General features: G+C 38.2%; 7 protein-coding genes across 19 annotated transcripts; 5 read left to right on the top strand and 2 right to left on the bottom strand.

Annotated features, from left to right (window-relative positions):
• The first annotated feature begins 2,027 nt into the window (after positions 1-2,027).
• On the top strand, positions 2,028-7,592 carry tlr1 (toll-like receptor 1). The gene is made up of 2 exons (XM_084429384.1): positions 2,028-2,165; positions 2,691-7,592. The coding sequence occupies exon 2, from the start codon at positions 2,710-2,712 to the stop codon at positions 5,092-5,094; it is 2,385 nt and encodes a 794-aa protein (XP_084285510.1). The 5' UTR covers positions 2,028-2,165; positions 2,691-2,709; the 3' UTR covers positions 5,095-7,592.
• A 257-nt stretch (positions 7,593-7,849) lies between these two features.
• ints10 (integrator complex subunit 10) lies at positions 7,850-27,765 on the bottom strand. Of its 2 annotated transcripts, XM_084430271.1 has the most exons (18): positions 27,467-27,707; positions 21,648-21,715; positions 21,461-21,564; positions 20,561-20,700; positions 19,987-20,068; positions 19,763-19,903; positions 19,390-19,561; positions 18,361-18,530; positions 17,251-17,381; positions 16,917-17,070; positions 16,115-16,197; positions 14,174-14,332; positions 13,664-13,772; positions 12,465-12,544; positions 11,942-12,104; positions 11,659-11,752; positions 10,368-10,436; positions 7,850-8,347 (listed from the first exon to the last, which is right to left on the bottom strand). In XM_084430271.1, exons 1-18 carry the CDS (start codon positions 27,593-27,595, stop codon positions 8,191-8,193), a joined length of 2,205 nt encoding a protein of 734 aa, XP_084286397.1. In that variant the 5' UTR covers positions 27,596-27,707; the 3' UTR covers positions 7,850-8,190. The 2 variants fall into 2 exon arrangements, with proteins under 2 accessions (XP_084286397.1, XP_084286398.1); XM_084430272.1 differs by lacking the exon at positions 10,368-10,436 and having other exon boundaries at positions 27,467-27,765.
• A 3,387-nt stretch (positions 27,766-31,152) lies between these two features.
• LOC311303558 (uncharacterized protein) lies at positions 31,153-38,122 on the top strand. Of its 2 annotated transcripts, none has more exons than XM_084430080.1 (5): positions 31,153-31,594; positions 33,515-33,850; positions 34,375-34,491; positions 35,106-35,168; positions 37,205-38,122. In XM_084430080.1, the coding sequence occupies exons 1-5, from the start codon at positions 31,549-31,551 to the stop codon at positions 37,354-37,356; spliced, it is 714 nt and encodes a 237-aa protein (XP_084286206.1). In that variant the 5' UTR covers positions 31,153-31,548; the 3' UTR covers positions 37,357-38,122. The 2 variants fall into 2 exon arrangements, with proteins under 2 accessions (XP_084286206.1, XP_084286207.1); XM_084430081.1 differs by having other exon boundaries at positions 31,409-31,594; positions 34,381-34,491.
• Positions 38,123-40,112: 1,990 nt separating this feature from the next.
• On the top strand, positions 40,113-119,451 carry LOC311303559 (uncharacterized protein). Of its 6 annotated transcripts, none has more exons than XM_084430082.1 (6): positions 40,113-40,280; positions 45,707-46,042; positions 46,286-46,621; positions 114,602-114,712; positions 115,319-115,390; positions 116,739-119,451. In XM_084430082.1, exons 1-6 carry the CDS (start codon positions 40,205-40,207, stop codon positions 116,888-116,890), a joined length of 1,083 nt encoding a protein of 360 aa, XP_084286208.1. In that variant the 5' UTR covers positions 40,113-40,204; the 3' UTR covers positions 116,891-119,451. The 6 variants fall into 6 exon arrangements, with proteins under 6 accessions (XP_084286208.1, XP_084286209.1, XP_084286210.1 ...); XM_084430083.1 differs by having other exon boundaries at positions 115,328-115,390; XM_084430084.1 differs by lacking the exons at positions 114,602-114,712; positions 115,319-115,390; positions 116,739-119,451 and adding exons at positions 47,311-47,430; positions 47,513-47,894.
• On the bottom strand, positions 73,529-105,251 carry LOC311304188 (protein NLRC3-like). Of its 4 annotated transcripts, XM_084431064.1 has the most exons (14): positions 104,936-105,251; positions 102,129-102,601; positions 101,560-101,656; positions 97,490-97,615; positions 97,052-97,165; positions 96,613-96,738; positions 96,175-96,288; positions 95,819-95,914; positions 93,893-95,608; positions 92,143-92,214; positions 90,776-90,949; positions 79,184-79,354; positions 75,684-75,854; positions 73,529-74,521 (listed from the first exon to the last, which is right to left on the bottom strand). In XM_084431064.1, the coding sequence occupies exons 3-14, from the start codon at positions 101,607-101,609 to the stop codon at positions 74,506-74,508; spliced, it is 2,946 nt and encodes a 981-aa protein (XP_084287190.1). In that variant the 5' UTR covers positions 101,610-101,656; positions 102,129-102,601; positions 104,936-105,251; the 3' UTR covers positions 73,529-74,505. The 4 variants fall into 4 exon arrangements, with proteins under 4 accessions (XP_084287190.1, XP_084287192.1, XP_084287191.1 ...); XM_084431066.1 differs by lacking the exons at positions 101,560-101,656; positions 102,129-102,601; positions 104,936-105,251 and adding exons at positions 97,833-97,940; positions 98,425-98,487; XM_084431065.1 differs by lacking the exons at positions 101,560-101,656; positions 102,129-102,601; positions 104,936-105,251 and adding an exon at positions 98,425-98,935.
• Positions 119,452-133,359: 13,908 nt separating the features above from the next.
• LOC311304082 (uncharacterized protein) lies at positions 133,360-137,349 on the top strand. 2 transcript variants are annotated; one of them, XM_084430947.1, is made up of 4 exons: positions 133,360-133,808; positions 134,430-134,765; positions 135,770-135,827; positions 135,911-137,349. In XM_084430947.1, exons 1-4 carry the CDS (start codon positions 133,763-133,765, stop codon positions 135,951-135,953), a joined length of 483 nt encoding a protein of 160 aa, XP_084287073.1. In that variant the 5' UTR covers positions 133,360-133,762; the 3' UTR covers positions 135,954-137,349. The 2 variants fall into 2 exon arrangements, with proteins under 2 accessions (XP_084287073.1, XP_084287072.1); XM_084430946.1 differs by having other exon boundaries at positions 133,367-133,808; positions 135,708-135,827; positions 135,911-137,346.
• Positions 137,350-137,737: 388 nt separating this feature from the next.
• Positions 137,738-140,890, top strand: LOC311303679 (uncharacterized protein). 2 transcript variants are annotated; one of them, XM_084430274.1, is made up of 4 exons: positions 137,738-138,457; positions 139,096-139,431; positions 140,176-140,277; positions 140,361-140,890. In XM_084430274.1, exons 1-4 carry the CDS (start codon positions 138,412-138,414, stop codon positions 140,432-140,434), a joined length of 558 nt encoding a protein of 185 aa, XP_084286400.1. In that variant the 5' UTR covers positions 137,738-138,411; the 3' UTR covers positions 140,435-140,890. The 2 variants fall into 2 exon arrangements, with proteins under 2 accessions (XP_084286400.1, XP_084286399.1); XM_084430273.1 differs by having other exon boundaries at positions 137,739-138,457; positions 140,158-140,277; positions 140,361-140,889.
• Positions 140,891-144,179: the final 3,289 nt, after the last annotated feature.

Below are 144,179 nucleotides of genomic sequence, written 5' to 3' on the forward strand. Positions count from 1 at the left end.
GCAGTTTCAGGACAGGTGACTGCAGTTTTATGAGGGTAGAAAAGCCTCGACGGTGCGTGTGATTGAGTTTGGAGACACGATCTGATGCCCAAAGGAACGTTTGATTAGATCAGGTGACTGATAATACCAGATGTGAACAGAAACCAGTGGAAAACAACACAGTAACAGCAACACGAACACAGAAAACAAGCAGAGTGAATACAACAGCATTAGTTCTAAATATAAACACTGGTTAAAATAGTCAATCTTTAATTTATTTATTCACTGAGCACAAAAAACGATTTGCCGTAATTACACATTATTAACGTCAGGAGCAAGCCGTCGCCTCGTGCATTAAAATACTTAAAATTATTCGATAAAAGCCTCTCCAATAAAATATTATGGTTACTTAGTCACACACACACTCAGCCTTCGATGGTGTTGGTGAATAATTAACACTTAAGAGTATTTGCTGAGTCTGAGGTAAATAAAGTGCTTCGTATTTCTAAACCTCACAACATTATCAGTCCTCCAGACGGCAGTCGTCACGTTTGGTCAAAGATGATTTCCCTTAAGAAAGATATCAGCTTTCTTAAATATTCTTTATATATATATATATATATATATATATATATATATATATATATATATATATATATATAAATCAAACAATAGGCACACACAGGGACTAAAACTAACTTTTTGCCACACTTGTCAATGGCCGCGGTGACTTAAGAAAATCTACAAATATTTTTTTTACCTGCCATGAAACTGTTTATGGAAAAATAGGCAGTAATGACACCAACATTTGAGCTACCTGTGAAAATTCACAATTCTCTATTCCAATTTCGATACCACAGCAAAAACTACTAGCCTAAGTAATATTAATTAAAAACATTATTAAAGACAAGTAAACAGTCAACTCCAATAAAAATCTAATTACAAGCAAAAACACAAATAAATGAAATATAACAAAGACACAAATGAAATAAACAGTGCTTTTCAGGTTTTTCAGGAAAGCAAGCAAATATAAAATAACACTGTACAGTCTTCACTGTATAAATTAAACATCCTTATTGAAGTTACAACAGTTATTCAGTCAAGAGCAGCGAGTGATATTTCTGTGTCCTTTTGTTGTTTGATTAACATTAGAAACACAGACAGCAGGAATATTAGGCCACTGTCCCTTTAAGAGCGAATGCACCGATCTAATATACTGATACTGATACTGTTACGTTTACTTTATTAACTGTTTACTTTCACTTAAGACATAACTGACTATGTTTACTAGGATATTCACTATTTTTTAAACAATTTTGTGTGAATTTGTCCACTCAAGTGCAAGAAGACGTGAAAGAGAGTTCAGTTTAGGGAGACGCGGCTTCGGATGTGTGCGCACAAAACACAGCGTCTAGGTTAGGGTTTGGGTTACTCGGATTTGGCACTAGGCGAGAGTTAATTTTAGGCCCTGGGCAGATGTGAAAATGCTCTCATCATTTACTCTCCCTCAAGTTGTTCTGAACCTGTATGAATTTCTTTCTTCTGTTGAACACAAAAGAAGATATTTTGAAGAATATGGGTAACCAAACCTTAGTATGGGGAAAGAAACATGGGGCCCATCAACTGTTTGGATACCGAAAGAAAGACAGAAATTCATACAGGTTTAGAACGACTTGAGGGCGAGTAAATGACAGAATTTTCATTTTTGGGTGAACTATCCCTTTAAATCAGCTGAGGAATCAAACAAATCCTCTGCTGGTAAAATATGGTACTGCAAATTTCTCAAAAACAAGTCTAACAAACAGTAGTTGCACAACCACTGGGCGGGAAAAAGACTTGTAGGTTCAGTGGGCTATTGTGATTTATTCATATTCATATATGTGAACATGTGAGCCAGACGGGTCAGAGCCTTCATGCAACACAACATGCACTCGAACAAACTCACTGTGACATGAACGCTCTCTGTGATGGAGAAACTTTAAGACGTCTGCCTATTCAAATGATCACTTGCATATGAAGCTCCATCTCTCAGAGTGAATAACTGTGACTGTCAGTAAATGTGACGTTTAGAGAAGTGAAACAGCAGGAAAAGCAGAAGTTCAGCAACATCATTTAAATATGATCAACAGTTTCATAAGACGGTGAACGGTGATCAGCCAAGTGAAGCTATCCTCCACAGCGGACGGGTAAGAGAAATATCTGTCTATCTATCTATCTATCTATCTATCTATCTATCTATCTATCTATCTATCTATCTATCTATCTATCTATCTATTGTTCTGTCTATCTATCTATCTATCTATCTATCTATTGTTCTATCTATCTATCTATCTATCTATCTATCTATCTATCTATCTATCTATCTATCTATCTATCTATCTATCTATCCATCCATCTAATGCCAATAGAAGCATTTGTTTAGTTCAGATGACATCTCATTTACTGAACAAAATCAGCTTAATCTGTGAAAAACAATACAAGTATCAGCAAAACAATGACATGCTAATTGAACAGGAGCTTTCAACATACAACTGATCTACAGTTAATAAAATGCAGAAAGTGCAGAAAAGCCTAAATTAAAAAAAAAAAATACGATGCAACCACAATGCAAACTAATGCTAGGGGACTTTAGTAAAAGTGAAAACTGTGGGAAGTCAAAAATGCGGTTGACTTAAAATAGGAAATGAAAGTTTAATCTTTTTCTCCCTCAGATTGTCTCGTGTCAGAAAGATGACACCTTCGGGCTGGTTGCTGGTGTCCGTTTATGTCACGTGTTTCCAGCCATCTCTCAATCAGGCCATTAAGAGGATCATAGTGAATTACTCGTCTCAAAACCTGTCCTCGGTTCCTCCCGGCCTGGAACCGTCTACAGAAGACTTGGATCTGTCCCTGAACCGCATCCAGACGCTGAGCGGCAAAGACTTCAGGTCAACACCATGCCTCCATTTCCTCAATCTATCCTGGAATATACTGGGAAACATAGACAAGGACACATTTACCTCAACACCGGCTTTGGAAATCTTGGATCTGTCGCACAACAAACTCCAGAATCTCTCCGATCAACCGTACCTGTTTAACACGGGAAATCTTCAGTTCTTAGACTTGTCATCCAACATGTTTTCTGACATGGCACTAGGGAAGGAATTTTCCACCTTGAAACGCCTGCAATGGCTCGGCCTGAGTGCAAAATCAATCAGCAACGACGACTTCACTCACATTTCCAGTCTTACCTTGAAAACGCTCTTTATTAATACTGACAAACTCCAGATGTACGAAGAGAGGAGTTTAACGGACGTGCACGCGGAGAAAGCCATCATCGCCCTTTCCAACAGTAACCCTGATATCGCAATCGCTGGCGATGTTTTTGCATCGTTTAAAGAGGTCGAATTCACAAAGGTGGACCGTGAGATGAAGGTTCTCCAGGAGATCCGGCGTCGAGGAGCCGTACGCACCGTCAGCCTGGAAATCTCCAAGGTTGAAACCACATGGGAAGTTCTGACAAGCTGTGTAAACACTATATTTGCATCTGTCATTCAGCATCTTTCCTTTTCTGAGCTAACCATGACGAAAATGGAAAGCGGCAGCAATGTGTCCTCAAGCCACGTGTTGGACTCCTTCTCTACGAGACGAGCGTCTGTAACCCAGTTCATCTTCGACCAAAAAATGCTCTACGACTTCTTCATAAACATGCCGGCGAGAAACGTCAGTTTAACCCAAACGCCCATCATCTTTATGACCTGTCCTTGGACTGTTAGCAAGATCGAGGTGTTGGACTTGTCCGATTGCGCTCTTACGGAAAAGATCTTCTCGATTGCTCCGGACAAGGAATGCGATACACTTACAAACCTGGAAAGGCTGATTTTAAGAGGCAACAACCTGAAACATCTCGGACCGCTGACCTCGAGAATCAATCTCATGAACTCGCTGAGCTACGTCGATCTCAGCCAGAACACGCTTAGCTACTCCGAGGAGCAAGGCAAGTGCGTTTGGCCTCGCAAAGTCGTCCACGTGGACTTCTCTTCCAATGGGTTTGACCAGAGCATCTTCAAGTGTTTGCCCGAATCCATACGGATCTTAAATCTCCGGAAAAACCGCGTGACCTTAGTCCCGGGAGATGTTCGGGTGTTAGAAAACTTGAGCGTTTTAGACCTCACGTATAACCGTTTGCTCGACCTTCCCACATGTCAAGCATTCCCAAACCTCCACAAGCTCCTACTAAGATCAAACTCCCTTCATTCGCCTTTCCCGGGAGCCCTCGAGACCTGCCAACATCTTAAAGATCTCGACTTGAGCCATAACCCCTTCATCTGCACATGTGCTTTGCGTGAATTTGCGGCTCTTATCAATGACAGAGCGACTCAAACTAACAGCGTGACACTTGACCACTGGCCGGATGGATATAAATGCAGTTACCCAGAATCCCGAAGCAACACCACGCTAAAAGACTTCTACCTTCCCGAGATAGCATGCGACGGCTTGATTCTTGCTATGACTATTCTAATCCCGACAATCACTTTGCTAGTTGCCGTCAGCCTTCTTTGCCACCGCCTGGACGTGCCCTGGTACCTCAAGATGATTTGGAAATGGACAAGCGCCAAGAAACACGCAATAACCTCCAAAAAGAAGGCGGAGGATATGAAGGGGTTGCACTTTCACGCATTCGTATCGTACAGCCAAAGGAACGCCGACTGGGTCAAAGCTCAATTTCTCCCCAAGCTCGAAGACGATTGTGGGATGCGAGTGTGTCACCACGAGCGGGACTTCATCCCGGGGAAAACGATCGTTCAGAACATCCTCCGATGCATCGAGCAGAGCAGAAAGTGCGTGTTCGTTCTCTCGTCTCACTTCGTCCAGAGCGAATGGTGCCACTACGAGCTTTACTTCGCCAATCACCAACGGCTAATGCGAGGGATGGACAGCATCATCCTCATTCTGCTCGAACCTCTGCCGTCGTATCTCATTCCCTCAAAGTATTACCAGCTCAAGGCCTTGATGTCCAGACGCACGTATCTCGAGTGGCCACAAGAGGGAGCCAAGCAGAAGCTGTTCTGGGCACATCTTAGAGCGTCTCTGCAGGCCAACCTTCCGGTTCAGTCAGAGAGAGGAGAAGAGTGATTTAACTAATGTGTTTCATAGAGATTGTCAAGCGGATGTCCGGGATCCACTCAACAAAACAAGACAAAAATCAAGATACAGTCAAACCAACATTTATTCAGACACCGCCGACATTTCTCACATTATCAGAGTTTATTCGCTATAGTTTAGAAAATGGTAATGAAATATGAGCAGAACTCAGTTGATATTTGACTGGTTTTGTCCGTCCTTCTGTTAGACTGTCTCACACATGAATTATGTTGAATATCTGTCAGCTGTTAAATTTAACTACACAATTAGATAATACCAGTTTAGCTCAACCAATCACCAAGCATTGTGTTCAGTCTGTGTGTAAAAAGAGCATTAGCAATTAAAGACAAAACACTTCAGCAAAACATGATCAGCTCAAAGTGTCCCAATCATTTTTGGTCCCAAATTTTTATCAATTTTACTGGTAGTCACTTTATTTTGCTATCCTCACTTACATAAATTAACTATAGTGTCCTGCACACACTAGTAAGAAAATCTTTTTTGAATATTTTTTGGTTTGACTGTATTTCTGACTTTAATTCACCCATCAACCTGGACACAAGAGGGTAACCTAATTTTAAAGCGTGACTTCTAGACCTGGTATATGGAGTAGTTTAACAAACTAAATAAATATATAATGGAATTATTAAATAAGCCATGGAATGTTGCAATAAATATTTAACATTAATAAAGCTTGCAACACGTAATAATTCAGCTCAATTTCTATACTCAAAAACAAAGCAATTATTTAGACCTCGTCCTCTAGACTTTGATATGTGAACGTAAAAATACTAATTTCAACGCAAATTTCATGTTGTTGTTGCTATTTTCATTTCAAGGTCATATATAATGTCATATTTCTGGTCACTTTTTATGTTACTTTTCATGCAAAAATGTATTTATTGGAACATTTCACTATGCGTTTAATTAATTTGTGATATATTGATTAGTTTTATATCATCTGCATCAAGGTTCAATCATATTTCATGATTTTAAGGCATATTTCATGTCCTTTTTCATGTAACATGAAAAGCTAAATTTATCTATAAAGCATATGTTTTTATGCAACATGACATTATGCATTTAATAATTTAATTTAGTCTGTAACTCTGTATAGTCATTACATTGCATCAATAAAATCTTAAAAATGAATGGGCATTTTTTTATATGAATATACATTTTACTGATCATGCCAAGCTCTAAAATATTTTATCAGGTGGAATTTGAGAGTACAACATATTTTTTACAAATCCTTATCTTTAATCCTTTTGCAGTGAATCCCAAACAACTGGAGAAGTCATGCAAATTCATTGGTTAAAGTCCCGCTGTGGTGAAAATCCAGCTTTTAATGTTGTTTATGTGTCTATGTGGTGTTTTTAATCTGCTTAAAGCATGTGTAAGTTCATAAGTCGACACCATTGCTGAGTATTTCCTCCTTAAAACTGCAGTGAACCAAAGACAGTCTCAAACACACACTTTGAAATCGCTGGTGTTTCTGACTTCACAAACTACCTTGTAACCAATAGCCTTGGGTATCGAGTATCGAGTATCGATTGGAACCGGGACTAGCTTTGCGATTTTCCCGGAATCGTTCAAAAGTTAAAATTTCGATTCCTAGTTTCGATTCACAGTCCGCCGACCGGAAGAAGAAACCGCTGTCAAAGTTACCAATTTGATCATTTCTAGCCCTATTCTGAACTGAAGTAACCTAATCGATTTCAAACTGCCAAATGTTAACTCGCTGAACACTGACAGCTGTAGCCTACTTCCCACATTAGTTAAACATTTGTAAACTGTAACGTACACACGGCATGGTAAATGCGTGTATTACTAGCACAGGTGTAAGCGTATATGGATTGTTATGCTAAACTGCAAACCAATACATTTTATGAGACGTGACAGTGTGAGTTCCCCTATTAACTCACAGCGTCTCATAAAATGTATTCAGAGCAAACAACCCTGATGTTAAACCTTAAAAACGTACTTATATGATGTTTTCTTATTCTTTGGTATAACCTTCTCTCGTCCTGCTCGTCCGTTTGAAAACTGCGTGAGATGCCGGCGAACGTTAAAAAAAAAAAAAAAAAAAAAAAATGATGAAACCACATTTACACATGAGTGTAAACAACCTTATTTAGCCTATTTTACCTGATAGCCCATTTTAGCTGTGAAAATAGCAATTGATGGAGAAGGTCAGACTATTTCCTTCAGAAAGACCTTCCTTCAGAATTTCCTTTAGCTAGCTCATTTAAAATATCCTAAAAAAAATTGTTTAAAATAGATTTGATATTTATATTGTAGCTGAAAACAGCCCTGTGAGAAATTCATAGTAAAGTTCATAAAAAGTAAAAAGTTCATAGAATTAAAATTGATCTAGACTTTTTTGACCTTGCCTCTTAAAAGAATCGGAATCGAGATTCGTTAGGAACCGGAATCAAAACAAGGAATTGGAATCGGAATCGGAATCGTTCAAATTCAAACGATACCCAACCCTAGTAACCAATCAGATCAACGTGTGATCGTCTACCAGTGGATCTCTGAGCTGAGTGAGTGAGTGGAGGCGGGGCTCATTTGCATATTCATAGAACCACGCATACTAAATGAGGCAAGGGTGTCGAGTTACATTCAAGATATTTTTTTTTTTCAAGGAAAAAAACATTTAAATATGTAATTTTGGGGATCAAATATGAGTTTTAAAATGATAAAATGATTGACTAGAGCAGAGCATTAATGAAAAATCTCAGTATACAACTAGAGAAACACTGTTTTATTTATTATGCGCTGCCAGAAAACATTATATCACACAAAACACAGTCGAGTTCATTAAGTATTGTACAACAATGCAATGTAAAAAAAACACACAAATTTAACAGTGCAATCTCCATTTACAGACAAAGAATATGGAAATGCTGAATCTTTTTTTATCGTTTGTTAATTAATACCTCAAATAAAACAATGAGTTCTGCTGGATGTGACTTTAAACATGTCTAGAGCTTGATGTTTAAAAAAAACATGTCCTTTATCATGTCCTCTTACATCATAAGAATGTAAAGCATAACTGATAGATCCGACTGAAACACGAGTCGCTCAGGGTAATGACTGGATGAGGATGATCTTTTCATTAATGCAGAAACGATGAAGCACCGTGAACAGGTTCTCTCCGCACCGCGACACCTGACGCTCCATCGCCAGCCGGAAATCCTCTTTCACGCCTTTGGTGATTCCTCGAGTTACGGTGTGATGTCTATGAAAACAGACACATGGCGTGTGAAGCGAACAGAGCTGATACGGGTCTCAAAGTACAGAAAGAACTGAAATTAAACAAACAAAACAGCAGTTTCTCCACATTCAGAGCCATAAGAGCTGTACACAGCTCGCCCAACAAAACACTGGACACACACACACACACACACACACACACACAAATACTGTGGTAGAAAATACATAAAAGGGTGAACCTCACAAAGAAAGTCTGGATCATATTCGTTGCCAAATAAAGCCTAATTTGGAGGTCAAATAACAATTGTATTGATTGCATCGTTACACCAGTAGGTGGCGACAAGTGACTGTTAAAAATGTATTGTTCATTGAATAATTCGCTCAGGAGATTTGTTAAAAACGCTGATTCGTCCAGTACTGAAACAAGTGAAGTATTTATGAGTGAGTCATTGAATCATTCACTCAAGAGATTCGTTCAAAAACTCGGATTCGTCCAGTACTGAAACAAGTGAAATATTTGAGTGAGTCATTGAATCATTCACTCAAGAGATTCATTCAAAAACGCGGATTCGTCCAGTACTGAAACAAGTGAAGTATTTATGAGTGAGTCATTGAATCATTCACTCAAGAGATTCGTTCAAAAACTCGGATTCGTCCAGTACTGAAACAAGTGAAATATTTGAGTGAGTCATTGAATCATTCACTCAAGAGATTCGTTCAAAAACGCAGATTCGTCCAGTACTGAAACAAGTGAAGTATTTATGAGTGAGTCATTGAATCATTCACTCAAGAGATTCGTTCAAAAACTCGGATTCGTCCAGTACTTAAACAAGTGAGATATTTGAGTGAGTCATTGAATCGTTCACTCAAGAGATTCATTCAAAAACACAGAGTCGTCTAGTACTGAAACAAGTGAAGTCTTTATGAGTGAGTCATTGAATCATTCACTCAAGAGATTCATTCAAAAACACAGATTCGTCCAGTACTAAAACAAGTGAGATATTTGAGTGAGTCATTGAATCATTCACTCGAGAGATTCATTCAAAAACACAGAGTCGTCTAGTACTGAAACAAGTGAAGTCTTTATGAGTGAGTCATTGAATCATTCACTCAAGAGATTCATTCAAAAACACAGATTCGTCCAGTACTAAAACAAGTGAGATATTTGAGTGAGTCATTGAATCATTCACTCAAGAGATTCATTCAAAAACACAGAGTCGTCTAGTACTGAAACAAGTGAAGTCTTTATGAGTGAGTCATTGAATCATTCACTCGAGAGATTCGTTCAAAAACACAGAGTCGTCCAGTACTGAAACAAGTGAAGTCTTTATGAGTGAGTCATTGAATCATTCACTCGAGAGATTCATTCAAAAACACAGATTCGTCCAGTACTAAAACAAGTGAGATATTTGAGTGAGTCATTGAATCATTCCTTCAAACAGATTTTTAAAAATAATTTATTTAGATTAACTAAACATTTTAGATTTTTATTTAGTTTAGTTGCTTAGAATCGTGGAAGAATCGTGATCTCAATTTATCCAGAATCGTGCAGCTCTACTTTCACTTGTTCTTCACAAACACGTTTACAATTTATATACAAATATATTTAGCATTTCAATAATGAGAATCAGACTTTTTCCACATTCAGTCAGGAAAATAATGCAAATGGCTTGTTTCTCATTATGCATTATAAATTTATTTGGATCCTCGGGGGTGAAATATGACCCGGACGTTTCTTGACGTTTCCTGTGAGATTCACTCATAAAATGTAAAACGCTGATATTCAATGAAAACAACAAACACAATGTCGTCAAACAAACAAAAGAACGTTCTTCAAAGACTTCACAGCCATTTGAGTAAAACACAAAGAAAAGGAGCCGTATGAGAACAGGAACAATCTTGCAAAATGAAAATGCTTGAACAGAATGAAAACCCAGTGAGAAGAACTAAAAGGAGGAGAATGTAAACGCATGAGCAGGCTGGGAGGAGTTTGGGGGCGGGGTTTCGATGATGGGGGCGGGGTTTCGATGAAGGGGGCGGGGTACCTGTCAGCCTTCTGAGCCCCTGGAAGCATCAGGGTGTTTAACTCCACCCCCAGGGCGGGGCTGGGGTTCCTACGGACAGCAAACACCATTTCATCAGCACCTCGAGTGACGGGGCTGAGCTCAAACGCACCGCCAGCTCTACCACAGCTCACACACTCCCACAGCGGAACAAACGCCTCGCCAAACGCCAGAACGCTTGGTTCTGATTGGTCAGTCGCAACATTCCGAGGCCAGTTATTGGCCGATAATGATGTCAAACAGCAATGCTGTATAATGGCTTCTATACACCGCAGATGAACACACTCTCTCTCTCTCTCTCTCTCATTTAATTAAACGCAGCCTCAGTTATCGACTATATTTACTGTAAAATCAAACCAGAGGACATCAGTGTTATTAATAGGTCTACGGTAACAGTGTTGAAGTGTTCGTCTTGTTGCCAGAACGACAATCTGTTCTGGCTTTTCGTATAATTGGCTTTTCACCACATAAATAATGACATGATCAGTAATGAAATATTGATTTGAGAAGTTGAGATTTGATTAGTGTATATGATTTAAAACGGTTTCTTCTCAAATCAATATTTCATTATTTATGTGGTGAAAAGCCATTATACGAAGAGTGATTCATTATCCCCCAATTTTTCGTTTCTAATTATTTACTGTATTTAAAATAATAATAAAACATAAAAAACCTTAAACATTAGATTTTTTTTAGCTAAAACTATTAATTAAAAAAAATTGAAAAATTTAGACATGACGAATAAAAATTAAACAACAAAAACAAAATAAAATAACTCAAATTTTAGCTAAAATAACATAAAATGAAAAATATGCAAATAAAACCCAATTCAAATTATTAATAAAATTGATAATAGTATCTTAATGACAATAAAATAATAATAATAATAAGAGATTCGCTTTTGCTTCATTTCAAATTTGACATGATGAAAGTAATACTTTATGATTTATATCTGTAAGTCATTTTGTTTGATTCATTTTTTGATCTCGATTCCCGACCCTAAACAGACCTCAGCTCAGACACAGCCCATAAAACTGATCATAAATGCCTTAAAAAAAAGAAAAAAAGAAAAAGCGTCTGGAGAACATAAACACTTCTAATGAGCCAATCAGAAAGCAGGGTAAGGAAAACTCGCTAATGGTTGTTCATCGTGACCGCAGCCGATTCATTATGTCCAAAACAAAAGGAGAGAGGAAGCAGAAAGGAGGGAGAGACGTCATCATTTCCAGGTCTAACGGCTGATGTGTGTGTGTGTGATGTGGGCGGGACTTACTTGATAAGCATCCCCTGATTGGGCAGCAGCTCCAGCTGGACACGCCCACCTTCTGTTGTACGGAGGTAAGCAAACTCTTCTAACATGTCAATATCTAGTGGAGAAAGCTGGTCAAGGACAAACATTCTCAAGAAAATACAATTATGACTGGAATTATTGGACTGTTGTTTCATATGTCAGGCTTTACTATGTTGATTTTCAGTAGTCTTTCAATTAATATGAGAATATAAAATCTGTGCGCGCAACACAAGCCTTAGGAAGATTGTTTAAGCGTGAAGGATACTGGTGACATAGTTGAAGAAGTTCTCATATTGGAAACTGCCCTGCTGACAGATCTTATCCACCGCCTTCAGGAAGAGATTCTCACCCTGTGGCCAATCGTGTTGCAGGAGAACGATCACATGACCAAGAGCGAGGTCATCTCTGTTGTCTGTGAAAGCCCTCAGCTTAGAGAGAGACAAAACGTAACACACAATTATTATCGTGTGCTAATAACACACCACTCACTATATGCCTAGAGACATATATATATATTAGAAGATATACTAGAGACTGTTATAAATATTAGAAGATTAAAAAATTTTATCGCTGTGGTCATTTTCATGCTGAATTTAAATGTTTTCTTCATTATTATTATTGTATTATTAATATATATGTATGTATTTTTTTTCATTGTATAGTGTTATTAATGCTTTGCCACTGTAAAGATTTCTTTCACCATGCCAATAAAGCTGTTTGAATCTTAAAATCTTTAATCAAAACGCATTAAGAGCCGAATCTTGAGTTGAAATATGCAGATCTGGTACCTTGAAACACGCCAGCATCAGCTGAAGACAGAAAGGAAGGATGGATTTACTGGTGCAGGGGACGAGCCTCAGATCATTACCTGTCGACAGAGGAGAGAGAGAGAGAGAGAGAGAGAGAGAGAGAGAGAGAGAGAGAGAGAGAGAGAGAGAGAGAGAGAGAGAGAGAGAGAGAGAGAGAGAGAGAGAGAGGGAGGGGGAGGGAGAGAGAGAGACAGAGAGAGAGAGAGAGAGAGAGAGAGAGAGAGAGAGAGAGAGAGAGAGTGTGTTCCTATTAATGTAAAAACTTGCCTCATGAATATTAATTAGATGACATGACTTGATGCACACTTAGCATTGTTAGAGCCGCATGATATATCGAAACACCATTGATACCACAAGTCGGTTTTATTAAAGGGGTGGTTGATTATGATTTGACTTTTCTAACTTTAGTTAGTGTGTAATGTTGCTGTTTGAGCATAAACAACATCTGCAAAGTTACGACGCTCAAAGTTCAGAGCAAAGGGAGATATTTGCTTTTACAGAAATCATTTTTTAAGGACTACAACAAAGGCTGGTAGAGACTACACCACATTCCTCCCGGGTTAGTGACATCACCAACCCTAGAATTTACATAAACCCCGCCCTCTGAACACGATTTATCAATGACTAAAAGAGAGTTAACTCCACATCAGCTTCATAAATTCATCAACTAACCATTCAGAAATGTCCTGTTGCTTCTACATGTTGTCTCTTCTTCTAGAGTCTCTCCATCATTGTCTGACTCCGGTTTGAACATAAAAGGCTAAAAGTTGTTGAAATGTTCACACACACACACACACAGGAGCTCTTGAAGCTCCGCCCTCTGTGCCGGGAGCATCAGCTCATTTGCATTTAAAGGGACAGACACAAAAATGTCGCGTTTTTGCTCACCCTCAAAAAGTGACAACTTTAACATGCTATATAAAAATATCTGTGGGGTATTTTGAGCTGAAACTTCACACACACACTCTGGGGTCATCAGAGACTTATTTTACATCATGTGAAAAGGGCATTATAGGACCCCTTTAAAATAAATACATGTGCTGCCGGAGTGAGTGCCGAACTGTGCGCAGAAGTTTCGCTGCTAAAGGCTTGAGTTTTACATATACAGTTTATGCTGTATGACGGTCTGTCACCGCAGAGACACTCACACTCACACTCACACTCACACTCACACACACCTTTCCTGGTTTTGCTCCGGGGTTTGCGCTGCTCCTCGATGCTCTTCACTGCGTCCTGATTCTGGGGCGTCAGACCAGCGACCACTTCTAGAAGCTTCTCACACGCCATCTGACCAATCACAGCGTGAAGGAGACGAGACACACTGAGAACAAGCGGGCTGATGAGTGTGTGTGAGTGCGTGTGAGTGTGTGAGTGTGCGTCTGTGTGTCTGAGTACGAGTGTGTATGTGTGTGTCAGAGAGAGAGTGTGTGTGTGTGAGTGTGTGTGTGAGTGTGCATGTGTGTCTGAGTCTGAGTAAGTGTGTGTATGTGTGTATGTGTGTGTCAGAGAGAGAGAGAGAGTGTGTGTGTGTGTGTGTGTGTGTGTGTGAGAGTGTGTGTGTGTGTGTGTGAGTGTGCATCTGTGTGTCTGAGTACGTGTGTGTATGTGTGTGTCAGAGAGAGAGTGTGTGTGTGTGTGTGTGTGTGTGTGTGTGTGTGTGTGTGTGTGTGTGTGTGTGTGTGTGTTACCCTGTACTCTCCCAGGGCGTAGTGACAGGAGGCCTGCTGTATAATGGCTCTGTGCGTCTCCAGGTTTGAGGAGGTCGAGAGGGAGTTCTGGTTCTGGTTCTGCTGGTTCTGCAGTGATGACATCAGAGCTAGACTGGACAGAGACTTCCGGTACTGACCCTGAACACACACACACACAAACCCATAAAGAACAACTTTAACATGATTTTTGCCACAGAAATGACCTTAAAATTAGGGCTGGGCAAAAAAATCGATTTTTCGATTAATCGTTTTTTAAAATGTGGTCGATTCAAAATCGATTCTCAAACGCCAAGAATCGATTTTTTTCCATGTTTATTTAATCTATTAACGTTACCCAAGTAGTTTTCCTCCACTGTTCATAGGCTTGCAAACTCCATTTTATAGCTAATGCTGTGAGATTTTATGTTAGTTTTATCTAAATCATAAAATAACCTCAACTAGTGCTGAACGTTTAATCGCAATCGCGATGTCAAGCAATTAGGCTATATGGCGCAAAATGCTGCGATTTTATATGAAATAAACAAATTTTGGCTTTTAACACAATTAATGCAGCATCTGTTAATTTTTTGTCATCCTTTGGCTAGTGTTACATGTATTCATGTAACACTAGATCTTATTCATGCAAACGCTTTTAAACCATTCATGCGCGACAAGACAAAAAAGAGCTCGCTGCCTGTGAATGTCCTGACTGCGACAGAAAAACTTGCGATGATATCGTGCGTACGCACAAGACAGCCCAGAATAGAGTTATCTTTCGCGCTTGAACGAACAATAACACACACAATTATGCCAAAATGTCTTTTTGTTGAGTATTTTCATAACATAAGAGCAGTCTTATGATGAACGTGAAGAGTTATGACTCTTGAGAGAACGAGGCGCGTGTGAGATCCGCGTCTCTGAGAACAGCGGCTGGTCTTAAAGGGACAGTACACAGTAGCCACTAATTATCTCTGCCGTTAAAGTTAATCAAAGAACAAAGGGAACAGACAAAAACACTCACTGCTCTTGACTAAAGAACTTTTGTAACTTTGATTAGTCTATATATAATTTATAATTAGTGCACCGCAGACTGTTATATAACTTCATTCAATTTCTGTATATGGCCTTGCTGTTAGACAGAAAGGGCACAGATAAAAATGATATGCAATGTTTTTATATGGGTTTATGTGAGGATTGTTAACCTGTTTGATAAAGACATGCGACTGTTCTGACTTGTCCAATTTTCAGCATCAATTTTTCATCTTGCATCAAAATCCTGTCTATTCATTGAATTTGAAATATAGAGTTGGGTTCTGTTTTAATTGTATCCAATTGTACCTAAAATAAAAAAGAGTTTAATATACAGGTTTGTAGCTCTTAATTTATTTTTATTAAACACTTGAAAACTTATGTTCACTTTTCTTTTCTTTTTCTTTTTTTAATAAATATAGGATTTGTATTAAATATTCATTGAGTCGAATCGAAATCTAATTTACAATCAAAATCGAATCGATAATCGGAATCGAAAATCGAATCGAGAATCGAAATCGAATCGAATTGAGAGCTTGTGAATCGAAATCGAATCGAATTGTAACATCTGAATCGATACCCAGCCCTACTTAAAATGTGTATTCCTATGGGTTATTATCATTAACTAAAACTAAACTATTAAAAAATATTTTGTTAACTTATCTAAAGCTGGAATAAAATAATTTTCAGACTCATTTAGATTGATTTATGAATCAGTTTGACCGAATTAACTAATTTGCTTTGAACTGACATTAGTTTAGTTTGTGAGCAGCGTTTTCTCCACGCGAGAGCAAGATCAAGCGGTTGATAATATTTAACTAGAAACAGGTAAATACAGTTAACATGAATATATGACTTAAGATATTATCTATATTATCAATCAATCAACAAATCATCAAACCCAAATCATACCTGATAAATGAGCATATCTGTGAGAAAGATCCGAAACCACAACCACATCTCAGTCTTCCACGCTGAGCAGATCTTAGCGAACTCTGGAATAAACCAATGACACAAGAATTCCTCATTTATGGTATAAAACTAATCATGACCCATATAATATATATTAGCAGCTGTTAAAAAAGTTACTAGTGTGAGTCAGGACTAGGGCTGTCAAATAAAAATGTGAATTTTCGTCGAATAAAAAAACCCCTGCACATTCCAATGCAAAAACCGTGCATTTTTGGTGTATCGAGGAGCGTGAGACATGATGACGTAACTATCGCGGTTTGTTTTTATTAGCTTATCCGGTACAGCGCGATGTGGCTGTCTGCCGGAAGCTAATGATTATAGTTTATAAAGTTATAAATATGGATATTTTTCTTACACAAACGCATTGCTTCGCTTCAGAAGGCCTTTATTAGGCCCCAAGAGCCGTGTTGAGCACTTTAATCATGGATAGATGCACTTTTTTGGACTTGAACTTTCTCCAGCCATTCACTTCCATTATAAAGCTTGGAAGAGCCAGGACATTTTTTTATATAACTCCGATTGTATTCGTCTGAAAGAAGAATGTCATATACTCCTAGGATGGCCATTTCATATACACCATTTTTGGGTGAACTATCCCTTTAAAAATGAACTTTAAATATTTGGACAGACAGACAGACGGACGGACGGACGGACGGACGGACAGACAGACAGACGGACGGACGGACGGACAGACAGACGGACAGACGGACAGACAGACAGACGGACAGACGGACAGACAGACCTGTCTCCAGGCTCTGGTGTGAGTGCAGCAGATCCCAGCTTTCTCTGGCTGTACGGAAGTGCTCCAAGGTCTCGGCCCAACTCGACATCTCTGTGTTATTCACCACGATGTGCCGCCCTCTGCCTTTGGCCAACACGTCCTCATCATCAGAGCTCTACACACACACACACACACACAGTCAGAACTGATGTACACCACATACATTCACACAGAACTGACCTCAACAATAAGTAAGGGATAATGTACATCCATCCGCTTGTTATCTCAGAATAAACCCGACAGGGTGATCAGGATCATATTTTATTAGCTCACCAAATGCACCTCTGAGACTCACCATGGTTTTCTCTCGTCCGTCGGCCAGCTTGCGTTTCTTGTGCGCGTGCTTTCGCTCCACTTCCACATCAGTGTAAACACTCGACAGATCCTCCAGCAGAACCCAGGGACTCGAGCTCAGAGAACCGTGGCCTGAAACAACATCTGACCATGACATTTCAACAGCTCACAGAGACAGACAGATTAATGAATCACAACTAAAAAATATATATATACACACTGGTGGTCAAAAGTCTCTTCTGCACAGCAAGGCTGTATTTATATCATCATCACAAATACAGTAAAAACATTGTAATGTTTTATTACAATTTAAAAGAACTGTTTTCTATGTGAATATATAAATATACTATATATATATATATGATTCCATTCCATCTACTTTTTCTCCCTTATACAAATTGAGTAGATAATGTGGAATATTAAAGGGATAGTTCGGGCAAAAATGATATTAAACCCATGATTTACTCGCCCTCAAGCCGTTCCAGACGCATATGTCAATCATTTTTCAGACAAACACATTTTCAGTTATTTTAGAAAATGTCTTCGATCTTTCAGTGGTTATAATGTTAAGTTATGGGGTCCACCTCATACGCCATCCTACGCCGGCATCTATCTCCCGTGAACGCGCGTCGACCGTTGCCGGAAGCCAGTTATTTTCATTTATAAAGTTTTAAATATGTATGTTTTTACGACAAAACCGCACGGATTACCCTCAGAAGGCCTTCGTTTATCCCCCTGGAGCCGGATGGATTACTTTTGTGAAGGATGCATGCTCATTTTTGGGACTTGAAGCAGCTGGACCCCATTGCTTCACATTATAACCACTGAAAGATCGAAGACATTTTCTAAAATAACTGAAAATGTGTTTGTCTGAAAAATGATTGACATATGCATCTCGAACGGCTTGAGGGCGAGTAAATCATGGGTTTAATATCATTTTTGGCCGAACTATCCCTTTAAATGATGATATTGTAAAATTACAATAATTTAAAACCACAAAATGTAGATGTTACTTGTGTTTGATCAGTTTGCATTTTTTAATGTCATACAAGTCAATGTCAATGTTTGCACACACACACACTCACACACACTCACTCACTCTCTCACTGACCCTGGAAGAGTGACGGCTGCACGGCAGAGACGTAGTGAAACGCGCAGTGAAACAGCACCAGTGAGCAGCAGGTGACGATCTGACCACAGCAGCGGGAAAAACCTTCTCCATCCGCAGCAGACATGTACCGACACAACTCCGTTACGCGCTGAAGGAGCTCTGAGTACGACCTGCAACACACACACACACACACACACACACACAGACAGAGAGAGAGAGAGTTAGAACTGATCATACGCATCAATCATTATGGGCTCTATCCTACACCCGGAGCAATGCAGCTCCAGGTGCGACGCAAGTGTGTTTTGCTAGTTTCAGCCCGACGCAGTTATCATTTTAACGTCCCGCGCCACGTTGTTTAAATAGCAAATGCATTTGTGCGCCCATGAGCTGCTGGTCTGAAAACCAGGTGTGTGTTCAGGCGAATTGTTTTCTATTTTGAGGAACTGGAATAGACTGAGCCATTGACCGACTGAACCCTGGTCTAAAGTCAATGGCGCAGTATTTTTTATTTATTTAAAGAGCGTGTTAGTAATGTGCGCCTATAGGTGTGTCACAACGCACATACACTCTGCTTATTACACACACACACACAACCTACTTATCACACACACAGGGATGCACAGCAGCACACAAACATGCCAAATATAAAAAAATAAAAAGATTACAGTGTAAAAGATTAATATTGTGTACGTATAGATATGGTGGAATCTGGCTTGTCCCGTAGATGGTCTGCTTGCGCTTTAACCCTTTAACACACACACACACAGCTTTAACCTCGCGGACGAGCAGATCCGTTTGCTCTATGGAGAATCATTCAGTTTTTCACTTGCAAATTCCTCCATGTAAATAGCGAATCCGCCATGACACGAGCGCAACTGGCTTTTAAAGGGAATGGGAGACTCGGGAGAATAGGGACGGGATTTTTCCCGTCGTTAAACTAGCAAAAGTGGATTCGGGCCCTAAGTACACTAGAGTCGTGTGTTTTAGACCATGCGCTTAAGATGACATCGTTTCACAGATTCTCACCGGCTTCCTTTCTCTCCCTGCCAATCACAGAGCGAGCCGACGACACACACCATCTCCAGCATCCGCTCCCACGGCTCCGCCACCACTGACGACTTCTCCGACAGCCCGCCAATCACAACACGCTGACTCCGCCCCCTTCCCGGAGACTTCAGACCGCCCACTTCCTGTGAGCCTGACCAATTACGAAATAGAATGTTATTGGAATAGACACTGTTGCCTGTTTCATAATTGATGAACTTTGCTTCTGTTTACTTCTATGTTCTACTTCTATAAAGTGCAATTAAATAAATAAAAATGTGCACTACTATACTATTTCTCCAGTATGCAAATGAATAGAGCAGTTGCAGAATGAAATGCAATTGCATGCGTTTACCCTGAATCTGTCCGTCCGCCGACGGCTCCTTCGTGACGTAGCAAATGTAAAACTCTGCTGCTTTGTGCATGTACTTATACAGCAGACTGACGGGGAGACACATTTCTGGATTATTCAGGATCAGCGGCAGGACGTCACACACTGAGAACGAGACCGACAAAGCTCAAGGAAAAAAAAGCTCAATAACACGAAAATTAAATAATGAAGAGATGCTAAAATTGTACCGAACAACTTCCTGAAGCAGTTGACGGGCGTGTCCAGGTCCTCGACAGACTCCGCCTCTAACAGGGACTCTCCCAAACTCACCTGGAAGAGAGGTCAAGGGTTAGAGTAGGGGTGTCACGTGAAGGAATTTCACGGTTTTCAGTATCGCAGTGTTACAATATTGCGGTTATCGGGTCAGAGGTCACGCAGGGTTTGTATTAGGTTGAAAAAATAATTATTTCTCAAACGTTTATGCATCGACCCACAAAATAATTATTAGTTTGTGTGTTTAACATGTTTTAAACATATGTGTGAGAGCCTTCAAAGCAAGTTTATTTATATTGCACATTTTATATCATGGTAATTCAGTGCTTTACATAAAAAAGACTTAAATCAGAGTTTTATTTAAGTTCAGGTTGCCTTCTTAAGAAATGACCAGGTGAATATTAGCCTATTATAACTCGGGCTCATTTACAGTATTGTTTGTGTTCATTAATGAGCACTGTTCCTGTCAAATACATGAAATATATTAATGTAAGAAAGAAGGATCGGTGTGTGTGTGTGTGTGTGTGTGTGTGTGATGACTCCTCTCACTCCATGCTGAACGACGGACTCCGGGAATCTCTTGAGTAACAGCAGCAGCATCTCTGCTTTCTCCAGCGTGTTGAAACACTGTTCTGTGGCCTTCAGGAGCATCTTACACTGAACCGGACCTGGAAGAGTCTCAAAAACACCTGCACACACACACACACACACACAGAAACACACACACACACACACACACACACACACACACACACACACACACACACACACACACACACACACACACACACACACACACACACACACACACAGACACACACACACACACACACACACACACAGACAAACAAACACACAATTACTGAAGAAACTACAATTATCACATGCATGTTATTCAACAACAGTACAATAGTTATTAAATAGTTATAACTACATGTTATTAAACACACTACGTTTATTATTATTAAAGTTCCCCTATTATGCCTTTTCAAAAATTACCTTTCATGTAGTGTGTAAATAATAAAGCTGTTTGTGAATGTAAAAGGTCTGCAAAGTTTCAAAGATCAAAGTACATCACAAATAAAGCTATTGTGTCCTAAAAGAGACAATAACCGACTCTACTGTTACTGTTCGTATCACTCTGTGTTAAGAGCTGAGATATGATATATGATAATGAGCTTTTGGTTTCTGACCAATCACAGCAGACTGAGTCGTCTGACCAATCAGAGCAGAGCAGCTCTCAGAGAGGCGGGGCTTAGAGAGACTGAATCTTTGATGGAAGCGTTTCAGACACTGAGAGAAAAGAGCTGACGCTGCACTGGATATTATGAGAAAATAAAGTGTTTTTGAACTTAGATGAATGTGAACCTATTGTAGGAGACTCAGAAACAGCCTTTAAAACACATAATATAAATATATAAATAACACATTTTGGTGTGGGTCACACACCTTTGAGAAACTGTGCATGTTTGTCTTGGCTGTCGTTTCGTAGCGCCGCCGTGATCACTGCGATCTCACGCCAGACCACCGGCTGCTCGGGGAAGTTCACGAATCTGTGCACCAGAAAAACAACTTTTAAACGCCAGAAGCTGGAAATCATGAACTCATCCAGTGGAAGTGTGTATTGTGGACTCACATGTCGTACAGGAGCCTGCCGGCGGAGGCCGTCCTCTCTGCGTTGCGCTCGATGCTGTACATCTCATACTGCACACACATGAACATAACACACACATCAGACACGAAACTGCATGCAAACACACTGCACATACTCACATTCAGATATGCATATGAACTTAAAAGGCACTCAAGACAGACATTTAATCAGCTCATGTATTCCCTGGGAATCGACGCTTGTCTGCATGCACACCAATTGGAAGATTAAACTAAAATACATAAAATAACTAAATAATACATTTTAATTAATTAATTAAATAAAGAAGCATTACATCTAACAGTACAGTAGGGCTGTCAAAACCGCTGAAAAGCTAAATTCAAAATTCTTTCTTAAATATTAGCAAAATTCGAATTATATTCTTCGCAATACTTAGAGGAAAAAGTACTGTATTGTCTCCTATGCCCACAAGAGGGCACAAGCGAGCGACATAAGCAGATATAAACCAAATAAATCATTGCATTTTTTATTGAAATGAAATGACATTCACTTTTTAAAGAACATTAACTTTTTAAACAATTGTTCTTATATAAAATATAATTTCCTTATAGCGGTTGGCCAATCACAACAGACTACGACATCTGACCAATCAGAGCAGAGCAGCTCTCGGAAAGGGCGGGGTTTAGATAAACGGAATCCTTAAAGGCACAATAATTAAGATTTTTGTGATAAAATATTCACTTAAAATATGTACTTACACTCCCAAAAGTTCCCATGGATTTGTAAATCCAGAGAACTTCCAGTTTTTAATAATGGCTCGTCCCTGGTCATTGTCGCCTATCAATGATGCACCATAAGCCGCTTTCCGAGTAGTTACAGTAACTTAGTTATAGGAACTGTCCACTTCTAAACAGTTCTATGAACTACTCTCCCCCAAACTCGGTTTTGCTGTTTGCGTTCGCACTGGCCAAGTGGCCATAGGAACTGGTAGGAGGGGTAAGGGAGTGACGCAAGCACGGTGACTTTTATTTTGACGGCGCGACGGACCTTTATTATGACGGCCCTGAGAACGCCAGAGCAAACAATGCTCGCATTCTCTGTGTTCATTAGTTAGCGATCTGTCTAACAGTACAGTTTAATATGTTATTAGATAGAACTGTTATAGAAAGTACACAGTATATGAAAAAAAAGTGATTAGCCTATGCCGTGTGGTTGATGTCCAGTGTTGCTAGCTGAGCAGAAATGCATAATCATGTTTGACTTGGTGCCCTCAAAGTTGCGTTGGATTTTCTTTTCAGCATAAAGGTTAAGAGGCCCATCTATCACTGTTTTCCATGTTTGTATCTAGTTTCTGGAGTAAATATATAGGCTACAATCTGTGTGTTTACATATAGCTGTTTTAAAAATGGCAGGTGCTAGCGTACACTAACGTCACGGGTAGTTCCTATAGTGCTGGTTTAGATCTACTCTGAAGTAGGAGCTAAATTAGTTCCTCCAAATGGAGTTCCTAGAACTAAAGTCGTTCCTAGTGGCGTGTTCGCACCACAGGAACATACGGGTACTTTAACCAATAGTTCTAGGAACTGTGAAAAGGTTCCACATAGATCCCTCATTAGCAGTGTTGGGAACGTTACTTAAAAAAAGTAATTAGTTATAGTTACTAGTTACTTCTCACAAAAAGTAACTGCGTTAGTAACTGAATTACATCATTACAAAAGTAACTAATTACTAGCGAAAGTAACTATTGCGTTACTTAAAAAAAAAGAAAAAAAAAAAAAGTTTAAATACAAGAAATTTCTTGGATACCCCCAATGTGAAATGTTAAATGAATGAAATGGACACTAAATAGAACATCTTATTATTATTAAACATTGTACACTAATCTACACTATTTTAATGTTGCTGTGGGACAATGTGAGAGACACCTATTAACTTAAATATTAAAATATTATCATTACTATAGTGGAACAACAAAATAATAGATGGTTTAGAACTTTTAATATTTATTGCACAGGCCACAACTGGCCAACAAATAAGTCTAAAAATAAATCATGCTTCTTAAGAAATGTACCAAAAATAAATAAATAGTAGCCTTATAAAAATATTCATACACATACACTAGTGCATATAATTAAAATAAAACTCACACACCTTTACAACTGGTAGACATACTGTATAGCCTACTTGAAGTTTTTTCTTCCTCACAATAGTAAGTTTAACAAAAAGTGCTCTCAATATAATACTGAACAATGTATGAACATAAATAATAATAATACCATATAATCTTTTGTGGGTTTATTTTTATAACCTACAGAGAACGTCATCATCAGAGGTTATTTATTTTAGCCAAATTCTAGTCATGTTTGCCGCACGTGTTCACAACCGCCAAACAAATATGTTTGAACGTTCCCTGCAGGTTATTTTGGAGTTTATGTTATATAAACTAATTAAAACATTGCATATGATACCAATATGCTACATATATTATTCTAATGCTGAAATGTGTAATTTATTTATAAAGTATTTATGCTCGGACACATTCGGTCTCTCTCGCGCACTGTCAAACGCGTTCTCGGACACACTCGGTCTCTCTCGCGCACTGTCGAGCGCGTTCTCGGACACACTCGGTCTCTCTCGCGCACTATCGAGCGCGTTCTCGGACACATTCGGTCTCTGCCGCGCACTGTCAAACGCGTTCTCGGACACACTCGGTCTCTCTCGCGCACTGTCGAGCGCTCTCGCGACATTCGCCTCGCTTTTGTCCAGTCCGGCGCCTCATAAACACTCACACACCAGAGAAAAAAACTTTGCAGCTCCTATGGCTGAGAGAGAGCCTACTCGGATGAAAACCGCTTCAGTGAGCTCAACTATAGTAACGCTGCATTTTTATTGACAGTAACGGTAACGGCGTTGTAATGGAGGAAGCAGTAATTAGTTTGATTACTCGTTACTGAAAAAAATAACGCCGTTAGTAACGCCGTTTATTTATAACGCCGTTATTCCCATCACTGCTCATTAGCGGACGTGTCAATGGGCCGCTATATGTAAGCCACTAATGAGGAATCTATGTATACATATCTATGATACAACATCTCGCGCACCGCTGTTGTGTCGTTCAGTCATCATGGTTCACGATTACCGGTATAGATTGGCGAGGACAGGAAATCCCCAAAAACGTAAACATAGATCAACTTAGGCAAGCAGGCTTTGGGAAAAACAGAGAAATAAAACAAGGATCAACAGGGTTGCCAACTCTCACGCATCTCGCGTGACAGTCACGCATTCAGCCTCAATCTCACGCTCTCACGCTCAACAAAGAAATCTCACGCAAAAATAGACAGTCTTCTGTGCTCTATTTTTTTTTCACTCATGTGCACTAAATTTCAGAATTACTATAAACAATTCAGGCTCTTAACTACTGGATGGACCACTAGTTATGGCGCAAATTAGTTAAAAATCTCCCAGAACCTAGAGCGAGCACGCATGCGAGACTGTAGTCCAAACCAACCGATAGCGCGCGCACGCACGGCAGAGAGGGAAAGTCTTACAACTGCGCATTTTATCAGTTGCGGCGCCTTCATCTATAGTCTACACTGCAGCACGACGTATATTCACATCAAATGTTAACGCAGAGGAACGGGTCACTGCAGTTCACAAAAGTTCATTATTTGCATGTGCTTTAAAGCCTTGCCGGTTAAACATGTCATTCGCTGCTGATGCGCTGTTCAAATATGCGCTTTACTGAGCGCGTACACTCGACGCGCACATGCACTAAAAGCCTGTTACTGGACTAAGTTATCTTGTGAGTCTAATATTGCGCTAATACTGTCAAATACAGACAATGTTTACATAAACAAAGTTGGTTATGTCTAAAGTGAAAGCAAACAGAGAAAATTTATTAAAATCTGCTTGTCATATATATATGCGTGTATATTAGACGCGTCGCGTGCAGTTCTTACAGAGACAGTAGCCCTAATAATAAACATGCTGCCGCTTGTTCTTAAAGAGATAGTTCACCCAAAACCAAACAGTTGCTGGTCCCCATTGACATACATAGTAGGAAAAAAATATACTATGGAAGTCACAGGGGTACATCAACTGTTTGGTTACTGACATTCTTTCAAATAACGTTTATTTTCAACAGAAGAAAGAAACTTATTCAGGTTTAAAACAACTTAAGAGAGTAAATTATGACTTTTTGGGGGGAGAACTATGCCGTTAATTTTAATAAAACAACAAAACACACAGAGGAAATCATTCACTGCTCTTGACTGAGAACTTTAAGTCTGTTGTGTTTTATTTTCATATTTGTCCATTTAATTAGTTTATTCAATTGTACTGTTAAATACACCTATAGCTGAAAAAATAAAGCACTGTTTATTTCATTTGTATATTAAGTTGTGTATGTGTAATATGTATCTCTGTTCTTAATTTTTAATAACAAAGAAAATAGTGACAAAGATTTTAGCTTCGCCACTTTGACCTAAATGTCTGCCATTCTTTTTTATTTTATATTTTGTTACCTATATTTTGTTATAAGGCTTTGTTTTTAAAATAGGGACATTAGTTTGGCTGTAATGCTCAGTCACATGCAAAATAGTAAAACCAACATGAAAAAGAATCATGATAAAATCGTGATTTTTTCTGAAAAACAAAACAAAAATTGTGATATTATTGCCATATCGCCCACCCCAGGTGTAAAAAAGTGCCTAGATGCTAAAAATGTGTTATTATTGATCATTATATCACACTACAATTAAACATAATGAAACATTCATTTGAATTGAAATTGTTTTATTAGCTTAGCTAATATTATTTATTAGCTTTTTCTAGAGATTGCAGTCATGCATGACATGGTGAAAAATGACTTGAAATAATACTGAAAATAGGTTAAGATGAATGTTAAAGGTGTGCCCCCTAAAAGCACAAGTGGCCCCTGCCTGCCCCATCCCCCCCCCCCCCCCCCCCCCCCCCCCCCCCCCGTCGGAGAAGTCTCACTCCGAGCTAAACTGAAAAGTTGGCAACCCTGGATCAATATCGGCGTGGCGTTTTCGAGATGGAAAGCTTCGCGACAAACTTGGACACCGCTCTCGCATGTGTTTAAATAGACATGTAAGCGAATATATATTATTTATTGTACACACACAGTTATATTGCACTTTGTTTGTACTTCAGTAACACTTTTTATCAAGTCTGGTGACCAAGTCTATGGCAGTGAAATTAAATACAGTATGTGTTGCACAAACATATTTAGCCATTATACTGTGGGTTCGTTAAAATGTACTTTTAATACGATTGTTTTAAACGTGTAATTAGCCCACCAAATCAGCTGACAAATAGTCACATATTAGTAACAGGCTAATATAGCATTACATTTCACGTTCCTTGCAGCTAATTCATTACGATGACATAACATAGTGTGATCAAACGTAACTTACAGGTAATACAAAAACTAGCCTAATTTATTAGCTGATATATAATTTGTGAATTCTATTCATCTCTGGATAGTGAAAACACATTCTCCCATAGTTCCACTCTCCTTCATAGCGTCATCAAGCGTCGTCTTTGTTATTGTTATGAAAATGCGACCTCTGGCGGCGAGAACTTACATATTGTACCTTTAATCGAACAGCTTCAGACGCTGTGAGAAAATAATAGCTCTCTATTATTTTCACAGTTCAAACACACATGACACTATATAAGATGGTCCGTGACATCTAGAAGATTGAAACCCCCTGAGCTAGAGCACTGAATGTGTGCAGTGGGGTTGTTAGTGTGTGTGTGTGTGTGTGTGTGTGTGTGTGTGTGTGTGTGTGTGTGTGTGTGTGTGTGTGTGTCATCACCTGTATGTTGAAGTCTGTGGGATAGAGGGTGCGCGCGGTGATCAGCCAGGCTTTCGCTGCATACGGGTCCTGTGGCACGAGCTCGCGCGCGCGCTTCACCAGGAACTCACAGTCGCCCTGCGCGGACATTTGTTCCCGTTAACGGGGGACAAATAAGTAAAATAAAGACAAAACCCCTCAGATGTTCACAGACTAGAAAACACCGGGGCGACCGCCGAGTGTTTAACTTCCGGGTGGAACCGGGTCCGCTCCTTTGTTTTTTTAAAATAAAAGTCTCTTTTCCCAACTCAGTGAAACGCACAGACTGCATACGAAATCGCTTACTATATGTGACCCTGCCTGGACCACAAAACCAGTCACATGGGTGAATTTTCTGAAACTGATTTATAAATCACCTGAAAGCTGAATAAATAAGCTTTCCGCTGATGTATGGTTTGTTAGGATAGGACAATATTTGGTCGAGGTACAACTATTGAAAATCTGGAATCTGAGGGTGCAAAAAAAGCGGAACATTGAGAAAATCGCCTTTAAAGTTGTTCATTTATCGCGATTTTGCTGCATTCACTCACAAAAATAAATGTTTTATATATTTATATAAAAGAAAAATCGATAATATTGACCCATAGCCCACAATTGGCTTTTGCCACAAACCCGTGCTACTTGTGACTGGTTTTGTGATCCAGGGTCTCATATAGCAGGCAAAAACAGTAGGCCTATGTGACAAAATAAGTATCTCTGAATTCACAGTACTCATAAAAGAGTAGGTAAAAAGTACCTAAAGTAGCCTAGTACCCACATTAGTATTAGTACTACTTCCTACGAGATTATGAAGTGTAACAATGATTATTACTTTACTATAAGGTATAGTATCAAAGTATAGTTCTTTTTATCAGAAAAAGAAAGAAAAATATTTCTTGCTTATGTTTTATCATTTGCTTATGTTTTATCATTAATCATTTAGCTACATCATGTGAAATGTATGTTTAATGCTTTCCTTTAATTAATCTTTATGCCTCAAATGTTTTTATACCTCAAAACTTTTGCGCTTGCTGTTTAGATGAGGGTAAAAGTCTATAAGTTTCCGATAGACAGACCACAAATGCTCGAATGTCTCAGAATAAAGTAGGCCTAAACGAATGTTACCTTAGCTGTGACCTAAGACTGTGAAAATAGTTTCGATGCGATAAATTATGAAAAGAGGAACTTAGCTCTGTTAGATAAGCAACTGATAATAGCGAGATCAATTCTTGTACAGCTCAGTCTTACCTTGAACTTTAATTATCTTTAGGCAAGAATATTATACACACATATTTTGCTTAGAAGTGATTTTTAACTGTTCATTTTATGTTTCTTTATTAAACTTTTAATCCTGATTATGGATGAATTAATTGCACTCTTTATATTATTTGATTGTCTTCGGTTAAGAAATAATATTTGACTTAATCATTAGACTGGATCTCCTTCCTGCATCAATTACAAACCAATTACAAATGTTTTATTGCAAGAACATACTTTTTATGTATTTAGTGAGATCCGGTCAGACCGGAAAGTGATGGATTATTTTTAAAATGAAGAATAAAAAAGAATAAAACAATGAATATTTAAATAAATGTGTAAGTTATAATCAGCTTTTAACAGTAAGTAATAAAGTTACAATAAACAAGTCTTTAACCAAATATCTCTGAGTAAAATAATAGAGTAAAGAAAGCGGAGAAGGACCCTATGAGCGAGAAAAAGCAATGTATATGAGCTTTGCCAAAATTTTATATATCATAGTAGCCTGTGTTTGTTAATCATGTCAAAAACGATCTTTTTTAGGATCAGCTCTGGCTTCTTGGTGTCGCACAAACATTGGGGTTTTAACACTTTAGAAGCAGAACAAATAAGCCTTTTCAACATGACTTTAATTATGCACTTAGCTAATACTAATACTTTATGCTATACAAATGACAAGCAATAGGACAGATAAATAAAATAGAACGAAAGATACAGGTCTACCTAACAGAAGTAAGAAATACAGAAATTGAATAATGAAAAACTTTAAAATGAAACACTGCACACACACTGATATTTATTAATGCTACAAAGGTTATTAAGTCGAGAGTGCGTGATTTTTTCTTTGTCTCTTGTCGTTTGATTAAAATGAATGACACAGAAGGTTTATTAGGCTGCTGTGACTTTAAAGGAGTGGTATAATGCCCTTTTCACAAGATGTAAAATAAGTCTCTGCAAGATGTCCCAGAGAGTGTGTGTGAAGTTTTAGCTCAAAATACCCCACAGATATTTTTATATAGCATGTTAAAATTGCCACTTTTTGAGGGTGAGCAAAAACACACGGTTTTTGTGTCTGTCCCTTTAAATGCAAATGAGCTGATGCTCCCGGCGCAGGGGGCGGAGCTTCAAAAGCTCGTGTCCTTTTACCTCACACACACATGCACTGAACATTTCAAAACTTTTAGCCTTTTATGTTCAAAGCGAAGTCAGAAAAGGATGGAGAGACTCAAGAAGAAGTGACGACATGTAGAAGCAACAGGACATTTCTGAACGGTTAGTTGATGAATTTATGAAGCTGATGTATAGTTATCTTCTAGTCATTGATTAGCATATTCTGTCTTGATAATCTATAAATCGTGTTCAGGGGGCGGAGTTTATGTAAATTTTAGGGTTGGTGATGTCACTAACCCGGGAGGAATGTGGTGTAGTCTCTACCAGCCGTTTGTTGTAGTCCTTAAAAAGTGATTTCTGTAAAAGCAAATATCTCCCTTTGCTCTGAACTTTGAGCGCTGTAACTTTACAGATGTTGTTTATGATCAAACAGCAACATTACACACTAACTAAAGTTTGAAAAGTGAAATCATCAACCACTCCTTTAAGAGTTTATCCGATCCTCCCACCAGTTTACACTCAAGACATAACCCGACTGTTTACAAGAAAACTTTTACATATTTTTGTGTGTATTTGACCGTTTAACCAGCACAAAAAGCTGTTTTTCAGTGTGCAAATACTGCATATGAGTTCTCTTTTCCAGAATATTATTTTTTTTAACATCAAGCACGTCCCACTCTTTATTACTCATTCGTCCATGTTTCTTTATCACTCTAATGTGTCAATAATTCCTGCCCACTAAAAGCTGCAATACAAATAAATAATACAAAAAAACCTAAATTTAAATCTATCTAAATACAAATTATTATTTCAAATACGTATTTTACTGTAAAGGCATATATTGAAATACTGCCTTTTAACAATACAGTGCAATAAACACTAGTCCACACACTTGTGCTGCATCATGTGAGAAAAGCATAAATAAATACATAACAAACTTACGTGTATTTGTGAGCGCCACCGCTGCCCACTTTCAGTTTCAAAACTAGGGATTAAAAAAAATCAGCATGAACGTTGATGTCGACAGGAAGATATTTTATAGAATATCTAAATAATTTAATGCAGTTGTAAAACGTCTATTATTAATACTTGTTCTTAGGGTCATGGGTCATATCTAGGAAATCTTTGCTGCATTTGCTGTAAAAATGCAATGCCAGTTTGAATTGAGTGCATTATTTTCTGCATAAGCATCTGATGTAACAGGTTCTGGTCTGTTGCTTCGGTCTCATTTACTCGATTAAGTGGTTTTAAACGCTGGTGACATGCATGTTTTTATAGATGTGGTTGTTGAAGCTTCTGCCATTCTGCGCTTCTGCTTTTAGCGTCTGGCAGAAATGTGTTGCTTTTCTGTAACTAGAACTAGAACAGATGAACGTTTATATGATTCTTCAGACTAAGAATAATCTCTGAACATAAAAAGGTGCACTTGCACGTTTGAGCCGATAAAGATATAGAGTTGCTTGTTTATTATTATTTTTTTAGCCTCCATTGTTTGAAAGTGTATTAGAGGAAACTGCTGACCCACGTCTGCCCCCCCCAGATGAGGAAACTTCCTCTTCCTTCTTTCTTTCTTTGTAAAAGTCAGATGTTTTTCCGCTGTGTTTCAGTGAGAGCCAGAACACAGACGGACTGAAGTCGGGATCTGAAGAAACATCTTCTCTCTTCTGCTGGATTACTGGCTCTTCTGGACTCTAGAAATGATCCTCATGTTTGGACTGACGCTGATGCTGAAAACTGCTGCATGTGAGTCCACTTTCAGCTCAAACTCAAAGCACTTTTAAGGCCTAGGACTTGTTTTTCCAACTTATGTGAAGGTCACTTTACAGCAGCCTTAGAATCGGTTACCTTGCATTTAATACTTCTTTTATTTTTATCTATTTTTAAACATGTGTTTTATTGTTTAAAGTCACCCTGTGGTGCAAATCCAGCACTTTTATGGCCTTATGAAGGGGCTAATTTGCATATTCATAGAACCTTACATTAAATGAGGCACAGGTGTAATTTTGTAAATTTTGTTTAGTTTTGATTACATTTTATGAATTAAACAGCTCGCAAACATACTTTATCACTATAAAAACTGAAATAACCTGTTAAGCATGAAAGTATCATGTAAGACATTTCTCCTTATATAGAGCCTTTTCGACATAAATCATCTTTAACGTTGAGAACCCTAGATTTCTAAAATAACCTTCGGTTACACTTTATTTTAAGGTGTCATTGTTACAGTGTAATTATATAAGTGTTTAGTAATAATAATTAACAACATGTACTTAGCATAGGATTAGGATTTGGTTGAGGGTTAGTTGCATATAATTATGCATAATTAACTGTTATAAGTACATGTAATGTAACAAGGACACTGTAAAAATAAAGTGTTGGGGCTAATTTGCATGTTCATAGAACCGTGTATACTAAATGAGGCAAGGGTGTCGGGTTGTTTTCAATGAAAAAAAATGCTTAAATATGTCATTTTGGTGATCAAAGATGAGTTTTAAGGGATAAAATGATGGACTTTAAACTTGAGTTATTTACTCTTGCCCTATACTTATAGCAATAACAATGAAATACATGATATTTACATTTATATTATGTACATTATACTTACAAATGAGAAACATAAGCAATTGGTCACAACCACATGTTCATTGCGTAAGCAAGAGTAGAAGTGGACGGCAGAGAAAAGAGAAATAGGATTGATCTGGTAGTAAGGGTCTTGGTTTAATGTTTGTGGTGTGGTTTATTATTTGTGGAAGTGGTAAAGTACAGGTTAATTATTACCAAGTGTGAAATGTGGTTCAGAAAAAAAATCCTACAATTATAATCCTCCTGTGATGTGTGTGTGTGTGTGTGTGTGTGTGTGTGTGTGTGTGTGTGTGTGTGTGTGTGTGTGTGTGTGTTTTAGCAGATGATTTAAACAGTGAGAGAGTGAAAATAGTAATTTAAAAGTTTTTTTTTTATTCTAAAAAGACTGAAGAAACACCCAGAGATGACGAATAAACCTTTGTGTTGAAACATTACGGGTTTCAAAAGCAAGTTTAGTTGTCAGACAGTAACTGGTAATAGTAGGTGTGTCTCAAATGACACACTATCTTAAAAATACAGATTTCAAAAGGGGATTTTTGCAGCGATTGCATTGAAGAAACAGTTTTGGTTTTCCCAAGAACCTTTCAGTGATCGGCTCTTAGCTTTTGGATGTTTCTTAACATAACATTCGTACATTAGACAAGTAAAGTGTACAGTTTAAGTGCCATCATCTGAAAAATAAAGGTTGTTTATTAGCATTGATGGGTATATAATGTTTTGTTTGATTTTTTAAAATATTGTAATATGTGAGTAAAAGTGAGAACCCGACTAAAGCGTTGATCGCCCGCTGGTGTCTGAGATTGATGATCTGGTTCAGATGTTTCACTGAGATCAGATCAAGTGTCTGTTTATTCACATTTATACTGTAGAAGTTTCATTTTGTGAAAATATTTGTGTCACTGTTTTTCTGAGTTTAATTTATACTGAGAGAGACACTGGTGATTATTGCCTTACAGCATGATGTTTGCATTCTTCTGAATGTCCGAAATAATGATACTTATATTTTACAGATATATTTTACAGTGTGTGTGTGTGTGTGTGTGTGTGTGTGTGTGTGTGTGTGTGTGTTTTGTTCTTCAGGTGTGGAGATTAACTGCAGGTTTAATCAGTCTGGTCCCTGTGCCGCTGCTCTAGGAGACAAACTCAGTCTGATCATGATGGACACTAGTACAAATGAACTGAAGATACGAAAGATAAACTACAACACACCAGATGATCCTGTTTGTAAAATAAAGAATGACGGGATAAAAAAGGCTGAATGTGATCTCTTTAATAACAGACATGATGAAGTGTCAGTCAGTAAAGGGATTCTGATAATAAACACTGTGATCAGAGCAGATTCAGGGAATTACAGATTAGAAGTCATACACTCAGACGGCTCAATAACATCTGCAAATCTTCAAGTGATTGTTGAAGGTACAGTAACTCTCTCATCAGACTCATTACAATCTCATGTTCTCAAAGATCTCACTCTCATGCAAATCAATGCTAATAACACATAAAGTACAGATGAATGATAATAAGAGAAACATCTACATATCTTCAGAAACTCTCATTGGAATATTTATAATCTGATACTATAATCAGAGCCGTAACCAGATTAGAGAACGACACGTCAACCCGCCCAACATATACAGATAACGGCTTGATCAGTGTGTGTTTACAGCAGATTTTAATTTCTATTAAAACAGTTGTTTAATTCAGTCGCTGTTCACTGTAAAATATTATATGATCAATAAGTTATGACAACACATTGCTTTAACTCATTAAAATAAGTTAAGCAATTTTCAACTATTTTTTTTAAGTCAGTTCAATGTAATTTAAGTTGAAATAACTTAATCCTTCATGTTGATTATACTTAAAAATTCAAGGCAGCAACTTTTTTTGCTGTTATTTTTGTGTAACTCTCGATAACCTCGTCATGTGTTTTCCTTCCACAGGTGTAGATCCCGTAGTCCTTCCGGCTGTTCTGGGATGTCTCGCTGCAGTTCTTATAATCCTGGTCATCGTGGCTTATTACTTTTACAGGAAGAAGAACCAGCTCAAACCCACAGCGAGTCAGTCCGGCTGAGTTCATCAATCTGTGAAATTTAGTATCGCAGCACTGCTGAATTATTGGCTTCATCACATTATTCACTTATTTTCTGTACATTTGTTTTATTAAAACAATCCGTTAAATGAATATATGAAGAGTTCAGATGCTAAAGCCTCTGAGTGCCATCTGAAAATTTCTTCTAGAATGATCATTTTTATCAAGCTTGGATATTTAAGTTCAGTCATTTCACTTAAATGGCAATGAAAATTACCTATTAATTGTCATTTAAGTGAAATTACTGAACTTAAATATACAAGCTTTATAAAAATGATCATTCTATTAGAAAATTTCAGATGGCACTCATTCATATGTACAGTAAATATAATTTATTCACTCTTATGTTGCTCCAAACCTATGTTTATAGTTTTCATAGAGTAAATAATGACATATATTTATATTTATGCATGAAAAACATCAAATATAACATCTTACAAGTTATTAATATAAAACAGGTGAAAGCAGAAACAGTTTGGCTATTTATTGGTTAGCTTTAAATGACTGATCTTTCCTCATAGTTTAATATTGGTGTTTAGTATTTTTTAAGATGTTTAATGTCAGTATGTTCTCATGTTTCAGAGCGTGTGAATGAACACGTCACTCAGAAGAAACACCACAGACAGGAAGAACAGAAGAGACCAGGTGAGATTCACATCGGGAGGCTTTAATGAGCGTCTGGACTCTAATACAGATTCATCAAGCAAAAATATTCACACAAATATTCAAAATGAGCTTTGACGAGTACATAACACACAGTTTTAGGAACTGAACATAATGCATAATGGTTTACAGTAGCAAAGTGAAAATGTAAATCTTGCCCTCATTGTTGTAGGCTAAACAATACTATAGGAAATATCAGCAACGGCACATTTTATGTAAACCTTTTACAGAAAAAATGATAATAATAGAAGGATTTGACAGGTTTTGGAGGTCAGACTCTACGCCTGTAAGTCACTGTCTGATTTGTGATATTATATCTGAGTTACAGAGCCGAACTGCATGCTTTTAATAAAAACAAAACCTGTAGAGTGAAAGACTGTGTGATAAAAACAGCATCTGTGGCTTCAGTGATAACGACCGGCTCGGCAGAAACTCGACCAACAAGGAAGCCGAAAGCTTATTTTCTGTTAATGTTGTCACACCATTTGTCACACAGTCCTGACGTTGAGTCACGGAATCCAGCGCATGAGGAAAGTGAGAGGATAAATATGCAAATAAAATAAATGGTAACAGTATACTGTGTTTTATTTAATTTGACTATTTATTTTATTTGCATATTTATTTATACATATATATTTATATATAAATATGCAAATAAAATAAGAATATAAAGAAATATGCAAATAAAATAAATTGTAACAGTATACTGTATTTAATTTAATTTGATAAATATGCAAATAAAATAAAGAATATTAATAAATATGTGAATAAATAAATAGTAAAAAAAAATGCAGTAAAAAATAAATAGAGTATAAATATGCAAATAAAATAAGTAAAGGTAAAGGCCTAAAAATAAATAAAATACAGGATAAATTAATAAATAAATAAAGAGTGTAAATAAATATGCAAATTAAATAAAATGTTAAATAAAATAAAATACAGTATAAATAAATAAACAGTATAAATTAATATGCATATAAAAAATAGTAAAAATAAATAAAATACAGTATAAATAAATACGCAAATAAATGAAATACAGTATACATATGCAAATAAAACATAGTATAAATAAAATTCTGTATAAATAAATCAAATAAAGACTATAAATTAATAAATATGCAAATAAAATAAATAGTATACACAACTTAAATACAATATAAATAAATAAAGGAAAGAATAAATAAAATGAATAGTATGAATAAATAACATACAGTATAAATAAGTATGCAAATAAATGAAATTGTAAATAAATGAAATACAGTATACATAATATGCAAATAAAACAATATAAATAAAATCCAGTATAAATAAATCAAAGACTAAATTAATAAATAAATATACAAATAAAATAAATAGTATAAACAACTTAAATACAATATAAATAAATAAAGGAAAGAATAAATAAAATGAAGAGTATGAATAAATGAAATACAGTATAAATAAGTGTGCAAATAAAGTAAATATATAAATAAATAAATACAGTAACTTATTTGTCATAGGGATAAAAAATATGTTTAATGAATAATCATTTAAAAGAAGTTATTGTCACGATCCCAGTGTTGAGCTTGTTTTGTAGAGACTTTTATGTTGAAGTTTATGTTCCTATTGTTTCTGTGTCCTCTTCCTGTGGCCATGTTTGTAGTTTTGTAGTTTTCCCTGTTGATTAGCCTTTCCCAGATGTGTTTTGTTAACAAGCTAGTTTGTCCGATTGTGTTTCACTTGTTCTCTGTCTGTTGTCAGATGTAGATGTTTGCTGTTCCTCGTGGTCCTTGTTTCAGTGCTATTTTGTTCCAGCTTTATGTTCATTATTGTTTGTTTATTTCAATAAACCCCCCTTACTTGATCCCCAGTTGTTACAGATTTATATATATATGTTTCATGGTAAATTTCTTCAATTAATCCCCACTTCAAGCTAAAATCTGATTTTTAACCCTTGTTGTAGGTGACGCCGTCTCTACTATCAACATTAATGCAACATAAATCTTGTGTATAATCTCATCTGTCCTCTGTGTCTGCAGATGTAGAATATGCCACGATCGACTCTCAGAACAAGAGGAAGAGGAAGGAGGAAGAGCTTCATTATGGAGAAGTGACGTTCTCCAGCTACAGCGCTCAGCGGCCGCGTCAGACGCAGGACGAGTGTGTGTATTCTGTGGTTCAGACACGCTAGTGTGAATCAAACACAAACCCACAGACTGGGAGTCTGAACACACAACGGCCCAGTCATGAGCCGACCGATGCGATGCTCCGGTTATTGAGCGTCTGATGCATCCAGAACACAATATAACCGGACAAACCCTGACTGATGTGAACAAATAAAGTTGTAACAATTCCAATCTGTCCAATCAGGAACTAGTTACAAATCCCCTGATTCCCTTTGCACATGCTCAGTTTAGTCCTCACTCCACATGTGATCAAGTAAAGCCCTGTGGCAAACACTGCAGATGTTAGAGATCTGCTTTATAGTTCATTTAAATTATGTTGTTTATTGTGTGTCTGTGTAGATATTTTTCATGCAAGTTGTTAGTGCTAATGTTTCGCCTGTTAGCGGTTACATGACTCGGGGTTAGTTGTAACAACAATGAAACGTTACAACCTAACCCTAACACCTTACACACACACACACAAACTGTCACCATTACGTTCATTGTCACTGTCATCGTCTTCTTCACTGTCACTGTCATCATCATTGTCTGCACTACAGTTCCCATGATCCTCCTTGGCCCACACCTGCACCTCCTCCTCCATTACCCGCACCTGTCATCATCATCATGGTCTTCAGCTGTTGTCTCGTCATCATCTGTGTATTTAAGTTCCCTTCATGTCCTTGTCATGGTTGGTGATTGTTTGGACAGTGCACACTATATGTGCCTCACATGCTGTTTCTTCTTGGATATACTATCGTTATTGGAATAAAGCTTCTTGTTATTTTGTTACCCGTTGCCTCATCGTCCTCACTGAGTCCAAGTGTCACACACACACACACACACAAATTCAATTTAAGTTTTTATGTAACAAAACTGTAACACAGTAACAAATATGCTTACACAAACACAATGTTCAAGTGTTCAATTTCAATTTATTATGGTCAATTACTATGACTGAGAGTAACAAACTTACACACACAAAGACAATGTTTCAATTTTATTATGGCCAATATAACTGACAGTAACAAGCATGCTTACACACAAACAATGTTTGTGTTCAAGTTAAATTTATAATGGTCAGTTACTATGACTGAGAGTGAGACACACACACACACACACACACACACACACACACACACACACACACACACACACACACATCAGTTATAGTGAAAAGTCAGTGTTGAATAAAAAGCTTTCAAAATCCTTTTTTTCCCTTTTTTTTTTTTCGTAATCCTTATTTCATAATGTTACATCTCACCCAGGGTGTGTTACAACTAACCCAGACTATGGGCTGAACTGTAACATTTCCCTCCTCGTGTTTGAAACTAAACCATGCATTTTCTGTTCGTGTTGTACAGATACAGTAATAGCTGTGTCATTTGATAGCAGACACTTGTAACTAGTTTGAATCACATTTTAAACACACTGGCTTAAAGGGGTGGTTGATTATGATTTGACTTTTCTAACTTTAGTTAGTGTGTAATGTTGCTGTTTGATCATAAACAACATCTGCAAAGTTACAACACTCAAAGTTCAAAGCAAAGGGAGATATTTGCTTTTACAGAAATCACTTTTTAAGGACTACAACAAACGGCTGGTAGAGACTACACCACATTCCTCCCGGGTTAGTGACATCACCAACCCTAGAATTTACATAAACCCGCCCCCTAAACACGATTTATAGATTATCATGACAGAATATGCTAATCAATGACTAGAAGATAACCACACATCAGCTTCATAAATTCATCAACTAACCATTCAGAAATGTCCTGTTGCTTCTACATGTTGTCACTTCTTCGTGAGTCTCTCCATCATTGTCTGAATCCGGGTTGAACATAAAAGGCAAAAAAAAAAAAAAAAATTCAGGACACAAGTTCTTGAAGCTCCGCCCCCTGTGCCGGGAGCAGCAGCTCATTTGCATTTAAAGGGACAGACACAAAAACTGTGCGTTGTAAAAATATCTGTAGGGTATTTTGAGCTAAAACTTCACACACACACTCTGAGGACATCAGAGACTTATTTTACATCTTGTGAAAAGGGCATTACACCAGCCCTTTAAAAGTACTCCAAGATATAGACAGAAAGGTAAAAAATGTTACAACCATCCCTGGTCTCCCCTAATAGTTTGTTCTTCATTGTTTATCATTGTCAAACAATGCAAGTAAAATACACCTGTTTTTCCTGCACCCTTGTTCTGTCTTTTCCTTCACAAAACATTACAAGACACAAATAATGGATCCAGTGTCAGTTTTGAAGCGCTGTGTGATTCATACGTTTGGTTGAGAGAAACTGAGGATTTAGTGAGCGCTGAAGCAGAAGATCACCAGTTGTGTTTTAGTGACTTGTAACAGTGCACAAGAAACATGTAGACGTCAGTTGAAAGGAAATGTTGCAAATGTAACAACTTACAAATTTAAACTCTGACATCATGTTCCTCAATTGTGTCTCCATTGAGAGAAATGCTTTAGATATCCTAGACAAACTTCTGATGATACAATTTCAATTGTTAGTGAAAATAAAAGGGAACATCATCCATTATGATTTTGTTCCAGGACACGTTGATTCAAACTTGGGTCAAAGTTGTTAGAAGACGTGCAAATCATGACAGATGTTTTCTTTTGTAGACGGTTTGTTCATCTACTCATCATCAAAGACATTTTACTTGCGGTCGATGCTCAGTGATGAAACGTGTCCTTGTGTTTTTTGTGTCCTTGTGCAAGACCTTCAACCCAGTTTTCCAGTAAATGATGTGAACTTCCTTTTCTCTCAGAAGGTGTGCAGTAGTCTTTATATACGGTGAGCACAGACGAGTGTCAGCGGCTCTTCTAGTGATCGTGTGACTGAAGAAACATCTTCTCTCTTCTGATGGATCACTGGCTCTTCTGGACTCTAGAAATGATGCTCATCTTTGGACTGATGCTGATGCTGAAAACTGCTGCATGTGAGTCGACTTTCAGCTCAAACTCTCTGATGATGAAGCTCTGACATGAAAACACTGTAATATTACTTTAAGAGTTTTTCCATAAACTGCAGGATCTAGTAATTGAGTCTGTTTTAAGTGTTTAAAGCCTGGTTTCACAGACAGGGCTTAGATTAAGCCAGGATTAGGCCTTAGTTCAGATAGGGCGTTTAAGTAACTTTTATAAACATGCCTTAGAAAAAACACACATTACTGGTGTGCATCTCCAGACAGAACAATGGCACTGACATATTTAAGACATTTTAGTGCAAGTTGCTCTCAGTTAAAACAGATCAAACATGTTTTCTGCTGCTTCCTCTCTCTCTATCTAATCTCTCTCTCTCTCTCTCTCTCTCTCTCTTTCTCTGTCTCTACTCTGTTATTCTCTCTTTCGCCAATGTTCTTAGAGTATCTTATGGCTTGTTTCCACTGAGCGGTATTAAACCGTGATTTTGTGGTATTAAACCGTGGCAGCTGTGGTTGCCAGAACTTTACCGTCAAAAATACGGTAGCAACGTTATTGGTTTTACAGACTTAACTTAAAATTTACAGTAATAAACCGTATTTTATTATCTGATATAATGTGAATTTACCATCCTATTGAACTATTAATATCTGTTTTGTACCATTGTAATACACTGATAACCACCAATCACAGCAGTGATGAGAGTCACATGATCAATCAAAGCTCATCACAAGCAGCTCTTCCACAAGAAAGTTAATACTAAATTATAAAAGCTGCATAGTGTCATTCACACAAACATTAAACACCATCATGGTAACACATGAAATTTAAAAAATGCAATAAACATTCATTTAACAACATTAAATGTAACATAAAACCCTAATGTACATAACTGATTAGAAAAAAAGAAAAAAAAAACTATGAAGAAACAGTTATTTCAACAAAAATACATCAAATGTGAAGTGTCACACAGGGAATTGTGGGAATGCCAATTTACGGTTTTTCGTTTTATTTAAGTTTTATTTAACTTTAACGTTACTGTTGTAATGTTAGACTAGAGCGCTGCATTTGGATATATGACTGAATTGTTTGCTTTATTTCTTATTGTATAGCTTCTTGTACCTTTTACTTAAACTTTTATATTGGCTATTATTGATAAAACTGAAATTTTACAAAAAGAAATATGGTTTCTTGTCATTTTTTTATTACAAGATTATCACTGATGTTTATTGCAACATTTGTACAAATGCATATTGCCTGAAATATGTTTATTTGTTTATTTTATTTAAACGAAAAGAGGTAACGTTAGGGTTGTGTTTTAAATTTCGTTTTGTTATAAATAGAATAACGTATAATGTGCAGTGAATAATCAATATGCGTTGCGCATGAACCACATTTGTGTCCCTATAATGTTTAATTTATTTAAATGAAAACGAAAAGAGGCAGAGTGGTGTTTTATAACATATTTCGTTTTATTTTTGCTTAAAATGTACAGAGTAACAGAGATAACCAGAGTAACAGAGATAACCGGAGTAGCAGAGCGACGCTTTTAAGAACGCGCTGTACCATTTGCATGTATAGTAGAGGTCCTGGGTAAGATTTGTGTGCGATTCATTTAGCGGAGAATATCTCAACTGTTATAGACTAATATGACCCCATAGAACAACGTGGGATGTGTGCCAAAATCTCTACCCGGGACGAAAGTCCTGAAAATGACCACAACTGGTGACACTATTATCACACTACAGGTGAATGGGACTTTTTTTTTCCTTAATAGATATCCTCATACATTTCTACCAGTTTAATCTTCATATTAAGAGAAATAATTTTTGTATTACACCTTGTCTTAAAAATAAAATAAAATATGCAAATTAGGCAATATCTCATTAAATATGCGTAACGTTACATATAAACTTTTGAAGCTACAGATTTTCTGAGGTGATCACAATGTTCACAATGACCATGTAGTGTAAGAATTCTGGTTTGATTTTTTTAATTGTGTTTCTGTAGATGTTCAGTGTGGATGTTGTGTGGGGGGGAGGGGGCGATGTCCTGTTTTGTGCTGTATTGAATGGAAAATTATAAATTGTATACAAACAAGGGACTTTTTTAAAAGAAAGAAAACAAGCATTTGATTAATATACAGACATTTTATATAAACCTTGCTATTATCATTGGAACATTAACTTAAAGTGAGAAATACAAAACAACAGGTTTATTCCCTGTGTTGCTAGGTAAAACTTTCACCAGAGAGTCCAGGCATTCAGTGATAGGATTTTTACAACTATTGCCTCCCTTGCATTTGCAGTACTTGCAACAACGGATACCAGCTACCCGACAGGGACACCCATTCTTGTGTGCACACTTGCCACACGAGCAGGGATCTGGCAAACCTTCAGGTTTTGAGATTACAATCTCAGGGACTTATAAATTGCCCTTTCTTACAAAACCATAAGCATCTTCAATTAAGATCGAGGTGGTGTCTGTAAATGGTGCTTGGACCCAAAGCTGCTGTTGATAATAGGCTCTTTGTATATGTTTTCTTGCATTATTTGAGGTGCAAGCGGTCCTCTCAAAGTCCATCTTAAAGGCATTACTATCGAACGCAGCAAGGCGCAGGTCGTCAAATGTCTCCATGTCCATTGATTGTTTTTAGATATTTGACCAAGAATGTTTCTGCCATTTGTATTGCACTCTCTGTTAGACAGAGACAAAAGTTGCAAACAAAAGTTGCCTTAAGGATGGCATGTCACTTTTCTATTTTTTTAATCCCCATAATCCACAGAAAAATTGAAATTATGTAATTAAATCTTTTCTCACCATGTTTCCCATGTCACCATGTAGCCCAGTCCAATGAAGTATTACCTACAATGGCCAAGACCAGAGAGCTGTGTAAGGACATCAGGGATAAAACTGTAGACCTGCACAAGGCTGGGATGGGCTATAGGACAATAGGCAAGCAGCTTGGTGAGAATCTTCAATCAATTATTAGAAAATGGAAGAAGTTCAAGATAACGGTCAATTTCCCTCGGTCTGGGGCACCATGCAAGATCTCACCTCGTGGGGCATCAATGATCATGAGGAAGGTGAGGGATCAGCCCAGAACTACACGGCAGGACCTGGTCAATGACCTGAAGAGAGCTGGGACCACAGTCTCAAAGAAAACCATTAACACACTACGCCGTCATAGATTAAAATCCTGCAGCGCACGCAAGGTCCCCCTGCTCAAGCCAGCGCATGTCCAGGCCCGTCTGAAGTTTGCCAATGACCATCTGGATGATCCAGAGGAGGAATGGGAGAAGGTCATGTGGTCTGATGAGACAGAAATAGAGCTTTTTGGTCTAAACTCCACTCACCGTGTTTGGAGGAAGAAGAATGATGAGTACAACCCCAAGAACAACATCCCAACCGTGAAGCATGGAGGTGGAAACATCATTCTTTGGGGATGCTCTTCTGCAAAGGGGACAGGACGACTGCACCGTACTGAGGGGAGGATGGATGAGGCCGTGTATCGCGAGATCTTGGCCAACAACCTCCTTCCCTCAGTAAGAGCATTGAAGATGGGTCGTGGCTGGGTCTTCCAGCATGACAACGACCCGAAACACACAGCCAGGGCAACTAAGGAGTGGCTCCATAAGAAACATCTCAAGCTCCTGGAGTGGCCTAGCCAGTCTCCAGACCTGAACCCAATAGAACATCTTTGGAGGAGCTGAAAGTCCGTATTGCCCAGCGACAGCCCCGAAACCTGAAGGATCTGGAGAAGGTCTGTATGGAGGAGTGGGCCAGAATCCCTGCAGTGTGGGCAAACCTGGTCAAGAACTACAGGAAACGTATGATCTCTGTAATCACAAAGAAAGGTTTCTGTACCAAATATTAAGTTCTGCTTTTCTGATGTATCAAATACTTATGTCATGCAATAAAATGCAAATTAATTACTTAAAAATCTGTGATTTTCTGGATTTTTGTTTTAGATTCCGTCACTCACAGTTGAAGAGTATGATAAAAATGACAGACTTCTACATGCTTTGTAAGTGGGAAAACCTGCAAAATCAGCAGTGTATCAAATACTTGTTCTCCCCACTGTATGTGACATTGGATGGATAAGTTGTTCTCTCACTCTCTCCAGATCTTTTGGAATTTTGTACAATAAGGTTTCAAATATGAGTAATTGGTATGTACCAACTTATCTGTTCTTTGTGAGGAATAACTTCATGACATGAAGACACTGTAACTTCATCAACTTGTCTGAGACTATGTGATCACAAGTTGTGATGTACTTGTGATGGCTTTTTCCCATTTTGCAAAAACAACAACAACAACAACAACAACAGCAACAAAAAACACCTCTGACAAAACAAAAGTGACCTCAAGTCACTATGGCTGCCAAGTAAACTTTTGTTGAAAAAAAAAAGTTGGAGGTGATGACAGCAATATTTAGAACAGGTAGGAAATGTAAGCTTTTAAAATTTAGGTTAATACATAACTGGCAATTCCTGTATGTTTCTAGTTGTATGTAATAGGTTGACAGTTTTTTAGCCATTTGCTTTATATCAAATCAGAATTTTTACACTCTTCTATGACCTTCTAATTATGGTCATTGTGAGCATTGTGATCACCTCAGAAAATCTGTCGCTTCAAAAGTTTATATGTAACGTTACGCATATTTAATGAGATATTGCCTAATTTGCATATTTTATTTTATTTTTAAGACAAAGTGTAATACAAAAATTATTTCTCTTAATATGAAGATTAAACTGGTATAAATGTATGAGGATATCTATTAAGGGGAAAAAAAAGTCCCATTCACCTGTAGTGTGATAATAGTGTCACCAGTTGTGGTCATTTTCAGGACTTTCGTCTCGGGTAGAGATTTTGGCACACATCCCACGTTGTTCTATGGGGTCATATTAGTCTTTAACAGTTGAGATATTCTCCGCTAAATGAATCGCACACAAATCTTACCCAGGACCTCTACTAGTAGGAGTCGCATATGGCAAGTAGGCTACAAACTTTGCGTACTTGATATTGAGAAAAGCCTAATGTCGGCGCTTGTTTTCTTGTGACAAACATGTCGAGGAGCAAGAACAAGATCTGCTGTATGTCATCCATTGTAGTTTACTATGTTCTTCTTCGCGCGAAAATGACGTCGATCGAAACACCACGCCTATCAAGTAAGGGTACTGTTGGCAGTGGAAACGCTAGCCAGATCATGGTTAACAGACCCGAACCGTACCGTACTGTCCCATACCGTACCGCACTGCTCAGTGGAAACGAGGCATTAGTGTACTCCTCAAAGTTACATTATTAGTTTTTAGAAAATATACACACTTAAAACCTCATGGAAAACTGATCAAAAATTTATCTCAAGGATCCTATAAAAATCTAGGAATGTTTGTGTAATATTTTAATTTATGATAATATGTGTGTGTGTTTTGTTCTTCAGGTGTGGAGCGGTTCTGCTGGTTTTATCAGGCAATTCCCTGTTACGCTGCTCTCGGAGACAAACTCAGTCTGATGATGCCGGACGTTAGAGAATATGACCTGAAGATACACAAGAGAACAAGCAGCACACCAGAGGATCCAGTCTGTAAAATAAAGAATGACAGGATAAGAAAGGATAAATGTGATCTCTTTAATAACAGACATGATGAAGTGTCAGTCAGTAAAGGGATTCTGATAATAAACACTGTGATCAGAGCAGATTCAGGGATTTACAGATTAGAAGTCTATCACTCAGACGGCTCAATAACATCTGCACTTCTTCAAGTGATTGTTGAAGGTACAGTAACTCTCTCATCAGACTCATTACAATCTCATGTTCTCAAAGATCTCGATTCTCTGTGAAGGTTGTTTTTTTGTGTTTGTGTGTGTGTGTGTGTATGTGTGTGTGTGTGTGTGTGTGTGTGTGTGTGTGTGTGTGTGTGTCTCTGTGTGTGTGTGCTTGTGTGTGTGTGTGTGTGTGTGTGTGTGTGTGTGTGTGTGTGTGTGTGTGTGTGTGTGTGTGTGTGTGTTTGTTCTTCAGGTGTGGAGCGGTTCTGCTGGTTTAATCAGCAAGGTCCCTGTTACGCTGCTCTCGGAGACAAACTCAGTCTGATGATGGTGAACACTAGAGAAAATGACCTGAAGATACACAAGATAAACTACACCACACAAGATGATCGACTTTGTAAAATAAAGAATAACAGGATAAGAAAGGATGAATGTGATCTCTTTAATAACAGACATGATGAAGTGTCAGTCAATAAAGGGATTCTGATAATAAACACTGTGATCAGTGCAGATTCAGGGACTTACAGATTACAAGTCAATCACTCAGACGCCTTAATAACATCTGAATATCTTCAAGTGATTGTTGAAGGTACAGTAACTCTCTCATCAGACTCATTACAATCTCATGTTCTCAAAGATCTCGATTCTCTGTGAAGGTTTTTATTCCTGTAACGCACAGTAAACACACTACATACTCCAGTAATAGTGAGAGTAGAAGTACAGCATTCTGCTGTAATCCACAAATCAGTGTTATTTTTAGTTTTTTTTTTTTTATATAGTTTACAGATTTACTATTTTGTATTAGCTTATAATAATAATAATTAATCATTTTAGTGCTTCAGCTTAAACTTATTTCAGTTTAGTGCCAATGCAACATTTAAAATTTTCTTTTAAGTTTTTCAACTAATATTTATATTTTATTTTATTTTAGTTTCATTTCAATTAACCCCTTACTTTACGCCAGAACTAGAGTGGAAGCCAGTGATTATCGTGCATAAAGTTATAAATTTGGATATTTTTCTCATAAAAACGCATGGCTTTGCTTCAGAAGGCCTTTTGAGCCGTATGGATCACTGTTATGATGGATGGAGGGTTTTTTGGGCTTCAAAATCTCAGGTACCATTCACTGCCATTATAGAGCTGGGAAAAGCCAGGAATTATGTTTATATAACTCCGATTATGGGTGAACTAACTCCTTAACAGGCTGACTGATATTCACTGATTGATTGATTGATTGATTGATTAATTGACAGATTGATGTGTCTGTGTTGTGTTCAGAGTCTGTGTTTTGTTCAGAGAGTTCATCATCTGTAGTGCATGTGCTGGTCTGGTGTTTTCAGATGATGGTTCTGTTGGGTCTGTTAGGAGGTTTTCACATCTACATGAGACTCACGTCAGGTCAGACACATTTATCATCATCATATGGATTTGACATGCAAATATTAGGAGTGTGAATATGATGAGAATCTGATGCTTTTAGGAAAGAAACAGGAAGATCAAAACGTGCGAATGAGAAGATTTAGAGAAGGACATGAAGAAACAGCAGAAGATTGAAGATCTCAGCAGCAGATCTCGTCACATCTATGAGAAATCATTTTACACATCTGGAGTCATGTGGTCTTTTACTGTAGTCTGTTGACTTTGGCTGAGTCAATATGCAGCGTTTGTTTAGATGTTTTAGCTGTTCATTTTTAGCCACAGGCATTTTTCTTCACAAGATCTTTGTCATTATAGAATATTGCTGAACACATCGTTCTTTAAAGATTGTAAATAATCTGTGTTGAATTTAAGATGAACTTTGGTATTGAGTTAAATGAAAATAAAATGCTTTAAAATTAAACTATTTCCAGTCAAACGCCACATGTTTTTATTTATTAAAAGGGACATATCATAACAATCTGACTTTTTCGGTGTTTAAGTGCTATAATCGGGTCCCGGGATTGTGCCGAAATTCGACCCCCGCCAAATGATTACCCCCCTAGCATTGGTAGGTTTAGGATTAGTTGTTGGGGAGGGGTTAGGATTAGGCAATCAGGTACTGACTTAAACAAGGGGGGTGTATCGTTCTTGTGCAGTCACTCAAAATAGTGTCTTACCAAGAAATAATCAAGAGCACACACGTTTGCGTCTAGCTTCAGTCTTTACTGGATATCAACTGCCTGTCATACAGAGAGCTAACAACCAATCAACATTCAGTATGCAAATCATCACACGTGAATCGATAACATTACATCCCCCTCTTTATGAAGCACATATACGTCTAATATGGCAAAATTAAACTTCCCTTGAACATATCGGTTCACATCGGGACAATACTTAACGTTGCATTTATAGAACAAATTAAAGCTGCAAGCAGCATTTATCGGGGTTCAAGCATTTAGGGTCTTTAAGCACATAAGGCAGTTTAGTGAGTTGTCTGAGTTTTTGTTTTTGTTTCTAAATGATCCTGTTATGGCTACCCAATGGGTAAAGTTAAAGTTTTTTTATATAATTAATAATCTAGAGCTTCCAGAGAATTGTACTGCACTGGTATATTTCCGATCGGGCGAAAAACCTAGGACTAGTTCGCAAAAGTAGGTTTTTTATCATAATCGCAAGTATTTAATGAACAAATTGATTGACAGCAGTAGTTCTTGAGGCAAAGTTGTTCAGTATGAGGAGATCTACCAAATGATATGCATCACGTGATTACATAGCCGTAAAACCTGTTAGCGTCAACTAGTGGCTGATTTTTCAAAATTCTTACAGACCTCTAGGGCCACGAGTCGAACATGCCCACCGAGTTTCGTTCTGATCGGCCTCCGTTAAGAGCAAACTAACAGCTTTGAATTAAACTTTGAATTTGAACTGTTGACAGTTCTCTTTTGTGGGAAGGGAATGAAAAGTTCTCAAATCCGCAGCACAGCCTCAGACATAACATTTATATCCATGATCTGCCATTTTCACTATTGTCCTTGCTTGCTTCTTCACAATACCTGCAGATCTTCTGATGATTTGGCTGTGCAGGTCCACATTAACACTGCCTGGCCTAGAACATGGACTGGAAAATGCAAATTTGGGGGGTATAAATATTAATGATCCTGACTCCAACGTCACAGTCGGTGTTATGGTGGGATTCACTCATTTTTCAGCGGTCTTTTGCAAACAGGAGATTTACACATGAAGGAGGAAACAATGGTGTTTGAGGCTCACGGTATGTCAGTTCCATGTCCAGAACTCTTATCATTCAACTATGCCAAGATAAATACAGTTTTCAATTGTATGGCACCTTTAAAATAGATGATTAGTAATATAATGCTTACTTGGAGTCTGAAATGGCTTTAACAAAAGAAGAAAAATATTCTTAGATTTCTGTTCATTCTAATCATGTACAAATAAAGTAGCACAGTAAAGATTACATTTATTTGAATGCATTAGTGAGTGTGTGATTGTGCTGTGTGTGCAGCGTGTCAATACTAAAAGTGAAGGTGTAGTTGATATCTTTGGTGATAATATCTGTAGTAATCATAAAAAAACAATTAAGAAATAAAGAATTAAAATTACAAATAATATTCTATTAAGATATGAGTTACAATAACATGATTTGCAATAGTAATAATATCAATAATATATGCACAATACACACAGATTATCAGGTCTGTGTTTTACAAAAACATTAGTATTGCAGCCAATGTGAGTCTGTGGGATTTATAAACAGACAAAATATGATTTGAAATGTTATTTTAATGATTTTATTAAGTTTAAACAATATTTCAAATGGAAAAAAAATGAAAAATAATATTTTAGTGAGCAGAATGAACCAATGAGTGTTCTTCTTCTGGTGGTTAAAATGTAAATGAAAACAATAATACTTAAACAATAATACTTAATACACTAACCATGCTTGAACACACACATGCACACACATTTTGTTGTAGATGTAGATATTTAAAATAAAAGATAGGTAACAAAATGATAATTGCAAATCTCCTCTGTATAACACCATTTTCAGATTTCAAATTAATCACTGAGAGGCAGAATTGTTCAAACTGAGAGCTCAGTAAAAATGAAGTGATAAACTTTGACAAAACATGACTGTGTTATAATAGGTGATTTTCATGCAAGTAATTTTATATAGTCCAAAAACTAATGCAAAAGCACAGATGAAAATATTTTATTAAGTAGAATGTCCTGCAGAGGGCAGTAGAAGACCACTAATTGACTCACTTTCATTTGAAAGACTTTTTTTATCCACCAGTAAAACAAAGCAGTTTCTCCATGTTCTTTCCATTAAGCATGCTTACACACACAGACACACACACAAACACAAACACATCCACACACACACACACACAAAGACAAATATGTTTTCAATGTTTTTAGGATGTGATATTGTGAAAATATCTTCATCTCCTCATCTTGAACAACTTTGCCTCAAGAATCACTAATGTCAATCAAACCGTTCATAATCATAATAAAAAATAAAATATATACAAATATCATAATAAATAAAAAAACATCATAATAAAAAAGATTGCTTCTTAAAGCATTTGTTTATTTCCCAATACTGAAAACGAATTAAAAGATCATGCGTAATCCTGCTGCTCCCTCTAGTGGACAACAGTGGTATTATAGCTTACATTTTACAGTTGAAGTGTTTGAATGAATGAATGGGAATTTGTTTTTTTACTTATATCTCAGGAACAAAAAGGCGAAAAATTCTGAAACTCAGAGCATAGATAGTGCTTGAGGAGCCCTGTTGAATGAGACCATCAAGGTCTTTTTGGGCGATTGGGGCTGGGAGTTATGACTGTTATAAGGCATATCTGTTCGGGCTATTATCTCTGGAATGCCCAGGGCAGATAACACCACATTTGAATCGAAGCTAGCCAAGGACGTGCCCTTTCCAACGAGCTCTCACACAATGTTCGGGGTGGTCTGGGTCGGGAGTAATGGCCGTTCAAAATCGGGGGTCCCGCGGGCTGGCGATGCGCGGGGGGCGCGCTCCCGAGGCCCGCGACGACACGTTTCGATCAAGAGCCCGGAGAGGTCCTCACCATCAAAATTTGAGCGCGCAACGACTTTCCGTTTTCGAGTTATGAATGAATTTATATTCGGGGGCGTGGCTTAAATGCCGTTATACTTTCGTTTCATTTCATTCACTTACTTTCGTCCATTTCCATATCTCAGTGTAACACAATTGTCAATAGTAATACTCAATAGATGAGTTTTGACAAAATGTGATTGTAAATGTTAAAATAATGATTTTATAAAGTCTAAATATGAATTTTATAACAATATTAGGGAGTAGTATGATGAAATGACAGCAGGTGGCAGTAAAATACCACTTATTGGCTTAATATGTCATTATATTCATATAAAATCACCTTTTGAAGAAGTTAAACTTTTTTTCTGATAATTATTGATCTAGAGAGTTCAGAGAATTGTGCTGCACTGGTTTTGAACATTATGATATGAACATTATACGATAATAGATAGAAGATACCATGTACAGCCAATACAGGCAATGTACCATAGGAAATATATGGTTTTAAAGCTTTTTAACAGTTATAGCGCCACCTATTGTCCGATCTCCATAAAATTTGGCATGCTTGTTAATGATGTTATGTCACATATGCTCACCGATTTTTGTGAAGTTCTGAGTTTTCATTTAGGATTTATAGGATTTTTAATGTATTTTGCCACGCCCATTTTATAAATGACCCTATTAGAGCCATCCAAATGCAAAATTTCAACTTTTTTTTGATAGTTTTTGATCTAGAGAGTCCAGAGAATTGTCCTAGACTGGTCTGGTTCCGATCGGGCGAAAAACCTAGGACTAGTTCGCAAAAGTAGGTTTTTAACATGTTTGCAAATATTTAATGAACGGTTTGATTGACAGCAATGGTTCTTGAGGCAAAGTTGTTCAGGATGAGGAGATCTATCAAATGATATGCATATTGTGTGGATATTTGTAACACCACGTGATTACAGAGCCTTAAAACTCGTTAGCGCCAACTAGTGGCCGATTTCTTTCAAAATTCTTACAGACCTCTAGGGCCTTGAGTCGAACATGCCCATCGAGTTTCGTTCCGATCGGCCTCCGTTAACCTTGTCTAATAGGTGCTCAAACTTCGTTGGCCGATGGCGGCCATGTTTTTTGAGATACGCCAATGTCCTCATACACATACATGGCACCCTGGACCAAGACACTGCATACCAACTTTCAAGTCAATCGGACTAACGGTCAGGTGGTTATAGCCTGTTTTATGTTTTTTTCATGTTATAGCGCCACCATGTGGCCAATCGCCGCGGTTTTTTTACTGTGCCCTCAGATTGACCTCTTACACATGTGTACCAAGTTTGGTGAAGATACCTCATTTACTTCTGGAGTTATAGCCATTTTAGTAAAATAGGCCCCGCCCACAACGTACGTTTTGGCGGCCCTTAGCGTCCGTGAATCGAAATTTCAACTTTTTTTCGATAGTTTTTGATAGTCAGACTCTAGAGAACAATTCTGCACTGGTTTGGTTCCGATCGAGCAAAAAACCAGGGACTAGTTTGCAAAAGTAGGTTTTCGACAAAATTCAAAATGGCGGAAAATCTATCATGACGGAAATGAAATCGGAGATATACGTTTTGTTCGTCAGACGTCCAGCTTTCCAATGATATAAGACACTTGTGTCTACGACATACCGTCTAGGAGTTATGATTACTTTCGCGCTTTTGGTCGCTATAGCGCCACCTATGGGCCAATCGGGGTCATACTTTTATAGGTTCTCCCCAAATTGAGGACTACCATTTGGCCAAGTTTCAAGGTTCCAGCTCTTACGGTTTGGTCTGCACAATGCGTTTTAGGGGAAAATAATAATAATAATAATAATTAAAGCTGCAAGCAGCATTTATCGGGGTTCAAGCAGTTAAGGCCTTTAAGCACAAAAGCATCAAAAGTGATTAAGTTTTATTTAGTAAGCATGTAACTACTGACATAATAGATGGAAAAGACCATTTACAGGAAATACCATAGGAAATATATGGTTTTAAAGCTTTTTAGCAGTTATAGCGCCACCTATCGTCCGATCTCCGTGAAAATTGGCATGCTTGTTAATGATGTTATGTCACATATGCTCACCAATTTTTGTGAAGTTCTGAGTTTTCATTTAGGATTTATAGGCTTTTTAATGTTTTTTTGCCACGCCCATTTTCTAAATGACCCTATTACAACCATCTACATGCAAAAGTTCAACTTTTTTTTTGATAATTATTGATCTAGAGTGTCCAGAGAATTGTCCTAGACTGGTCTGGTTTCGATCGGGCGAAAAACCTAGGACTAGTTTGCAAAAGTAGGTTTATAACATAATTACGAATATTTAATAACCGGTTTAATTGACAGCATTAGTTCTTGAGGCAAAGTTGTTCAGCATGAGCAGATCTATCAGATGATATGCATTTTGTGACGATAAGTGTAACACCACGTGATTACAGAGCCATAAAACTCGTTAGCGCCAACTAGTGGCCGATTTCTTTCAAAACTCTTACAGACCTCTAGGGCCATGAGTCGAACATGCCCATCGAGTTTCGTTTCGATCGGCCTCCGTTAACCTTGTCTAATAGGTGCTCAAATTTCATTGGTTGACGGCGGCCATGTTTTTCGAGATACGCCAATGTCCTCATAGACATACATGGCACCTTGGACCAAGACACTGCATACCAATTTTCAAGTCAATCGGACTAACGGTCACGTGGTCATAGCCGTTTTCATGTTTTTTTCATGTTATAGCGCCACCTAGTGATCAATCGTCGCGATTTTTTTACTGTGACCCCAGATTGAACTCATACACATGTGCACCAAGTTTGGTGAAGATATCTAATTTCATTCTCGAGTTATAGCCATTTTAGTAAAATAGGCTCCTCCCACAACATTAATTTATCACCCCCTGGCGATCAGGAATCGAAATTTCGACTTTTTTTCGATAATTATTGATATTCAGACTCCAGAGAACATTTCTGCACTGGTTTGGATCCAATTGGACAAAAAACCTAGGACTAGTTCGCAAAAGTAGGTTTTTAACTAAATTCAAAATGGCGGACAATTTGCATACAGGAAATGAAATCGGAGATATACGTTTTGACCTTCAGGTTTCCAGCTTTCCAGTGATATAAGACACTTGAGTCTACGTCATACGGTCTAGGAGTTATGAGCAGTTTCGCGCTTTTGGTTGCTATAGCGCCACCTATGGGCCAATTGGGGTCATATTCTCTGAACCTCTCCTCGATTTTTGTACTACCATCTGGCAAAGTTTCAAAGCTCCAGCTCTTACGGTTTGGGCTGCACGATGAGTTTTACGGCAGAAGAAAAATAATAATAATAATAATAATAATAATTAAAGCTGCAAGCAGCATTTATCGGGGTTCAAGCAGTTAAGGCCTTTAAGGTATTTAAGCACAAAAGCATCAAAAGTTATTAAGATTTATTTAGCAAGCATGTAACCACTGACATAATAGATGGAAAAGACCATTTACAGCCAATACAGGCAATTTGCCATGGGATATATATGGTTTTAAAGCTTTTTAACAGTTATAGCGCCACCTATGGTCCGATCTCCATAAAATTGTTTACTGTGACCTCAAATTGAACCCATACACATGTGTACTGAGTTTGGTGAAGATATCTCATTTACTTCTTGAGTTATAGCCATTTGAGTAAAATAGGCTCCTCCCACAACGATTTGCCACATTCTAGAATTATTTAATATGATTCTAGCATGATTTACTATCATATACCATGTTCCAGAATGATTTATTAGGATTCTAGCATGATTTACCTTGATACACCTCATTTCAGTATTATTTACTATGATTTACAATGTTTCTAGCATGATTAACCACATTACTAGCAATTATGTGAAGTGTCAGTGCAAATGAGGTGATGAACACTGACAAAATATTATTGTGTTATAGTAGTTAGTTATATACGTGATTTTTAGTGTGTGTCCAAGTATGAATGCAAAAGCACATGTAAAATATTTCATTATTAAGTAGAATGGCCAGCAGAGGGCACTAGAAGACCACTTATTGGCTCACTTTCACTTTAAACCAGTTTTCTGCACTAAAGCAAACCAGTTTTTCCATGTTAACTCAATGCATGCTTACACACACACACACACACACACACACACACACACACACACACACACACACACACACACACACACACACACACACACACACAGCATAGTTAACCATGATTTACCATGATATACCACGTTCTAGTATTATTTACCAGGAGATAAACGACAATCTAGTATTATTTACTTTGATTTACCATGTTTCTAGCCTGATTTATCACATTACTAGCAATTATTTGAAGTGTCAGTGCAAATAAAGTGATTAACACTGACAAAATATGATTGTGTTATAATAGTTATTGCTATATAAGTGATTTTTTTAGTGTGTATTCAAGTATGAATGCAAGCACATGTTGAAATATTTCATTAATAAGTAGAATGGCCAGCAGAGGGCAGTAGAAGACCACTTATTGGCTCACTTTCACTTTAAACCAGTTTTCTGCACTAAAGCAAAACAGTTTATCCATGTTAACTCAATGCATGCTTACACACACACACACACACACACACACACACACACACACACACACACACACACACACACACACACAGCATAGTTAACCATGATTTACCATGATTTACCACATTACTAGCAATTATTTGAAGTGTCAGTGCAAATAAAGTGATTAACACTGACAAAATATGATTGTGTTATAATAGTTATTGCTATATAAGTGATTTTTAGTGTGTATTCAAGTATAAATGCAAGCACATGTGGAAAAATTTAATTAATAAGTAGAATGGCCAGCAGAGGGCAGTAGAAGACCACTTATTGGCTCACTTTCACTTTAAACCTCATGATTTTGACCAGTTTTCTGCACTAAAGCAAACCATTGTTTCCATGTTAACTCAATAATGCATACTTGCTACATATGCTACACACAATAATGCTACACACACACACACACACAAATGTTTCAGTGATATTGGTGTCACATTCACCTTCATCACATTCACCTTCTGTCTTCATCACATTCACCATCTGTCGTCATCACCTGCACCTGTTCCTCATCACCCTCCTCATCATCACCTGCTCCTCATCATCATAACCGTCACCTGTTGTCCTTGTCTTGATCTGTGTATTTAAGTTCCCCTCTCATCCATTATCATTGTCGGTTATTGTTTGTGCACTAGCACTCTGTTATGTTTGTTTTCATGTTGGAAAATAAAACCTTTGTTATATTTGTACCACACACACACACACACACACACACACACACACACACACACACACACACACACACACACCATCATTTATCATGATTTACCATGGCTGATACCAATACCAATATGAGAAAATGACTATTTTAAACAGCAGGGGGCAGTAAAATACCACTTATTGGCTTAACATGCCATTAATTCATATCATTTTCACCTTTTTAACTGTTATAGAGGCAAATTTTGTCCGATCTGTCTGAAAATTTTCATGCTTGTTCAGGGTGATATTTCACACGTTCTGACTTGTTTTTAAGAAGGTCTGAGCATTGATTAAAATCGATATAGACTTGGTAAAGGCCAGATTTTGAAGTGAACCTATTATAGCTATCCAAATGAAGTAGTTCAACTTTTTCTGACAATTATTGATCTAGTGAGTCCAGAGAATTGTATTGCACTAGTTTTGAACATTATGATATGAAAATTATATGATCAGAGATGGAAAAGACCATTTACAGCCAATACAGGCAGTTTACCATAGGAAATATATGATTTTAAAGCTTTTTAACAGTTATAGCGCCACCTATCGTCCGATCTCCTTAGAATTTTTCATGCTTGTTAATGATGTTATGTCACATATGCTGACCAATTTTTGTGAAGTTCTGAGTTTTTATTTAGGATTTATAGGCTTTTTAATGTATTTTGACACGCCCATTTTATAAATGACCCTATTACAGCCATCCAAATGCAAAAGTTCAACTTTTTTTTTGATAATTATTGATCTAGAGAGTCCAGAGAATTGTCCTAGACTCGTTTGGTTCCGATCGGGCAAAAAACCAGGGACTAGTTCGCAAAAGTAGGTTTTTAACATATTCGTGAATAATTAATAAACTGTTTGATTGACAGCAATGGTTCTAGAGGCAAAGTTGTTCAGCATAAGCAGATCTATCAAATGATATGCATTTTGTGATGATAAGTGTAACACCACGTGATTACAGAGCCATAAAACTCATTAGCGCCAACTAGTGGCCGATTTCTTTCAAAATTTTTACAGACCTCTAGGGCCATGAGCCGAACATGCCCATTGAGTTTCGTTCCGATCGGCCTCCGTTAACCTTGTCTAATAGGTGCTCAAACTTCATTGGCCGATGGCGGCCATGTTTTTTGAGATACGCCAATGTCCTCATACACATACATGGCACCTTGGACCAAGACACTGCATACCAATTTTCAAGTCAATCGGACTAACGGTCAGGTGGTTATAGCCTGTTTTATGTCTTTTTCATATTATAGCGCCACCATGAGGCCAATCACCGCGATTTTTTTACTGTGACCTCAACTTGAGCTCTTACATATGTGTACCGAGTTTGGTGAAAATATCTCATTTCGTTCACGAGTTATAGCCATTTTCGTATAATTAGCTCCGCCTCCTGCGAACGTTTTGATACCCCTTAGCAACCGTGGATCGAAATTTTACATTTTTTTCGATAATTATTGATCTTCAGACTCCTGTGAATATTTCTGCACTGGTTTGGTTCCGATCGGGCGAAAAACCAGGGACTAGTTCGCAAAAGTAGGTTTTGGACATAATCCAAAATGGCGGGAAAATTTGCATACCGGAAATGAAATCCTTGAGGCCTTTTTTGTTCGGCTTGACCCAAGGATTCCAAAGATATAAGACACTTGAGTCTGTGACAAAGGGTTGATGAGATTTAAGCAAAAATATGCCATTTTTTTGTTTTTTGCACTGTAGCGCCACCTATTGGCCAATCTAGCTCATATTCTCTGAACCTCTCCTCGATTTTTGTACTACCTTCTGGCCAAGTTTCAAGTCTCTAGCACTTACGGTTTAGGCTGCACGATGCGTTTTACGGCAGAATAATAATAATAATTAAAGCTGCAAGCAGCATTTATCGGGGTTCAAGCAGTTAAGGCCTTTAAGCACACAAGCATCAAAAGACATTAAGTTTTATTTAGCAGGCATTTAACAATTGACATAATAGACGGAAAAGACCATTTACAGCCAATACAGGCAGTTTACCATGGGAAATATATGGTTTTAAAGCTTTTTAACAGTTATAGCGCCACCTTTGGTCCGATCTCCATAAAATTTGGCATGCTTGTTAATGATGTTATGTCACATATGCTCACCAATTTTTGTGAAGTTCTGAGTTTTCATTTATGATTTATAGGCATTTTAGTGTATTTTGCCAAGCCCCTTTTGTAAATTACCCTGTTACAGCCAGGCAAATGCAAAAGTTCAACTTTTTTTCGATAATTATTTATCTAGAGAGTCCAGAGAATTGTCCTAGACTGGTCTGGTTCCGATCGGGCGAAAAACCAGGGACTAGTTCGCAAAAGTAGGTTTTTAACATATTCATGAATATTTAATGAACTGTTTGATTGACAGCAATGGTTCTAGAGGCAAAGTCGTTCAGCATGAGCAGATCTATCATATGATATGCATTTTGTGACGATAAGTGTAACACCACGTGATTACAGAGCCATAAAACTCGTTAGCGCCAACTAGTGGCCGATTTCTTTCAAAGTTCTTACAGACCTCTAGGGGCTTGAGCCGAACAGGCCCACTGAGTTTCGTTCTGATCGGCCTCCGTTAACCTTGTCTAATAGGTGCTCAAACTTCATTGGCCGATAGCGGCCATGTTTTTTGAGATACACCAATGTCCTCATAGACATACATGGCACCTTGGACCAAGACACTGCATACCAATTTTCAAGTCAATCGGACTAACGGTCAGGTGGTTACAGCCTGTTTTATGTTTTTTTCATATTATAGCGCCACCATGAGGCCAATCACCGCGATTTTTTTACTGTGACCTCAACTTGAGCTCTTACATATGTGTACCGAGTTTGGTGAAAATATCTCATTTCGTTCACGAGTTATAGCCATTTTTGTATAATTAGCTCCGCCTCCTGCGAACGTTTTGATACCCTTTAGCAACCGTGGATCGAAATTTTACATTTTTTTCGATAATTATTGATATTCAGACTCCTGTGAATATTTCTGCACTGGTTTGGTTCCGATCGGGCGAAAAACCAGGGACTAGTTCGCAAAAGTAGGTTTTGGACAAAATCCAAAATGGCGGGAAAATTTGCATACCGGAAATGAAATCCTTGAGGCCTTTTTTGTTCGGCTTGACCCAAGGATTCCAAAGATATAAGACACTTGAGTCTGTGACAAAGGGTTGATGAGATTTAAGCAAAAATATGCAATTTTTTTGTTTTTTGCACTGTAGCGCCACCTATTGGCCAATCTAGCTCATATTCTCTGAACCTCTCCTCGATTTTTGTACTACCTTCTGGCCAAGTTTCAAGTCTCTAGCACTTACGGTTTAGGCTGCACGATGCGTTTTACGGCAGAATAATAATAATAATAATAAAAATCAGCACAATTACAATAGGGTTTCAGCATTTCATGCTTGAACCCCTAATAATAAAAATCAGCACAATTACAATAGGGTTTCAGCATTTCATGCTTGAACCCCTAATAATAATAATAATAATTAAAGCTGCAAGCAGCATTTATCGGGGTTCAAGCAGTTAAGGCCTTTAAGGCATTTAAGCACAAAAGCATCAAAAGTCATTAAGATTTATTTAGCAAGCATGTAACCACTGACATAATAGATGGAAAAGACCATTTACAGCCAATACAGGCAAATTGCCATGGGATATATATGGTTTTAAAGCTTTTTAACAGTTATAGCGCCACCTATGGTCCGATCTCCATAAAATTGTTTACTGTGACCTCAAATTGAACCCATACACATGTGTACTGAGTTTGGTGAAGATATCTCATTTACTTCTTGAGTTATAGCCATTTGAGTAAAATAGGCTCCTCCCACAACGATTTGCCACATTCTAGAATTATTTAATATGATTCTAGCATGATTTACTATCATATACCATGTTCCAGAATGATTTATTAGGATTCTAGCATGATTTACCTTGATACACCTCATTTCAGTATTATTTACTATGATTTACAATGTTTCTAGCATGATTAACCACATTACTAGCAATTATGTGAAGTGTCAGTGCAAATGAGGTGATGAACACTGACAAAATATTATTGTGTTATAATAGTTAGTTATATACGTGATTTTTAGTGTGTGTCCAAGTATGAATGCAAAAGCACATGTAAAATATTTCATTATTAAGTAGAATGGCCAGCAGAGGGCACTAGAAGACCACTTATTGGCTCACTTTCACTTTAAACCAGTTTTCTGCACTAAAGCAAACCAGTTTTTCCATGTTAACTCAATGCATGCTTACACACACACACACACACACACACACACACACACACACACACACACACACACACAGCATAGTTAACCATGATTTACCATGATATACCACGTTCTAGTATTATTTACCAGGAGATAAACGACAATCTAGTATTATTTACTTTGATTTACCATGTTTCTAGCCTGATTTATCACATTACTAGCAATTATTTGAAGTGTCAGTGCAAATAAAGTGATTAACACTGACAAAATATGATTGTGTTATAATAGTTATTGCTATATAAGTGATTTTTTTAGTGTGTATTCAAGTATGAATGCAAGCACATGTTGAATTATTTCATTAATAAGTAGAATGGCCAGCAGAGGGCAGTAGAAGACCACTTATTGGCTCACTTTCACTTTAAACCAGTTTTCTGCACTAAAGCAAACCAGTTTATCCATGTTAACTCAATGCATGCTTACACACACACACACACACACACACACACACACACACACACACACACACACACACACACACACACAGCATAGTTAACCATGATTTACCATGATTTACCACATTACTAGCAATTATTTGAAGTGTCAGTGCAAATAAAGTGATTAACACTGACAAAATATGATTGTGTTATAATAGTTATTGCTATATAAGTGATTTTTAGTGTGTATTCAAGTATAAATGCAAGCACATGTGGAAAAATTTAATTAATAAGTAGAATGGCCAGCAGAGGGCAGTAGAAGACCACTTATTGGCTCACTTTCACTTTAAACCTCATGATTTTGACCAGTTTTCTGCACTAAAGCAAACCAGTGTTTCCATGTTAACTCAATAATGCATACTTGCTACATATGCTACACACAATAATGCTACACACACACACACACACACACACACACACACACAAATGTTTCAGTGATATTGGTGTCACATTCACCTTCATCACATTCACCTTCTGTCTTCATCACATTCACCATCTGTCGTCATCACCTGCACCTGCTCCTCATCACCCTCATCATCATCACCTGCTCCTCATCATCATAACCGTCACCTGTTGTCCTTGTCTTGATCTGTGTATTTAAGTTCCCCTCTCACCCATTATCATTGTCGGTTATTGTTTGTGCACTAGCACTCTGTTATGTTTGTTTTCATGTTGGAAAATAAAACCTTTGTTATATTTGTACCACACACACACACACACACACACACACACACACACACACACACACACACACACACACACACACACACACACACACACACACACACACACACTTACCATAGTTTATCATGATTTACCATGGCTGATACCAATACCAATATGACAAAATGACTATTTTAAACAGCAGGGGGCAGTAAAATACCACTTATTGGCTTAACATGCCATTAATTCATATCATTTTCACCTTTTTAACTGTTATAGAGGCAAATTTTGTCCGATCTGTCTGAAAATTTTCATGCTTGTTCAGGGTGATATTTCACACGTTCTGACTTGTTTTTAAGAAGGTCTGAGCATTGATTAAAGAGATATAGGCTTTCGGGGACACTTGGTAAAGGCCAGATTTTGAAGTGAACCTATTATAGCTATCCAAATGAAGTAGTTCAACTTTTTCTGACAATTATTGATCTAGTGAGTCCAGAGAATTGTATTGCACTAGTTTTGAACATTATGATATGAAAATTATATGATCAGAGATGGAAAAGACCATTTACAGCCAATACAGGCAGTTTACCATAGGAAATATATGATTTTAAAGCTTTTTAACAGTTATAGCGCCACCTATCGTCCGATCTCCATAGAATTTTTCATGCTTGTTAATGATGTTATGTCACATATGCTGACCGATTTTTGTGAAGTTCTGAGTTTTTATTTAGGATTTATAGGCTTTTTAAGGTATTTTGACACGCCCATTTTATAAATGACCCTATTACAGCCATCCAAATGCAAAAGTTCAACTTTTTTTTGATAATTATTGATCTAGAGAGTCCAGAGAATTGTTCTAGACTCGTTTGGTTCCGATCGGGCAAAAAACCAGGGACTAGTTCGCAAAAGTAGGTTTTTAACATATTCGTGAATAATTAATAAACTGTTTGATTGACAGCAATGGTTCTAGAGGCAAAGTTGTTCAGCATAAGCAGATCTATCAAATGATATGCATTTTGTGATGATAAGTGTAACACCACGTGATTACAGAGCCATAAAACTCATTAGCGCCAACTAGTGGCCGATTTCTTTCAAAATTCTTACAGACCTCTAGGGCCATGAGCCGAACATGCCCATTGAGTTTCGTTCCGATCGGCCTCCGTTAACCTTGTCTAATAGGTGCTCAAACTTCATTGGCCGATGGCGGCCATGTTTTTTGAGATACGCCAATGTCCTCATACACATACATGGCACCTTGGACCAAGACACTGCATACCAATTTTCAAGTCAATCGGACTAACGGTCAGGTGGTTATAGCCTGTTTTATGTTTTTTTCATATTATAGCGCCACCATGAGGCCAATCACCGCGATTTTTTTACTGTGACCTCAACTTGAGCTCTTACATATGTGTACCGAGTTTGGTGAAAATATCTCATTTTGTTCACGAGTTATAGCCATTTTCGTATAATTAGCTCCGCCTCCTGCGAACGTTTTGATACCCCTTAGCAACCGTGGATCGAAATTTTACATTTTTTTCGATAATTATTGATCTTCAGACTCCTGTGAATATTTCTGCACTGGTTTGGTTCCGATCGGGCGAAAAACCAGGGACTAGTTCGCAAAAGTAGGTTTTGGACATAATCCAAAATGGCGGGAAAATTTGCATACCGGAAATGAAATCCTTGAGGCCTTTTTTGTTCGGCTTGACCCAAGGATTCCAAAGATATAAGACACTTGAGTCTGTGACAAAGGGTTGATGAGATTTAAGCAAAAATATGCCATTTTTTTGTTTTTTGCACTGTAGCGCCACCTATTGGCCAATCTAGCTCATATTCTCTGAACCTCTCCTCGATTTTTGTACTACCTTCTGGCCAAGTTTCAAGTCTCTAGCACTTACGGTTTAGGCTGCACGATGCGTTTTACGGCAGAATAATAATAATAATAATAAAAATCAGCACAATTACAATAGGGTTTCAGCATTTCATGCTTGAACCCCTAATAAAAATCAGTACAATTACAATAGGGTTTCAGCACTTCGTGCTTGAACCCCTAATAATTAAAGCTGCAAGCAGCATTTATCGGGGTTCAAGCATTTAAGGCCTTTAAGCACATAAGCATTTAAGACATTAAGATTTATTTAGAAAGCTTTTAACCACTGAAATAATAGATGGAAAAGTCCATTTACAGCCAATACAGGCAAGCTTTTTAACAGTTATAGCGCCACCTATAGTCCGATCTCCATGATATTTTGCATGCTTGTTAATGATGTTGTGGCACATATGCTCACCAATTTTCGTGAAGTTCTGAGTTTTCGTTTAGGATTTATAGGCTTTTGAGTGCATTTTGCCACGCCCATTTTCTTTATGACCCAATATACCCGTGCGAAAAATGCAAAAGTTCAACTTTTTTTTGATAATTATTGATCTAGAGAGTCCATAGAATTGTCCTAGACTCGTTTGGTTCTGATCGGGCGAAAAACCTAGGACTAGTTCGCAAAAGTAGGTTTTTAACATAATTACAAATATGTAATGAACGGTTTAATTGACAGCAATGGTTCTTGAGGCAAAGTTGTTCAACAAGAGGAGATCTATCAAATGGTATGCATTTTGTGACAATAAGTGTAACACCACGTGATTACAGAGCCATAAAACTCGTTAGCGCCAACTAGTGGCCGATTTCTTTTAAAATTCGTACAGACCTCTAGGGCCATGAGTCGAACATGCCCACCGAGTTTCGTTCCGATCGACCTCCGTTAACCTTGTCTAATAGGTGCTCAAACTTCATTGGCCGATGGCGGCCATGTTTTTTGAGATACGCCAATGTCCTCATAGACATACATGACACCTTGGACCAAGACACTGCATACCAATTTTCAAGTCAATCAGACTAACGGTCAGGTGGTTATAGCCTGTTTTATGTTTTTTTCATGTTATAGCGCCACCTAGTGTTCAATCGTCGCGACTTTGTTACCGTGACCCCAAATTGAACTCATACAGATATGTACCAAGTTTGGTGAAGATATCTAATTTACTTCTCGAGTTATAGCCGTTTTAGTAAAATAGGCTCTTTCCACAAAAATCAATTAGCGCCCCCTAGAAACCATGAATCGAAATTTCAATTTTTTTTCGATAATTATTGGTAACCAGACTCCAGAGAACATTTCTGCACTGGTTTGGTTCCAATCGGACAAAAAACCAGGGACTAGTTCGCAAAAGTAGGTTTTTGACAAAATTCAAAATTGCGGAAAAATTTGCATACCGGAAATGAAATCGGAGATATACATTTTGTTTGCCATGAGGTCTTGATTACATGGATATAAGACACTTGAGTCTACGACATACAGTCTAGGAGTTATGAGCAGTTTCGCGCTTTTGTTCGCTGTAGCGCCACCTATGGGCCGATTTGGCTAAGTCCGTGTATCTGAGTAGCGAGCAATACTACTACCATTTGACCAAGTATCACGTCTCTAGGCCTTACGGTTTTGGCTGCACGATGCGTTTTAGGGAAGAATAATAATAATAAAAATCCTTACAATTACAATAGGGTTTCAGCATTTCATGCTTGAACCCCTAATAAAAATCAGTACAATTACAATAGGGTTTCAGCACTTCGTGCTTGAACCCCTAATTAACTTAATGTTTCATAACCAATGAAATGCAGAACGTGCATTCAGAAATACTATCTTCTGTACAGCATCCATACTACTGCCACATCTGTTTTATTCTATTTTACCAAATGTCAGAGGTTTATAAGTCAAGAATGTCTCTAGGTTTCACCATGCGACCAGAGCGTGTAAACTGAGGGGATGCTGCTTGTTGCTGCATGCTACAATTGTTTTCTTTCAATCTTCCTGTATCCACAGGTGCACGAATGCGCTCTCAGGTGCTGGCTCATTTATTTCTGATGCCATTTCCTTGGTTTCCATTAAATGTCGACGATTACAGCAGAACACTTGATCATCATGGGTACGGATAATGTATGACCGGTGTGCGTCCGCAGGTTGCAAAACAGTGGGGGACATCCATCGACCATTGGTTTGCTGAAATCGAACATTATCCCCTTGTGCCAATGCTGACAATGGCTGTGCTGTGCGATCATAGTACTGCCTCTGTGTTGCTTGCTTTAGCTTTCTTTTCACATTCACCAGTCTTTGATCCACAACCTGAGGCTGTAGCTGTTTTTCTGAAGTGGGGAGTATGGAGCGAAGACGTCTACTCATCAGCAACTGTGAGGGAGACTTAAACCCATCAACAGGGGTGTTCCTGTGTTCAAGTAAGCTGAGGTAAGGGTCCTTCTTCTCAGCTTGTGCTTTGCTCAGTATGGCCTTTGCTGTCTGTACAGTCTTTTCGGCGAGACCATTGCTTTGCGGATAGTGTGGGCTAGATGTTACGTGCGCAAAGTCCCATTGAATTGCAACATTTTTGAAGTCATGCGAGCTGAACTGTGGGCCATTATCTGAAATTATTTTTTCAGGTACACCGTGCCTGGCGAAGATGGCCTTTATCTTACGGATGACTGTTGATGATGTGGTCGAGTGGAGTCTCTCCAGCTCGATGAATCTGCTGTAGTAGTCTACGGCTATTATATAGTCATCTCCGTTCCACATTAACAAGTCTGTTGCAACAACCTGCCAGGGAAGTTCTGGTATCTGGTGAGAGATCATGGGCTCTTTTGGATTCGATTTGCGAAGCTCTAAGCATGTGGTGCATCTTTCCACCATTTCTTCAATTTGTTTGTTCATGCCTGGCCAAAATAAAATATCTCTGGCCCTTTGCTTACTCCTCTCAATTCCCATGTGTCCAGTGTGTATGCGCTCTAACATTTCTGCCCTAAGCTCATGTGGAATGATGATTTTCTCACCCTTAAACAGAAGCCCATCGATCTTTGAAATCTCATCTCTGAGATTCCAATACTCAGCAATGCTGTAGGGGCACTTCTTCCTCACATCAGGCCATCCGGATATTATGACACTTCTCAGGGAAGAAAGCTGTGGATCTTGCTCCGTTGCTTTTCGGATGCTCGTTAGCTTCCTGTTGCTTACAGGTAGACTATCTACAACTGTGTGAATTTGTGCATCCATATCCTCATCCAGTGATTCGAGTCGGTACGAGATGGACTTCCTGGACAGCGTGTCCGCTATTGGAATGTCTTTTCCTGGACGGTGCACAATTTCAATATCGTACCTCTGTAGTTGCAAAATCATTCTCTGCAGGTGTGGAGGCGCGGCTGCAAGAGGCTTTCTCAGGATGGGTTCTAAAGGTTTGTGATCAGACTCGACAATAACCTTTCTGCCATAGACATATGTGTGAAAACGTTTGCATCCAAACAACACAGCGTACAACTCCTTTTCGATCTGTGCATAGTTTTCTTCTCTTGGTGTGAGGGATTTTGAAGCATACGCATATGTCTTGGAGTGTCGGCAGGGGATAATGTGGCCTTTTGATTGCTTTATTCAAGTCTCTGGGGTCTAAACATATCCTGAGTTTTCCAGTGCTGGGCTTTTCAACGACCACCAGGGCATTAACCTTAACCACTTTAACAATAACGCCTGATTTTCCCATGCTGTCTAGCTCCTCCTCGAGTCGACTGCGCAGCATGAACGGAATCCTCCTGGGCGGATACACGACAGGGACAGCTGTAGGATCTATGTGTATAGTACATTACCCTGGAAACTCACCGATCCCGTGAAAGACATCCTGGAATTCTTGCATGATATCACAGGGCTTGTTTGTATCTGCATCAACTGAAAAGATGAGCTTTATCAGCCCCAGGTCCAGCCATGCTCTCAAAGCAAGCACGGGAGGTGCATGTGTACTCACAATGTAAAATTCCAGCACAGCTTCTGTGTCTTTGTATCTACAGCTAAGCTAACATTTCCCTTTTACATCCAGTGTCTCTCCGCCATAGCCTGTAAGACGGCGCATTGTGGGCTTCAGTTCTGTTGTGCCGAAGAGATTTTCAAATCTACCGGCTGGAATAATGTTCACCTGGGCCTCAGTATCCAATTTGAAGATAACTTTGCTTGCTTGATATCCTAAATCAAGTTCTGCAAAAGCCTGCTCACATTCTGTGCTTTCATGCTCTTTATTAATTGCATCAATGGACAGCTCATCCGCCTCTAAGATGTCTGTATTTCCCACTGTGTGTACAGCTCTATGTGTGACAGGTTGTTTTGCTTTGCATACCTTTGCGAAGTGGTTGAGTTTATTGCATATTTTACACCGACGGCCTATCTAATCTAATTATCTAATCAACCAATCACATGGCAGTTGCTTCAATGCATTTAGTATTGATATTGGTGTGGTCCTGGTCAAGACAATCTCCTGAACTCCAAACTGAATGTCAGAATGGGAAAGAAAGGTGATTTAAGCAATTTTGAGCGTGGCATGGTTGTTGGTGCCGGACGGGCCGGTCTGAGTATTTCACAATCTGCTCAGTTACTGGGATTTTCACGCACAACCATTTCTAGGGTATACAAAGAATGGTGTGAAAAGGGAAAAACATCCAGTATGCGGCAGTCCTGTGGGCGAAAATGCCTTGTTGATGCTAGAGGTCAGAGGAGAATGGGCCGACTGATTCAAGCTGATAGAAGAGCAACTTTGACTGAAATAACCACTCGTTACAAAGCATTTGTGAAGCCACAACACGCACAACCTTGAGGCGGATGGGCTACAACAGCAGAAGACCCCACCGGGTACCACTCATCTCCACTACAAATAGGAAAAAGAGGCTACAGTTTGCACGAGCTCACCAAAATTGGACAGTTGAAGACTGGAAAAATGTTGCCTGGTCTGATGAGTCTCGATTTCTGTTGAGACATTCAGATGGTAGAGTCAGAATTTGGCGTAAACAGAATGAGAACATGGATCCATCATGCCTTGTTACCACTGTGCAGGCTGGTGGTGGTGGTGTAATGGTGTGGGGGATGTTTTCTTGGCACACTTTAGGCCCCTTAGTGCCAATTGGGCATCGTTTAAATGCCACGGCCTACCTGAGCATTGTTTCTGACCATGTCCATCCCTTTATGACCACCATGTACCCATCCTCTGATGGCTACTTCCAGCAGGATAATGCACCATGTCACAAAGCTCGAATCATTTCAAATTGGTTTCTTGAACATGACAATGAGTTCACTGTACTAAAATGGCCCCCACAGTCACCAGATCTCAACCCAATAGAGCATCTTTGGGATGTGGTGGAACGGGAGCTTCGTGCCCTGGATGTGCATCCCACAAATCTCCATCAACTGCAAGATGCTATCCTATCAATATGGGCCAACATTTCTAAAGAATGCTTTCAGCACCTTGTTGAATCAATGCCACATAGAATTAAGGCAGTTCTGAAGGCGAAAGGGGGTCAAACACAGTATTAGTTTGGTGTTCCTAATAATCCTTTAGGTGAGTGTATGTTCAAAATGAATGAGTACATCATGAATCTATTTTCCAAACCGTGTTTTTGATTTATCCTGAATCCCTACGGTACGCCTATAATAAGTGTTTATATTCTGACTATTTTATCCCGGGGTCGGCTCGCCTGCGGAGTTGCCCAGTGCCTGCGTGACTTGCCATAGACATTAACGGAGAGAAGTAGCTCCGGCTACAATGTTCTTCCGCAAGACACTTGCAGTTTATTTATTATGGATGGTGAAACGCGCCAATAAGGAATTCAGGAATTAAGTCATATAAAAATGTCAATTGCTGAATTCTTTAAAAAACAAAGTGTGGAGGTAAAGGATGCTGGTGGAAAGGACCGGGCCAACGAGCCAGCACACAGACACAACTGATGACGAGAGCACAGGTGCGGACAGGGAGGAACCGAGTGAGCAAAGGAAAAAGAAAAGAGTTTTTTGATTTGATAGTTAAAAGATTAAAACATTTTGCTAACATGAAGTCTTGTGTCACTGTCAGTCTTTTTACATCAGTGCAAAACTAGGGTATGCAGATTAAGACCACTATTCATCAGCATGCATTGATTAATCCCATGGCATGTAGCAAAGAAAAAAAAAAGCTGCGACCAAAATCATATGCTGGTGCGACCAACTGAGAAAGTTGGTAGCACCAGTGCAACCAGAGGAAAAGTTAGTCTGGAGCCCTGATCATGCCACAGTAAATAAACTTCTGACACCATGTATCGTTCTTGTGCAGTCACTCCAAATAGTGTCGTAACTTCGTCACGTTTGCGTCTAACTTACTGGATATCAACTGCCTCTCATACAGAGAGCTAACAACCAATCCACATTCAGTATGCAAATCATCACACGTAAATCGATAACATTACAGTCCAAGGTCCAGAATAATTGTCTTCGAAACAGAAACAAAAATCAGAATGGAACAATCTCAAATCGACGATGCTCAATGAATCAGTCCTCCGTTAGGCCGTGGGTGAATTTCCGCCATGAGCCCCGAACGAGTCCTCTGCTCTCCCTCGAAATTTCCGATCCAGTCCTCCACGCTCGAAATTTCGTAACGAATCGTAACGAAACTGGTTAACAACTCAGTTCAGACCGCGCAGAGAGGGATTAGTTTCTGCCCAACTTAATGCTCATCCAAACCAAAAAGAAATGATCACGCCTCTCATCTCCTTCTCCGATCTCTCTCATTGGCCAAGAGCAGGCGCATACAATTTCCACATATTTTTACCGAACTTAACATACACACCTCTTACAAAGCTTACATTGACAAAACTTTGAAACAAACATGTTCTTTTAGGGAAAATAAATAAATAAATAAATAAGACGAATATAAAACTCACCACTTTGCCAGTGTGCATTTTCCCGATAGCCCTGAATTTTCAAAAAGGCAACATCAAGTTTGCAGATCTTATACATGCACAAACAGCAACACACTAAAGAAAAAGGAAAACATGAAAACGCATCATATGACACCTTTAATAAATTAATACAAATGTAATACAACTATTATTTAAAACATGTATACACTCAAGCTTCCATTGTTTGTTTGTTTTCTAAAAGTGAGCTTGAACTTTTTTTTTCTCATAATTATGCAAAATAAATCTTTCATTAGTCTTTGTCTCCCTCTGCTGGTACAACACAAACAACACATTTAGGCTCTATATTTTCTCCAACAAAACTCCAACCTTTTTGAGTTTATACTGTGCGTTTATACAAATAAAATGGTTATTCTATGAATGAGAAACTGTATTTTGCTGCTGTGTAATAAAAGGTGTTTCACTGCCGCCTCATCAGGTCTGTCAGAGGATCGTTGAAATATGGTGAATTTATTGATGTAACATCTCATTTTCAAGGGGGTCCTAAAGACACAAACAAAATATACAACACAAATAATAATAATACAACCGAGACAAAACAACTTTACAAAACGAAATACAAAAACAGAACAAAACAAAAGAAAATGCTCAATCTGTTTCCCGCACCCACAGACCACACTTGCGATGCAGAGTCTCAACATCATACAATATCAACATAGAACCAAATAATAACAACAACAGAAGATCCTCGAATTTATCTCAAGTAATAAATTTTTTTTTTTTAAATAATAATAATAATAAATGGATAAATAAATAAAAATAAAATCAAAAATCGAATCAAAAACATAAACAAGTTATTTTAAGATAAGAATATAAAGATAACCTAAAGCGATTAAGAGAAGTAATAGATCTCAGAGAAACAGGAAGATTATTCCAGTCAAAAGGGGCTTAATACTGAAATGACCTACGTCCGGCTACTCTGAAAAATACTCTGAAAAGGAACAAGAAAAAAAGGATATTGCGCATGTCTAAGTGAGTAATAAGATCTATATGGAATCAAAATTTCATTCAAATAAAAAGGACAAACAACATAAACACATTTAAAAATAAACAAAAACCAATGGAATTTTCTTCTAGATTTAGGATGTAACCAATTAAGCAATTCATACATATGACAATGATGAGTACGATATGGACACCTTAGCACAAATCTGCACAAAGAATTGTAAACAACATTAAGAGGCCTAAGATAAATATCATGGGTATTTTGATAAACAATATCGGCATAGTCAATATGAGGTAATATTAACTGAGAAACAATTCTTTTCCTGTCTTGAAATGTAAAACAATCGATTGAGCAATAAAGTGAACGCAGGCAATAATATGTTCTATTAACAATATAATCTATATGGGGCTTAAAAGAAAGTTCCGAGTCAATCCAAAAGCCAAGATATTTAAATGAATCAACATTCTCAAGAGATGAGCCATCATCAAAAATAATATTCAAATCAAAAGTTTTGGAATGACAACGACGCGTCCCAAACATCATGCAACAAGATTTCCTCTTATTTAATATAAGCATATTGTTATGACACCATTTTTGAACCAAATTAAAGTCAGATTGTAATGATTTCTGAATCTGTAACAAATCAGAGTTAGTGGTGTAAATTACAGTGTCATCAGCATAAAGATGCACTGAACAGTTTGAGTATAACTGAGGTAAATCATTAATAAAAATAGAGAAAAGCACTGGTCCAAGAGTGGAACCTTGTGGAACACCATTTTCAACAATTACATAGTCTGACTGATAACCCTGGAAAACAACACATTGACGTCGAAAAATCAATGAAAATGGCACCTGTTGCTTGGCCTTTGTCAAAGGATGAAAACACATCATTCGTAAATTTTAAAACAACAGTCGTAGTAGAAAAATTTGGTCTGAAACCTGACTGTAACGGAGATAGAATATTTAATGAATTAATAAATAATGATAATTGATCTCAAAATTTTTTGCAATAGAGCAGATAATAGAAATTGGACGATAATTATTGACATCAGATGAGTCTCCACCTTTGAACAAAGGAGTAACTCTTGCACATTTCCATATAGACGGAACAGAACAAGTAGACAATGACAAATTAAATAGATCTGCAAGAGGATACATTAATACGTGAGCAGCGGATTTAACAAATTCAGCTTCTAAACCATCAGGGCCAGCACTACTATTTGTTTTTAGATCACATATAACATAGTAAACATCGACAGGCATAATCGTCTTAAAGGAAAATGAACCGTTTGCAGTGATTGAATTTAATGAAGCGACAGTATAGAAATCAGAACACTGAGAACCACAGATAGAAGAAAAATGCTGATTAAAAGCTTGAGAAATTAGTGAAGGGTCAGAAATAATTTCATTATTAAATTTAATATTTTTAATCAAGCTTTTTTTTTTTTTTTTTTTTTCAAAAGATTGTTCAACTGATTCCAAAACTGTTTATGGTTATGAAAGTCTTTATAATAATAGGCTTTTGCATTCCTTTTTTCCAACTTACATAAGTTCCTTAAAAGTGTAGGTAATAATGACTCATAACCAGTATGATTAATTATTAATTGTGGATTATTAATTATACATTCCCCTCATTTGAGCTTGATACCCCCTACACAAGATTAGAACTGATCCAAAGTAAATGTCTGCCTTTGACTCTAACAGTTTTCAAAGGGGCATGTTTATTTATTATATTCATAACCTCAGAATGAAAAAAATTCAGTGCATCCTCAGCAAATGGAATTAACTGAAACCTATCCCAATTTATATCAACTAGGTCTTGAATAAAATGATCAACGTTCATATTTTTACACCGTCTCAGACTAATGTATTTAGGTGGAGAACTTGGCATTTGAATTTTCCAAACACAATATATAATCGAGTGATCACTTGTCTTAAACAGTCTGACAATACACCCGATTTAATTATCCTTTCAGGATTATTAACGAGAATCCGGTCCAACAAAGATGAAGAACGATAGTCAACTCTGATAGGCTCAATAATTAACTGACTTAGATTTATACTACCAAATAAATTTCTATCATTAACAGAGGAACAGTCCAACCAGTTTTTATTAAAGTCACCCAAAATAATCAATTCATTGTGCTTCTCAAGAAGGTTAATAGTTGACAGAATACACATCGTAGAATCAGACGGAGCAGAGGGTGGCCTATAAATATTACCAATAGATAAATTTTTGTTAACATGAAAAGTAACTAACAAAAAGACACTCAAAATAAACAGGACAAATTGAGCAAACACTACACATATACACACATACACAGACAAACCACACACAAAAGAAAAAAAAAAGCAACCATGCCCCAGATTCAAACTGCAGCGATAACATTATAAGAGAGGACCAAACGGTTTTGAGTTCAAATAAACAAAATATACATAGTGCATCACACCAAATTTAATTCCATAGATTTACCACTCTGTATCAAATATTTAGACCATATAAATAGTCAATTTTAAAGAGAAAATGAAAAAACAAAACACAAATAAAGTTATTTACATAGCTGAGAGTACCATAATCATGGAGAGGAGATTATAAAGAAGTCAAATCAAATCAAATCAAATTTTATTTGTAGAGCACCTAACAACAGCCACAAGGTGCACAAGGCGCTTTCCAGTAAAAACATTAATAGACAACAATATAAAAACATAAATGTACATAAAAATAGCAGTCAAATCGGAAGCTTTGTGTTAAAAGCTTGTCTGAATAGTTTTCAACTGTGAGGTGATGCTTCGTAGGTGTGCTGGAAGTGCGTCCAAACTTTTTATATTTGAACTTGGGAATGACCAGAGAGGTGTGTTCAGAGGAGCGCAGAGTTCTGGCTGGTTGGTAGACCGTTACCAATTCAGCGAGGTAGGCCGGTGCCAGACCATTGATGGCCTTGAACACAAACTTAATTTATAAGTCTTAATTTATAACAGTGAAGTCACTGTATCTTCAGTCTCTGTTGATTCTGTTGACTGTGAGTCTCTGTAGTGGATCCTTATTCACCACCAGATGATCATCAGAAGATCATGTCTTCCAGTACCTAAAATAAAACACACAAACAGTCACATATGCAGTATGAGATATTAGGTCTGTCACATCTTTTCATAAGAAAACTAACTAGATAATCTATATTAATTTATTCTTAAACATGATCATATAGCTTCTATCTGATGCTCAAAGTCACTTTACAAAATCAAAAGCACATGAAAGGTCACTTTCACACAACGGACAGCTGATACAGAACCAGCAGAAATCATCATTACACTCACTACAAAATTTATATCAGTTAATAACAAACATCCCAAATCTCAGATTATCACACACATAAGGCATCTTTACACAGAAAAAGCAGCACAGAAACCAAATCTAAAGCGGCAAAAAAAAAAAAAAAAAAAAAAAACACAAAATGTGCATTTACACAGTGTGATGACCCTGAGTGTACTCCCTACCTGATGGTGGCAGTCTGGGGGAATTTTGAGTCACTCCCCCATGTTAATTGTTAATTAGGAAATCTAGGATTTAAGTGTTCTGAGTTTTCATTTGGTAGGCACTCTCTGTGGGATAGTTTCTCACAGGAGTGGCTCTTATAATCTTATTTGATTTTCTTTCTTATGCTTGCCTTGTGTCATGTAGCTTTAATATTTTGTTGTAGTTATTTTGTTTGTTTCTTTATTTTCCCTAGACTTAAGTTGGTATGAGTGGTTATTGTTATATTTGTTGAAGAAAATAAAACTTTCTTCATTCATCAAACGTTGGTGGTTGATTCCTCTTTTATGTTGCGGCTCCAAACGAGCTGGTCGTAACAACAGAATGTTAATTGCTTCTCTGATGCGGCATAAATGCATTTACGCAGGAATTAAAATCGCAGGTAATAATACTTTGAACATTACTATTTTAAAACTACAGTTTTAAAGGGTAACTAAACCCTAAACAACTTTTTTTAGTTAATGATCTGTAAGACTGGGGCTTTAATAATGCTGTTCATTGATTCAAGTAAATTTGTTGACATTTGGGTATAAAGTGTTTTAATTCTACAATATATGGTGTAAAAGCCTTTGAGTGCTGCCCTCTCCAGGTTGAACGGTGGCTACTGCAGTGGAATGTTCCTTTTGGATGTTGTGGTGCTGTGTGACGTAAGCATTTAATCAGCCATTTGAACTGTAATAGAAAATATGATGAAAATCGTTAAAAACTATTCTTACACTAGTGTCTCCAGTTTATAATGTGGATCATCCTTCAGATCCTCTAACAGCTTCACTGAGTCTCCTAGTTTATTCCCAGACAGATGCAGTGTTCTCAGGTGTGAGGGGTTTGATCTCAGAGCTGAAGCCAGAGCAACACAACCTTCATCTGTCACACCACAATAACTCAACCTGTAGAGAACAATGACACACATTAAGCCTATATCCAGAGATAAACATGACACTTAAAACAAATAAAATAACAACATAATGCTGTCAATATTAAATAAATACAAATACTCAATTAGTTCACATTGTGAAAATACATCAGTTAGGATTAGGGGATTGATTATAGAGTTTGTACAGTATAAAAATCATTCATTCTATGGAAAATCCCCATAAAACATGGAAACCCAACGCGTTTGTGTGAGTGTGAATGTGCTTTAATGCTTAACCTGTTAAGCTGCAAACCCACTTTTGAAAAATCCCAAGAAATGACATACCCAAACTGAAACAGATACAGTTCATGAACCCTTTGTACTAAAAGCACAAGTATGATCTCATTTGAAAGCTGACACCTGGCAGTTTATTGTAAATGTAGAATTAATTATTGTCATAATGACAAAAATTGTTATAAATAGCTTCAAAGTTTTGTAAAGTTATTAGAAATTATTTTTTATGAAATATCCTCATGAAAATAAAATTGAAGTTGGCACTGGAGCAATCTAGAAATGCACTACAGCTAATGCCACATGTCTAAACATTTTATGTTTAAAATCTTAAGATAATAAGTCCAAAACTCTGTATTTAGTGAAATGTTTTTCAAGATCATGTCATGTGACTTTATTTTGATTTGATGCTAAAATGCTACTGATGTTTATTGCCATCTTCTAACCATCTATCCAGTATATTTTCTTTATTGTTTTGTGGTGCAAACAAGCCCCATTCAGTCTCAGTCTCTCCTGCACACATTCACACCTCTCCAGCCTGGTTATGGCTGTAAATATGCATTTCTTTTGTCTGCATTATAGTTACTAACGACTGGCTATTCACAGGCTATTCATATGGTTTCAGTCACTAATTTCTTTTCTCAAAGTTCACCCTTACATTTTAAACTGTATCTAATGCATTTCTTGAATAAAGACACATTTCAGGTAGCATTCAAAAAATAATAAAAATATAACTTCTAGGTGGCAGGTGCACCTAGGGCTAGCTAGCATGTTAGCTTAGCACACCATCAATACACGACAATTTATGAGATTAAAACCATGTTTGTGCTTATAAACTTACTTTATAAAGCAAATCGAGTATTTTAAATAATTTTCTGTGATCTAATTTGGCTTCAGATAAAAAAATCAGACAGAAAATATACTATTGGATAGTGTTCTGCACAATGATAGTCTATAGATTAGCATTACATTATAAATATAATCTATTATTATGAAAATACCTGGCATGGCTTGAAAAACACAGGTAACTCAAATATCAGTGCAATCATGTTTATTGTCTTCAAAACATCTGTATCTGCATGTTACAGCGCGATCTCTTGTTAGCTTTGTGTGTATCAGACGTCCTGGAATGTCACATGGTCATGGCTCTTCTTCATGTTCCATATATGGACTATTATTGTGCATGTAGCGCCCTCAGGCTGCTGGTATGAATTAAAAAACACAGTATCGGAATACCAAATGCTCATAAAGATTACATCGACGCATTTGGGTATAAATTCAATAAATATTATTCCTGTCTATAGAAATATGATGTAAATCTATGAGAATCTATCAATATTTCTCCAAATCTGCACAGTTTTGAGCTAAAGCCCTGAGGGACGTTGTTTTGTGTATCGCTGTCATGACGACAGCACGGAGTTTTTTATGAATGAAAGCGGCTGACGCGCATAATTCATATTAAAGGTATCGACTCATTTTTTCATTTCATAACTCCTGACACAAATTAAGACATAACTGTCACTATGAGTTTCTCAGAATACAATAGTGGTCAAATACTGAAACTTGAGTATTATATCTTTTTAATTATGTATAGTTTGTCAAGGTATAACATTAAATCTGATAGTAATTTTGAATTAAATAAATAAATAACGCTTCAGTGCGCGGGCGCACTGGCAACGGTTAACAGGTTAAAGGGATAGTTCACCCAAAAATGAAAATTCTGTCATCATTTACTCACCCTCAAGTAGGGCTGGGCGATAAAACGATAACGATAATTATCGCAATATTATTTTTCTCGATAAAACGATATCAAGAATTCGATAAATGTTCGATAATGTTTATGCGCCAAAAGCGGAACTAAACTCATTTGAACCGCGCGCCACACGAACCATTTATCCGCTCGGGTCAAAGTCCAAACGGCAGCGCGAGCTCACTAGAGCAGATGCGTTTACTCTGATCGCTCTCGTCACAAGATCCAGTGAGAAGAGCTTGAGTTCAGCGAAGAACACAAATGTCTCAGTGATTTAAACCAGTTTAAAGGCAGATGAAACAGCGCTGACAAACAGGAGAAACACTGTGCGCAACGATACAGTCAGAAGGCTTTTCCGTCTACAAATTCCCATCATTTACCATGGATTTACTGTAACGTTAGCCTAGTAATATTAACTGCACCATTAAATGTGGGATATACATATTGAATTGTATTATATTATTAATGTAGACAATGTATTAAATGACTAATGGAATATAATCACAGTAATTAATAATGTATTTAGGCTACTGTTTTTCATACAAATACCATAGAAACCATAAAGTTAAATTTTGCCATGATAGTGAGGTGCTACAGGGTATGCCTGGTTTCATCTGTGGTTGTCATGATCTAAATACATGATACTGGATGACCAATGGTTAATTTTAATTAAGCTCACAGTCAGAATATTATATTTTACCAAATAAAAATTAGCACATGCAGAAACTAAGAAATTGTCCAATAAAGATATTTATTTTGTTAAGGAAAAATGACAAATGTTTGAATGTTCTACCTCAGATTTGTGAAATGTTCTCCTGTTTGGCAAGTGTTTGTCATGATATGTTCTGACAAATAAAGAGTAGTTTAAAACCACAGTTAATGCTCTGGTTTCTACAACTTTCACTTAGGAGCAAAAATCTGCCTTTAAACTTGAAAGAAATAAAGATTTTCCTTTTATTGTGATAATTATCGATATTGACTGATATAAAAAAAATTATCGTGATATTTCTTTTTGGCCATATCGCCCAGCCCTACCCTCAAGTTGTTTCAAACCTGTATGAATTTCTTTTTTCTGCTGAACACAAAAGATGATATTTTGAAAAATGTCAGTAACCAAACAGTTGATGGACTCCATTGACTTAAAATACTATGGAAGTCAATGGGGTCCATCAATCCAACAAAATGTCGGATCTGACGGATCAAGCAGGAATCTGTCGCTGAACCACCGGATGGAGCTTACGCCAAGGATATATTGTATACACTATCTACTGTACATATTAATCCTTATTCACTCCGAGTCTTTATGGTAGAGATGATCTTACCACAGTGTCTCCAGTTTACAGTGAGTCTTCAGTCCAGCAGAGAGCAGCTTCACTCCTGAGTCTCCTAGTTTATTATCAGACAGAATCAGTTCTTTCAGGTGTGATGGATTTGATCTCAGAGCTGAAGCCAGAGCAACACAACCTTCATCTGTCACACCACAATCCTCCAGCCTGTAGAGAACAATGACACACATTAAGCCTATATCCAGAGATAAACATGACCACTTAAAAAATAAATAACATAATGCTGTCAATATTAAATAAATACAAATATTCATTAGTTCCAAGGACTCTGATGAAGATGTAACTTTACATCGAAACGTTAGTCATTCATTGTTATGCACCTTAAATAAATATTTTAATCAGTAGACATCTGTGCTGCACCGGCGATTCCTTTTGTCTGATTCATTAGTTCAAGTTGTTGAATTACATCAGTTAGGATTAGGGGATTGATTACAGTTTGTACAGTATAAAAATCATTATTTCTATGGAAAATCACCATAAAACATGGAAACCCAATGTGTGTGTGTGTGTTTGTGTAATTAATCTATTTGTAAACATTTTAAGGAACTTGTGTGTGTTAGGACTGGGAGAAAAAAAAAATCAACTCACCAAACTATCGTAATTTTTTGGATCACGATTTTAATAGATTTTTTTTTGTTTCAGAATAAATATTGATTCAAATTAAATTGCTTTAGTTTTGTCCTTGCTTATAGTCAAGGTTGACAGAAGTTAGCCACTTTTGTTCCAACAGAGGATGAAATGTGTCATTATCTATGAGTGTCGTTGTTGTGATGTCAGTCTGTGTTCCCCTGTCTTTTCATGTTCAGCAGTTCCCTATTATGTCTATTAGTCTCCCCAGGTCTTTCAGATTAACCACGCCCCCTTGTTATCTTGTTTAGCTTGTTTGCCCTTGTATATAAGCCCTGTGTTTTAGTTCAGTCATTGTGAGTTCTTGGTTTTATTTAACGCTGATGTTGGTTGTTCTGTTCCCTATTCTGAGTTTGTAAAGTCTGGAGTCTATTTAATAAACAAAGCTGCATTTGGATCCTGCTTCCTTCTTGTCTCAGCCGCATCGTAACAGAAGGACTCACCAAAATATGGATAGAGCAGCTGCAAGTAATGGAGTTCTAATAAGAGTGCTTTCTTCAATGTTTAGATGCATTACATGGACTCACAGAGATGGATTATTAGTCAACACTACAATAAGGTTTCATTTGTTACACTTTAGATAACTACATTAGTTAACATGAACGAACCATGAAAGATTCTTCTACAACATTTATTAATCTTAGTTGATGTTCATTTCAACATTTATTAATAAATTTTTTAAATCAGTAGTTGTACAGATGTGGCCATTAAGAATGCGAATCACGGGGAAAGGGATTCGGCGATTCGGCCCTTAGTGAAGTTCTCTGGCACATGACGTACGTTACCAGTAGGGGGCAATGCTGTTTCTTTCTCACGTTATACGTTATAACGTGTCCTGAAGCCAATAAAATGCAAAGATGTGTTAACCTCTCTCTGGTGCGTATTGACAGCGAGCGACCAAGCTCATAAACGTGTGAGAAACGCATTAAGTAGTAGACTATGTTGTTTATGTTAACAGCTCAAATAGAAATAAAATATTAATGATTCAGTTATCAATGGTTTTTACATGCATGTCATGGGCGTTTGTAGCATAAAAGAGTGTTATAATAGCTTTTTAGTGAACTTATATGTGCAAATATCCCGTCCCATTTTAGCAACCCTAGTTTCCACATGGTGGAATTATTTACACTGAGAATTTAATGCATTTCTTTGACATTTAAATAACCTATAAAAGATCTTTTGCAAGGACACAATGATGAAAATGTGACTTATGTAAGTCTAACATAAAATTACATTGCATTTTAATGTCTGTCTTTGCCACAGACATGACCTGTTCAGACATGTTATGCTCTTTATTATAAATCACTCACTAATTTATTTTATACAGTTTAAGTAGCAGAAACCTCTGCCAAATAATACTGATATTTTAATATGGTTCGTTCATTGGCCACTTAAAAGTACAATCTGTATTATATTTTTTGCCAGGGATTAAAAAAAAAAAAAAAATCCACCGGTTCACTCAGAGCATGTCACGATCACCAGTGAGAGTGCCCGTCATTACCACCAGAGGGCACTCCACCCCGGACTATTGTCATTCCCTCATGAAACTCAGAGCAGAATCAGTTGCCTATGTTAACGTTTCTGTTCCCAGAACTGTTCTGTTGTAACATTCCGAAACCAGTTTGATTAGAAAAAATACAGATTAATAACGTTATTTTGTTTTACTTTTTTTTTGTAGCCTAGTTTATAATAATAATAACAATATTTGGGCTATAATACTACTACTACTACTACTACTACTACTACTACTAATAATAATAATATCTATCTATCTTTTCTTTTATTATTTTAATGCCATGCCAGCTTCTATGGATATATATATTCAAGGCAAGAAACAGGTTTTTTTTATTTAAATAAAACTAAATTGACATGATTGCATATGAGCCAACAAACATGTCTGTACGATTTTCTGGTGCTGAGATATGGCTTATTCATGTTGTTCAGGTGGTTACTAGGGCATTACTAGGGTGTTCTGGGTGGTTGCTGGGCGGTTGCTAAGGTGTTCTGGGTGGTTGTTATGGTGTTGCTAGGCGTTCGCTAGGGTATTCTGGGTGGTTGCTAGGGCATTGCTAGGCAGTTGCTAAGGTGTTCTAGGTGGTTGCTAGGGCATTGCTAGGCAGTTGCTAAGGTGTTCTGGGTGGTTGCTAGGGTATTTTGAGTGTTACTAGAGCGTTTCTATATGGTTGCTAGGGTGTTCAGGCGGTTGCTATGGTATTTTTGGTGGTACTATGGTGTTACTAGGTGGTTGGTAGTTGTTACAGATGGTTACTATGGAGTTTTTACATAGTTCTTAAAATCTTTAGTAACGAGTGCCTTTAGTACGGTGTAAACTCGTCTTTACATTGACATGGAAATCACTCGCGCCAGATGCTCTATTCGCGTTTGGTGTGAACCCAGCATTAGGCCTAATATGTAGGCTAAGCTTTGTACTTGGCATTATTGACATAAAATATCATCTTTCCCATATAACAGCACAGTGAAGCCGTCACGCTAAACGTCACAGATTATATTACACACTATTCAAATTAGCCCTGTAACATTTTATATGTTTGGTTGACTATTTTATTTTAATAATGAACAGGCTGCGATATCAAGTTAGCAATTCAAGATTTTTGTGTGTGCACTCATGAGGCGGCAGTGTGACCACTGGATTTTTTCCTTCCAAGAGAGTAAACTCTTACTCCGTCATTTATGGTCATACAGATAAAAGCAAGACATAATTCATGAATTTACAAAAGATATTCAGATTTAGTAAAATAACGAAAACAAACGGAATGTCTCTTTACTTTATAGATCTTTGGAGCATGCCACAATAAACTGAAACTCAGCGCGTTTTCTTTCATTTTTTAATCTGTAATATTTAAGTGAAATATATTTCAGCCTTTTTAGAGGATTCTGTCTAATATTTATTTTCCCAACAAAACATCAAATAAATAGAAATAAAAAGGTTTTAGTTTAATTCAATTAACACAAAAATACGACAAAATGGTCATGTCAAAGCTTTTATTTTTTGAAAGTGGTCATACATGTACACTACAGATTTTTTGTGTGTCCTTTGTGGCATTACACAGCAGTTTTTAGCTTCTACATTCCAGTGTGTCCATTCTGATTCTTAACCACAACTAGAATAACTTTAAACAGCCTATTTATGTATTTGTATTATGTATTCAGAAGTCTCAGACTAATATTTCAGCCTGATCTCAAGGCAGTTTGTATGGTGGTGGTGCATTGCTGATAAAGCGAATTTTAGCACATTTTTTCCACTCGATTATGTCGTAATAACGAGATGAGATGAGATGCATTTTTTTCAGTGATTATATAAAAGCTGATATAGCAAATTTAAACTATATATCACATAAAAATATAGAAAATGTAATGTAAATGGTTAATGTAATGAACAAAAAAAAGAGTCATGAAAACCCCCCTCTTTCAGTCTAATCTACCTCACAATCATTCTGAAAAATCCTCTTAAATGTGTGTGTGCGGCTGTGAGAAGAAGAGAGGGAGTGTGTGTGGCAGAGCAAGACAGAGGAGAGAGAGAGAGGGACGAGCAACTGTGATCTGCCCATGCCGGCTCTCACTACATATCAGGGGGAAACTGGAGGATTTTAGAGCTGACAGTTCAATTCCTACCAGATCATTGAACACAATCTGTATTTTCACTTTAACAGTATAAATGTTTATATACATTCACTATAAATGCATATATATATGATAAGAATTTTCTCATACAAATGTCATAAAAACCGTTTGCGTAGATCACAAATCAACGTACCTTCAGGACACTGACAATAAAGATGGATAGTGACATTTACATTTAGTCATTTAGCAGACACTTTTGTCCAAAGCGACTTACAAATTAGGACTAAGTTAAGCGAGTCATAGTGAAGAGGCAAAAACAACGCAAGAAGTGCTCAAAATACGAAGTTCAGGCATTATTCAGAGTAGCATCAGCCCGATAAGCGAGGATTTAAAGGAAAAGGATTTTATGAGGTTAAGTGCTCATGGAAGAGATGGGTTTTCAGCTGTCTTTTGAATGTTGTCAGGGATTCTGCGTTCCGGATGAGGGTGGGGAGAGCGTTCCACCAGCATGGAACTGTGAATGAGAATGTTCTGGAAAGTGATTTTGTGGCTTTCTGTGATGGAACCACGAGACGTCGCTCGTTGACCGATCGTAGGCTTCTGGCAGGGATGTAGATTTGTAGGAGTGAGTGAAAGTAGGAGGGAGCTAAGCCAGTGATAGATCTGTAAGCAAGCGTCAATGCCTTGAACTTGATGCGAGCAGCGAGAGGTAGCCAGTGCAGAGAGATGAACAGAGGAGTGACGTGGGCCCTTTTGGGCTAATTGAAGACAAGACGAGCTGCAGCGTTCTGGATCATCTGTAGAGGTTTAGTTGCACATGATGGACGTCCGGCCAGAAGAGCATTGCAGTAGTCAAGCCTAGAGATGACCAGGGCCTGGACGAGGAGTTGTGTTGCATGCTCAGTTAGGAAAGGCCTGATCTTCCTGATGTTGTGCAAACCTGCATGATTGAGCTGTCTTTGAAATGTGGTCTGTGAAGGTCAGCTGGTCATCAAATGTTACCCCCAGATTTCTGACCGACCTTGATGGGTTGATTGATGATAAATCTAGCTGGATAGTGAAGTCGTGCTGTAGAGAGGGATTGGCAGGGAGGACGAGAAGCTCAGTCTTTGCCAGGTTGAGCTGCAGGTGATGTTCCTTCATCCATGTCGAGATGTCCGCCAGACAGCTTGAGACCCATGCAGCTACTGTGGGATCATCCGGTTGAAATGAGAGGAAGAGCTGTGTGTCATCAGCATAGCAGTGGTAGGAGAAACCATGTGCCTGTATGATGTGTCCCAGTGATGTGGTGTAGACGGAAAAGAGGAGGGGACCAAACTGTGACCCTGAAGGACCTACCTGTGAGATAGGACTCAAACCAGTGGAGTGAAGTTCCTGTGATGCCCAGTGATGAGAGGCTGGACAGAAGGATCTGATGATTCAGCATCGAAGGCAGCAGACAGGTCCAGGAGAATGAGAAGTGAGGATTTGGAAGCAGCTTTTGCGATCCGTAGGGCTTCTGTGACTGACAGTAATGCAGTCTCAGTTGAATGCCCTTTCTTGAAGCCAGATTGGTTGACATCCAACTGGTTGTTCAGAGACAGGAAGGATGTTACTTGGTTGAAAACAGCTCTTTCAAGTGTTTTCGCAATGAATGGTAGGAGAGAGATAGGTCTGTAATTCTCTACAGATGATGTGTTTAGTGTTGATTTTTTCAGCAATGGAGTTACCCGAGCCTGCTTGAATGCAGAAGGGAAAGTGCCAGTATGGAGGGATGAGTTGATGATGTGTGTGAGTGCTGGCAGAAGTGTGGGAGAGATGGCTTGTAGAAGGTGTGAGGGGATGGGGTCTAGAGGGCAGGTGGTAGGATGACTGGAGTGGAGAAGTGTAGATACTTCTTCCTCGGTTAGCGGAGAGAAGCAGGAGAGAGGGTTATTGGCTGTGGAAAGGGTTGGTCTGGGTTCCTGTGTGTGTGGAGCTGAGAATTGACTGCTGATAGATGTTGTTTTGTTGGTGAAGAAGTTAGCAAAATCGTCAGCAGATAAAGAGGAGGCGGGTGGAGGTGGAGGTGGAGGTGGACAAAGGAGAGAGTTGAATGTCTTGAAGAGTGATCGTGTGTTGGAGGAGCTGTTGATCTTGTTGTGGAAGTAGGAAGATTTTGCAGCATGAACATCCACAGAAAAGGAAGAGAGGAGAGATTTATACATACTCAGGTCAGATGTGTCTTGATTTGCGCCATTTCTTCTCCGCTGCCTTGAGTTCGGTCCGGTGTTCACGAAGAACCTCAGACAACCAGGGGTTAGAGGGAGTAGCGCGTGCTGGCCTGGAGGAGAGAGGGCAGATATTGTCTAGAGAAGAGGTTAGAGTGGAGCATAAGGTATCCGTTGCGATATTCACATCCAGAGATGAGAATTGTGAGGGTGAGGGAAGAGAAGATGACACGGCAGAGGAAAGATTGGTGGGAGAAAGTGAGCGCAGGTGACAGAGAAGATAGAAAGATAGAGCGCATATAGAGCGCAGGTGCACAGAAGCAGGAGCGCAGAAGATAGAGCGCAGATGACAGACAAGCGCAGTGACAGAGAAGATAGAAATTCTCGTAGCTCTCCTCAGAAAAAACGCTTGTTACACACACACACAGTTGGATTGTTTCGGTAGTTTCTGGCCAACCAAACGCCCGCAGCGAGTCTCGGCCTGACAGCATCACGGGGGGAAGCATGCAACACCCTCTTTCACAAACGCACACACACAGAGAGAGAAGATCAATGCTTCCGGTTTCCGGGTCTTGACTTCCGGTTTCCGGGTCGAGTACGCTGTGCGCGTTTGTGCTGCCGCTTCGAATCCTGGATTGTTTGTACTGTTTGTCTGGTTCGGATATATATATATTTTTTTTTCATCGGAACTCTGTGTTGATTACTCCGTTTCTCACTATTGCTCCCTGGCTTGGACTGTTGTCACTGCACTGACCACCTCTGCTGTCTGCAAGACGTTGAGAATACTGTGCGTGTCTGTGCAGCTGTTTCGCGCCTGGTTGGATTACTCCATTTTTTCACTGTTTAACTCTGAACTGAACTGTTGATAAGTCTGCCATCGGGCTGCTGCGAGCTTTCTTCCCTGTTACATCCCTACCACACTCGGCTCCTCGGATGGGTGAGTTACCGCTCTCTCTGTCGGTTGCGCTGTTTGTTTACTGCTTACTATCTGGGTGCGTTGCCTCCTATTTAGTCAGCTGTTTTGGTGAAGTGACGTTCAGGTTTGGCTAACGTGGTTTTGCTTGTGATTGGGCTTTCACTTTCTCAGCATCAACATGCCTTGTGCAAAAACATTTTTTTCTTTTTTCCTCTGCATTATTTTTTGTCTTACATCTGTGATGGATATTGAATATTCTACATCACAACTGAGGGCCTTTAACTGCCGCCCGCGTCTTGATTCGGTGACGTATGAATACTGTCAGACACTAGGGATTCTCCGTCGCCCAAGATACATACACCGTTCGCGGCGCACACTCTTGAGTTCCTTTTGTTCAAAGCCTGACGCTCCTCCTTGCATCTGGACCAACAATAGACTATCTTCCATGCCTAGACAACTGCCTGCCGGTCCCACCATTCAGCGTTCTCTGATCTATCTCACTGATAGCGATCAGCAACATACACCTAATTTGAATCCCTCACATCATCACTTTGCACTTTTGAACTGTCGATCAATTTCGGACAAGGCCCCTTATCTCAATGAAATGATCACTGACAATAACCTTGACATTTTTCTTCTCACTGAAACTTGGCAAGTTCCTGAAGATTTTCTACAGTTAAATCTACTTACGCCAGATGGATATAATTATCTGTCCAGACCGCGACCCCATGGTAAAGGGGGTGGTCTCGCTATCATCCATCGTGATAACCTCCGAATCAAGCAACTTGACTTTCATGACACCAATACATTTGAGTACATGGTTTTGAAGGCTGACTCTCTCATAATTATTTTGCTCTATCGACCTCCTAAGGTCCTGTCTAACTTCTTTTCTGAACTCAGTGAACTGTTGACCCTTGCCTGCTCATTGTCATTTCCCATTCTACTGCTTGGTGACTTTAATATTCATGTTGATGCTGTTTGCTCTAACACCAACCAGTTACTTTCTATCTTTGAATGTTTTAATCTAATTCAGCATGTTAATTTTCCAACTCATACGCGTGGTCATACCCTTGATTTGATTTGTACATCAAGGGCCAATATCTCTTCCATCACTTCTACTGACACTGGTATTTCTGATCATAAATTCCTTGATTTTAGCCTCAGCCTGCCTATGCTTAAGAATTGTTCTACAACTGTCATATCTTACCGCAATCTGAAAGCTGTTGATACTGCATTATTTTGTACCTCCGTTTCCTCTTCTAATCTCTCTGATGTCTTTGATATCTCTTCACCCTCACTGATACTATCTAACTATAACTCCATAATCTCGGATATCTTAGATAAGCATGCTCCTGTCAAGACCAGAAGTGTCCCTTCCACACATTCGTCTCCTTGGTACACTCCTGAGCTCCGTATCTTAAAGGCCACTGGTAGACGGCTTGAGCGTTACTACAGGAGAACTGGCCTGACTGTTCACCATTTGGCATTTACTGAACATATCAAAAAGTACAAATCGGCCCTGAACCTGGCTCGTTCCAGTTTTGTATCTGCTACAATTAACAAATCAAGCAACAGGCCAAAAGCATTATTTAACACAATAAATAAACTTACCAAACCTCCATCTCATGTTGCTCTAGCTTCTGATGAACTTTGCACTTCATTCTTGACCTATTTGCTAGAAAAGACAGATGCCGTAAACCAGTGCCTCTTTAATGATGCTACTAACATTAGTTATGTGCCGAATCAACCTGGTCAATCCCTGTCTTTCTTTTCTCTGTCTACTCCTTCTTCTGTCTCTGAGTTAATCTTGAAATCCAACCCTTCATCTTGTCATCTTGACCCTGCTCCTACTACTCTTCTGAAACGTTGCCATTCAGTTATTTCTGCACCTATCTCTCACTTCATCAATGCATCTCTTACCTCTGCTTCATTTCCTCTGTCACTCAAAACTGCAGCTGTTACCCCTGTTCTCAAGAAACCCAACCTTGATCCCTCAGTTTTATCTAATTATCGTCCCATTTCAAATCTCCCCTTCATAGCTAAATTACTAGAAAGTACTGTTGCCTCCCAGCTTCAGTCTTTTCTAGTTGAAAATAATCTTTTTGATCTGGTTTTCGCCCTTTGCATAGTACTGAAACTGCACTAGTTAAGGTACTGAATGATCTGCTTCTCTCTGGTGACTCTGGTTCTCTGTCTATGCTCCTGCTGCTTGACCTCAGCTCTGCCTTCGATACCGTCTCCCATCAACTACTCATTTCGCGCCTTTCGGATGTGGGTATTTCTGGTGCTGCTCTTTCCTGGTTTTCCTCCTATCTCTCTGACAGACTATTCTACATTTCACTTCAGAATTTTCGCTCACCTACTGTCCCCCTGAAGCAAGGTGTCCCTCAGGGATCCGTTCTTGGGCCATTATTATTCATAATCTATATAATACCTCTTGGTCAGATCCTCCGCCGTCATGGTTTTAATTATCATTTTTACGCTGACGACATTCAATTATATACTGCCTGTACATCGACTTTATCTCTCACAACTGACAAAATCTCTGCTTGTGTACATGAAATAAAAGATTGGCTTCATTCAAATTTTCTAAAACTTAACATGGACAAAACTGAGATTATTTTCACTGGACCTCCGTCACTCAATAATAAAATTCCCACCAACTTCACCTGTGAGATCGCTGGCTCTCTTATCAAACCATCTAGTACTATTAAAAATCTTGGTGTAATTTTTGATTCCTCTCTATCTTTTCACTCTCACATTAATTCTATCACTAAATTGGCATTCTTTCATCTACGTCGTATCGCTCAGCTCCGTCCCTTTATCAGTATCTCAGATGCTGAAACTGTCATCCATGCATTTGTCACCTCACGTCTCGATTACTGCAATGCACTTTTCATTGGCCTATCAGCTAGCTCCATTTCCAAATTACAATACATTCAAAACTCTGCTGCCAGACTACTCACCCACACCAAGCGTTCTGCACATATTTCCCCAATTCTGCATGATCTTCACTGGCTTCCTGTGGCTTACCGTATCAAATTCAAAATTCTCCTTCTCACTTTTAAGTCTCTGCACGGCCTGGCGCCCCCCTATCTCTGTAACCTGCTTCTCCCCTACACCCCGACTCGCTCTTTACGATCCGCTGATTCCAGCCTTCTCGTCGTCCCTCGGCATCGCCTTGCTTCAATGGGGGGCAGATCATTCAGTGTTGTTGCGCCCAAAATGTGGAACTCTCTCCCCCGATCACTCTGTTCTGTTAACACTATCTCTGAATTCAAATCCATGCTCAAAACTCACCTATTTTCTGAATGTTATAATTCTTAATTTTCCAATAATTTTTTTTTTTTTTTTTTTTTTTTTCTCAGTTATATCTGTTTGTATTCTGCTGGTTGCCGCCCCATCTACCAAATTTTTCACTTACTGTACTCAACTGCCTACTGTTGTCCTGTCTGCTGTCTTTGTCAACTGCCTTTATTGTTGTTTGTTTATTGTAAAGCGTCCTTGAGCTCTGGAAAGGCGCTATATAAATAAAACTTATTATTATTATTATTATTATTACCCTCAACTCTTGCACTATAGACACACACACTTGCGACCCAGGAACACCTCTCTAAACTACTGCCTGATTTTACAGTTTGAAGCGTCTGACACAGAAAAACACCATGTGCTGTCATGAATAAGAGAAATGTCTTCTCATAGCATAAGAAAACGCAGTCTCATTAATAATACAGACACTGACATGTCATCGATGCACTATAGTGTTTCTCCATGTCATAATCTGTGACATTGACATGATGTAGATTTTAAACCTGGAGAAAAATCTATACAGTATCCAGTTTTCTCCGGAAATTACAATGAATGGACTGTGTTAATCCTGACTGTGCTGAGATTGAGTGTGTTTAAAGTTAAGGGTGTAAAATGTATATCACAATGTCAAAGTGTGTTTTTCAGTGTGACTATCAGCCCTGCAGAATCACCTTAATGAGGAGCAGCTCATGTGTTCAAGCATTTACAGATCAAACACACATGAACTCACAGCGGCAGGAGAAATAGAGCAAACGCTTTAAAAATATTAATTCTTACATTACATCATATGAACAGACGTAAACATAATTTGATGAATTTGATCATGTTGTTTTAATAGCTTTGCTTGTAATTAATTAAATAGTTATTTCCCTGCAATTTATTCCATTTTGATGATACTTTATGAATTCACAGTGAGTTTCATGTGAGAGTCACATATGATCTTACCCAAGTACCTCCAGTTTACAGTGAGGATTCTCCAGTCCAGCAGAGAACAGCTTCACTCCTGAGTCTCCTAGTTTATTCTCAGACAGATGCAGTTCTCTCAGGTGTGAGGGGGTTGATCTCAGAGCTGAAGCCAAAGCAACACAACCTTCATCTGTCACACCACAATCATTCAACCTGTAGAGAACAATGACACACTCTTCACTCTCTCAGATCAAAACAGAAATCTTATATCTTCTTATATTATAATTAAATTATTATAATCTTATAATTTGTGCAAAATCTCTTTTTTAAACAATTAATTCAATATATCAGTAAGTTTAACTATTATTCTAAGAGATTATGTCTCTATGTGTCTCTTTCTAATAGCACTTACCCGCAGGCTGTGAGGGCTCTCAACTCACAACAACAATCTCTATCTACTTTACTTATACAGACACAGCTATGCCCTCCTTCTTCTTAGGGTCACTAAACGCACTAGCACTTTGTCTGCTTAGTTTTATTACTATTTATTAGCAGTAATCTAAGTATTTGTTCTCTGTTTAGATTTCATGTTTTTATTGTATATGTTATGTTGCATTGTCTTGTGTGAGCCAATTCACCAAAATGAATTCCAGGCGATGTGGGTCGTTCTGGCAAAATAAAGACTTGAACTTGAGACTTGAACTTGAGGGAGAAAGATAAAACTGATAAAATGGAATACATTGAATACATTAAATATAAATGTTTATATACATTATAAATGCTTATTACATGGCTTGGTTGAATTCTAATGTAGAATGCGGTCTGTTATTTCGCTGATAAGTATAACACAACATTGCCATGAAAAACAGAGCATTGCCATGGACGCGCAGGATTCTAACCGTAGAGACGGAACAGACTATTTTCTTTAGCGGAAGCAATACAATCGTTTTTAAATCAATAAACTCCTTTTTAAATCAATATTTTGTGTCAAATTATTGATTTATTTGGTAGGTAGCCATGTAATAAGCGGGATAATGTAGAGCGAGGCGGTTGTTATAGCGAATACAACCCCGACAGGCTGATCAGGACCCCGAATAACAACCATTTCGCTCTTCATTATCCCTTACATATATTTAAAAATAGATTTCTCACACACACATACACACACACACACACACACACACACATATATATATATATATATATATATATATATATATATATATATATATATATATATATATATATATATAAAGGGTTAAGTAGATCACAAATCAGGTCACATAGGTGGAGGGTTTAAAAGCTGAAATGTGACTAATATTTTTTGTTAAACCATTCATTTATAATGTTTAAGTGAGAACTGTTAAAATGTTTTAACAATGATGCTTGTTCTCAGTGTTACTTACCAAGCAGATCTAGTTGCTGTAATGACAGGCAGCAGCTTCTGAAGAACTTCATCTCCAGTGTTTTGTGTGACACTAATTGAAAATAAAAAATAAATAAGTTAAGTATTCATGCTAACAATAATAATTCATATCATAAGTAAATAATACATTATACTTTCCTAAAAAAATTTACTTAAACACTGCTTTATAAAGGACATGTGAGAAAGTTGTTTTAGTATCTATAACTGTAGAAGCAACTAATCATATTCAACCAACACAGATTTGTTTTTTCTTTTTCTTGTTAATGTTGCTGTGACAGGTCAATTAGTCTGCATTTACACTTCAACACTATTTTGACATATCAGATTTTTTGTCCTGTCCGTTGCTATGGTTATATAAAATTATAAAAGCTTATAAAAGTATTTTTGTACCTGCATCAGCAAATTATTCGTAGAAATTAAGCACACAAGTTTGTTTGCTTGTTACTTGTTTATTTACCTACTTGTTTATTTAATAATTTACTTAGTTTTATTGTCACAGGAAATGATGCGGAGAAAATGTGAATCATTGTCCATCATTTTGCAAGCAACTGGTGATAAAGAAAAATGATGATGAGACATTAATCTAATTTATTTTCTTAATACTTCTCTTATGCCCCATAGTGAAAAAATGCGTATTTTCATGAATCAAGAAGTGTTTTGTATTCAACTAGTTGTCTTTGAAATGAGAAGTTGTCTGACATTCCCGGTTTGTCATGTGCTTGTGTTATTGTCATGTTTGTTGTGAGCACATGGCTTGTCATGTGTTTCCTTGTGCCATGATAAACCAATAATTTAATTATTGGTTAAATAATTAAAAATAATAATTTGATGATAAACCTAAAAACTAGACAGTTGACAGGAGCGCGCATGGCACAAGGAAACACATGACAAGCCATGTGCTCTCCTGTCAATTGTCTAGCCCCTCCCATCTTGTTATCTGATTATTGGTTTATTTGCCCCACCTGCCTTCCTCGTTACCCTCTTTTGTTTGCTTCCCTATTTAGTATCCCTGTGTTTACAGTCCTGTGCTGGTTCGTTGTCCATGTTCCCTGCCAAGACCTGTTTATCCTGTTACCTGCCTTGTTTTTCCCCCACGGGGAGTTTTCGTTTGTAGTCAGCATTGTTTTTTATCATTAATAAATGTTCACTTCTTCGCACTTGAGTCCTCGCTCCTTTTCTACAACCCATCACGTGACAGAAGTAAGCTAATCTAATCTTTTATCCTCACAGCGCGTCAATTATGCAGTGATGCGCTATGAAATCATTGCGAGGCAAATGAACTGTAATATTGATTTGATGATAAAGGTAGCCTAATAATAACAATAATTGAATATGCGCTGCGTGCCCGTCCGCTACGCCACTGAGCTAAACGGCCACCAGGAACGGCATCAAGGCAATTAACTGTTTTATCAAGTTTACTTTGGCCGTCCACGTGACGTTATTTTCATCATCAGGAGGATCCGCTTGCAGTTAGACGGTTCCTTCTGAGGCTTGTAGACTCGAGTCCTCAGCATTAAACACTAGAATGAGATGGTCTAGTAAGTGTGCATGGCTACGTCACACGTTCCCGCCCCACGGTCAGTCGAGATATGCAGCCTTACTAGGACACAGCCACGGTATGAGAAACACCCGCAAATTATATACAATTTCCCAGAAATAAATCCTGATCTCTGAGTTTCTCTTTGTTCATAATGTTTTAGACTGTAATGATTGCACTCAGAGTTACTTACTTAATATTTCTGGCTCCAATTAAGCTGCTCAGGTAAAACTTCTGCAGTGTCTCCTCTGAGGACAACAACACAAACACTAAAGCTGACCACTGAGACGAGGAGAGTTTCACATCACGTAATCCTCTGCTTATATGAGGTTCAGCTTCGTTCACTAGAGAAAGATCACCCAGTTCATTCAGACAGTGAAACAGATTGATGTATTTATCTGGAGAGGGATTCTCACTGATCTTTTCTTTAATATAGTCAACTGTTCTCTTATTGTTGTGAGAGCTATTTGCTGTTTGTGTCTTTAGTTTTTGTAAGAGACTCTGATTAGACTCCACTGACAGACCCAGAAGGAAACGAAGAAAAAGGTCCAGATGCCCATTTTTACTGTGTAAAGCCTCATCCACAGCTCTCTGATGGAGATCAGATAGAGAAACTTTAGTTGGTTTGGTAATCTGGTCAAACACATTGATGTTATTGTTGATAAAGGAGAGATGCACATATAGAGCGGCTAGATGTTCCTGAATGCTCAGATGAACAAAGCAGAAGACTTTCCCCTGATACAAGCCCAACTCCTCTCTGAAGATCTGAGTGCACAATCCTGAGTAAACTGATGCTTCTGTCTCATCAATGCCACACTCGCTCAGGTCTTCCTCATAGAAGATCAGGTTGCCTTTCAAAAGCTGCCGATAAGCCAGTTTCCCCAGTTTGACAATCATGTCTTCACCTTTCAGTTTCTTCTCATAGTCCTTCTCATGTTTGATGTTGGTCTGAATGAGCAGGAAGTGTGTGTACATCTGAGTGAGAGTCTTGGGAATCTCTTCTCTCTCTGCTTCACTCAACATCTCCTCTAGAACAGTGGCTGAGATCCAGCAGAACACTGGGATGTGGCACATAATAAAGAGGCTCCTTGAGGACTTCAGGTGTGAGATGATCCTGTCGGCCAGACGCTTATCACTGATTCTCTTCCTGAAGTATTCCTCCTTCTGTGTGTCACTGAAGCCTCGTACCTCTGTCACTCGATGGACACACTCAGAGGGGACGAGATCCGCTGCTGCTGGTCTGGAGGTGATCCAGATGAGAGCAGAGGGAAGCAGATTCCCCACAATGAGGTTCGTCAGCAGCTCGTCCACTGAGGCTGATTCAGATATATTACACAGTTTCACTTCGCTCTTAAAGTTCAGAGACAGACGACACTCATCCAGACCATCAAAGATGAACAACACTTTATATTCACCACGGGATATTTCCATTTCTTTGGTTTCAGGGAAAAAGACATGAAGAAGATCTGAAAGACTGAGTGTTTTGTCCTTCATCAAGTTGAGCTCTCTAAAAGCGAGTGGAAATATGAGCTGGACGTCCTGATTCTCTTTCCCTTCAGCCCAGTCCAGGATGAACTTCTGCACAGACACTGTTTTCCCAATGCCAGCGACTCCCTTTGTCAGCACAGTTCTGATGGGTTTGTCTTGTCCAGGTAAAGGTCTAAAGATGCCACTGCATTTGATCGGTGTGTCCTCTGTTTCTGCTCTCCTGGACTGTGTCTCAATCTGTCTCACCTCATGCTCATTATTGATCTCTCCACTTCCACTCTCTGTGATGTAGAGCTCTGTGTAGATCTCGTTCAGGAGTGTTGGGTTTCCCTGCTTTGATATTCCCTCATACAAACACTCAAACTTCCTTCTCAGATTTGATCTCAATGTGTTGAGGACTTCAGCAGGTTTAGAGTCATGGCTGTAAGATTAAAATACAACATTACAGTTATTAAATTAGAGAAGTAAATAGCCATAAATTAAAACATTTTTATGTTTGCTGCATTAAGGGACAAAGAACATCATTAGGTTTCTGAAAAGTTTCAATCATTAATCATGTGTTTGAGTGATGTGTGATGTGAATTGTAGCACCTAAAATTAAACAACAACAGCAAAAAGTCCTGCATTTTACCTGAAACCAGGACACATGCTTTCATTAAAGTCTTGTGGTTGAATCACAGGCTTGGACACAGTTTTGTTTTTAACTGGTCTGGATGGAAGATTTGACCTTAAATCAGAATGAAGAGGGTAAAGAATCAGACACACTGATATTGATGTAATTGTATCATCAACTGAGTAACAGACCAACAGCTTCTACAGTGTGTGAATGTATTAACAATACAATACATAGAGCTTTACACAAGAGCACAATGATGATCATTAATAGAATGAAACTTACAGGATTGTAACTCATTACACATATGAAATATATTAACTATTTCATAAAAATCAAATACTATAGGCATAACTTTTATAGAAATGATATACCTGAGATCAGGCCGTTTGTCTCCACTCTTAAACATTATTGGCTTCTCCATAGACTGGTTACTCTTCATAGACACACAGCTGGACTCTGGGTTTGAGCTCTTCTGCTGGACTGAACTAAGTAAAATAAAAAGCATCCAGACTTATAAATGTTGTGCACTTTTACAGGAATCTTCTGTCTTAGGAAACACTAGGAAGTAACAGTACTCTTGCTGTTAAACATCTCTGTTCTGAACACTGTGAAGCTTTCAACAAATTTGAACCAGCAGTTAGAAAAATCCACTCAATTTTACACCTTCTCCATTATATAAAGGTAGAAGAAATCTCAGCTTACATTTGCTTGATGTCATTGCTAGCATTAGACTAACTGACTTTGATAAATTAATTTACTAAATTCAAAAGTGTCATACTATAAGCACATCTTTTATAGAAATGATATACCTGAGATCAGGCCGTTTGTCTCCACTCTTAAACATTATTGGCTTCTCCATAGACTGGTTACTCTTCATAGACACACAGCTGGACTCTGGGTTTGATCTCTTCTGCTGGACTGGACTGGTTTCAAAACTAAGTAAAATAAAAAGCATCCAGACTTATAAATGTTGTGCACTTTTACAGAAATCTTCTGTCTTAGGAAACACTAGGAAGTAACAGTACTCTTGCTGTGAAACATCTCTGTTCTGAACACTGTGAAGCTTTCAACAAATATGAACCAGCGGTTAGAAAAATCCACTCAATTTTACACCTTCTCCATTATACAAAGGTAGAAGAAATCTCAGCTTACATTTGCTTGATGTCATTGCTAGTATTAGACTGACTGAGATATATTAATTTAATAAATTCAAAAGTGTCATACTATAAGCACATCTTTATGATATACCTGAGATCAGGCCGTTTGTCTCCACTCTTAAACATTATTGGCTTCTCCATAGACTGGTTACTCTTCATAGACACACAGCTGGACTCTGGGTTTGAGCTCTTCTGCTGGACTGAACTAAGTAAAATAAAAAGCATCCAGACTTATAAATGTTGTGCACTTTTACAGGAATCTTCTGTCTTAGGAAACACTAGGAAGTAACAGTACTCTTGCTGTGAAACATCTCTGTTCTGAACACTGTGAAGCTTTCAACAAATATGAACCAGCGGTTAGAAAAATCCACTCAATTTTACACCTTCTCCATTATATAAAGGTAGAAGAAATCTCAGCTTACATTTGCTTGATGTCATTGCTAGTATTAGACTAACTGACTTTGATAAATTAATTTAATAAATTCAAAAGTGTCATACTATAAGCACATCTTTTATAGAAATGATATACCTGAGATCAGGCCGTTTGTCTCCACTCTTAAACATTATTGGCTTCTCCATAGACTGGTTACTCTTCATAGACACACAGCTGGACTCTGGTTTTGATCTCTTCTGCTGGACTGGACTGGTTTCAAAACTAAGTAAAATAAAAAGCATCCAGACTTATAAATGTTGTGCACTTTTACAAGAATCTTCTGTCTTAGGAAACACTAGGAAGTAACAGTACTCTTGCTGTGAAACATCTCTGTTCTGAACACTGTGAAGCTTTCAACAAATATGAACCAGCGGTTAGAAAAATCCACTCAATTTTACACCTTCTCCATTATACAAAGGTAGAAGAAATCTCAGCTTACATTTGCTTGATGTCATTGCTAGTGTGATAAGGTGATAGCTGTAACCACTAGTATTTACGGTAGTCCTGTGTGGTAGGGTGAATACGGTAGTTTCCGGTCCGTTGTCCCCTTTATGAATAAAGTAGCGTTAGTTCAGTGGTAATGGCGGCGCGAACGCTGAATAGACAACGCCAGATAGGCTGCTGAGATTTTTCTTTGAGACTGAGTATGTGCCTAAATTGCAAAACAGTTGTTGTAAGCTGTAGCTGTTGCAAGATACAACGCCAGATAGGTGGCATTGATTTTCTTTCTTGGAGGTTGGAACCCAGGAACTAGTCTTTGTCACTGTTTTGAATTACTGAAATCAAGTCAAATTATTGAACGTCTGCACTTATTTACTTTTGTGTGCCCTTTTTAACTTATCAACTTGCTACCATTTAAGCCTATTTATGTGATTGTTGTCAATAAAACGAATTGAAATTACAACTGGGTTGGACATCTTAAAATGCACCATTGATGGGCTTTACACTAGTATTAGACTGACTGAGATATATTAATTTAATAAATTCAAAAGTGTCATACTATAAGCACATCTTTTATAGAAATGATATACCTGAGATCAGGCCGTTTGTCTCCACTCTTAAACATTATTGGCTTCTCCATAGGCTATGTGCACAAGCGTCGCGACGAACTTCCGGTATTGTCAGAAGTTGGCATATCAGTTTCCGGTTTACGACTGTCTTCATCGGCATCCGCTATAAACAAACAAGATGAGTGCTGCTGTTGTACGAAATAAAGAGATATAATGTGCGTGACACATCTAAGTTTCTAAGAACTGTAGGTGGATCTAACGGCCGTTTCACACATCTCCGTGTGCAGTGTGTGTGCGGTGCAGGAGCAGCACGCGCTATATGCTTCACATTATGATGCGTTTGCAGTGAATAACTGATTCACGGCAGTACCACAAACACTTACTATTTTTATTTAAAATCCAGAAGTTACGTTGCAACTTTTATTTAAAAAAAGTTTTGTCAGCATTGCGATTCTCTTTGTACACACATACACTCTTTAGTGGACGCATGCACGTTTAAGCACAATTTAAACAACGTTGGGCTATTATTCCATGCATTACTTATTAAGCAAGTGGCCAAATATTTAACTGTAAATTGACAAAAACAGCCGACTCTCATGCCTTTTCTTTTCCATTTAAATTTTATTAAAATAAATCTTGCATGTCACAAAGAACTTGTTTTTCCACCTCCACGAATGAGACGTGTGTTGTTCATATGTCGCCTTGTTGAAGTAAATTGTCGTATGTCATAATTTCGGCTTTTAATGTCATAGTTATGACTTAATGTCATGATTTCTGCTTAGTATGTCAATTTCAACTGCATTATTATGAATATGCAAGTCAAAGTTTTGACTTTTCATCTCATAATTGTGGATTAGTATCATATCGTCTTTTTATGTCATATTTTTATTGATGTTTTTTTATGTGGTGAAAATGGGCTTTCATACTAGACGGTTAAGGGTCGTCACAAAATTTTTTAAAATCGTGCAGCAGTTAATCGCATCAGAATAAAAGTTTGTGTTTATATATGTGTGTGTACTGTGTATAATTATTTTGTATATATAAATACACACATGCATGTATGCATGCGTTCCCCTGAGAACTTTGCATGCGTTCGCTCGTAATAGAATGCAAAGGTTTTGTGAGCGAAATTGAAGCTCAAATGGCTGTTAGCGACTTTAAGCAGAGCAAAGTGGCACACAGCAGTGCTTATACGTACCCATGCTAACAGGTTAGAGCTTTCACACTGCACGCGGTTGCAGTCCGTCGATCCGTTCCAGGTGCGGCAAATATACAGCATACAGAAGTGCAGAGATCGTTTCCGCACCGAGTCTATTTTTGCTGTGCTGCAAACGCTGAATTAAAGTGACAGCGCATGTTTCGTGGTCAAAATGAACAAAGATTGACCTGAAAATGTAGTAATTTCACCATGAATGGGTTTAATTAAATAAAATGTAAAAATCTCACCATAAATGCATTTATATAGGCCTACTATTATTTTTCACAGTCATCTCTTTACTTTTAGAGGACCGGGGTAAAGCAAGGTAAACTACAATTTACTTCAACAAGGCGACATATTGAACAACACTCGTCTCATTCGTGGAGGTGGAAAACAAGTTCTTTGTGACATGCAAGATTTATTTTATTAAAATTTAAATGGAAAAGAAAGGCATGAGAGTCGGCTGTTTTTGTCAATATACAGTAAAATATTTGGCCACTTGCTTGAGCAACTTAATAATGCATGGAATAATAGCCCCACGTAACGTTGTTTAAATTGTGCTTAAACGTGCATGCATCCATTAAAGAGTGTATATGTGTGCTCCTGCACCGCGCGCGCGCGCGCACACACACACACACACACAGCACACGGAGTGTGAAACGGCCGTTAGATCCACCTGCAGTTCTTAGAAACTTAGATGTGTCACGCACATTATATCTCTTTATTTCGTACAACAGCAGCACTCATCTTGTTTGTTTATAGCGGATGCCGATGAAGACAGCCGTAAACCGGAAACTGATATGCCAACTTCTGACAATACCGGAAGTTCGTCGCGACGCTTGTGCACATAGCCCATAGACTGGTTACTCTTCATAGACACACAGCTGGACTCTGGGTTTGAGCTCGTCTGCTGGACTGAACTGGAACAGAGAACAGATTCAGTTTAATCCTTTAGATTCATTCTTTATGATATGAACCATATTACCACTTTGAACCACTTTGAGAAAACTTTATGATCTTTTTATTTAATATTTCGTGTCAGTTTCAAAACAAAAATAGGCAATTTTTTTTTTTTTTTTCTGTAAACTTTCTTTGATCTGTGTATATAATGTAACAAACGTTACATCACTTTTTCTGTGATTTAATACAACTAGTGCAAAATGCCCGTGCAAAATCAGTTTTTGTGTGTGTTTTTAGTAATTGTTGATTTGGTGTATTTGAGTGCTCATTGTTACAAAGTTCAATGACATTTTTATTTGTGCATGGTAGAAAGCATAAAGTGAACTGATGCTTGAGGAAACAGTTTGTGAATAGGCTACTATAAATGATGCCCATGAAAGAGACTGTGAACACATTGAATAGGATATGTTTAGTTGGTGAATAGCATAGGCTACTATTACACAGTAGCGATAACGTTAAGTGCACCAGAATGAAATATAATATTCAGAAGTAAACAGCACAGCTGACTTACAGATTCAGTTAACATCCACAAATGAATAAGCGCGTCGATTCAGGGAGCAGTGCAAAGTGCCCGTGCAAAATCAGATTTTGTGTGTGTTTTTAGTAGGCTAATTGTTGGTTTCTTGGTAAAGAAAACACATTTTTACTCAAATTAATCAAAATGGATTTATCACGTTTTGGAACCAAACTATAATATTCATATCAGAAGTAAACAGTGTAGCTGACTGAGTGTTTATGTCAGAATGTTTATTTTTAAACCACAACCTTCTTGGGGCTTCTTTTACTGGTATTTTTTACGATATCTTTTGCATTTCTCATCCAAACAACGTCAAACTTGGCACTGCACTTACTCGTGCCCGTAGAAAGACACCTGTCAAGTTTTAAATCAATCGGACTAACGGTTCGAGAGATATGCGAATAACAGACACACAGACAGACAGACAGACGTTCCTCTAATTTATAGATAGAAGATATTTAACTGTGTTTGTTGAAAGTACCTGCATCCTGGAGACAAATCTCCATCTCTGGATCCTAGTGAATCAGCCATGATGAAGATACAGGAGAATCTGATGAGTTTGATCTCCTCCACTGACTCTGAATGAAGAAACATTCACACACTAAATTAAATGATTAAATTAAACAACCTTCATAATTAAGCTGAACATATCTGGAGTGTGGAAGAAAAAGGATCATGATGTGACTGCGTTAACTCAAGCTCACAGGGCCTTTTCACACACAAACAACTCGACCTGGATTCAGAATTTGATGAAAAATAACGGACACCGAGAAACACTGATTGAACATGTTCGGGTGGAAAAGAAAAGAAAACCCCGACACACACATCGACACACACTGATCCGATAAATAAACGTGTTTGTTGGCGTTTAAGTGAATTGGCCTATGAATGTTTACAAGCTAAACTTCTGAAGAATCACAAACATCACGAAACACAAAGGAAACACTGAAGTGAAAGAAACCCTTTATTAAAGGTTTCATGTCAAACAATCACGTAAAATGTCCTCCAGAGATTCATATTAATATGAGAAAGTCACACATGAACACTCACCTTGATCAAACTTTTACAAGACACAGGATCTCAAATTCTCCAGCTTTAACATCATAAAACTACACGTAAATTCCTTCTTAAACGTTGATAAACACTGCTGTTGATGCTCAGTTGGTTTTTTCCGTATCGTATTTCGTATTGTTCCTGCTTAAATGCCGACAGGAGAACTTTTTTTTTTTTTTTTTTTTTTTTACATTTTGCCAGTAACATTTGACATTTAATTTGACAAACATAGAATTATATTCCAACGAAAGTTAGCCTTTAGCAATGAATAAGAACAAACAATATCTTACGAGGGATTTAGAATAACAGAATAATAATAATAAAAAATAAAAAAATACAATAACAATTAATTCAAAGATTAAATAATCCGACAGGAGAACTTCTTCTTCTTCTTCATTTGGTGTTTTATGGCGGTTGGCAAACCAACTTCCGGTGGATTACCGCCACCAACTGGACTGGAGTGTGAAGCACTAATAACAAAAAAACAAAACAATAATCAACTCAAAAAAAAAAAAAAAGTATCCCCTATACTTCAAATTCTCCAACCTACTCCTATTGCTTTAAGATACTTCATTATCGCACTATATATTTTTACTTGTTCTACTTGCTTTCCCAATAGACTTTCCATACTGAATACTACCACACCCAATTTTCTTACTTTCCTCTTAAGTACTAACCTTTCTTTTCCATATTTTAAACATTTTATTAAAACATGTTCTATTGTTTCTGCCTGATCACAATAATTACATTTTCCCGTATCATGTTTTCCTATCTTAAACAAGGAATGATTTAATTGTGTGTGCCCTATTCTAATACGAGAAACAATCGTATCCTCTTTCCTATTCCCAAAAACACTTCTTCCGTTTCCTACTTGCTTCTGAATACTATACAACTGTCTTCCCTTGACCTCATTATTCCATAGTTCTTGCCATTTATTGTTTATGAATTCTTTTATTTTACTTTTAACGTCATTTTTGCTTAACGTCACTTGCACATTTATCTCATTATGTTTTACTGCTTGCTTTGCTAGTCTATCTACCACTTCATTGGCCTCCAATCCCACATGAGCAGGAACCCACACAAACACTATTAAGCTTACACTACTTATTCTTAACAAACTTGCAAGTATTTCATATATAATGTCTTGCCTTGATACTTTATTTCCACTTACGAGGCTTGTGATTGCTGCAAACGAATCAGAACATATAGCTACTAATCTCGGTTTTACATCCTCTACCCAATGAAGTGCAACCATCATGGCAACTAATTCTGCTGCAAATACTGAGATATGATCAGTTATTCTTTTCTTGATACTAATTTGAAACTTAGGAATAAATACAGCAGCTGCTGTTCTTCCAGAGATAGGATCCTTAGACCCATCAGTAAATATTTGCACCCATGATGAGTAAGTCTGATCTAAATACTGCTGTGCTATAATATTCTTTAGGATGTCTTTCTCATTCTTAATTTTCATTTGAATTTGTAGGTCAATTATTGGCATTGGAAAAATCCATGGTGGTATACTGGATAATATCACAGTAGGGCTAACATCACAATCTTCAATACCTGCTTCTTGTACTTCTCTTTGAACACTCCATCCCAAGCTTTTAATGTTTTTATTCCCATGTTCCCAGCATTCTTCTAGTACTCCCTTCACTGGATGATTCTTTTTATGACCTTTTATATTAACCCAATAATTCAGTCTTATTTTAAGTCTTCGAAGTTTTACCGGAGCAACCCCAACTTCTACCTGTAGAGCTGCTATGGGGGATGTTCTGACTGCACCACAACATATTCTTAGGGCTTGATTTTGTATTGCTTCAATCTTTTTGAGTGTAGTCTCGTTTGCAAAACCGTAAATTATACTTCCATAATCTAAACTTGATCTAATTAAAGTATTATATATTCTTTTCAACGATAATCTACAAGCTCCCCATTCAACCCCTGTTAAACATCTTAATATATTTACTCCTTTTTTACATTTCTTAATCAGATTTTTAGCATGTATAGCAAAAGTCATCCTGGAATCCATCCATACACCGAGATATTTGACTACTGGCACTTGCTCCAATTCCTGCTTATATAACTTTAACTTAATCTCTGGTATTTTTTTCCTTTTAGTAAAACATATAACCTGAGTTTTAGCCACAGATAATCTAAAGCTCCAATTATTTGCCCACCCCTCCACTTCATCTACTGCTTTTTGAATACTTTGTGTTACACGTGCAATATTACGTCCTCTTTTCCAAATTGCCCCGTCATCCGCAAATAATGCTCTTCCTACATCACCTTTTAAATTACAAAAAACATCATTTATCATAATATTAAATAAAACTGGGCTGCATACACTTCCTTGAGGAGTTCCGTTCTCTATCTTGTATGTCTCTGAATACTCTACTCCTATCCTAACTTGAATTGTTCTTTCAAGAAGAAAATCCATAATCCAATTATACATCTTTCCTCCAATTCCCATACATTTAATTTTTATTAAAAGTCCCTCTTTCCAAAGCATATCATAAGCTTTCTCTATGTCGAATAACACCCCTACCATTACTTCTTTATTAGCCTGCGCTTTCCTGATATCTGCTTCTAGGCTTAACACAGCGTCCATAGAATTCCGACCTGCCCTGAATCCACTTTGGTATGGTGACATAAATCCTTTAACTTCCAATATATAATTTAGTCTACGTACAATCATTTTTTCCATCAATTTACATAAATTAGAAGTTAATGCAATTGGCCTATAATTAATTGGATTGGATTTGTCCTTTCCAGGTTTGCCTATTGGTGACAGGAGAACTTACTTCATAGACAGTAAAATAAATGGATGCTGCTTCTTCTTCTTCTTCTGATTCTTGGCAGATGACTATTTTGTAGTATATCGCCACCAACTGTACAGGAGTGTGTAATACCGTCCATGAACGTCAAGAAATGGACACAGGGACCCCATTGTTTGAGATGCGCCTCGCCTCGCCTGAAGTGTATGCGAGAGTAGGAGCGGCTGCAGTGAGAGGAGGAGTGAAAAAAGCGCAGGCAAGACGGACAGATCTCTCTTCTCGCAGTGGATCAGAAGGCTTGTTTGAGATGAGCAAAATCTGCGCAGAACCGATCACCGGTGATCAGCGCGAGATGCATGCCGGTTAGAAATAGAAATGTGTCCGAGTGCGGTCCGCCTTGCTCTGATGTCATGCTGACGTTTGTCAAAAATCTCTCGCGAGCGCAAGGCGGACGCGTCAGATTCTGCAGTTGCTCTCCACCGACTGCGCTGATCAAAAGCATGATGCTTAATGCTCATTGGTTTAAACAACTGTGACGCATTGTTCTCTTTTAAAATGTTTGATTTTAATATCATGTTTTATGTGTATATGTTATGTGTGAATATTCCCAAACTATCTGACAGTGCGATCTCTTTGGGTTATGCAATTTAATTTTTATAAAAAAAATAAAAACACATAGCCTATGTCTGTATTAAAGAAAAAAATATTGATAAACATGTATTTGGAATGGAATTAAATAACAAGTGCTTTGGGTGTGTTGTTCATTTTATTTATTTTCATATAAAAGCAACAGAACTTGAATTACATATCAAGTTCGCACTGTCAGAGAGTTTATTCACACATAACGTAGGCTACGTATACACATAAAACATGATACCAGAGTTTTAAAATAAAATATTTTAAAAGAGAACAATACATCACAGTTGTTGTTGTTTTTTCTCCAAATTTTATTCCATATCAAACAATAAGTGCAGCCATTCCATAATGATATAATCGTAGGAACTCTAGACAATATCCAAACTCATCCATTATTATACCTAATGGGGGACATTTTTTATTTTATTTTTTATTAATGCTGAGAACGGGAACGTACAAAAGAGAAAGCATACGTACATCACATAATAACAACCAAAACAATAAAGGAGGCAATAGCAAAAAAATAAAAAAAATAAAAAAAATAAAAAATATATATATAGTATATAAAAATAAAAAAAGAGGTAGGGCCGTTACATCACATAAAATGTTCACATGAAGAGATCAAAGGCAGTGCAGATTCTAACAGTCCTTATATCTTTCTTATTAGTAGATACTGAAATCACATTTAGATAACTTTCTATTTCTTTAAAGAAGACAGAGAAGACAGGTTTACAGTTTGAAAATTTGCATTTGTGAATGTAAAATTTGCTTAGGAAAAGAATTAAATTAATAACAAAACAGGCATTTTCGTTTGTGGGGTCTGAGTCATAATACCCAAATATAATGTTTCTCATATGTATTGAGAAGCCTGGCCAAATCTTACACTTGATAAATACATCAATATCATTCCAAAGCTTCTGAGTGTAGTGACACCACCAAAATAAGTGAACCACTGTTTCATCAGAGTTCAAACAAAAAGAGCATGTTAGCTCAATGTCAGATTTAAAACTTTGTATAAATTTCTTAACAGGAGAGAACCTGTGTATGAGCTTAAAGGAGATTTCTTTCACTTTATTTGTGAGAAAGAATTTCTGCTGTAAAGACCAGGGCCCGTATTCATAAAGATTCTAAGAATCCTCTCAGAAAACTCTTAATTTAGCTTAAAAACCTTTATGTAGGAGTCTTAGCTTAAAAGCGATTCGGGACCGATCTGAGAGCAACTCTGAGTAAGGAAAATATAAAAACTTTTATCTTAGTGAGGAGGCGGGACTGACCCCGTTGCTATGTATGACACAATCTTTTGAAGACTGTGATTGGTTGGTTGTCCAAGAAGGAAAAAAAAAAGTGATTTTAAGTATAGGGTCTATTCTAAGCCTCCACTTTGAACTTACATGCGTAATTTTTCCTATTTGATCGTTCTCTCACACACACTATTGCATTATATATGTGTATATAAATCCTTTTTTTTATTTACCATGCTGTTGATTTCCTATAAGGTATTTGATTGCTTAGAATGCTAAAAATTGTTCCACTCTTTCCAGTTACACTGATTGCTGGCATGTCTATTTAAGCGGTGGTTTGAATGTTGGTTTTAATGTATCAAACATGGAATTTTCCCAGTTGCCAAATATCGTAATGTAGTGATTACTTTCATTTCAGGCGCTATGGCATTTCTGCACTGTGTCGGAGATATTAGCGTGTCTCTAAAAAGATCAGTCACAAACATGATCCCTGCACGATCTAATCTATAGTGTCTTATTAACTCACTGTCATCCATTGTCTGCAACACATTTCTTCTCCCTCTTCGTCTTTCTGCCATTTTCTCCTCTGCTAAAGAAACTCTTAAGCCTCTTAAAAGTCCTTGTCCGTGCTCCTAACAATTTTGACCTTAAGACCTCTTTTAAGGGTTAAGATGCTTTCTGAATTACTTTTTTCTTTACTAGGAGTTTTTCTTTCATTTTAAGAGTAAACGCCCACATTTCTAAGAATTTTCTTAGAATTTTGTCACTAGGAGCTACTCTTTGCATTAAGATTCTTTATGAATACGGGCCCAGATTTTTTTCCAATTAAGGTTAACAAACAAATGATTCCAAAAGGAAATAACAGCTGGAACAGAAATCAAATCCTTAAGAAATAAAGATCTTATTTTATAGTTTTTAGCTTTTGACTCAGAAAAACAGATTTGACCAACAGAAGTATCACAAGGTTTAGGAAAGGATGCAGTAGATACTGGGGAGGAGTAATTACAGTTTTTAAAAAGCATACATAAACCAGAGGGAATAGCACCCATTACTGAAGCAAATTCTTTTGGGGTTATTTGTATTTGGTATTCGGAAAGAAATTCTGAACATCTGAATAAAAGACCTTGCTTATTAAACAACTGCTCCACCAAAAATAAACCATTACTGAACCAATTATCATAAAATAGAGACTTATTCTTGAATAAGATGTTCTTATTGTTCCAAATAAAACATCTCTGTGGTGAAAAGTTATGCTTATAAATTAGAGCCCATGCTAAGAGAACCTGACGATGACAGTTGGAGAGTTTGATAGTGAGTTTGGATACATCATAATTACACATTAATAGAAAATTAATGCCACCAAGTTGTGAAAAAACATTCCAAATAGAAGATGGTTTGATTGGATGGATGATTTTCTCATATAATGAGACTTATTTTTCCATAAGAATTTTATTCAAACCTCATTAATTAATTTAGAAGTGGGCTTGTCCACAAAAAGAGACTGAGCTGCGTTAGTGAGCTGCCTTTTAAGGACAGATCCCTTTGTAACCAGCAATTGCATCTTTTTTGAGTCTTGGTAATAATAGGTTTGAAGTTTGCTGAACATCTACATTCATCTTTAGTAATTTGTATACCTAAATATGTTACCCTATTTTTAACAGTAATATTCTCAATTGAGGTTAGAGATCAATTTTTAATGGGTAGCAATTCACAATTTTTAAAAATTTAGATTTAACCCAGAGGCTTCAGAAAAGGACTGAAGAATACCCAAAGCCACTGGAACTTGTGAAGAGTCATTCAAGAATAAAGCTGTATCGTCCGCTAATTGACTCATTTTTATTTTAGTGTTACCAATTGTGATACCCTTTAAAGAACTACCATTGATATGTAAGCTAAGGAATTGTGTTGCAATTAGGAATAGGGGAAACTGGACATCCTTGTCTAACTCCTCGTTTTAAAAAGAATCTAGGTGAAGTACCATTACTTAGCTTAACTGAGCTGTTTCCGTTTAAAGCATTTGGACCATCCTGCAAAAGGAGTCGCCAAAGCCAATTTTTCGAAGAGCCTGAAATAAAAATTTGTGTCAAGCCATCATTGACAATTAATTCTGAATAGTCTAGTACTAACCGTATATTATTAGAAATGTGTCTTTTCTGCATAAATCCTGACTGTTTCATCAATTATAGAGTTCAAAACATATTTTAATCTTTTTGCTAGGACTGCAGCTATTATTTTATAATCATTATTTAATAGTGTAATTGGACGTCAATTGTCTATTAGGAGGGGATCTTTATTTCATTTTGGTATAAGAGTTATTAATCCTTGACATAATGTGGCTGGAAGTAATGCTTTTTCTATACTTTCCTCATACACCTTTAACAAGAATGGTGCTATATACTATGATTAAATAGCTTGTAAAACTCTGAGCTGAGTCCGTCTGTTCCGGGAGATTTGTTGGCTTTTAAACAGTTAATAGCTTTCCTCCTCTATCTCCTTCACTGTGATAGAGGCGTCACAAAAGTGTTGATCTAAATCACTTAACTGGTTTATATTAGGTAATGAATCAAAGAAATCATTCATATGTTGTTGGGAAAATTTAGAAGTATACAAATCGCTGTAAAATTTGGCACAGAACTTTGCGATACTTTTAGGGTCATCACTAATATTACCGTTAATCGTTAGTTTTTGAATTTGGTTGTTTTTAGCTCGCTGTCTTTCCAATCTGAAAAAATACGCAGAGTTTTGTTCACCCTCTTCAATCCATTTTCTGCGCGATCTAATAAATGCCCCTTTGGCTTTATGTTTACTGTATATATGTTGTCTAATTCGCACTGTAATTCAACCAATTCTGCTTTTTCACAATCAAGTAAATCGAATAAATGATTGGGGATTTTGCATTTAACGGAATTTTCATCAGTTTTTTTCTTTTTTGCCAAATCAGTACTAAATTAAACTAAACTAAAGATATTTGCCAATTTCATATTTAGTAAATTCCCAGGTCCCTATTCTCCTCTCTTGCTTTATTCCAATTTTTGTGAATTATCTTATTAATTTCATCTTCTACTTCACTGTATAAGACAGAATGGTGTTGTTAAGTTTCCAGTAAGAAGAGAATCCGTGCACATTATCAGAGGCAAGAAAATGGGTACGAATGAAGATACTCTTGTGGTCAGAAAATGGTGATGGCAAAATGTCAGTAGAGGTATTGCATAATTCTTTAGAGATAAGCCACATGTCAATTCAGGACTGGGAGGAGAGAGAGTTATTACTCCATGTGAACATCTTTTGAGAGGGATATAACACTCTCCCGATCAAAGAGAATCTTTGCATAAATGTTTTCAAGTATAAACTAGTATTGTCAGGGAGTTTTGGAGGCCATCTGTCTATGCTGCCATATGGCAACATTAAAATCTCCACCAAAAATAAGCATGGAATTTGGATATTTAGTTAATAATTTTAACACATGTTCCTCTAAACAACTAATAAAGATTTCATTTTCTTTCTGCTGGTTACAGCCATAAACACAAACAAGAATACACGTCAAGTTTGAAATTTCAGTAACGACAGATATAACGTCCACCTAAATCACTTACATTAAAGGGATAGTTCACCCTTTATAGTATTTTTTTTTCCTACTATGGAAGTCAATGGGGTCCATCAACTGTTTGGTTACAGACCTTTTTCAAAATATCTTCTTTTGTGTTCAGCAGAAAAAAAGAAATTCATACAATTTTGAAACAACTTGAGGGTGAGTAAATGATGATTTTTAAAAGCTGTTTTTCAGTGTGCAAATACTGTCTCTTTTCAAGAATATTGCACTTTTAATAACTCTTTTTTTTAACATCAAGCACGTCCCACTCTTTATTACTCATTTGTCCATGTTTCTTGATCACTCTGAGTCAATAATTCCTGCCCACTAAAAGCTGCAATGCAAATAAATAAAATTAAAATAATAATAAAAAAAATTAAAATAAACTTAAATCTATCTAAATACAAATTATTATTTCAAATACGTATTTTACTGTAAATGCATGTATCTGAAATACTGCCTTTTAACAATACAGTGCAATAAACACCAGTCCACACACTTGCCTGCATCATGAGAGAAATGCGTAAATAAATACATATTATACCAATAACAAACTTGTACGTGTATTTGTGAGCGCCACCGCTGCCCACTTCCAGTTTCAAAACTAGGGACTAAAAAAAAATCAGCATGAACGTTGATGTCGACAGGAAGATATATTATAGAATATCTAAATAATTTAATGCAGTTGTAAAACGTCTATTATTAATACTTGTTCTTAGGGTCATGGGTCATATCTAGAACATCTTTGCTGCATTTGCTGTAAAAATGCAATGCCAGTTTGAATTGAGTGCATTATTTTCTGCATAAGCATCTGATGTAACAGGTTCTGGTCTGTTGCTTCGGTCTCATTTACTCGATTAAGTGGTTTTAAACTATAACGCTGGTGACATGCATGTTTTTATAGACAAGTTATTTTGTGGTTGGTGAAGCTTCTGCCGTCATGCGCTTCTGCTTTCACCGTCTGGCAGAAATGTGTTGCTTTTCTGTAACTAGAACTAGAACAGATGAACGTTTATATGATTCTTCCAACTAATAATCTCTGAACATAAAAAGGTGCACTTGCACGTTTGAGCCGATAAAGATATAGAGTTGCTTGTTTATTATTATTATTTTTTAGCCTCCATTGTCTGAAAGTGTATTAATGGAAACTGCTGACCCACGTCTGCCCCCCCCCCCCAGATGAGGAAACTTCCTCTTCCTTCTTTCTTTGTAAAAGTCAGATGTTTTTCCGCTGTGTTTCAGTGAGAGCCAGAACACAGACGGACTGAAGTCGGGATCTGAAGAAACATCTTCTCTCTTCTGCTGGATTACTGGCTCTTCTGGACTCTAGAAATGATCCTCATGTTTGGACTGACGCTGATGCTGAAAACTGCTGCATGTGAGTCCACTTTCAGCTCAAACTCAAAGCACTTTTAAGGCCTAGGACTTGTTTTTCCAACTTATGTGAAGGTCACTTTACAGCAGCCTTAGAATCGGTTACCTTGCATTTAATACTTATTTTCATCTATTTTTAAAAATGTGTTTTATTGTTTAAAGTCACCCTGTGGTGCAAATCCAGCACTTTTATGGCCTTATGAAGGGGCTAATTTGCATTTGATTGAATTTTATGAATTAGACAGCTCACAAACATACTTTATCACTATAAAAACTGAAATAACCTGTTAAGCATGAAAGTATCATGTAAGACATTTCTCCTTATATAGAGCCTTTTTCGACATAAATCATCTTTAACGTTGAGAACCCTAGATTTCTAAAATAACCTTCGGTTACACTTTATTTTAAGGTGTCATTGTTACAGTGTAATTATATATTTAAGTACTGAGTAATATTAAGCAACTACATGTACTTACTATAGGGTTAGGGTAGGATTAGGATTTGTTTGAGGGTTAATTGCATGTAATTATGCATAATTTACTGTTATTACTATGTTAAGGACATGTAATGTAACAAGGACACACAAAAAAAAACTTTGGGGGCTCATTTGCATATTCATAGAACCAGGTATACTAAATGAGACAAGGGTGTCGAGTTACACTCAGGATATTTTAAGGCATGAAGAAATTGTTTTCAATGAAAAAAAATGCTTAAATATGTCATTTTGGTGATCAAAGATGAGTTTTAAGGGATAAAATGATGGACTTTAAACTTGAGTTATTTACTCTTGCCCTATACTTATAGCAATAACAATGAAAATGCATGATATTTACATTTTTATTATGTACATTATATTTACAAATGAGGAACATAAGCAATTGGTCACAACCACATGTTCATTGCGTAAGCAAGAGTAGAAGTGGACAGCAGAGAAAAAGAGAAATAGGATTGATTTGGTAGTATGGGCCTTGGTTTAATGTTTGTGGTGTGGTTTATTATTTGTGGAAGTGGTAAAGTACATGTTAATTATTATCTTTATCACACATTAAGTGTGAAATGTGGTTCAGAAAATCCTCCTGTGATGTGTGTGTGTGTGTGTGTGTGTTTTAGCAGACGATTTAAACAGCAAGAGAGTGAAAATAGTCATTTAAAGTTTTTTTTTTAAATCTAAAAAGACTGAAGAAACACCCAGAGATGACATATAAACCTTTGTGTTGAAACATTACGGGTTTCAAAAGCAGGTTTAGTTGTCAGACAGTAACTGGTAATAGTAGGTGTGTCTCAAATGACACACGATCTTAAAAATACAGATTTCAAAAGGGGATTTTTGCAGCGATTGCATTGAAGAAACAGTTTTGGTTTTCCCAAGAACCTTTCAGTGATCGGCTCTTAGCTTTTGGATGTTTCTTAACATAACATTCATACATTAGACAAGTAAAGTGTACAGTATAAGTGCCATCATCTGAAAAATAAAGGTTGTTTAATTGGCATTGATGGTTATATAAAGATTTTTTTTTGAAAAAAATCTTTTTGAAGAATTTTCAGTGTAATTTCACTACAAAACACCGTAGAATTATTAGTATGCACTTAAATATTGTAATATGTGAGTAAAAGTGAGAACCCGACTAAAGCGTTGATCGCCCGCCGGTGTCTGAGATTGATGATCGGAGTTCAGATGTTTCACTGAGATCAGATCAAGTGTCTGTTTATTCACATTTATACTGTAGAAGTTTCATTTTGTGAAAATATTTGTGTCACTGTTTTTCTGAGTTTAATTTATGCTGAGAGAGTCACTGGTGATTATTGCCTTACAGCATGAGGTTTGCATTCTTCTGAATGTCCAGCATTTAAAAAAAGATATTTATATTTTACAGATAGTTTTACAGTGTGTGTGTGTGTGTGTGTGTGTGTGTGTGTGTGTGTGTGTGTGTGTGTGTGTGTGTGTTTTGTTCTTCAGGTGTGGAGATTAACTGCAGGTTTAATCAGTCTGGTCCCTGTGCCGCTGCTCTCGGAGACAAACTCAGTGTGATCATGATGGACACTAGTACAAATGAACTGAAGATACGAAAGATAAACTACAACACACCAGATGATCCAGTTTGTAAAATAAAGAATGACGGGATAAGAAAGGATGAATGTGATCTCTTTAATAACAGACATGATAAAGTGTCAGTCAGTGATGGGATTCTGATAATAGACACTGTGATCAGAGCAGATTCAGGGACTTACAGTTTACAAGTCTTTAACTTACAAGGCACAGAAACATTTAAAGCAAATCTTCAAGTGATTGTTGAAGGTACAGTAACTCTCTCATCAGACTCATTACAATCTCATGTTCTCCAAGATCTCACTCTCATGCAAATCAGTGCTAATAATAACACATAAAGTACAGATGAATGATAATAAGAGAAACATCTACATCTCTTCATACAGAAACTCTCATTGGAATATTTATAATCTGATACTATAATCAGAGCCGTAACCAGATTAGAGAACGACACGTCAACCCGCCCAACATATACAGATAACGGCTTGATCAGTGTGTGTTTACAGCAGATTTTAATTTCTATAAAAACAGTACTTTAATTCAGTCGCTGTTCACTGTAAATTTATGCTTAAAATTATGACAACACATTGCTTTAACTCATTAAAATAAGTTAAGCAATTAAGCAAAAAGATATACAAGATTCAACAAATTTTTTAAAGTCAGTTCAATGTAATTTAAGTTGAAATAACTTAATACATCAAGTTAATTTTACTTAAAAATTTAAGGCAGCAACTTTTTTTACAGTGTTTTTTGCTGTTATTTTTGTGTAACTCTCGATAACCTCGTCCTGTGTTTTCCTTCCACAGATCCTGTAGTCCTTCCGGCTGTTCTGGGATGTCTCGCTGCAGTTCTTATAATCCTGGTCATCGTGGCTTATTACTTTTACAGGAAGAAGAACCAGCTCAAACCCACAGCGAGTCAGTCCGGCTGAGTTCATCAATCTGTGAAATATCGTATCGCAGCACTGCTGAATCATTGGCTTCATCACTTTATTCACTTATTTTCTGTACATTTGTTTAAATTAAACAATCCGATAAATTAATATATACAGTAAATATACACTGAAAAAAAAATATTCGTTGAATTTAATCCATTTTTTTATCGTAAATGGTTGCACACAATTGATTTTAGCTACATTTAAACAAATGCATTAAGTTGAACTTAATCAATTTTAGTTCAACTTAATGCATTTGTTTAAATCTAGCTAAAATCAATTGTGTGCAACCATTTACGATAAAAAAATGGATTAAATTCAACTTATTTATTCACTCTTCACTAAATTTATTCACTCTTATGTTGCTCCAAACCTATGTTTATAGTTTTCATAGAGTAAATAATGACAGATATTTATATTTATGCATGAAAAACATCAAATATCACATCTTACAAGTTATTAATATAAAACAGGTGAAAGCAGAAACAGTTTGGCTATTTATTGGTTAGCTTTAAATGACTGATCTTTCCTCATAGTTTAATATTGGTTTAGTATTTTTTTAAGATGTTTAATGTCAGTGTTTTCTCAGATGTTTCAGAGCGTGTGAATGAACACGTCACTCAGAAGAAACACCACAGAGAGGAAGAACAGAAGAGACCAGGTGAGATTCACATCGGGAGGCTTTAATGAGCGTCTGGACTCTAATACAGATTCATCAAGCAAAAATATTCACACAAATATTCAAAATGAGCTTTGACGAGTACATAACACACAGTTTTAGGAACTGAACATAATGCATAATGGTTTACTGTAGCAATGTGAAAATGTAAATCTTGCCCTCATTGTTGTAGGCTAAACAATACTATAGGAAATATCAGCAACGGCACATTTTATGTAAACCTTTTACAGAAAAAATAATAATAATTGAAGGATTAAAACAGGTTTTGGAGGTCAGACTCTACGCCTGTAAGTCACTGTCTGATTTGTGATATTATATCTGAGTTACAGAGCCGAACTGCATGCTTTTAATAAAAACAAAACCTGTAGAGTGAAAGACTGTGTGATAAAAACAGCATCTGTGGCTTCAGTGATAACGACCGGCTCGGCAGAAACTCGACCAGCAAAGCTTATTTTCTGTTAATGTTGTCACACCATTTGTCACACAGTCCTGACGTTGAGTCACGGAATCCAGCGCATGAGGAAAGTGAGAGGATAAATATGCAAATAAAATAAAGAGCATAAAGAAATATGCAAATAAAATAAATGGTAATAATAAATAATAAAATAAATAAATAAAATAAATCTTTTTTTTTTTGCTTATTTATTTATGCATATATATTTATATATAAATATGCAAATAAAATAAAGAATATTAATAAATATGTGAATAAATAAATAGTAAAAAAAAAAAAAAATACAGTAAAAAATAAATAGAGTATAAATATGCAAATAAAATAAGTACAGGTATAGGCCTAAAAATAAATGAATAAATAGTGTAAATAAATATGCAAATAAATGAAATTGTAAATAAATGAAATACAGTATACATAATCTGCAAATAAAACAGAGTATAAATAAAATTCAGTATAAATAAATCAAATAAATACTATAAATTAATAAATAAATATGCAAATAAAAATAGTATAAACAACTGAAATACAATATAAATAAATAAAGGAAAGAATAAATAAAATGAATAAATGAAATACGGTATAAATAAGTATGCAAATAAAGTAAATAAATAAATACAGTAACTTAGGATAAAAAATGTTAAATAATTTAAAATCAGTTATTGTCACGATCCCAGTGTTGAGCTTGTTTTGTAGAGACTTTTATGTTGAAGTTTATGTTCCTATTGTTTCTGTGTCCTCTTCCTGTGGCCATGTTTGTAGTTTTGTAGTTTTCCCTGTTGATTAGTCTTTCCTGGTACTTTATCATCATTTACAATCAACATTAATGCAACATAAATCTTGTGTATAACCTCATCTGTTCATTATCTGTGTCTGCAGAAGTACAATATGCCACCGTCGACTCTCAGAACAAGAGGAAGAGGAAGGAGGAAGAGGTTCATTATGGAGAAGTGACGTTCTCCAGCTACAGCGCTCAGCGGCCGCGTCAGACGCAGGACGAGTGTGTGTATTCTGTGGTTCAGACACGCTAGTGTGAATCAAACACAAACCCACAGACTGGGAGTCTGAACACACAACGGCCCAGTCATGAGCCGACCGATGCGATGCTCCGGTTATTGAGCGTCTGATGCATCCAGAACACAATATAACCGGACAAACCCTGACTGACGTGAACAAATAAAGTTGTAACAATTCCAATCTGTCCAATCAGGAACTAGTTACAAATCCCCTGATTCCCTTTGCACATGCTCAGTTTAGTCCTCACTCCACATGTGATCAAGTAAAGCAAACACTGCAGATGTTAGAGTTCTAGTTAAACTCATCAAATTTAAATTATGTTTATTGTGTGTCTGTGTAGATATTTTTCATGCAAGTTGCTAGTGCTAATGTTTGCCTGTTAGCGGTTACATGACTCGGGGTTAGTTGTAACAACAATGAAACGTTACAGCCTAACCCACACACACACTATCACCATTACATTCATTGTCACTGTCATCGTCATTGTCTGCACTACAGTTCCCATGATCCTCCTTGGCCCACACCCAGGGGCGTAGCAGCCATTATAAAAGTGGGGGGGACAAAAGCTGTATGTGACCATAGGATGTTCATAACAGTATTTTTCCTGGCTCAAAATGAGGCGGAGGTGGTAAAATCCTAATAATGTATTTAATAATAAGATAATAAAATGTATATTTTTGTGTAGATCATCATATACCCTAATGTGTTTCCCACATTATTTTTGTGGGTGGAGCTTAGGGGGGTCCGGGGGCATCAGTGTTGCCAGATTGGAAATGTCCAAGTATCGTACCAGAAGCTCAAAATTATCGTATTTGGAAGAAAATTATCGTACACGAGTCAACGACATGAAAATGACAGACATCCCAACCTGCACAAAGTCATTTATGGGAGTCAAGAGTCGGGTTCAGTTCTGATTCGGGAGTAAAGATAAAAGCCCGCCCGCACTTACAATTGATTGGTTGGGTCCTTACATGCGCTTCGTGAGGCACACTAGCACACACACGCAAGGTCTCTCGCTCCCTCTCTCTACGCGTTCTTCCCCCGGTAGACGTAGAATCCACGGCTAGATCAATGAGAAGTCATATTACAACGACCATCATTTGAAGTGTCACACAGTTCTGAAATTATCGTACATTATAGGATTTTTTCCATTATTGATCGTACATCGTACAGAGGTCAAAATTATCGTACAAATACGATAATTATCGTACATCTGGCAACACTGGGGGGCATGCACCTCCGGAAGAAAATTTTGTACATTTTAAAGATAAATTCATTAATCTGGTGCACTTTGAGTCACCCGAATCCACCGTTAAAAATAAATAATCCACCCGCAAACCGCCCGATGATATTCTCTGATTTAGATATCTGCATGTGATCATCACATTACAATTATTCAAATTCTCAGTGTTAAGCATGCTAATATGGTAACATATCACACTGAAGTAGGCTGATTTAAAATGTACATTTATTTAAAATAAAAGGTCTTCTTTTGGCAAAATTACATTTCCTTAATAGCCTAAACAGAGGCTTTACTCCCTTCAAGCTTAAGTTGTCAATGTTTCATTACATCACTGTTTGAAAACACTAATTTTTTGTACCTTTATAAAGGGCATTTTCCCCCTAATTGTATTAGCCTAAATGTATGCTCCATCTTTCATTTCAAATGATTAAATTTGATCAATATAAAATAATAAGACACTAGGCTGTTACCAATCAAATTAAATCATTTACATTGAAAAATTATAACTGTATTAATTTGGATTATTTTAAATACTTTTGAAATTTAACTAAATATCAACGTCTTATGAAGTTGCGTGCCTGATGGGAATAATCTGTTATGTCTCATTTAGCAGATGCTTTTATCCAAATCGACAATTAGGAGAGCATTTAACACACACTCGGCACAATCCAGCGTGACATGACAGGTCCATACGGGTTCTGTTGTCGTACACGTCTTACTCATAGACGGTCTTACTCTGCGTTACAGTTGGTTAAATCAACAAGGAAATAACTTTACGCGTGATTCATGTCATCGCGACATACATACTTATAGTGCGTGTTTGAAAAAAGGATGCAATCGTCCTCTGCTTTTTTCTGGGGTTCATTTTACCCCAGACGGCCAAACAGCAAAACTAAACACAACGAAAATCCGCAAGAGCAACAAGAGATTTGAAGCTCATGGCAAACACGCCCAAGAGATGATTCGCGCTGTGATTGGCTGAATGTTAGTTCACTCAAGTCTAAGTAACAAATCAGAGAACACGGGCAGAAATATTGACGCTGGGTCAAAAAAAAAAAAAAAAAGCGGGGGACAGAATCACCTGTTTCTAAAAGTCCCCCCCGTTGCTACGCCCCTGCCCACACCTGCAGCTCCTCTACCATTACCCACACCTGTCATCATCATCATGGCCTTCAGCTGTTGTCTCGTCATCATCTGTGTATTTAAGTTCCCTTCATGTCCTTGTCATGGTTGGTGATTGTTTGTGGACATTGCACACTATATGTGCCTCACATGCTGTTTCTTCTTGGATATACTATCGTTTTTGGAATAAAGCTTCTTGTTATTTTGTTACCCGTTGCCTCATCGTCCTCATTGAGTCCAAGTGTCACACACACACCAATTTAAATTTTATGTAACAAAACTGTAACACAGTAACAAACATGCTTACACAAACACAATGTTCAAGTGTTCAATTTCAATTTATTATGGTCAATTACTATGACTGAGAGTAACAAACTTACACACACACACACACACACACACAAACACAATGTTTCAATTTTATTATGGCCAATATAACTGACAGTAACAAGCATGCTTACAAACAATGTTTGTGTTCAAGTTAAATTTATAATGGTCAATTACTATGACTGAGAGTGAGACACACACACACACACACACACACACACACACACACACACACACACACATGTAACGGGAGGATAACACTGACTGTCTGATGACTTGTGAGGGTGGGTTAATGTCTACCAGGTGTACATGTGTGTTTGCAAGTGTTTGGTTGCAGGTGTGTCCAATGTTACTGATGAGCCAGTGGTACAATGCGATTGGTAGAGCCACTGAATATAAGTACCAGCACGCAGTCCTTTGTGTGCGTTCCTTGACCGAGAGGGAGACCGTAACGAGACAAGCTCGACCGCCTTCGTCCCGATTTGTTGGATATTCGACTCCACGCAGTGACTACGATCGCGAGTGACTCCTGGCAGCGAGAGGTCCACGAGAAATAATCAACGCGCGCTATTCATTCATATTGAGGGAAGTGGGAATTCTTATTGTTTACGAAAGAGTGGGCATTGACGTGTATTTATTTGGGACTGATTGCCCTTCCATTGTCTCACAGCTCAGCTCTACAGTTCCGGTTTCCCCTGCTGGCCACCGTGTCCTGGAACTCGTCAGAGCTGGGATTTGCGTGTGTGTGTCGCTGTCATCACCTCACCTTTAGCGCCTCCTTCCCTTTACACTGCGAGCGCCAAGTGGGCGGGGTCGTGAGTGACGAGACTGTTGACTGTGTTCGATGAAACTTTGTTTTATGCATAATATAACTGTGATGTTTTGCTTATGTAAACTTCTCTCGGTCTAGTGGGATATTGGCTGCTCGCCTAGGTTTTATTTATCAATTGTTTATATGTGAATTGGTTTTAGGGCTTTTATACTAATCAAACCAATTCTGGTTATATCATTATTCCTACATATGTGGGGTTTATTTTGAAGTGTTGCACCTTGCTATTTGCTATTTGTATTTGCCATTGCTGTGTAAATCTCACGTGTGACTGTGTGCTGTTACATATGACTTTATTGGCGTGATTTGTGTGTTAGCCCCTCTCATTTGCTACCTAACCAGGGCGCCAGATTGTGACCTTATTCCTAGCCCTTGAATTGAAGCAGTTGTATCTAATGTTTTCACTTTCTTGATTATGCATACAATTGGTTAGTTTTTAAATTGTTGTATAAATAAATTTTGTATTTTTATAAGACTTTTGGTGTAAGTCTGTTACTTGTGTATAACAAGGGTAAAATATCCTGCGTGTGGTTGAGCTACCACTTTACATTTTTGGCGTAAGTCGGCAGGGCCCTTGACATACACAAGTAATATGAATCACGACGAGCAGCCCCAGGTAAATGCGTTAATGCCATGGTTTATGGGGGGGCCATGGGTCCCAAAATTTGGTGGAGGGGAGTTCTCTAAATTTCAAGAATGGAGAAACCAAATTGAGGCTTTTATTCGGGCTCAGGGGCTGAATGAGGTACAACAGGTTGATTTTGTGCTGAGTGCATTGGAGGGGAATGCTAAAAGAGAAATTCTGCTATTGGCTGAAGGAGAACGAAATACTGATGTAAAAATTCTAGATGCCCTAGCTTCGTTGTATGGTGGTCAGCAGCCTGTTGCTCAACTACGTATTCAGTTCTTTAATTGTAAACAGCAACCAGGGGAGGGGGTAGGACCATTTACCCTTCGTCTACGTGAGCTGCATCATAGGTGGCGGGCCAGAGAACCCCTGACTGCTGGAACAGATGATGAATTGCTGCGAACTCAATGTGTTATGGGTTTGAGACATGGACTGATAAAGCAGGAATTGTCAAGACAGCTTCGCCGGATCCCAACATCCACTTTCGCTGATGCCTGTAGGGAAGCGAAGGCGCTAGAACAAGAGCTGGCCCCAGAGGAAGAGGTTCAGGTTTGTCCAACCTTCTTGACTCCTCCATCAAGGTCAGCAGCGACACCAGCTGGAGTGAAGGACCAAGGGACGAATGCTTCGGACTGGCAACGAATGAAGGATTCATTGCGAACCGAATTACAACAGGAATTAAAAGAGCAGCTAACACTCTTGGGGAAATCCCTGGTAGAAGAACTGAAGGGGCATCTGGGCCAAGCCTCAGCAAGACAATCCCCAACAACTGAGGCACCGTTCCAGCCACACTGGCGTCCTCACTCTGACCGTGACCCCCGTCGCCAACGTTTGGGGTCAGCCCCCCCCGACCAACAGCGCTACCAGTGGGATGCTCAAGGCCGTGCCATCTGTCATGATTGTGGAGAAGGGGGACACATACAGCGTTTTTGTCCAAGGAGACATCCAGCTCAGTCGGGTTTTCGATACCCCCGGTCACAGCAGGGCCAGTGAACCGGGAGGGGCCCTCAACCACGTCCCTACAAAGGCCCTCTATGGTGGGTAAGTGCCCAGAGGTTGAAGTGTTGGTCCAGGGACGACGGATCCCATGCATAATAGACACCGGCTCTCAAGTTACACTCTTTAGCCAAGCCTTGTTCCAGCGTCATTTTAGCGACGAATGTATGCAAGATCCCAGTCAAATATCTTGGTTGGCTTTGAGAGCTGCTAATGGACTTCAAATTCCTTATGTGGGTTATGCAGTACTGAATTTTAACATTGGGGGTGTGGAAGTGCATGAGAAGGGGGTGGTTATCGTACGAGATGACTGCATAAACACAGAATATGGACTTTTAGGTATGAATGTTGTGGCAGACTGTTGGGCGGGCATTTTCCAGGGTGGACACCCTGGTATTGCAGCTTTTAAATCTGTGTTCTCCCCTTCTGCAGAGAAAGCTTGGGATGCAGCCTTCGCCGCCTGCCAAAGAGTAAACAGCTCCATGCCTGAGGTAGAGCTCCAAGGTGTGGCTAAACTCCAGCGACAACCACCTGTAGTGTTACCCCCTGGAAGTGAGATGATCGTCTGGGCCCACGTCCCACAAGCTACCAACCAGCCTAATTGTGCTGTCTTAGTTGAAGATTTGGATCACCATGGGCAGGAGTGGTGTGTTGCTAGATCGCTGAGCTGGGTGCAAGGTGGGAAGGTTCCCCTCCGTGTCTGCAATCCTAATCCATTCCCCCTAGAGTTGCCACAACGGCGCCCCCTTGCTTCGGTGACCCAGATAGACCCAAGGGACATAAAGGGACGTTCCAGACTCGTGCTACGAAACATCGAACCCCAGTTGGTTGAAGTTGATGTTATGCACGTAGAACCGACGCAGACTGAGGATCACCCAGCCCTTGCATTGTGCGGTGAGGACCTGACTAGGGGCCAGCAAGCCCAACTGGCAGCTCTCCTGCGGAAGTGGTCTCACGTGTTTGCGGCCCATGAAGACGACTTTGGGAAGACTGCGGTTGTCACACACCAGATCCCCACAGGCACAGCTCCACCGATTCGAGAAAGGTACCGACCGGTTCCTCCTAATCTTTACCCCGATTTGAGGGCACTACTACAAGGTATGTTAGAGAATGGCGTTGTAAAAGAGAGTTCAAGTCCATGGGCTGCCCCGGTTGTTCTGGCAAGGAAAAAGGATGGGTCATGGAGGTTCTGCGTAGATTATCGGAGGCTTAACGCAGTGACTCACAAAGACTCTTTCCCATTGCCACGTATAGAAGAATCTCTTACAAGCCTCACCAGGGCCCAGTGGTATTCAACTCTGGACCTGGCAAGCGGGTACTGGCAGGTGGAAGTGTCACCTGCAGACCAAGAAAAGACTGCCTTTACCACGCCCTTTGGTCTATACCAGTTTGAACGCATGCCTTTTGGCCTCTGTAATGCTCCGGCCACATTTCAGAGGCTAATGCAACGCTGCCTGGGTGCTCAGGTTTACGATTCTCTTCTCATTTACCTTGATGACGTTATTGTGTACTCGCCCAACTTCGACATCCACTTACAGCATCTTGAGCAGGTTTTTTGTTGTCTCCAGGAGCATGGCCTAAAGCTACAACCTCGTAAATGCCATCTGTTTCAGAAGAAGGTGACCTATCTGGGACATGTAGTCAGCAGCCAGGGGGTAGCAACAGACCCAGAGAAAACTGCAGTCGTCCGCGACTGGGCTACACCAGCAACAGTGAAACAGGTGCGTTCATTCTTGGGGTTCGCAGGATATTACCGGAGATTTATTCCTGCTTTCTCAAAGGTAGCTGCCCCCCTTAACCAGCTCCTGCAGGGAAATGCCCATCGCCCCTCTTCAACCATCCAATGGACCCCCGAGTGCCAGGTCGCTTTTGAGTCACTTAAACAGGCCCTCCTCAGTGCCCCGATACTGGCCTATGCTGATTTTCAACTTCCATTTAGACTATACACGGACGCAAGTCTGAATGGCCTTGGAGCTGTCCTTGCCCAAGTCCAAGAGGGCAGGGAGAGGGTTATAGCCTATGCCAGCCGTAGCCTCCATCCCCCAGAGCGCAGTGACCAAAACTATAGCTCCTTCAAGTTAGAGCTGCTGGCCTTGAAGTGGGCCATCACTGAGAAATTCAAGGACTATTTGTGGGGAGCTCAGGTTATGGTATACACTGACAACAACCCTTTAGTCCATCTGGAGACCGCAAAATTGGGGGCGACGGAGCAGAGATGGGTGGCCCAGCTAGCAAATTACTCCTACGAAATCCGCTACCGACCAGGGACGGCTAATAGGAATGCAGATGTGCTTTCTCGAATACCAGGAGAGACAGTAGACATTGCGGTACATGCAGCACGGAGCACCACATCCCCGCAATCACCCGAGAGGGTAGGACGATGGGAGTGCCAGCAGAAGATGGACCCTGACTTGCAGCAGCTGCACATCTGGAAAACACAAGGTGAGCCCCCAATAATAAATGACCTTTCTGCTTTGTCTCTACAGCTCCGTTGCTTGCTGAGGGAGTGGGACCGGCTGGAGTTCCATAATGGGGCCCTTGTTAGACTTGTCACTGAGCCAGACACTGGAGCTCCAGTGCGACAAATCATTGTGCCAGTAGCTCAAGCCCGACAAGTGTGGGAAGAATATCACAAAGCTGCAGGTCATGCAGGTGGCGACAAAATGGTCTCGCTACTGCGGAGGAGATTCTACTGGGTGGGGATGAGCACAAATGCTAGAACGTGGGCGGCCGAATGTCTTAATTGTGTGGTAGGCAAACGGGGAGGATCGCAAAAAGCACCCTTGTGCCCCATTTCTGTCAGTTATCCCTTTGAAATTGTGGCAATAGACTATCTGTCCCTTGGGAGGCCTTCTGACACTTTTCAATATATCCTGGTGATTACAGATTTGTTCTCCCGCTACGCATTGGCAGTGCCCACCAGAGATCAATCTGCTCCCACTACTGCCAAGGCTTTATGGACGGCACTCATTCTCCCATTTGGCTGCCCAGAGCGTATTCTTAGCGACCAAGGGGGAGCTTTTGAGTCAGACCTGATGTATCAGCTTTGTGCAGTGTATGGTTGTAAGAAAAGTCGCACTACGCCATACCATCCACAGGGAAATGGAGTTTGTGAACGGTTTAACCGTACCCTCCTTTCCCTCCTGAGCACCATGGATGCAGACTCGCACGCTAAATGGCCCAGCCAGTTGCCGGCTCTTTTGCAAGCCTATAACAACACTACTCACTCAAGCACTGGGATGACTCCTCATTATGTGCTCTTTGGCCGCCATGCCAGACTGCCAGTGGATGTGCTCCATGAAGTCGCACCGCCACAGTACCGGGATGATGTGGTAGGTTGGGTTAGGAACCACCATCAAACTCTCCTTCAAGCTTATGCCACTGTACGTAACAGTGTTGAACGTCGCCAGCAGTGGAACCAAACTAGCTACGATAGGCATGCTAGAACCTTGCCACTTTTACCGGGGGAAAGGGTACTGTTAAGGAACTTCCGCCGTAGAGCCAAAGGAAAACTAGCTCCACAATGGCTCCCTACACCCTTTGTAGTGGTGGCCCAGCCACGCAAAGATCAACCGGTCTTTAGCATTCGGCCCGAGACGAAAGAGGGTCCCATTCGAACAATTCACCGCAATAATTTGCGGCCTTGCCCTGGGGACCAACAAATGACCAGCCGTAATGAAGAGGGTTGTTCTAGTGAAAGTCAGTGCCCCAACCAACGCAGCCTCGGACAATACCACTGGCCCTTTGCTCCTCTAGCTCCACTCCCTCTTGCCCCCCAACACCAAACTGAACCTCCAGGACAACACCCCTGGCCCTTTACTCCTCTAGCTTCACTCCCTCTCTCCCCCCAACACCAGACTGACCCTCCAAGTCCTTGTTGTGAGCCAGTGGACTTGGCCGCTAGTGCTTCCCTTCCTAATGCACCAGCCACACAAGCTCATGAAGCCCCTGGGCTTGACCCAGAAATGTCGCCTCTTGCTGAGCTTGACCCTGTAATATTACCTCCTGTAGTTATGAGTCACGACCCAGCCCTAGAGTTTGGTGCAGTCATCGACAATCAGGACTCTCGTCGATATCCCCTGCGTGTTACTCGTGGCAAAACACCTGCGCGCTATATACTCTAACTGTCTGGACACTCCATGGCATTGGCCGCTTGACTCTTATGGACTATGTTCGGGGCGACCATTATTAAAGGCTGGGGGAAAATGTAACGGGAGGATAACACTGACTGTCTGATGACTTGTGAGGGTGGGTTAATGTCTACCAGGTGTACATGTGTGTTTGCAAGTGTTTGGTTGCAGGTGTGTCCAATGTTACTGATGAGCCAGTGGTACAATGCGATTGGTAGAGCCACTGAATATAAGTACCAGCACGCAGTCCTTTGTGTGCGTTCCTTGACCGAGAGGGAGACCGTAACGAGACAAGCTCGACCGCCTTCGTCCCGATTTGTTGGATATTCGACTCCACGCAGTGACTACGATCGCGAGTGACTCCTGGCAGCGAGAGGTCCACGAGAAATAATCAACGCGCGCTATTCATTCATATTGAGGGAAGTGGGAATTCTTATTGTTTACGAAAGAGTGGGCATTGACGTGTATTTATTTGGGACTGATTGCCCTTCCATTGTCTCACAGCTCAGCTCTACAGTTCCGGTTTCCCCTGCTGGCCACCGTGTCCTGGAACTCGTCAGAGCTGGGATTTGCGTGTGTGTGTCGCTGTCATCACCTCACCTTTAGCGCCTCCTTCCCTTTACACTGCGAGCGCCAAGTGGGCGGGGTCGTGAGTGACGAGACTGTTGACTGTGTTCGATGAAACTTTGTTTTATGCATAATATAACTGTGATGTTTTGCTTATGTAAACTTCTCTCGGTCTAGTGGGATATTGGCTGCTCGCCTAGGTTTTATTTATCAATTGTTTATATGTGAATTGGTTTTAGGGCTTTTATACTAATCAAACCAATTCTGGTTATATCATTATTCCTACATATGTGGGGTTTATTTTGAAGTGTTGCACCTTGCTATTTGCTATTTGTATTTGCCATTGCTGTGTAAATCTCACGTGTGACTGTGTGCTGTTACATATGACTTTATTGGCGTGATTTGTGTGTTAGCCCCTCTCATTTGCTACCTAACCAGGGCGCCAGATTGTGACCTTATTCCTAGCCCTTGAATTGAAGCAGTTGTATCTAATGTTTTCACTTTCTTGATTATGCATACAATTGGTTAGTTTTTAAATTGTTGTATAAATAAATTTTGTATTTTTATAAGACTTTTGGTGTAAGTCTGTTACTTGTGTATAACAAGGGTAAAATATCCTGCGTGTGGTTGAGCTACCACTTTACACACACACACACACACACATCAGTTATAGTGAAAAGTCAGTGTTGAATAAAAAGCTTTCAAAATCCTTTTTTTTTTTTTTTGTGGTCGCAATCCTTATTTCATAATGTTACATCTCACCCAGGGTGTGTTACAACTAACCCAGACTATGGGCTGAACTGTAACATTTCACTCCTCGTGTTTGAAACTAAACCATGCATTTTCTGTTTGTGTTGCACAGATAATAGCTGTGTCATTTGATAGCAGACACTTGTAACTAGTTTGAATCACATTTTGAACACACTGGCTTAAAGGGGTGGTTGATTATGATTTGACTTTTCTAACTTTAGTTAGTGTGTAATGTTGCTGTTTGATCATAAACAACATCTGCAAAGTTACAACGCTCAAAGTTCAAAGCAAAGGGAGATATTTGCTTTTACAGAAATCGCTTTTTAAGGACTACAACAAACGGCTGGTAGAGACTACACCACATTCCTCCCGGGGTTAGTGACATCACCAACCCTAGAATTTACATAAACCCCGCCCCCTGATCATGACAGAATATGCTAATCAATGACTAGAAGATAACTACACATAAGCTGCATAAATTCATCAACTAATCATTCAGAAATGTCCTGTTGCTTCTACATGTTGTCACTTCCTCTTGAGTCTCTTCATCTTTCTGACTCCGGTTTGAACATAAAAGGCTAAAAGTTTTTGAAATTTTCAGGACACGAGCTCTTGAAGCTCCGCCCCCTGTGCCGGGAGCAGCAGCTCATTTGCATTTAAAGGGCTAGACACAAAAACTGTGTGTTTTTGCACCCTCAAATAGTGACAATTTTAACATGCTATATAAAAATATCTGTGGGGTATTTTGAGCTGAAACTTCACACACACACACACACACACATAAAATAAGGACATCAGAGACTTATTTTACATCTTGCAAAAAGGGCATTATACCACCCCTTTAAAAGTACTCCAAGATATAGACAGAAAGGTCAAAAATGTTACAACCATCCCTGGTCTCCCCTAATAGTTTGTTCTTCATTGTTTATCATTGTCAAACAATGCAAGTAAAATACACCTGTTTTTCCTGCACCCTTGTTCTGTCTTTTCCTTCACAAAACATTACAAGACACAAATAATGGATCCAGTGTCAGTTTTGAAGCGCTGTGTGATTCAAACGTTTGGTTGAGAGAAACTGAGGATTTACTGAGCGCTGAAGCAGAAGATCACGAGTTGTGTTTTAGTGTTTGACTGACTGACTTGTAAATAACAGTGCACAAGAAACATGTAGACGTCAGTTGAAAGGAAATGTTGCAAATGTAACAACTTACAAATTTAAACTCTGACATCATGTTCCTCAATTGTGTCTCCATTGAGTGAAATGCTTTAGTAAGTAAATTTGATTTATGTAGCACTTTTAAACATAGCAGAACTATCCAAAATGATGAACAAAGTAAAGAAAGAATCTAATTAAACAGAAAACAACCAAACAGAGCTGACAGAAAACAGAAGCAAGATAATATTAAAATGCCAGGGAATACGCTATCTCCCTTAGTTTTTAGACGGGAGTGAGGGATAGATAAAAGAGCCCTGTCTGAAGCTCTTCAAGATCTAGTGGATGACAGAGGAGTAAGAAGAGCTCTATGGTGGAGCTTGATCATTAAGAGCTTTAAACACAAACAACAGAATTTTAAACTGAATTCTAAAATGGATCGGGAGATAAAAGCATGGTAATAAAAGCATGAATAACCTTCTCCAAGTCTTGGAATGACAAAAATTATTTAAGTTTGGAAATGAAGCGCAATTGATAAAAACTATTCTTTACAACATAATTAATTTCTTTGGATAAACATAATTCTGAATCAAGAATGACACCAAGGTTCCTGACCTGCGAGGAACCTGAGGGGAAATGGTTACCCAGCTCTTTAATGAGACTATTCCTCAGTTTTGGAGGGCCAAAGACAATAATTTCTGATTTGTCCTCATTAAGTTGGAGAAAGTTAATTGATAACCATTCCTTAATGTCCCGGATGCAATCCATCAAGGTCTGAATGGAATCGCCAGCTTTCAATGGCAGATACAGCTGTGTATCATCTGCATAAAAATGGAATAAAACATTGTGCTTCTTAATAATATCCCCCAGAGGATGCAAGTTAAAAGTATAAGGTATACTTTTAAGTTATAAGTTAAAAAGAAGCGGACCCAGAATAGAGCCCTGAGGTACTCCACTAATAATAGGAGCAGAAGATGAAGAGAACTTGCCTATCTCCACAGAAAAACACCTGTCTCTTCAAACTTGGGTAAAAGTTGTGACGACATCTGCTGTTGATTCTGGAAATTGCTGTTGGTACCTGAGCCCACTAATCACCTCAATTGACAGTCAACTGGAAACACCTGTTCGTGCCTTAGACGCGGCTTAAGAGATCACCAATTCACCAGGGGCCTGTACCATGAAGGTAGCTGAACAAACTCGGGGTTACAGGATTGGTTTTGAGTTGACAAATCCAAACCGATGCGATCAGGCTTTATTGGTACCATGATGCAGCTCATCAACTTTCTCTGTCAACTCAGGCTTTGATCTTTAAGCTATGATTACTCCACGCGCGCGTGCACATAAAAGAGTGACGTCGACACTGAACAGCCAATCGCGGGTAGTAGAGCGAGAGCGTTATATTTTTCCGCGGAGGAGCAAGAGATAATTATTCAGAATTACGATGAATTTAAATATGTATTTCAAGCTCGAAACAATACGGTCTCTGCTGCCAAAGCAAGAGAAGACTGTTGGAGAAAGATTGCTGATTGTTAATGTGTAAGTTAAACAAATACGTTCTATATTTATGTAAAATTATGTATGTGTAGCCTATATGTTTACTATACCCTATAGCCTATTTGTATAATATATAAAAAATGTACATGTATGTACTAAGAAAGATTAATATTCCTTGATTTTTAGATGCAACCCCAACTCCAAATGTTCTTGGCAGCAGATAAAGACAAAATATAAAAATAATATTTCAAAGTGGTGAGTATTTACCACAACCTTTTATTACTTTTGTGAACATTTGATCACAAACACTTGTTTGCAGCAAACAGAAATAAAGAGTTAAATTCAGAAAACCAGAATACACTGGCGGAGGAGTTGGCTCTGAGTAGGCAATAGGGAAGGCCGATTATGGATGGGATTACAGGTGCTGTACAATCTGACCCTGGTGCTGGCTCCTTTAAGTAAGTAACACTGGGTACGTGTGCAATACATTACTACTTTTTTAAGTTGTAAATATGGCTGACTGTATGTTCATGCAGTAGAGAGAAATACAGTGTCCCTGTTGAAGCCAGCACACATACACACAGTCTCCCACACAGAGGTCAGTATGCAGCAGACAGAACACCAGAAACATAACCTGCTTTACAACAGTTATGCTTTACATTGGCCTATAGGGTGGAGGAAATGAAGACACTCTGGTGGTGTGTTCTCAGACAGTTGCTGATGTGAATGCACTGGGCTTTTTACTATGGCAAACATTTGAATGTGTGGCATAAAAAAGGGACTGGCCCTTACACATCTCTTTTATTGTAGGATTTTTCACAACCTGCCCCAGACACTGAGGCCTCTACCTCAATGGCCTTCAGAAGAAATGTGTAAGGATTTAAAACCCTTGACATAAATTACAGTCAGTCCTGTGTTTGTAGGAAGTCAAGGAACTTTTTGTGATTTTGATGAGCCTCCAGAAAACTTGTAATGATCATGTTTGTGGTGGAATTATGTTTCAGGTGGAAACAGACTCAGTCAGGGCCCTGTACAAAATGAGACTTGAACTAGACTGCACACTAAAGGAGACTTGAACTAGACTGCACACTAAAGGAGACTTGAACTAGACTGCACACTAAAGGAGACTTGAACTAGACTGCACACTAAAGGAGACTTGAACTAGACTGCACACTAAAGGAGACTTGAACTAGACTGTTCACTAGGAGCTGACTGTGAGCTGAGAAAAAAATAAAATGGAGATCAAACAGCTGAATAAAACTGATCTCAGTATGTGAACTTATTTAACCAAGTAACACTTTAGTATTAATATTTATTAATGAAACTTTCTCTTGCTCTCTTTCTCCCTCTCATCCCACAAAACCAATAAAACAGTTTGAGACTTATCTGCAGTTTCATTGTGCTTTTATTAAGTGTAATATTGTATGGTGATTGCATCTACATCTGCACCAGCTGAGTGGTCAAGTGTGATCGGGTCAGTTTCATCGGGGAGAAGCTGGTTTTGTGGTGTTTCTCGCTCCTTTCTACTGGTGGCTATAATGTGCAGAATGGCACATGCATGCAGCCACTATCTCTGATGCCCGCTCTGGTGACTCTTAAGCACTGAACACAGTTGAAACGTGCCTTTAGGATGCCAAAGGTCATCTCGATCTTCACTCTGGTTTTACTGAGGGCCACATTGAAGCGGTGCTGTGGCCCTGTCTGAGGTCAGGGGGTTATTGTGTAGGTTTTTCTATCTCAGTTCAAATTAACTGTTTTATACTGTACCAAATTTAACTTGCTTTCCTCAAAGTGCTGACACAACACAGACTCAAAATTTGTGAGTCAAGCACTGGAGCCAGGCCATTTAGCATCCAAACTTGTGATCATACGTTCATGACCACAAGTCATCAGCAGATGAAATGTTTAGTAGATCATTTTTATATCTGTTAATGTTACTAATTTAAAGATTCATCTCACAGAAAATAATCATCTCACAAATTCACATCTCTAACTGAAGTGATAGGATTTCCTATTAACATCTGCCTCATGTTCTCTTAGAGCAGTGGAGACTGGAGCAATTATAGGGAATCCTATCATAAGATTAACCGAATAATAATAAAGATTTAAAATAATTCTTAACATGTATTATATTGTATAGTACATTTGTGAAATGTGCTTTTTGAAAAAAAAGAAAAAAAAGTGTTCCCTATCAATACCTATATCTTACCGGCAATTTTATAAAAGCCCTCTTTTATGGACATAGTCGATAAATGTCCGGGGAACACTATTAATGAAACTAACTATTCATGTACTCCTGCAGAGCAAGGACCACCTTGCGAATGGTTCAACAAACCGTGTTTTCCCCCAGCTTCTGTGAATCACCCACCGTGCAGTATGTACCACTTGCAAAAAAACACAACGCAATACCATTTGCGGTACAGTAAGTGCATGAATTCGACGTGTTAAATTATTTATGTACGGCTCAAGAAGTTCGCAAAATAAGACATTCCTTCCGCGGAAAAGCTGTATCTTTCATACAAGTAACTATCAGGAAAGGCAAGGGGATTTTGTCAGGCTAAAAACTCTTTCTTTACAAAGTGCTCGTCTAACAATTTGCGCTGAGATGTCCACCGGATTTGGAAGAAAAGGTGAAGTCATTGCAACAAACACTTGGAATAAGTTACGTCACCTAAATGTTTCTTTGCTCTCAGCTGATTGGTCAAACTTCAGTCTGAGATCTCGAATCCAGAACATAACCTGCCCCGGAGCAGGTTAGCCGTGCAGCGTAAGATACCATGGCAACGAACACCGATTAAAGCCGAGCTACTTTCATAGTACCTAAAACCCAGGGTTGGCGGAAACTAAGCTGAAACATAGCCGGCTAGCCACCTAATCCGGCTTCATGGTACAGGCCCCAGAGAGAGGAACTCTTTGGTTTTGACTCTTTGATTTTGGACGTTGCTTTCGGATTTGGGTTGCGTTGTATTTTGTTATCTTTTCATTTGCATTTACAGTTCTACTTCAACACTGCATTACACTTCAACCCTGCATCTTGCTTTACACACTGACTTTACTGATGAATACAGAAACACTGTTATTTTCTTAAATTGTTTTCATTTTATTATTTAGTGTTGCCTTATTTTGTAATTAAATAAACATTACTTTGAGCTTATAATTTGGTTTTCGTGTGTCCCTTGTTTTGTTGCTTCCCTTGAGCCAAGGGTCGTAACAAAGTTGTTAGACGACGTGCAAATCGTGACAGATGTTTTCTTTAGTAGACGGTTTGTTCATCTACTCATCATCGAAGACATCTTACTTGCGGTCGATGCTCAGTGATGCTCATTTTGAGTCCTGCAGTTAAGCAACATAATGTTAATAATGTTACAGAATGTCTTCATGAAAATGTAAAATTGCAGAAGCATTAGTCATAGAAAGCCCAAAGCAGGACAGAAAAGAAACTTACATGTTATTTTTTTGTGTCCTTGTGCAAGACCTTCAACCCAGTTTCCAGTAAATGATGTGAACTTCCTTTTCTCTCAGAAAGTGCGCAGTAGTCTTTATATACGGTGAGCACAGACGAGTGTCAGCGGCTCTTCTAGCGATCGTGTGACTGAAGAAACATCTTCTCTCTTCTGCTGGATCACTGGCTCTTCTGGACTCTAGAAATGATGCTCATCTTTGGACTGATGCTGATGCTGAAAACTGCTGCATGTGAGTCCACTTTCAGCTCAAACTCTCTGATGATGAAGCTCTGACATGAAAACACTGTAATATTACTTTAAGAGTTTTTCCATAAACTGCAGGATCTAGTAATTGAGTCTGTTTTAAGTGTTTAAAGCCTGGTTTCACAGACAGGGCTTAGATTAAGCCAGGATTAGGCCTTAGTTCAGATAGGGCGTTTAAGTAACTTTTATAAACGTGTCTTAGAAAAAAAAACTGCAGATGATGTGACCACCATGTGGAGATGCACACCAAAAAGATCCACCACAGATCCTAAAACTGGTGTGCATCTCCAGACAGAACAATGGCACTGACATATTGAAGACATTTTTGTGCAAGTTGCTCTCAGTTAAAACAGATCAAACATGCATTCAGCGCTCTCTCTCTCTCTCTCTCTACTCTGTTATTCTCTCTTTCGCCAATGTTCTTAGAGTATCTTAGTGTACTCCTCAAAGTTACAATATTAGTTTTTAGAAAATATACAGACTTAAAACCTCATGGAAAACTGATCAAAAATGTATCTCAAGGATCCTATAAAATTCTACGAATGTTTGTGTAATATTTTAATTTATGATAATGTGTGTGTGTGTGTGTGTGTGTTTTGTTCTTCAGGTGTGGAGCGATTCTGCAGTTTTAATCAGTCTGGTCCCTGTTACGCTGCTCTCGGAGACAAACTCAGTCTGATGGTGGTGGACACTAGTAAACATCACCTGAAGATACAAAAGAGAATAAGCAACACACGAGATGATCCAGTTTGTATTATAAAGTATGACAGGATAAGAAAGGCTGAATGTGATCTCTTTAATAACAGACATGATGAAGTGTCAGTCAATAATGGGATTCTGATAATTAACACTGTGATCAGAGCAGATTCAGGGAATTACAGTTTAGAACTCAATCACTCAGACGGCTCAGTGACCTCAACAGATTTTCAAGTGATTATTGAAGGTACAGTAACTCTCTTATCAGACTCATTACAATCTCATGTTCTCCAAGATCTCGATTCTCTGTGAAGGTTTTTATTCCTGTAACACACAGTAAACACACTACATACTCCAGTAATAGTGAGAGTAGTGTGGAAGTATGGCATTCTGCTGTAATCCACAAATCAGTGTTATTTAGTTTTTTTAAAATAGTTTACAGATTTACTATTTTGTATTAGCTTATAATAATAATTAATCATTTTAGTGCTTCAGCGTAAACTTATTTCAGAGCCAATGCAACATTTCAAATTTTCTTTTAGTTTAAGTTTTTCAACTAATATTTATATTTTAGTTTAGTTTAGTTTCATTTCAATTAACCCCTTACAAACGTGCAGTGAATGTTGAACAACAATAATCTAGGGCCGCCGGCGATCTCTGACCTGACAAGTGACCTCTTACCCGGCGCATGACGAGTGACCTCTGACCCGACGAGTGACGATGTAGGAGTAACGTAAGCTCAGGTGAGAGTAGATGGTCTCGCGGTTCAAACAACAAACTCAAGCTCCTCCCACATTTCTATTTAAAAATTCTTGTTTTAGACTTCTAATTCATCAGGATCAGAGGTCACTCTTCCGCCAGGACTAGAGGCTATGGAAGCCAGTGATTATCGTGCATAAAGTCATAAATATGGATATTTTTCTCATAAAAACGCATGGCGTTTAAAATTACTTTTATGATGGATGGAGGGTTTTTTGGGCTTCAAAATCTCAGGTACCATTCACTCCCATTATAAAGCTGGGAAGAGCCAGGAATTATGTTTATATAACTCCGATTTTGGGTGAACTAACTCCTTAACAGGCTGACTGATATGTTTACTGATTGATTGATTGATTGATTGATTGATTGATTGATTGATTGATTGATTGATTGATTGATTGACAGATTGATGTGTCTGTGTTGTGTCCAGACTGTGTGTTTTGTTCAGAGAGTTCATCATCTGTAGTGCATGTGCTGGTCTGGTGTTTTCAGATGATGGTTCTGTTGGGTCTGTTAGGAGGTTTTCACATCTACATGAGACTCACGTCAGGTCAGACACATTTATCATCATCACTATGGATTTGACATGCAAATATTAAGAGTGTGAATATGATGAGAATCTGATGTTTTTAGGAAAGAAACAGGAAGATCAAAACGTGCGAATGAGAAGATTTAGAGAAGGACATGAAGAAACAGCAGAAGATTGAAGATCTCACAGCAGATCTCGTCACATCTATGAGAAATCATTTTACACATCTGGAGTCATGTGGTCTTTTACTGTAGTCTGTTGACTTTGGCTGATTTCTTTTACAGCGTCTGTTTAGATGTTTTAACTGTTCCTAAAGATTACTTTAATAACATGTTTAGCCACATGCATTTTTCTTCACAAGATCTTTGTCATTATAGAATATTGCTGAACACATCGTTCTTTAAAGATTGTAAATAATCTGTGTTGTAAGATTAACTTTGGTATTGAGTTAAATGAAAATAAAATGCTTTGAAATGAAACTATTTCCAGTCAAACGTCACATGTTTTTATTTATTAAAAAGGGACATATCATGAAAATCTGACTTTTTCCGTGTTTAAGTGCTATAATCGGGTCCCGGTGCTTCTATCAACCCAGAAAACGTGAAAAGTGAAACCCAGTAACTTTGTTTTGGTGAGCCTTTCTCTGCAAGCATGTCAGAAAAGAATCCGATGAGACTTCACTCTCCTTCTGATGTATGAAGATGATCTTATTATAATATTACCGGCCCTTAATCTGCACGTTTACACACACCAGCCGACATTTGGTTTCATAAGCGACAACAGAGACCCGTTCTAACGCAATGGCAAAAGATCCAGCAAAGCCTGAAACTGTTGTGTGGTTGAGCACAGACGAGCACTGAACACTATTGACCAGAACATGTCACCGCTGTCTTATAAACACCTCAGGAACTGTGGACACTTGTGGAGAAGTTAAACATGATGATGAGATGATCAATGTAACTCCACAACAACTACATAAATGTCTCCACTAACATTCAGAAATGTTGTTGTTAAACTGTTGTTGTGAGTTGATTTTCCCCCACGGGTTAAAGGTTTGACATATTGCATAAATTTGTGCAATTTATGCAAGTTTGTCAATATGATTCAGCAGGTCTTTCCCCGTCCACACTTCAGGTCTACGTGGCGGCTATAGCTGCCTTCCACACGCCGTTAAGCGAGGGACATTTGGCGAGACACCAGTAAGTTCATTACTCTAAAGGTGGCTTTTCTGCTGGCTATTACTGTTTGTAGTTCCTGAGAGAGCTAAAGCCTTTCTTCACCCTAGACTCATGTGTCACGGTCTATTGTTCTCCAGGCCTTCCATCCTCCACCACATGTGTCAGCGGATCTACTGAAGATCAAGCGTAGCGTCAGTTCTGGCAGGTCACGTTAGTCAAGCTCTCATCAGTGACTCTCAGCTGATCCACGTCTGCCTATAGGAATACGACGCGTGTCACTGTATTCATTTATAAACTCCTTCAGTATTATCAGCAGCTATCGCGTTGATCAGGAGCGAATTACCCTCCTCCTAGCCTGGGAAAACCCAGACAACTTCCGGCAAATTTAGACTTGCTCTGCAAGTAGTCTGGCAAAGAGCTCATTCAAGCCCATTTCTAATCCGTCGAAATCGCGGCACCAATCAGCAACGTTGGGGCAGGCTTTACATGATGACGATCGCTCTGATTGGTTTTAGGTCTATCCAATTGCGCCCAGAGGCATTTGAGCGACGTCCGTTGGTGAAGCGCACCAACTTTTAAATGCATTATTATATTCAGATTGCAAACACATGAGAACAGTCTCCATGAAAGACCCACAGATGAACGTGCTTCTACATTTCTCTCCGAAACGGTAGGAAATTAAATTCGATTTAATGGAGGATTTTAACTGTGAAAAGCTCTATTGTCTGGACCTTTCTTCCACCCCGGCTCTCAAGTACTCTTGTCCTGAGTCGTGATCAGACCGGTTTCACACCAGGGAACATGTGAAAAGGTCAAGTTTCCATTGTTGATTCAAACTTGGGTAAAAGTTGTTCAGTTTTGTCTCCATTGAGTGAAATGCTTTAGATATCCTAGACAAACTTCTGATGATACATTTTCAATTGTTAGTGAAAATAAAAGGGAACATCATCCATTATGATTTTGTTCCAGGACACGTTGATTCAGACTTGGGTAAAAGTTGTTAGAAGATGTGCAAATCGTGACAGATGTTTTCTTTAGTAGACGGTTTGTTCATCTACTCATCATCAAAGACATTTTACTTGCGGTCGATGCTCAGTGATGCTCATTTTGAGTCCTGCAGTTAAGCAACATAATGTTAATAATGTTACAGAATGTCTTCATGAAAATGTAAAATTGCAGAAGCATTAGTCATAGAAAGCCCACAGCAGGACAGAAAAGAAACTTACATGTTATTTTTTGTGTCCTTGTGCAAGACCTTCAACCCAGTTTCCAGTAAATGATGTGAACTTCCTTTTCTCTCAGAAAGTGCGCAGTAGTCTTTATATACGGTGAGCACAGACGAGTGTCAGCGGCTCTTCTAGCGATCGTGTGACTGGAGAAACATCTTCTCTCTTCTGCTGGATCACTGGCTCTTCTGGACTCTAGAAATGATGCTCATCTTTGGACTGATGCTGATGCTGAAAACTGCTGCATGTGAGTCCACTTTCAGCTCAAACTCTCTGATGATGAAGCTCTGACATGAAAACACTGTAATATTACTTTAAGAGTTTTTCCATAAACTGCAGGATCTAGTAATTGAGTCTGTTTTAAGTGTTTAAAGCCTGGTTTCACAGACAGGGCTTAGATTAAGCCAGGATTAGGCCTTAGTTCAGATAGGGCGTTTAAGTAACTTTTATAAACGTGCCTTAGAAAAAAAAACTGCAGATGATGTGACCACCATGTGGAGATGCACACCAAAAAGATCCACCACAGATCCTAAAACTGGTGTGCATCTCCAGACAGAACAATGGCACTGACATATTTAAGACATTTTTGTGCAAGTTGCTCTCAGTTAAAACAGATCAAACTCAGATTAAAACTCTCTCTCTCTCTCTCTCTCTCTCTCTCTCTCTCTCTACTCTGTTATTCTCTCTTTCGCCAATGTTCTTAGAGTATCTTAGTGTACTCCTCAAAGTTACAATATTAGTTTTTAGAAAATATACACACTTAAAACCTCATGGAAAACTGATCAAAAATGTATCTCAAGGATCCTATAAAATTCTACGAATGTTTGTGTAATATTTTAATTTATGATAATGTGTGTGTGTGTGTGTGTGTGTTTTGTTCTTCAGGTGTGGAGCGATTCTGCAGTTTTCATCAGTCTGGTCCCTGTTACGTTGCTCTCGGAGACAAACTCAGTCTGATGGTGGTGGACACTAGTAAACATCACCTGAAGATACAAAAGAGAATAAGCAGCACACGAGATGATCCAGTTTGTATTATAAAGTATGACAGGATAAGAAAGGCTGAATGTGATCTCTTTAATAACAGACATGATGAAGTGTCAGTCAATAACGGGATTCTGATAATTAACACTGTGATCAGAGCAGATTCAGGGACTTACAGTTTAGAACTCAATCACTCAAACGGCTCAGTGACATCAACAGATCTTCAAGTGATTATTGAAGGTACAGTAACTCTCTTATCAGACTCGTAATAAAACCGATTGTAATAATCTCATGTGCCAATGCAACATTTCTAATTTTCTTTTAGTTTAAGTTTTTCAACTAATATTTATATTTTAGTTTAGTTTAGTTTCATTTCAATTAACCCCTTACAAACGTGCAGTGAATGTTGAACAACAATAATCTAGGCCGCCGGCGATCTCTGACCTGACAAGTGACCTCTTACCCGGCGCATGACGAGTGACCTCTGACCCGACGAGTGACGATGTAGGAGTAACGTAAGATCAGGTGAGAGTAGATGGTCTCGCGGTTCAAACAACAAACTCAAGCTCCTCCCACATTTCTATTTAAAAATTCTTGTTTTAGACTTCTAATTCATCAGATCAGAGGTCACTCTTCCGCCAGGACTAGAGGCTATGGAAGCCAGTGATTATCATACATAAAGTCATAAATATGGATATTTTTCTCATAAAAACGCATGGCGTTTAAAATTACTTTTATGATGGATGGAGGGTTTTTTGGGCTTCAAAATCTCAGGTACCATTCACTCCCATTATAGAGCTGGTAAGAGCCAGGAATTATGTTTATATAACTCCGATTTTGGGTGAACTAACTCCTTAACAGGCTGACTGATATGTTTACTGATTGATTGATTGATTGATTGATTGATTGATTGATTGATTGATTGATTGATTGATTGACAGATTGATGTGTCTGTGTTGTGTCCAGACTGTGTGTTGTGTTCAGAGAGTTCATCATCTGTAGTGCATGTGCTGGTCTGGTGTTTTCAGATGATGGTTCTGTTGGGTCTGTTAGGAGGTTTTCACATCTACATGAGACTCACGTCAGGTCAGACACATTTATCATCATCACTATGGATTTGACATGCAAATATTAAGAGTGTGAATATGATGAGAATCTGATGTTTTTAGGAAAGAAACAGGAAGATCAAAACGTGCGAATGAGAAGATTTAGAGAAGGACATGAAGAAACAGCAGAAGATTGAAGATCTCACAGCAGATCTCGTCACATCTATGAGAAATCATTTTACACATCTGGAGTCATGTGGTCTTTTACTGTAGTCTGTTGACTTTGGCTGATTTCTTTTACAGCGTCTGTTTAGATGTTTTAGCTGTTCCTAAAGATTACTTTAATAACATGTTTAGCCACATGCATTTTTCTTCACAAGATCTTTGTCATTATAGAATATTGCTGAACACATCGTTCTTTAAAGATTGTAAATAATCTGTGTTGTATGATTAACTTTGGTATTGAGTTAAATGAAAATAAAATGCTTTGAAATGAAACTATTTCCAGTCAAACGTCACATGTTTTTATTTATTAAAAAGGGACATATCATGAAAATCTGACTTTTTCCGTGTTTAAGTGCTATAATCGGGTCCCGGTGCTTCTATCAACCCAGAAAACGTGAAAAGTGAAACCCAGTAACTTTGTTTTGGTGAGCCTTTCTTGCAAGCATGTCAGAAAAGAATCCGATGAGACTTCACTCTCCTTCTGATGTATGAAGATGATCTTATTATAATATTACCGGCCCTTAATCTGCACGTTTACACACACCAGCCGACATTTGGTTTCATAAGCGACAACAGAGACCAGTTCTAACGCAATGGCAGAAGATCCAGCAAAGCATGAAACTGTTGTGTGGTTGAGCACAGACGAGCACTGAACACTACTGACCAGAACATGTCACCGCTGTCTTATAAAGACCTCAGGAACTGTGGACACTTGTGGAGAAGTTAAACATGATGATGAGATGATCAATGTAACTCCACAACAACTACATAAATGTCTCCACTAACTTTCAGAAATGTTGTTGTTAAACTGTTGTTGTGAGTTGATTTTCCCCCACGGGTTAAAGGTTTGACATATTGCATAAATTTGTGCAATTTATGCAAGTTTGTCAATATGATTCAGCAGGTCTTTCCCCGTCCACACTTCAGGTCTACGTGGCGGCCATAGCTGCCTTCCACACGCCATTAAGCGAGGGACCATTGGCGAGACACCAGTAAGTTCATTACTCTAAAGGTGGCTTTTCTGCTGGCTATTACTGTTTGGAGTTCCTGAGAGAGCTAAAGCCTTTCTTCACCCTAGACTCATGTGTCATGGTCTATTGTTCTCCAGGCCTTCCATCCTCCACCACATGTGTCAGCGGATCTACTGAAGATCAAGCGTAGCGTCAGTTCTGGCAGGTCACGTTAGTCAAGCTCTCATCAGTGACTCTCAGCTGATCCACGTCTGCCTATAGGAATACGACGCGTATCACTGTATTCATTTATAAACTCCTTCAGTATTATCAGCAGCTATCGCGTTGATCAGGAGCGAATTACCCTCCTCCTAGCCTGGGAAAACCCAGACAACTTCCGGCAAATTTAGACTTGCTCTGCAAGTAGTCTGGCAAAGAGCTCATTCAAGCCCATTTCTAATCCGTCGAAATCGCGGCACCAATCAGAAACGTTGGGGCGGGCTTTACACGATGACGATCGCTCTGATTGGTTTTAGGTCTATCCAATTGCGCCCAGAGGCATTTGAGCGACGTCCGTTGGTGAAGCGCACCAACTTTTAAATGCATTATTATATTCAGATTGCAAACACATGAGGACAGTCTCCATGAAAGACCCACTGGCAGATGAACGTGCTTCTACATTTCTCTCCGAAACGGTAGGAAATTAAATTCGATTTAATGGAGGATTTTAACTGTGAAAAGCTCTATTGTCTGGACCTTTCTTCCACACTGGGCTCTCAAGTACTCTTGTCCTGAGTCGTGATCAGACCGGTTTCACACCAGGGAACATGTGAAAAGGTCAAGTTTCCATTGTTGATTCAAACTTGGGTAAAAGTTGTTCAGTTTTGTCTCCATTGAGTGAAATGCTTTAGATATCCTAGACAAACTTCTGATGATACATTTTCAATTGTTAGTGAAAATAAAAGGGAACATCATCCATTATGATTTTGTTCCAGGACACGTTGATTCAAACTTGGGTAAAAGTTGTTAGAAGACGTGCAAATCGTGAAAGATGTTTTCTTTAGTAGACGGTTTGTTCATCTACTCATCATCAAAGACATTTTACTTGCGGTCGATGCTCAGTGATGCTCATTTTGAGTCCTGCAGTTATAAAAGCAACAAACGGGTGATGAATTAACATACAGAATGTCTTTATGAAAATGTAAAATTGCAGAAGCATTGGTCGTAGAAAGCCCACAGCAGGACAGAAAAGACATGGGTAACACTTTATATTACGACCCGCAAACTACTGTGTAAGTAAACCGAAATGACGGTGTACGTTTCTGTAATTATAGTGTACTTCCGTGTAGGTATAAGGGAACAGTAAATAAGTTTTGGGTAATAAAGGGGTAACAATCAGTTATATAACCTGCAAAGAACTTAGTAAGTAAATCGAAATTACGGTGTACGTTTCTGTAATTATAGTGTACCTCCGTGTAGGTATAAGGGAACAATATGTTAGGTTTTGGGTAATAAAGGGGTACAACCAGATATACAAGCAAATTATGTATAATGTAATTATTATGACCGCCGCTAGCGTAGCTAGCGAAAGCGGTCATATAGGGATTGTCAAAGTTTTTTTTGTTTTTTTTTCCGTCATCTACAGAATTTTTCGTCAACGATACCAGGGACACCGAAACACCGGGGAACATGAAATTTGGTGGGCATGTAGCCCCACTAGACTTTTACGGAAAAATTTCGTTTGGTCCCCGGGGGCCACCCCCCCGCACTGGGCCCCCCCAAACCCCAAAAATGCAGTTTTTCCTAAATAACTACCTGAACCGTGGCATCGAGGATGAAGAAATTTTTATGGTATGTTGGTCTTAAGGGCCCACATCAACCTAGCCCATAATCACTCATTTGTGATTTGCGCCCCTCCCATAAAAAATGAAAATGCAATATTATTCTGCTTTAATTGCCCCTATCTTCAGTTGAGATGTTCAGAACTGCACCATATTTCATGTGTATGATTAACTTGACATCCTCTGGGGGTATGCTAAGTTTCGTAGAATTTCATCCATGGGGGGGGTATAAAATGAATTCATTTATGTGCACATTTAGTGACTGTACACTCATCGGCCTGTAGATGGTGCTGTTGAGCGAAGGGTTGCTGGTTTAGGAGGATACTGTCACTAAGTTTGCCAACTGTCCCGAATTAGGCGGGACGTCCCGTATTTTGGGCCTAATTTATTTGTCCTGTGCGTGACCTCCCGTGTCCCGTTTTTTGACAAGCTGATAAACCACTGAATGATACAACAGCAACAGCAGCAGTGCTGACCACGACACTTGAGAATGATCACCGACACCTGTCATCATCCAATCACAGCTTTTTTTAATCACTGTTTTGAGACAAATCATTGTTTGATGATTGTTTATTATTAATGTTTTAAAGCTTTTAGAAAGTACATAGAAAGCTTTTGTAACATTATCTTAACTGTAACTTTTGATTAATGTAATGCATCCTTGCTGAATAAAAGTAGGCAATTACTTTCTTTATTTTTTCCCCCCAAAAATAATCTTACTAACCCCAAACTTTTGAACTGTAAGCCTAGTGTATAATGTTAAAAAAGCTTTCTATTTTAGATAAATGCTGTTATTTTGAACTATGGTTTGTTTGTAATGTGACTTTTTTCATGTATGACATTAAAATTATTTTTAGAATTAAATACATAAATAGGTTAAGCAATACAAATGTGTTTATGTCTGATAACCTTTTAAACACAAACTT

Source organism: Rutilus rutilus, assembly GCF_951802725.1.
Source record: "Rutilus rutilus genome assembly, chromosome: 14".
NCBI classification, from domain to species: domain Eukaryota; kingdom Metazoa; phylum Chordata; class Actinopteri; order Cypriniformes; family Leuciscidae; genus Rutilus; species Rutilus rutilus.

Excerpts from the sequence above, each read along its gene's own strand:
- tlr1 (XM_084429384.1), top strand. The coding sequence starts at position 2,710 with ATGACACCTTCGGGCTGGTTGCTGGTGTCCGTTTATGTCACGTGTTTC.
- ints10 (XM_084430271.1), bottom strand. The coding sequence starts at position 27,595 with ATGTCCGCGCAGGGCGACTGTGAGTTCCTGGTGAAGCGCGCGCGCGAG. Across the intron at positions 20,701-21,460 it reads ACATGCACAGTTTCTCAAAG|GTGTTTTTGAGACTCTTCCA; the intron begins GTGTGTGACCCA and ends GTGTGTGTGCAG. Across the intron at positions 13,773-14,173 it reads ACGCCCTGGGAGAGTACAGG|ATGGCGTGTGAGAAGCTTCT; the intron begins GTAACACACACA and ends GTGATTGGTCAG.
- LOC311303558 (XM_084430080.1), top strand. The coding sequence starts at position 31,549 with ATGATCCTCATGTTTGGACTGACGCTGATGCTGAAAACTGCTGCAT. Across the intron at positions 33,851-34,374 it reads TCTTCAAGTGATTGTTGAAG|GTGTAGATCCCGTAGTCCTT; the intron begins GTACAGTAACTC and ends TTCCTTCCACAG. Across the intron at positions 35,169-37,204 it reads GGAAGAACAGAAGAGACCAG|ATGTAGAATATGCCACGATC; the intron begins GTGAGATTCACA and ends CTGTGTCTGCAG.
- LOC311303559 (XM_084430082.1), top strand. The coding sequence starts at position 40,205 with ATGGATCACTGGCTCTTCTGGACTCTAGAAATGATGCTCATCTTTGGA. Across the intron at positions 46,043-46,285 it reads TCTTCAAGTGATTGTTGAAG|GTGTGGAGCGGTTCTGCTGG; the intron begins GTACAGTAACTC and ends TTTGTTCTTCAG. Across the intron at positions 114,713-115,318 it reads CCAGCTCAAACCCACAGCGA|ATGTTTCAGAGCGTGTGAAT; the intron begins GTCAGTCCGGCT and ends GTGTTTTCTCAG.
- LOC311304188 (XM_084431064.1), bottom strand. The coding sequence starts at position 101,609 with ATGGCTGATTCACTAGGATCCAGAGATGGAGATTTGTCTCCAGGATGC. Across the intron at positions 96,739-97,051 it reads GACAAACGGCCTGATCTCAG|TTTTGAAACCAGTCCAGTCC; the intron begins GTATATCATAAA and ends TATTTTACTTAG. Across the intron at positions 96,289-96,612 it reads GACAAACGGCCTGATCTCAG|TTCAGTCCAGCAGAAGAGCT; the intron begins GTATATCATTTC and ends TATTTTACTTAG.
- LOC311304082 (XM_084430946.1), top strand. The coding sequence starts at position 133,763 with ATGATGCTCATCTTTGGACTGATGCTGATGCTGAAAACTGCTGCAT. Across the intron at positions 134,766-135,707 it reads TTTTCAAGTGATTATTGAAG|ACTGTGTGTTTTGTTCAGAG; the intron begins GTACAGTAACTC and ends TGTTGTGTCCAG. Across the intron at positions 135,828-135,910 it reads CTACATGAGACTCACGTCAG|GAAAGAAACAGGAAGATCAA; the intron begins GTCAGACACATT and ends TGATGTTTTTAG.
- LOC311303679 (XM_084430273.1), top strand. The coding sequence starts at position 138,412 with ATGATGCTCATCTTTGGACTGATGCTGATGCTGAAAACTGCTGCAT. Across the intron at positions 139,432-140,157 it reads TCTTCAAGTGATTATTGAAG|ACTGTGTGTTGTGTTCAGAG; the intron begins GTACAGTAACTC and ends TGTTGTGTCCAG. Across the intron at positions 140,278-140,360 it reads CTACATGAGACTCACGTCAG|GAAAGAAACAGGAAGATCAA; the intron begins GTCAGACACATT and ends TGATGTTTTTAG.